This window comes from Heterocephalus glaber, unplaced genomic scaffold (genome assembly GCF_053883595.1).
Source record: "Heterocephalus glaber isolate CG9 unplaced genomic scaffold, H.glaber_assembly_v1.0 deba00001472, whole genome shotgun sequence".
Classification (NCBI taxonomy): Eukaryota; Metazoa; Chordata; class Mammalia; order Rodentia; family Bathyergidae; genus Heterocephalus; species Heterocephalus glaber.
In genome coordinates, this window is record NW_028258315.1 from 79,670,120 (window position 1) to 79,814,298 (window position 144,179).

Here is a 144,179-nt window from a genome sequence, read left to right on the forward strand (position 1 = left end):
AAAAGATTAAACAATATATTCAATATAATATAGTGTTTCATACTACTAGTTGTTCAATTAGTGGTAGTTGTTCTCTTGTTGAATTAATATGATTTTTCTATTATCTAGGTATAAGGAATCATAAGCAGCATACTGAGACAGTGGTAGTAACATAAAGTTACTACTTGTGTGTACTTTGAAACATTTAGATAATTGATACTGACTCATGTTAAAGCAAGTTTCCAACATTGTCTTGAACTGAAGCTAGTTCCTATCATCAACCAAAGGTGCTTATTGAGTCCAGTATTATGCTAGGTGTGGGACCAATGAAGAGGGAACCCCCAATTCAAGAGCATATTATTTAGTTAACAGGAAAAGATACCAAAACAGAGAATACTGTGAATTTTACTTGAAGAGCTAAACTTTAAAAATATGAAAACATTTTAGAGGGCAAAAAAACCTATCTAGTGGTAGTATCTTCAAAGTCTCCCCTTCTGTTACATTCCTCTTCTTAGAAAATTGCCCGTCATTTTCTTTCATGAAACAGATAGTGAAGGATAACAGATAGTGCTGAGGAATACATTCTTCCTCTGTGTTCCATATACCATGCACAGTGCTTGACATACTACATGTTCATTAAGAAAGGTTAAGTAGATAAATGAATGAATAAAAAGTGCAAGTCACAGAACATGGAATAATATTGATTAACTTTCCCTTTCTCTTTATATATACCTTTAATTTCATTATCCATGACTAATGGAGAAAAAGAAAAGAAACCACATCAGTATCACTTTTGTCACAACATAAACCCCAAGAAGATATTGATAAAAGTTTAAGCACCTGACTTTATCAAACCCAAGAAGGAGCACGGTAATAGCTGAAGTAAACATCTTGCTAGACCACTGGTCTAAAATTTATTTGGAATCAACATGGTTTCTTTAAGTACTATTCCTAAAATCAAATTCTGTGCAAGTGAGTGCTACTGAGATTTTAATGTACAAAAGAATCAGCTGGGCATCTTGTTAAAAGTTAGTCTGGTTCTGGAGTTCTAGTACGGGATTGAAGATTCTGCATTTCTCACAGCCTCACAGGTAATATGGATCCTGCTGGCTCACGGAGCACATTTTGAACACCAAGGGCTTGGCCTTATCCAACCTATCTCAGCTTCTGCACTTTACAGAATTCACTGCTGGCTACTTTTGTGTCTTCTTGTCAATTTCTACTAATTTCAAAGCCAGCCCAGGGTAAATTTTAATATCTCTCTCCCTCCCTCTCTCCCTCTCCTCTCTCTCTCTCCCCTTCTAGAAAGTGCTACAGAATAAATGCAATCTTCAGTGATTTCTGCATTTGAAAAGAGCTTTGTGTCCTCCCAAACAATACTATCTGTTCACAGTTTCTCACATCAATAACAAAATTACACATTACAGATCATAAGCCTTAGTAATAAAGAGAGATTGCTTGAAACTCATAGGGAGATTCAGAATTCTTATCGGACTTCACACAGTTAACTTAGCCATAAAGCAGTCAAATATAATCCCGTGATATTTTTATATGGCATTAAGATTGACTGTTATATCAAAAAATGAATGAGGGTTATAAAGAGGTGGTTGTTAAGTAAGGTCTGAGTCTGTGTGCATTTTTAATGCAATATTCTCAGAATTTTTTCTTTAATTCTCTAGGCATAAGTTAAGAAATATTACCTGTTAAATTTTCAATGGATTTTGTAATATGATTTAAAATAAATGTATTTTAAAATGTTAATAGTTGACAAATACACAGTCGCATTTTTAATCAAAATAAATTCTATGCTGAATTTTTTCAGTTTTACTCCAACATTTTACTTTGTATTATCCTTACCATTGCAGATATAGTGTGTCATTATGTTGAACATCTTGTCACTCAACAATGTGTTGATATTTTTAGAAAATAATTTAAAAACATAATATCAAACATTTTCTAGTGCTTGAAATAGCTTGCGAAATGAAACCCTGAAATGAAAAGCTATTTAACCATTATCTAAAAAGAAATAGAAAAATTTCAGGAAAATACATACCAAGATGCTTTAGAGGAGATAATATGGATTTTGGGGGGGTGTTCTAAGAGTTATTTTATCATCTAAGCGTATTATGTTCTTTCCCCCATCAAAAAAAGCTTTAACAAAGAATTTATTGCTGAATTTGACTAGAAAGACAATCAGGTCCAGGCTCAAAAAATGAGCCAAAATTTTGACTTCTTTCAAATCCAAAAGATCTCAGGTCACTAACTGCCCAAGGGAAAGATACAAACTAATATAAAAACACCAGGCCAGGGGATGGGGATTTAGCTCAGTGGTTCCACCGCCTGCCTTGCTGCAAGTGCAAGGTCCCGAGTTCGATCCCTGGTACCCCCCCCAAAAAACCAAAAAACCCCACAAAAAACCAAAAAACAACAACAAAAATTCCCACCAGGCCAAATTTTGACCTGTAGTTTGCAGAAACTGGGAAAAAAAAGAAGCACTGGAATGAGCTGTCTGGTTTTCTGTCCTTCTTGGGCATTACTAAGTCTGTCCTGGAAATGTTTAAAGACTGCTTTACATCAGAAATGAGAGGTATATAATGAGAAATAGGATGATGCCTACTACAACATGGTAAAATGACAGGGTTCATAGAGATTTATTTTATTTGGGCATTGGAAAAAATATGCACGTGGCTTTCTGAGAAGAAGCAGGCAAAAATTGAGCAAGTGAAAGGCTGGTTGATGGTGGAGGGTAAAATGATTCTTGATAAGTTTGCACCAGACAGGCTAGGCTAAGATATATGCATAAATTATCTCTTCCTTCCCCCTTCAAACTATTTTACCATATCAGACAATGTTTAGTGGGCATATGAGTGGCAAACTTTTCAGGCCAACTTTCCTGATGAAGGCCTAGAATTTATACCAACCTGTTTCATTCCTGAGGCTCTTATGTAGAGTACAAGCCTCCAGATCGATGAAGGAAGAGAGTGCATGGAGACTCTTGCACCTGCTTAATGTTTTTACTTACAAGATACAAATTCATTTCTATCTACATTTTAGTTGAAGCAAAATGATGTGGTCATATGTATCTTCAAAGGACAGTGAAATGCATTCCTATTTTGTGTCAGAAAATGATATCCACCACAAGTTACATATAATCACACATCTTCTGATTCTTTCTTTTCCCTTTTCCTTTTCCTTCTACCTGTTACTTTGTTTATTTGGCCTTTTAAATGTCTAAGGCCATTGTTTCAGCCCTATGCATAGATATTTTTCTCTTGACCACTTTCTTACTCTCCCTGTCTTGCACACAGCCGTGAAACAAATTTTTCTATGCCAAAAAGTTTTCCATCCAACCTCTGCCTCAAGTCATCTATTATTTCCCTATTTGCCTCTCTCCTAATGTATCATGACATGGAAGGGAAAAATGATTCTTGGAACGCAGTGGGAAGCAGAAGGCTGAAACCATCACCCATGGTAGCTAAGAAACACTGAGACCACAGCTGAGAATGTCCAGGATCCAGCTTACCCTATCCATGTTCTGAGAGAGTGCAGTGGTAGAATGTGGTGTATGTCCAGACAAGCAATTGTCCTTAAAAATGCCTAACCAAGATATATATGGGGTCTCCTTTCAGTTACACAGATCATGAGCATAAAAATTGAGGAGCATTTGCTATACATAGATTCATTCAGGCAGATATCAGCATGGAGTAGAGTCTCAAATATAAAACTGGAGTCCAGGCGTAGACTCCAGTCAATGGGCAATATTAAGGCCTCAGTATCTGTGTTGAGACCAATGAGGTATGACGAGTTATGAAGGTGGAGAGGCATGCCTAGAGAAGACACTATAACTTAGAGACATATATTCATCTAAAAAGCAGCAGCTTTCACATCTTTTCTGTTTCAGATAAAATGTCCAGAAGCCCAGTGTATAAATTTGATGACAGTAAAGCTTCTCTGGTGGAAGACATCATGGTTTCCATCTTTTCTTTCTGTAGAGTAGCAATGCAATGCAAAATGTACTTTCTCTCCCTAGGGTTCCATGGAGCAATCATATGAAATTCTGGTTTAAAGAAACATGCACATGCAATGTCGCTAAAGCTAGGCTATGTGTTGTCATTGGTGGTGGGGCAGAAAGTTTAGTAAGTACTGACAACTTCAGTTATTGGCCACTGTTACACTGAGACCATGTATAATGAACCAGAAAAGATTGTTTGATCATATATGAATGACACAAATTGAACCTAGATCTAGGAACAGAGAGAACCTATGGAGAGCTGCTTGTGGAAAGTTCTAATCTCTTCTTCTGGTTCCCATGGATCAAGTTTCACCTTACAATCAAAGGCATTTGTACTCTGGATCCCAGACTCTCACACATTTTTAAGCATTTTGTTCCCAGACTTCTTCCTCTCTTGCACACCAATGTCTTCCTCTATGTAGGACCATTCTCTCTCTCTCTCTCTCTCTCTCTCTCTCTCTCTCTCTCTCTCTCTCTCTCTCTCTCTCTCATATGGATCTCATAATATGGTCCCTGGGTCAAAAACATGAGCATCTCCTGAGAAATTGTTAGAAATACAAATTCTCATGTTCTAGACTAGTCTACTGAATGACAGCACTTACTCTTTCAATAAGCCTACCAAACAGTTTTGATGTAAGAAAAGTCTAAAAATCAATGCTGTAGAGTAATCCACCCTAAAATAAAACTTGATCTTCACCCCGCAGGTGCCTACAACCTCTGCCTGCTCGTCTGTTCGCATCCTTGATAAAATTCTTCAGATATGTTTTTAGTTCACTGGGGCACCAAAACAGAATACCTGGGTAGTTTATAAACAGTAGAAATTTACCTCTCATAGTTCTGAATGTTGGGAAGTCTAAATCAAGGCACCAGAAGACTTAGTGTTTAGTGAGAGCTGCCCTCTGCTTCAAAGGTGGTACTTTCATGCTGTACCCTTCCTTTAGGCAGAAAAGGGATAAGACAGCTCCCTTCTGCCTTCTTTTTCACAAGGGTACTAATTTCACACATGAAGGCATAGCCCTCATAATCACTTCCCCAAATGTCCCAGTTATTATTATTATTATTAGTAGTAGTAGTAGTAGTAGTATATTGGAATTAGATTCTAACATATGAATTCTGGAGGTACACCAACATTCAGACCACAGTACATATGATCTCTACACTTGTCCTCTCTTTCATATACCTTTTAGTTTTTACCATTCACTGGGACTGTCCTTTTCAAGGTCACTCAAAAATCTCAATGTGCCAAAACTAATGGACGTCTTTCTCTCCACATCTAACTCAGTTTCTAGTTAGGTGGCTTCAGTCAGTTTCCTCCCTTGTCTAGAGAAATTTGAATTCCATGGCACCACATTATGCCCTTTTTTTCCCTACATTTTTTCCTTGTTAGCTTCTTCTCTGTACCTTGTCTCTAAATATTGATAGTCTATAGACTTTGGAACTTTGCCCTTTCCTTTCCATCTTTCTATTCTTCCTCCCAGGTAATCTCATCCAGTTCTGAGGCTCAAGCCTAAGTATTCATCCATTCTAGATTTCTCTGAAATACAGATTTAAAAATTGAATACCCCTCCTCTTTATTTTAAATTTAACATGTCCAGAGTGAAAATGCTAAATCATACTCACCACAAAACACACTCAGCACTGTAACTCCATTGCAATTTCTCTCATGACTTTATTTAGCACCATTTTCAGTTTCTGTGTCCAAGTAAATACCTAAGCATCCCCTTAGAATTTCTCTTTTGTCTGCCTACTCCCTCCTGTCTCATTCACTGATGAATCTTATTGATTCTGTCACTACAGTAGACTTCAGATCTATTCACTGCTTCCCACATCATTGCCCCAAACCTGTTCTGGAGTAGGGGGATTTCCTCTGAGGACATTGCTTGGCATTTCAGCTTTCAGTCTTGTTCTCTGCCAATCCATTTCCTACATATTACTCTTAATTCTTTGTTTAGAAGGTGAGATTTTATTTCAGGGGCAAACGATATGAACACATCTCTACTGTGCCCTGTGCTGCACCATTATAGACTCCTCTCTTACCTCTCTGTGCTCTGGCCACAACAGTCCTAAGTACCTCAAGTTCATCAGGCTTCCCATGCCTCCAGCCCTTTGCAGTGGCTGCTCCCTTGCCTGAAATGGGCTTGATTTCACTGTTGTAAAACCTGGAGCAAAAAACCTAACTAAAATAATACAGTCTTCTTAACTATAAAATATGGGATTATTATTATTTTAGCAGGCTAGGCAGTTGAATGCAGGACCTTTGCACTGAGCTACATTCCAAGCCCTTCTGTCCATCTATTTATATAATTATTTAATTAACTTTGAGACAGTGTCTCACGAAGTTGCCCAAGCAACTTGTTATTCTGCCTCAGGCTCCCAGAGTTCTGGGATTACAGGTATGCACCACCATGCCTGTCTTCTGTTTTTATATATTGATAAGTGTCTGTTATATGAAAAGGCAGCAAAACAAAATAAAAATACCAGCCAAGAACAGAGCAGAGCTGAGTTGCCCTGCTCGTCAGAGCTAAGGGCAACCTGCATAGGCTGATGTCTAGCCAAGGTAAGTGAGCGAGCCCAGCCAAAACCGGCATGGCTACATAACAAGTCACCTTGGATTCATAAGCAATACCCAATTGTTATATGCTTCTGATGTTTTGTGGTTACTTTTCATGTGACACCATATGGCAAAAAGGAATATCTAAAAAGGAATGCCAGTCTGTGGCAGTGGGTGACTTTGGAGGCTGAGGACAGTAAGTGAATATTATATTCTCAGTATGAAATGCCCTCTAAGAATGGTGACTGGGAAAAATATCACCTATTTAGCTATGATGTTGAATCATGGAACAAGATTCTAACATGGGTTCTAATAGAAACACTACATTAAAAAGAAAGGATAAGTTATTCATCTGTGTTTTCAGTAATACATTCGTGAGGCTGCTTTGTATTCAAGAGGAAAAGTGACTTCCATGTGCTCTCTGGTTTTGTTTTCTGTGGGGCTTGTTCAGTCCAAATGAGTTTCATATTTTGGAAGGTTTGAATTCATAAAAAAGGAAGCAAAAATGTGCAACCACAAACTGCTTCTTTGTCAAACTGATAAGTAAACAAAAAATCCAAATGAATTAGATTAATACTTATACTTAAGTGAGAGAAATTCCACAGAGTTAAATAAAGCATAAAATGGATGCTGTATTTCCACTAAGCCTTTCTTAGCTGAAGCAGCCATTTTAAAAAACAAGAAACAAAATTAATGTAATTCTAGCTTAATTTAGTTTTGTTTTATTAAGTCAACAGAGTTAATTCTATGTCAATAAAAAAGAAACTCAAGCTGTGCAAGTCATTTTACACTCTATGATTTCTGGAGGAAACACAGAAAACATATTTAAATTGCACCACAAGTACTGTGAGTACATGTAATTTTACATAAAAAGTGTCATTTGTGTTTCTTCAAGAATAAACATTTCCAAACAAACCAAACCATTCTGTAATTCAGTGTTGGGACACAGTGGGTTACCAATTGAAGAAATCCACTTCCTGACCAAAATAAACATTGCTTAGACACTGTTTTTCAAATCAATACTAAACTCAGCAAGACTGAGGTTTGTGGTTACCTGTTTTCTCTCTAGAAGGTAAAGGTAAGTGTCCATACTGTTTTATGAATGATTTATTTTCTTGTGGTGTAATAACATAGAAGTTATCATGCATGGCTCAAACTGTTAGTTTTGACCTCCTGTGTGATGTTGTGTGGTCCCAGAGTTGAAGACAGAATTCACTGTGAGTTTCTCCTGTAGGTGAGTAATAACTGTTTAAAGACACTGTGAAAGAGAACTAAATAAAGGAATTATGTGCTCTGTATACAGCACAACCTCACCTCTGCAGTCGACTTCAAAAAGAAGAAAAATCAATTAAAGTTCATATACCAAAGGCTTCAAGAAGATGAAATGAAAGCCTGCCATTTGCTTTACTGATTATTTTAATTGATTGGAATTTATCTTGCAGTGTGTGTAGGAGGAGATGGTGTAGCATGAAAATTGAAGTGTGTTGAATCTATCTGCATTAATCCAGTTTTCCTCTTTCTTGTGAGAAGAGAATAAATTGACCCTGGTCTTTCCAGGAAAGGGACAACCTCATTATCATCTCTGAGATGTAAAGTATGTTTGCTATTAAAATATTGATTCTATCAGAAGGATGAAACTGGAAACTTGGTAGAAAAATGTGTACGTGTGTGTGCTTTTCTTAGTAGAAAGATATAGCATGGATGATAATTCAGAATACACTACCTGGCTAAAGGCAGAGAAAATAAAATATTTCCCTGTTGTGATTCTGTGTGGTGCCTAGTCCTACAGTTATAGCACTTTGTCATCTGATAGAATCTGAATATTTTAAAGTCTCCAAAAGTACATGATTTATTTACTTCAAATGAGGATTAGGTGAAATATTTTTGACATTATTACTTGCATTTTAAGTTTGTTTTTCATTCATTGCATTCATTAGTCACTTATTCAGACAATGCTGTACTTTACATATTTGATACCTGGAGCAGAATATCTTTTAAGACTTCCTCCCGGTATTTCAATGTCATTTTCAGTAATAATGGTGAAATAAATATACATAGAACTAAAGACTGAACTTACCAAACAAAAATATTTTACCATTCACAATTTACATTCTGTTTCAGTTTTAAACTTGAAACATAAATAAAAAGTAGTCAGATGGAATGACAGCATTAAATTAGCCTCAGTTTCATTTCTTTGTCTTTATAATAACTGTGTCACTGTTGTTACTTTCAATCTAACATTTGGAATTAGATTCAGGAATGTTACTAACTACACAGAGGCTGGGGAAACAAACAGTGCCTGAATTGCATTTAGTTGATTTCAAACTACTGTGCTCTTTAGTCTAAAAAAATGGGCACATGTAGTTTAGTCCACACATGTTGGAAGCTGACTATATGGATAAATTTTTATCAAATTAATTTTCATGTAATATGAGATTTATTAAGAGTTAATTAAAAGGTGCTAATTTGAAGAGTACATGTGTATATTATGTGAAACAAAATTACATAGTTACATATACAATCATATACATAAATGTGTTATATCATCTATCTAGACAAATCTCAACAGTAAATGTAGCATTTTTTTAGAACATAGACATAGGAAAAATTTGGAATGGTTGGGGATTTTTCTGACATTGCTTACAATTGCTGGAGTGTGATGATAAAAACAGACCATTTTTAGCTGAGCTGAGTGTGATGGTGGATACTGGTAATCTCAGCACTCTGGAAGGCTAAGGCAGGAGGATTGCAAGTTCAAGCCCAGCTTGGGGAACTTAGTGATTTAGCAAGTCCCTGTCTCAAATGAAAAGAAATTAAAAAGAGCTAGAGATGTAGTTCAGAGCAAGGGCTCTGGGTTCAATCCCCAGTGCTATCAAAAATAGGTAAAAATTGGGCCAGGGATTTAACTCAGTGTTTCTGCCACCTGCCTCAAAAGCACAAGGTCCGAGTTCAATCCCCAGTACAAAAAAAAAAAATTTAAAAATTATAAAGGGAGGGTCTGAGTATTCTGAGTATGTAGTTTAAAGAGCCCTAGGTTCAATCCTTAGGCACATACACCAACACACACAACCATTTCCTCCTTTCATTGTGATAAAATATATATAATATGAAATTTATCATCTTAATCATTTTTAAGTGTATAGTTTGGTGCCATTAACTATATTCAAATTGTCCTGTAACCATCACCACTATCCTTCCACTATTTTCATCACTTCAAAAACTGAAACTGTATTCATTAAACCATTCTCTAATCACCTCTTTTCTCAGGCCCAGGAACCATCAGTCTCTTTTCTGTCGTACAAATTTGACTACTCTACATCTTTAACATAAGTGGAATCATCAGTCTTTAGTGTCTGACTAATGTCATATAGCACGATGTCTTCAAATTTCAACCATGTTATACAAGGATGTATCAGACTTTCATTCTTCCTTCAAGCTTAATAATATTCCATTGCATGTACATACTACATTCTGTGTATCAATTTGTGTGTCAGTGGATATTTAGGTTGTTTTTACCTTCTGGCCATCATGAATCATGTTGCTACGAACATTTGTGTACAAATATCCGTTTAAATTCATAAGGACAAAATTTAGCTATTACCTTTAAATAATTACCTTTAAATCTTGACCTATCCTCATTGCCTTCCCTACCCAGGACCCTACACTTGGTACCATACTGTATTAAAACACTGTAATAGAGAGGAAAGAGGACTGCTGTGGTAGGTAGGAGACTTAAATTTACCACCAAGTTTATGATTGTGTGATTGTGAATGTCACTTATAGCTAACACTCAGTTTCTTTATCTCTAGAATGAAACTGTTTGATGAACTCTTAGGCACTACACATGCCCATTTGAGATCCTAGAGCAAACAGCAAAAACTAACACCAGTGGATCACAACTCTTTTTATAAAGTCCTTTTTGTTTTAAGCATCTCTCTTTATGTTTGCAACAATGCTGTGAGCTAGGCTTTACAGTCATTCCTATCGCACAGGGACAGAGATTCTTGACTGTTTTGTTTATTAATGTTTCCCAAGACTAAAGAACATTGGCTGCCTGGTAGAAGTCATGCAATAAATATTGGTTGAATGAGTGAATGAATTTTTCAGATGATAGACATAGAGTTCAGAGAAGTTGAATCACTTGAATCCTTTACTAAGTAAATACTGCCTATTGTGAAGCCCAATGTTTTAATTATAATTTCTATGCAATTTTCACTCCGTTTTTATTTTATTTTATTAATTAATTTATTTATTGGTACTGGGGATCTAACTCGGGACCTTCGGCTTTCGAGGCAGGCAGTGGAACCACTGAGCTAAATCCCCAGCCCCAGCACTCTGTTTTTATATGTGCCACTGTACTCTAGCTCAGAATAAATATTTTTTCATGGTACACCTTTGTTTTGGACTTTCACAGTCAATATCATTCATTTTTATACTCTTTCTCTTAATTTCAAGTGATTGCTTCTTCTTTATATGAGGAAACAGATTCAGGTAAGCTAATTGGCTTGTTCAAATAGATAAGTTGCAGAGCTGGGATTTAGATTCCAAAATTCCAGCTCCCCGAAGAGGTCCTATACGATGCGGTCAGAATGAGTAGACAGTGGCTTTTGTATAAAAGGCATATTAATGAAGCCTTGAAAGACCTGCAGAGTAATTGAGCAAAGTTATTGCAGCACAGAGGAATCAGCAAGATGCGGTCTATGAATGAACGGGTCTAGCTGTTCAGAAGGGACTTGGAAAAGGGGTCTAGCTGTTCAGAAGGGACTTGGAAAACTTGAGGAAGAATGTGAAAGCTGCTCCAAATGTCCAAAGCTAACACAATACGTATGGAGAGGTGTAGGCCAGATTGGGAGTTTCTGGACTGTTTTGGGCAGGTCTACAGTTGCTGTTTTGTTCATGCATCAGTTACTCAGGTTTACAGCATAATGCATTCAATTCCATGAATTCTCCGAGAAGTAATCAATCCCTGGCAAGCTGATTCATACTAAACAAGTTATAAGAGAATGACTCATAAATCAGAGTTATTTTATAGTAAGAAATCCACTTTACCTGAGGCCTAATGAGGCTTGCTAGGTGACAGAGGAAGAGTGAGGGATGTTGTAGTAGAGAACTGGCAAAAATCACTGCTGAAAGTTTTTTCAGCTCAGGAATAAAACAAGGCATACATTTTCTTCCTACACATGAAATATCATCAAAGAGAATTGAAATCCTTTCAGGTTAATATAAGATATAAATTGCTCTTTTAGACTCCAGAACTATCTAACTAAAGACAGTAATTTCAAAAAATATTATCTATTATTGCTGCTTTAGGAAAATACTCATTTATTCATTCTTATTGCCTACTTTCTTTTTTTTCTTCTCCTCCTCTTTCCTCTTTGTTTCTTTTTGTCTTTGTCTCTCTCTCTCTCTCTCTCTCTCTCTCTCTCTCTCTCTCTCTCTCTCTCTCTCTCACACACTACTAGTAATTGAACCCAGTACCTTTGCACTGAGCTATACCTTCAGGCCTTTCTGTTATTTTGAGACAGTCTTGCTAACTCAATTTCCTACTCTGATATTGGACTTGGGATCCTCCTGTCTCAGGCTTTCAGAATACTGGGATTACAGGCATGCACCATCATGCTTGGCTCCCTACTCTCTTTTTTGATAACAGGGTGAATATTCTCATTTCAATACATTTTCTCATTTTCCATCTTAAGTTTCTACTTACAAAGCCATTCAGATGCCCATGTTTAATTATAAATTTGTTGATTAGTTTATTCATCAGATTTCTGTCACTGTGACAGAATACCTGAAAGAAACAACTTAAAAAGATGCAAGTTTTATGTTGGATCATGGTTTTTGAGGTTTTAGCCCATGGCCAGTTGCTCTGTTGGTCCACAATCCATTGCTTCATTGATTTTAGGCCTGTGGCAAGGCAAAAACATCATTATGGAAAGACATGGCAGTGAAAAGGTGGCAATCAGAAAGCATAGAAAGAGAAAGAGCCAAGTGAGAGGAAGGGGCTGACTACAATATACACCCTTCAAAGGCCTGACCCCAGTGACCTACTCTGGGCTCCACCTCCTATAACCCATTCAGCTCTGAAGCCATCAAAGAATTAACCTGTTGATGAGGTTAGTTCCTTTATAATCCACATGCCTCTCTAAACCCCACCTCTGCTGCATTTGGGATAAAGCCGTCAATACATGAGTCATTGGGGACACTTCATATTTAAATCCTAACAATTAGGGAGCTTGAGGAAAGCACTTCTATGGATTGTCTAAATTTCCTCATCCTTATGAACAAGTCTTAGAGTAAATAATAACAAAAGCCTGTTCTGCTCTAATAGGCTATACTATAGTTAAACCTGATAATGGTACGCATTTATTTTTATATAGTTTTCCTCTAGTGGATCTCTGTTGTTTTTTGACTGGTCAACATCTATTCACTTTGGGACCCACTTGAGACCCAGGCAAGTCTCATTGTTGCTTATGCAGATTTAAAATGAGTCCTCTTATTTTCAATCTAATCACCCACTCTTGCTTTTTCTCTTCCTGGTAGTTCATGAATGAAGACCCTATGAGGCTTGATCATCTACCTCCTACTACCCTTAGATGTTCACATTCCATGCTCTGTTAGGTCAGAGACCTCTCCCAAAGGGCTTCCCGTTTTCCCCAAACTAGTAGACATTAACCTTCTTCTCTTCCTCTCTTGTTTTCCTTGCCTTTGCTAGTTATGTTTTAAAATGTCTTTGCTATCATTTTAATGGGGTTTCAGGAAGTAACATATAAGCACATGTATTTAATTTTCCAAGCTTGACTAGAAATCACCTCTGTAATATTTGATTAAAGGAATAAAATGGAAAAGGTTTGGGGAAATTATTTTGGCAGCCATGTGTGAATAATGGAGTGGAATAGGGCAGAAACTAGAGGCAGGGGATCAAAGAAGGCTGTTTCTATAAGTATAATGTAAGGAAATGAGAATAGGGATTTCCTGATGAGAAGAGCTTGAATCAGAAAGTTATTTCTAGAGAAAGAATAAAGTAGAGTTTAATAACTTTTAAGATGCTGAATAACCATGGTCAAAGGGGAGTGAAATTGAAGTAAACTCCATGATTTAGAGCTGGCTGAGTGCTGTTGATTGAAGTCTGGGCTGCAGACTATGTTGGTGTTAAATAGAAGCCAGGCCAACTATATTGTTGAAAAGTTTACTTCTGAAAGGAAAAGGCACCAGGATAGGAATGAAAGAATGAAATGAGTCAGAATTCAGAGAAGGAATTTTACTTTTATTTTGAGGTAGGCGAGATCTGACCTGGGTATAAAACCAGTGAAGATATAGATATGGGCATGTGAGAGGAAGAGGGTATGGATTGGAGAATTCTTGGCTAGGCAACCAAGGGTACTTCCCAAGGATGTACTTTGCTACAGTGACGGGTGGTTTGTCTACAGGATGCTTTTTAGATTTGTGCTTACAATGGTCTTAATAGAAAAATGGAATCAAATACTTGGAATGATACCACTTCTCCCTGACTGATCACATTTGTGTTTGCTATGGTGATTTATTTATCCAAGTCATCTGTTCTTTGACCCCAACAATTATTACCAATTGTTAAAATTATGAGAACTACTTAGATGCTTACAACTAGTTATCTAGTATTGTCTAACATATTTCTTGCACAGGAATGCTACAAGTTTGTACAGATTCGTGATGCGACCCTTCATGGTTTTCCTTAATTCTTAACAAATCCACATTCAGGATTTGTACAGGATTAGTATTCTGCTAACTCACTGCTGAGCACATTGGTTCCAAGGTTATAAACTCCAAATGTCTTCTGAATTCCTTGCTCCTCTGCTTCTGTAGAGTTGACTGATGGCATTTCCAACTCCCACTGGGCTTTTATGGTTTAGAATCAGTGGGTATATAGCCCTTTATTTTGTGAGATACTTTACTCATATCTGAGGCTCTTTCTTTATCATTGAACTTTAGAGGTAGAATTTTTTTATGGCTATGACTCAAAAGTTTCAGAGGGAGCAAGGTGTTTTTGGCAGTGTCATTTTATTTTAGTATTCTTCGCACTTTGCAGAATCCCACTTTGTCAGCTGCTGCTGTGTGGATCTTCACAAGAGTACTGATTAGGCAGGGTCAGAAAATTGTGATAAAAGAAATTAAAAAATAATTTCGGAGGGAGGATTTGAGGAAACTGGGGGAATACAGATAAGAATTGACTTGTTTTGAAAATTCTTCTAAGAATACAGAAATATTATCAATCCTAGAGAGAATTGGGTCTAAGTATAAAATACCAAGAGTGATTATAAGGCTGACAAGCAAAGCAAGCATAGTTTGTGATAGAGCAGTTGGGGTTGGAATGAAGTCATATTTCTGTCAAGAAACTGATGAGCAATAATATGTCAATGAAGCAGAACAAACTGGGCCTGTGGTTTGAACTGAATAGATTTACAATACAGGTAGGAGGCAAGGAAATAGCTGAGTCAGAGTATAATGGAAATGGGATAAAGTAAGTAGGACATTGATTTATGTATTATTGCTTTTTTCTTGGACTATTAATTTGTATTCAGAGGCAGACAGTTATAGATAGAAAACATTGAAATACAGAGTGTTTACATAGGAAATAAAAAAGATAGGTACAATTGGATTATCTTCTACGCCTGAAGACTATATCTGGTGTGGCTTGAGAGTGAACCACTAGACTTCTGGAACATGTTTTTTTAAGTGTGTATAATTAAAGGAATTTCAAAGTGAGGTTAAATGACTAGACCTTTAGGGATTGCATCATTTTCCAAGTTTTCTGTCAGTGAAAAAGTCTTATTCTTGAATGAATATGGTATCTTGAAAAATGGCACCCAGGAAGCAAAAAATTCTATATAGTAATAACTCTTGTCTCTCCTCTTTATATTAAATCTACAGACCTATAAAACAGCTGTTAGAATTCTAATACCTATGAAGGACCCCAATAACCACTTTGGGTTAATGTGTCACATAAAGTCTGTCGTGGTTTTAGGGGCCTTCATACATTCCAGTCTTTTTGAAACTTGGCAATTGTCATTCAGTTCTGTAAATATTGAAAATAAATGCCCAGGCCCTTGTGCTTCCCTTTGCAGCCATCCACGTATCTCAGCAGCTAAGTTTAGGTCCATAGCCTTTCTATATTGCTTTGAAAATGATAGAAAGTTCAAAATGAAGCTAATCTGTTCTTTTTCTATATTTCTGATCATAAGTAGAATATTTTAAAAGAAATCTTTCAAATAGAAACTTGGAAGAAATTCAGCTTATTGGCTATATTGTTATTAAGGCCTAATAGGTTTTATTTTTTCCCTCTTCTAAGTTTAAGAATATACATTCTCTGAAAAAGGTTTTGAAGCCCCCTGTTGTTCTTCCAAGTTTCATTCTATGAGGTACCCTGTCAGTTAAGCTAGAGGTACCACAGGAAAGAGGTGGATAAATATTATTTTTCCATGATAAATAAATGCCTCTGTTGAATATGTTGAATTGGAAATATATATAGGAAAGCCAGTAGATCCAATTTTGAAGCCAGAGGAATCAAGTGAAAAAAAGCATCAAATGTAATTTAAAAGAAAATTTGTAATGGAGATGGACAGTACTACCATTGGTTTGATGCCGTTCTGTAAGGGGTGCTGCTTGGTTATTTGATTCATCTATAATTTATAATTGTCAGCTAAAATCCAAATTACCTGCCTATCTCTTTTTGTGTTTCCCATAAACACAGCATTTCACAAGGAGTTGAGTTATTAAACTTCTACAAAAAATGGTGGACAATAAGAATTTCCTATGAGATCAACATAAGCACACACAGAGATGTATTTGATCAGTACTAGAGGATTATTTATAATCTCTGAAAATGCTAATGCTATATATACAGAATCTTTAAAATCTGTACCTCTCCTGTTCCAGCCATTGTGAAGGTGTACATTTGCAGAATTTACGATGAATCAGCTTCCCTGTCTTTACATTCTCTGCCACTGTTGCTAATATCTTTATAAAGATAGTCACTATTTATGGGGCTTCTCAGTTTTTCAACCTTCTTTAATCTTGACAATATCTGTACTGCATTTCTCTAACTTAGTGTGGTGAATAGCTTTAGAAAGCTTGAATTTTACCTAAGGAAACCTTGAGTGAAAGAGAAATGAAGGACCTTATATCTCTTGACTGTCCTTACCCATTCTTGTGTTGGTTTAATGTGCTTTCCTCTACATAAATGGAGCTATCTGTCAGTGTCTCTTGAGAAGGAGCTCGTACTCTCAACCAGGAGTTCTTGGGACATTGTTCCAAGTGTGGGTGGTGTCCAGACATGTAAGAAACATTCATTGTTGTCTCTGTCTTTTCTACAGCAAGAATGTCCCAGAGCCTTATGATGTTGCTTTCTGAAAGAAAAACTGGAAAGAGGAAGACAAACAACCATTTCTTATATTTGTAATATAGTTTATGGGTCACATGTCTTGTTTCTTGTGATTCTCCCCACAGCCTATGAAATAAACACAGTTATTGTTGATACTACTTTGCCTGATAATGAAACCCAGAGTCAGATTCTCCCATCTAAATTAGTAATAAATTAAAGCAAGAATTTAAAAACTGCTTTCTCCTATGCTATCCCTAGAAATCATCTTACCGAAGGCTGCTTTCTTAGGAACCATTTTATGGGACTTTAAACAGGACATCTGCCAAAATCACTGAGAAGAAATGTAATCACTTTAAGAGGGGAGAGGAGACTGAGTCCAGAAGCCATTGTCTGTAGTCTTCTATTAGCACTCTTGTAGAGCAGAAATGACAAGGGTTGCAATTACACCTCTGCAGGAGCTGTAACATTTTTCAAGTGCTAATTACCTCTGTATTAGTTCCTGAGGCACTGACTGATTATTCAGCACAGTGGAAGCTGTAGAGTGTAGACAATGAGGCTGCCACATATTTAAGAGTAAAAAGTCCTGTCATAGGATAGTGAAATAGATTGCAGTGTGTACATTGTTTGGGTTAATAACTACTTTTTGCACTAACAAATTAATTTTCTCTTTGTTTATCATCAGCAGCAGAAGAATATCTATGATCATTTCTTAGGTCCCCAAAAGGGATATGGATTAGAAAAGAGTAGGGGTGTGGAAAACAGATATAAACACCTATATTTAATAAATGCCTATTAAATAAATAAGAATGGAATATAACCAATGACAGGAAATGTTAGATGTATGGCACCCATTTGGATGCTTCAGTGTCCAAGAATTTTTTTTATATAAAATGTTGCTGACTTTGTTTTCCATTATGTGCTAAATGCCAGGTGGTGGCCTATTTAATGACATGGTGCTTATTCATCTCAGGAATCTTGAAGCTCAGAGAATTTCAAACTGTTTGCTGCACTGTTTGATTTTCACAATTGTACACTGAATGCTTTTGTCAACCATATAAGTTTAATTTCCAAATAAGAGAAACTGTCACTGAGATCATGATGAATGTATACTCATATTTAGGTATGATGCTGAAATGATACATTGGCCATATGTAGACATAATGAATTATTGTCTTTCATCCTTTGTACTGTATCACAGCATTCACCATCTTGTCTCTCATATGGTATCTTGAGCTATATCATCATTTAAATGAAAAGAATGTTCAAAGGGTAAAAATGAACTCTAACCATATACCTCAGGGACAAGAGCCACACATTGCCAGCATTGTTATCAGCATTAGCAAAGAGACTGCAGCATGTAAATCAAACTGATTTTTGAAATCAGAAATTATTCATTAGAAAATAGGGAATGAATATAACCAACGTTTTTAATCTGGTAGCATAATTTCCAGAAATGGTTTATTTGAACATAACAACACTGGCTTTAACACTGTCTGTTAGTTAGATGAATAGGCAGTAGAATCTTTATTATTGTTATCTAAGTGAAAATAATATTCATTAAATGGCATAAGTGCCTGATGTTTTTCATTAGTGCTCCTTTTCCTTACACTTACATAACACTTAAACCTTTTCAAAATGCTTTCACTTTAGCATTATATATATAGGAATGTTTACCAGGTCCCCAAAGAATAGCAGTAACAACAAAACTTGAAATGAATGAATGAATGGTTTCTAGAAATGAAGACTATTAAATCTAGTTGAAACTATTTAGAAATAAGAACTGCAAATTCCTTGCCCCATGTGACAGAGTGGTTCTGTGGATCACTGTTGTTATAATTTAAAACTAGAACTTTTAGGCACTATTTAAGTAATTCACATGAGTTTTAAGTTTGATGATCATTTCATCATCAAAACCATACAATAAAGGGCCAGAGATTCAGCTCAGTGGTTCTACCACTGGCCTCATAAGCACAAGGTTCAGAGTTGGATCCCTAGTACAAAAAAAAAAAAAAAAGCAATACCATAAAGTAGGTAGCATTGTATTTTTATTTTACAGGGAAAAAATTGAGGCTTAGAGAAGTAAAGTAATTTTCCAGAGTTATGTAGCTAAGAAGCTCGAATTTTTAACTCAAGGAATCTGACATTGACTGTGCATTTTTAAGAATAGCTGAATAGCTTATCAAGAAAATTTGATTTGGAATACAAGAAGAATTCATCCTCTAAAATCCCAGCTCAAATAGTGAAAATATGCTTGCTGTCATCCATGTTTAATCTTTCTTTCCAGTCATCTCTTCTCTAAGCAGCACTGTTGAATGTTAATGAGCCTATATTTTATTTAACCTCAGCCAGTCATTGGGGGGTAATTAATCTGAATTTTATACTTTCAACCTCTCTTTTAATGAGTAAACTTTGAGCAAAGCATGTTTCCATCACTGGGTATTTGCTTCTACTTGTAGAGGCAAATGAACAGTATATATTTGATTCCTGTTTTGCTATCCTTGATACTGGAATCAGGAAGTAATAAAGGGGAATGAGGAAACTGTTAATCAGAACCTAACAATTCATTTTAGGAATGGGTTGTGGGGACACAGAAACACACAGACCCGAATACATCAACAAAAGGCAAGCATACTGTGATTTGCAACCAATAGGCATGTGCTAGTCATTCTATAACACAGTCAATGGTATTCAAATAGAAAACTGTTGGCAAGTCACATTTGCTCCTTCAGGAACAACTAGGGTAAATATTAAGTATAAAGACAGAATCATCTTGCTTTACTCACCTGCTTTTTACTTCCCTTCTTATTTTTTACCATGTTTGAGAATTTGAGTTGCACTTAAATTTGTCTCATAATACATCTGGTTGTAGTTTCCCTATTTCTGCCCATTCCTAGGAGATTCTTAAACTCCTTGAGTGATTGGCGTGAAAGGACTTGAATTTAGTGGATTATGCACTGTTCTAGAATACAGAATCTAAGTAGCTTGGGCTACAGTGTTGTCCAAAGAGTGATAACGGTTATGTAGAGAAATAGAAGAAACAGAGGACGTATAATTTATACACATAATGTGTATACATGTACATTTATTTACTTATTTATTATGTAAAGAACTGGATCACTTGGTTATAGAGGCTGAGAAATCCCATAATCTGCAGTTGAAAACTGAAGAGTCAGGGGATCCATGCTGTGGTTCTACCTTTGGAGGAAAGGCCTAGTAAATAGGCAATTCAGTGAAGTAAGTCTCAGTTTTGGGGTAGGAGAAGATCAACCACCTAGCTCAGGCAGTCAGGCAGACAGAAGAAGATGGCAAGTTCTCCTTTCCTCCACCTTTTTATTCTATTCCATCCCTCACTGGATTGGATGTTGTCTGTGAACACTTGGAGAACAATCTGCTTTATTCTGTTCACTGATTCAAGTGTTAATCTTGTCCAGAAACATCCTCACAGACACACCTAGAAGTAATGTTTAACCAGAAAACTAGGCTCCTCCTTGCCCCTTCAAATTTACAGGTTAAGCTAGTTATCACAAGGGTGTGGCTTTTGGCTTAGGCAAAGGATATGTTAAGCTACTGATTAAGTCATTAGGATAATTTACACACTAGAGGGCTTAGCATCTTCAACCTCATTTATGATACATTGTGTTCTGAAGCAGGTGGACATATATAGTCCTCTAGAGATTAAAGTGTGTGTGTGTGTGTGTGTGTGCGCGCGCGTGCACTTGCATGCATACATGCCTCCAACTTTTCATTTTTAGCTTGTCAGTGGGAGGGCTGGACCAAGTCTGTGAGGGAGGAGAGAGAGGCAGATTCATGCTGGTATATGACTTTTACACTCTTGTGGTAAGCCTTGCATGTTACACAGGAAGGAACGCAACATGATAGAATGAAGATTGACAAAGCTTTGGAGTTAGACAGAGAAGGGTTTCAATCACAGCTCAGCCATTTACTCTTTGACTCTCTTCAGGGTAACTTGTTTTTCCTTTCCAAGTCTCAGTTTATTCATTTGTGAAATGTGAGTGAAACTTGCAATATTAGAATGAGATTATTTATTTAAAAGCTTAAACCAGAGCCTGGTACTTAACAGGTATAAAATTAATGGAGGTAAATAATAGACTTTTAAAATTATACCTAGTCAGCAGCAGTTTACTAAATTGATGGCTTTGTTAGAATTACATGGTTATATTAAAAAATGGAATCAGATTGATTTTAACAAAATTTTAATGATCCACGCCCACTTCCAATAAAGGATTTAGATTCTTTATTTGACTAGGGATTACTTTGGTTCCTTACTGACTCACTTTTTTTTTTGTATTAAATTATTTTATTGGTACATTGTAGGTATACAACACAATTACATTTTTCATTGGGAATTGTACCTTTATATAATGCATCTTGTTCTTATTTTGTCCCCATTCCTAGCCCTCCCTTCATGCCCTCCACCCTTCCCTATTTACAAAGACTTTATTTCCATTTTTTCCATTTCTCAGCATTTTTTCCTTTCCCTTCTTTCCTTTCCCCTGCCCCTCCCACTACCCCTACCCCTTTGGATCTTTTCTTCCTATTTTACATTATTGATTATTCATTCTAATAATTGGTACATTTTAGGTATACAATATAATGACATTCATCATTGGAAATTTGCACCTTTACATACTCTCTCTTGGTTCTTATTTTTCACCCTTACCCAGGCCTCCCTTCAACCCCTCCATTCCTCCCTATTTACAAAGATTTTGTTCCTATTTTTCCATTTTCTCATATTAATCCCACTCCCTTCTATCCTTTCCCCTACCCCTCCCACTTCCTTCCCCTTTGCCCCCTTTCTTCCTATTTCACATTACCTATTATACATTTAGTCCTTATTTACACTTTCAGTTTCTCACACCAGAGAAACTATTTGGTATTTACACATGTGTGTCCTATTTATTTCACTTGAGAGTATTGCCTCAATGTGCATCCACTTAGCTATAAATGTCTCTAATTTCTCATTTTTTATGGCTCAGTAGTACTCCATTTTATAAAAAAAACACATTTTCTTTACCTAGTCTCCAGTTGATGGGCATTTGGGCTGTTTCCAAGTTTTAGCTATTACAAACTATGCTGCTATTATCATAGGTGCACATATATCACTGTGGTATGATTCTTTTAATTCTTTGGGGAAGATCCCCAGCAGTGGAATAGCAGGGTCAAATGGGACTTCCAGTCCTAGTTCTTTGAGGTATCTCCATACTGATTTCCACAGTGGTTGCACCAGTCTACACTCCCACCAGCAGTGGAGCAGGGTTCCTCTTTCCCCACAGCCCTGCCAGCATTTGTTATTGGTTGATTTCATGATAGCAGCCATTCTTTCTGGAGTGAAGTGAAATCTCAGCATTGTTTTCATTTGCACCTCTCAAATGACCAGTGATGTTGAACATTTTTTCATGTATTTATTTGCTATTTCTACTTCTTTCTCTGAGAAATGTCTGTTCATTTCAGATGCCCATTTTTGGATTGGGTCTTCAAATTTGGGAGGTCTGATCTTTTTAAGTTCTTTATAGATTCGAGATAGTAGACCTTTGTCTGAGGAAGAGCAGGTGAAGATTTTTTCCCACATTGTGGGTTGTCTCTTCACACTGCTGGTGGTTTCTCTTGCTGTGCAGAAGATTTTTAATAAGAAGAGATCCCATTTGTTGATTGTTTGTGCTAGTTCACGGGCAACTGAGGTTTTGTTCATAAAATCTTTTCCTACACTGATGTCTTCAAGGGTTTTACCTAACCTCTCTTCCAACTGGTTCAGAGTTTCTATTTTAATATTTAGATCTTTAATCCATTCCAATTCCAGTTTAGTGCATGGTGAGAGATACAGGTCTAGTTTTAATCTTTGGCAAGTTGAAACCCAATTTTTCCAGCACCATTTATTAAGGAAGCTATCTTTCCTCCAGTGAGGGTGTTTGGGTCCTTTGTCAGAGATGAGATGGCTGAGTGTGTCTGGCATTGTTTCTGCATCTTCTAATCTGTTCCACTGGTCCTCAAGTCTGTTTCTTTGCCAGTACCATGCTGTTTTTATCACAGTAGCTTTGTAGTAGAGTTGCAGGTTGGGGATTGTGATACCCCCTGCCATGTCTCTGTTACCTAGAATTGCTTTTGCTATTCTGGGTCTCTTCTTACTCCAAATAAATTTTTGGATTGTTTTTCTCGAGGTCTATGAAGTATGCTCCTGGGATCTCAATTGGAATTGCATTAAATCTATATAGCAGTTTTGGAAGTATGGCCATTTTCATTATATTAATCCTTCCTACCCAGGAGCAGGGGATGTCTGTCCATTTTCTGATACCATCTTCAATCTCTCTTTTCAGAGTGTCATAGTTGTCAGAGAAGAAGTCTTTGATTTCTTTTGTTAGGATGATTCCTAGGTATTTCAGTTTTTTGGATGCTACTGTGAAAGGAATTATTTGCCCTATTTCTCTCTCGGTGAGTCTGTCATTGGTGTAGAGGAAAGCTATTGATTTTTGTGTGTTGACCTTGTAACCAGCTACTTGACTGGATTTGGTTATTAAGTCTAGAAGACTTTTGGTGGAGTACTTGGGATCTTCTATATAGAGTAACATGTCATCTGCAAATAATGACAATTTGACTTCTTCATTTCCTATCTTTATTTCTTCTATTTCTTTCTCTTGTCTAATTGCTGCAGTTAATGTTTCCAGAAGTATACTGAACAAGAGTGGTGATAGTGGACATCCTTGTCTTTTTCCTGATTTTTGTGTGAAGGATTTCAGTCTTTGACAATTTAGTATGATATTGGCTGTTGGTTTTTCATAGATGGCTTCTATCAGTTTGAGGTAGAGACCGTCTATTCCAATTTTTGCAGGTTTTTTATCATAAATGCATGTTGGATTTTGTCAAATGCTTCTTCTGTGTCTATGGAGATAATCATATAGTTTTTGTCCTTGGCTCTATTGATATAGTGTATTACATTAATTGATTTTCATATATTGAACCATCCCTGCATCCCTGGGATGAATCTCACTTAATCAGGGTGCATGGTCTTCTTGATGATCTTCTGCATTCTGTTTGCCAATATCTTATTAAGGATTTTTGCATCTATGTTCATTAATGAGATTGGCCTATTGTTCTCCTTTTCCGCTGGGTCATTCTCTGCTTTGGGGATCAAGGTGATGCTTGCTTCCAGGAATGAATTTGGGAGTATTGCTTCCCTTTCAATTTCATTGAAGAGTTTAAACAGTAGTGGCAGCAGTTCCTCTCTAAATGTCTTGTAGAATTCAGCAGTGAAACCATCAGGGCCCTGAGCTTTTCTTAGTTGATAAGTTTTTCATTACATTTTCAATTTCATTGGTTGATATTGGGTTGTTCAGAATTTTTAGGTCTTCTTTGTTCAACTTTGGTAATTCATATGTATCTAGGAATCTGTCCATTTCCTCTGTGTTGTCCATCTTATTGGCATATAAGTTCTGGAAGTAGGTATTGATGATCCTCTGGATTTCTGCTGGGTCTGTTGTCATTTCACCCTTTTCATTCCTAATTGGATGGATTTGGGCCTTTTCCTTCCTTTTTCTGACAAGGTTGGCTAAAAGGTTTGCCAATTTTGTTGATTCTTTTGAAGAACCAACTCTTGGTTTCATTGATTTTTTTGTATCATTCTCTTAGTCTCCATTGCATTGATTTCTCCTCTGATCTTTATAATTTCCTCCCTTGTATGAGCTTTGGGGTTGTCCTGCTCTTCTTTTTCTAGAAGCTTGAGGTGCAGCATCAGGTTGTTTAATTGAGCTTGTTCGGTTTTCCTAATATGTGTATTCACTGCTATGAATTTCCCTCGTAAGACTGCTTTCATTGTGTCCCATAGATTCTGATATGTTGTAATGTCATTGTCATTTAATTGAAGGAACTGTCTGATTTCTTCTTTAATTTCCTCTGTGACCCATTGGTTATTCAGAAGTGTGCTGTTCAATTTCCATGTGTTTATGAAATTTTTTGAGTTTCTTTTGCTATGGCTCTCCAATTTCATCACACTATGGTCTGATAATATATAGGGGATAGCTTCAGTTCCTTTGCACTTACTTAAACATGTTCTATGTGTGAGTATGTGGTCTATTTTGGAGAATGACCCATGTGCAGCTGAGAAGAATGTGTATTCTGATTTTGTGGGGTGGAAGACTCTGTAAGCATCTGTTAAGCTCATTTGTTGAAGAGTTCGATTGAGTTCTAGTATTTCATTACTTATTTTTTGTCTAGTTGATCTATCTGTTTGTGACAGTGAGGTGTTGAGGTCCCCCACTACAATTGTATTAGTGCATATATGACTTTTCATGTCCATTAGTATTTGTTTTATATAATAGGGTGCACTAGTGTTTGGTGCATAGATATTTCTGATTGTCATCTCTTCCTCTTGGATTCTTCCCTTTACAAGGATGTAGTGTCCTTCTTCATCTCTCTTCATCAGTTTTGGTTTTAAATCTACTTGATCTGCCAAGAGGATAGCTACTCCTGCTTTTTTTTGGGTTCCTGTCACATGCAGTATTGTTTTCCACCCTTTAACTTTCAGTCTATGAGTTTCCTTTTGAATTAAGTGTGTTTCTTGTATGCAGCATATTGTTGGATTTTGCTTCTTGACCCATTCTGCCAATCTATTTCTTTTGATTGGTGAATTGAGACCATTAACGTTGATGGTTATAACTGAAACGTATTGACTTGCCATTGCCATGACTTTTTCTTTTTGTTGGGTTCTCCCCCTTTACATTTAATTTCTTGTCATGCTAGATGGGCTCATTCTGCTTTGCTTCCTGGGGTTGTGATCCTCAATGTCTGTTCCTAAAATATTGTGTAAAATTCTTTGGAGTGCTGGTTTGGTATTCATGAAGTTCCTAAGGTGCTCTTTGTGATGAGAGTATCTTATTTCTCCATCCATTTTGCAAGATAGTTTTGCAGGGTGCATCAATCTGGGTTGGAGGCTGTTTTCTTTTAGAGCTTGGAATATGTCAGTCCAAGCTCTTCTTGCCTTGATGGTTTGTGTTGGGAAATCTGCTGTGATTCTGATGGGCTTTCCTTTGTATGTGATTTGTTTCTTTTCTCTGACTGCTTGGAGAACTTTGTTCTTCTGTTGTGTTTCTGGAATCTTAACAATTATATGCCTATGTGTAGATTTTTTTTTGATCAAGGCTATTTGGAGTCCTATATGCCTCACTTATCTGTATGTCAAGCTCTTTTCCCCTTCTTGGGAAGTTTTCTGCCATTATTTCTGTGAAGAGATTTTTTTATGTCATCTGCACTCTCTCCTGTTTCTTCATTGAGCCCAATCAGTCTTATGTTATTCTTCTTTGCATCATCCGGCAGCTGCTGGATTGATTTCTCATGTTCCCTTATAATTTTGAAGCAATTTTTCTTTTCCTGGTTATTAATTGCAATCTTATCTCCTATATCTTTAATTCTGTCCTCACATTGGCTCATTCTGCTGTGTAGACTTTCAGTGGAGTTTTTCATGTCCTGGAAATCTATCTGCATCTGTTTTATGGATTCCATTTGTTTCTTATGTTGTGATTCCATCATGTTCCTCAGCTCCTCTCTAGATTTATTAATCATGTCTTGCACTGGGGGCACAATTTCTCCTGTTATCTGAGAAATTATTTCTGATTTCATTTTTTCCAGATCCCCTTTTGTTGCCAGTTCAGGGAGTCCAGGTGGTTGAGTATCAGAGTGTTCCATCTCATTTCCCTTTGGGGTTGCTGTAGGTGATCTGGAAGTCTGGTTTTGAGACTTATTTACGTGTTTTCTCATTTTGACTGGGGCGGGGGCCTGTTAGCGCCTGCACGGATTACCTCCTCTGAGCTGGGTGAGGTGGGAGAGGGGCCGGGAGCAGCGGTAGGGATGGTGACCCAAAAGCCCTTCCCTGTGGGCTGGGAGCAGCCAGAGGGATGGTGGCTGGGAAACCCCTTCCTCTGGACCAGGAGCAGTGGGATGGTGGCTCAGAAGCCCCTCCCTCTGGGCCGGGAGTGGTGGGACAGAAGGTTGTCCAAAAGCCCTTTCCTCTGGGCTGGGAGCAGTGGGAGGGATGGTGACTGGGAAGCCCCTTCCTCTGGATCAGGAGCAGTGGGACGATGGTTCAGAAGCCCCTACCTCTGGGCCGGGAACAGTGGGACTCATTACTTTGGTCTGGTGGTCTAGTGTCCTCTGCGTCTTTGTAGTGTGGAATCAGGTGGCTGCCTGTCTCCAACGGGGTGATTCGGTGTCCTCAGCGCGACTCAGGACCTCAGTATGGCATGCACAGACCTGCCTGTCTGCAGTGGGCTGATTCGGTGTGTGTTCTGTGTGACTGGGGACCTCAGTAGGGTGTGGGCAGACCTGCCTGTCTGCAGCGAGGTGATTTGGCATCTTCTGTGCGACCCTTACTGACTCACTTTAACATTGTGAAGATATTCTTAGAGTTAGATGGCCACAGGAATATGGCAGCATCCAAATCCAAGTTTCAAAAGTACTGGCTAGAAGGATTTATTTATACAAATAACACAGTAAAGAATATGCTTAGTGAGAAAGGGAGAATATATCCTGGACAGCATATAAATCAGCGTCAAGAACTAAATATAGAACAGACTACTTATATTTTATCTTTATCAAAGGAGAACTGGCAAAAAATACAGAATAAAATGATTAGAATTGGACAATGAGTGGGTCCCCAGGCCCAGGATTATTTAGAAACATGAAATGCTCTTCTTATCTGGAGCATGTATGAAATTTTAAATGAAAAAATGATAGCATATGAAACACTCAAAAGATCTATGTATGAGTATTTAAAAGGGATCAGACAGGGGTAGTATCTGTGTTGCATGGAATTCACTGCATGTATAATGATTGCACTTAGTGTCAGCCCATTAAGAAACATCTGCCTTTGAAACTGCCACCAGTTTATATTTGTACCTTAGAGGATGTCTTCGGTGCAGATAAATAATATATGTTAAAGATTTTATGGATTAACCTAAAATGTGTCATATTTTTAAACTCTGATGAAAGCACTTATTGTTTGAGAGCATTGGATCCAAATTCAGTTTATCTCAATTGTCTTGATTCTGTCTTTAAATTTTCATCCAGAAAGCTGCAGAAGTCCATGTCCTAGAAATAATTATTTAAAAAATATTCAGCCTTCTCTAAATTCTTTTTCTCAGTGCATTTTAATAGTCTGAGCCAAGTGGCTTTGAGAACTATTTTAATCCAAAGTTAAAATTTTTGTCAAACTTTGTACAATACCTAGAAAAAATATCTCTAAAACAATTATATTGGTAGAGTCCCATATTTACATTAAAATAGTACTTGTCTGGCAAAATATTTTCCTTTGTGCTTTTGTTCCAATGACTATATTAAAAAATTTAAAGATCAATGGATTATTCATTTTTATAATTTTGCTACTATTGGTAGAGATCATATAGATATCAAATGGATTAAAAGCACATGAATATGTGTATTGTGGTATTATATATTATTGCATAATAACTAAAGTTATTTCAAATGTGATGGGGAGAATGTATGCTTTGGAGAATTCCCATTTGGAAATTTTATAAAGAGTCATTAGAGAAAAGATCTATCTGCCTGGGGTCGGGCAGAGAACATAGAATGACTTATGGGAATAAAAATGAAGAGGAGGAGCAGGAAGAAGAGGAGAATGAGGAAGAGGAGGGGGAAGAGGGAGTTTTCTTGGGCTGGCCCAAGGTAGCATTGGTGGTGCTAAGGTGAAGTGGCCAGAAGTGAGAAGAGCTGGTTTTGAGCATGCCGCTGTTGCTTGACAAGTTGAACCATGTGTGTGCCACTTAGTTTCACTAGGCCTCCATTCATTTAGCAAGAAAAAGAGATTTGATGTGATTTCCAGCGTCCTTTCTGGCACTGTAACTTGTGTGCCGCAATTCCTTCGTTGCTAGAAGCTCTCCAATACCAATAGCCACAGTGTCTGCATCATTACCCCTATAGTTTTATCAGCCAAAACATGGGATTATTCTTGCTGATGCACTTAAACTTTTTCAGATCCAGTTTTCATGTTGCCACTAGAATTATTTGCTCCACACTACCACTGCTTTGCACAATTTACGAAGTGTTGTTTGCAAGAACAACTGTGGTATTTAATCTTATTTTCCAGTGAATGTGTTATTCAGATATTGCCATTATAAAAATTACCAAATCATGGACTATTAAAGTGTAGGAGCCCTTAGAGAAAACTTTTGTCTAAAATTTTTCAAAAAAATTTTTTGCTCAACACTTATTTAATGTGATACAATCTCCAAAATAGAAACAGCTAAACAAAAAAATCACTGAGGTGAAAACTAAAGTGTCAATTTAGATATAATCTACTAATTAAATTGATTTTTAATAGAGAGTAGTCAGTCATAATTGTTGGCAACTCTACTTTTAACATGAGACATCCTACAACATTTCAGAACCTAATTTAAGGAAATAGCTGGTGTACCAGTCAGTGCTTATTAGAGAAACAGAGATAATACAAGATATACAAATATATCAGAATTTACAAGATTGGCTTACAGTGGCCACTCACAGAGTCAGATATGGAAGAGTGCAGAGGGTCTGTCCGAAGGATCCAGTTGAAAGCCCGGCGGAGCTCTCTGCAGTGTCCTGTCCAAGTCCATATTAAAAGGCTGAAAGGCCTGTGATGGAAGCCAGGAGATGTTGTCCAGAGTGAAGGCAAAGACTGCAGCTCCTCCAAAGAAACAGAAGCAATCTTTCCTTCTTTGTCTCTCTTTTATATCATTCTGGTGACAATCCTCCCTAGTGTGGATTGCCCACACCCAGAACTATGCTGAGCCAGTTTAGTTGGGCGTTTCTTACTCAAGTTGACACAATCATTACCTATCACAGTTGGTATGCATGTTTCAGATTGGTGTTAACAAAATAAAATGATGAAGTTAATGTTTCTATACCCCCTTTCTGCTTTATAGTCACTGTCATCATCACTGCTTATACTGATCACGTTCTTACTATGTAACAATGTTTTGGATGAGCCCTAAAAGCAGTCTCCAAGATGGAGATTTGTGTGTAGAAAGTTTACTGGGAAATGTTTTTGTGATCAACATTTGGAGAGTGAGTAAAGCAAGGACATGAAGTAGAAGTTAGGTTTCAAGTAGACATAGGAGAGATCTCTGTTTATTGGGCAGTGCTGGATTTGATCTTTCAGAGTTGTCCTGCATTGATCCAAGGGTGGCTGTGATTATCTCTTTGACTAGGCATTGGATATAGGATGCCCCTAGGAAGAGGCAGCTCTCTTGGACTGAGGGAAATGCCCAGAAAGTGGCTCAGCTGAGAGCCAGTAGCCTCTAGCACCAGGGGAGGGAGGCATAAACATTATTCCCTCATAATCAGGCACTAGGCTGCCCTGACACGGCATATCTTGTATATTCATAGCAATTATTACTATTATGATTATCCTGTTATTACCATGAGGAAGAGAAGACTCAGGGAATTATCTTGGTCCAGCCCATGCCACAATATGTGAGTGTGGCCAAGTTCTGAGCGTTCCCTAAGATCTGAGCCCTTCCATCTATCTTCTGAGGAAGTGACCACCCAGATACGTCCAGCTGAAATTATTATGTTATCTTTAAGTAAGTCAGGGCTTTGTAGTTTAGCTCCAAATTCATGTCAATACCAAAGGACTATTATACCAACATCAGATACAGATCATTTTAAACTACTTTTTAAAATTCACATTAAGAGTCTAAAATAATGTGACATGTAATTTAATCTAAGTCTTATTTTGTAAAGTAAATTGTGTCACATCTAACATTCAGCTTATGGTCATAGTTTGCTAAAATATGGCTCTATTCAATCCCATAATCTCTGAATATCAGTGACTGCAGTGATATTTTGGTAAGCAGTACTTGGGTAGATAGGCAGGTGTTGGGGAGGGTTTGATGTCAAATATACGTAATAATCATGTTGTGTTTTAAAAAAAGAATCCTGAAACAATACAATTTATGTAAAATATTTCATAAATAATAACTAGCTTTCAGATGTGATACATCATTACAAAGTAGAAAAACAATTTGAAGAGATCAGTAGCTCAATTCTTCTTTTGATTATTGGTAAAAAATTTTATTAAATGACATTTTAGGTTTCAATTTTTCTACAGAAACTATTTTTTATATAGTCTGTGTTGATGGGTTTTTAACACAATTTTTTGTATCCGACATGTTTATATGACTAAGCAGCAGACACACACACACACACACACACACAACTTGGTAATTATATTAACTTTATGTCCTCTACACATTGGTAATTGAGGATTTTGTCTAGGGTATACTATAGGAAGGACAGTATTTGTTATATATTCTCAATCTTTCCCTCCTAGTCTTGTGCAACATATACATCATGAACTATTATTCTGAATACATATGGCAGACAAATAAATTCAAGTTTTCTTAAATGAAGATGGAATTTATTATTGACCCAGTTAATTTAAATGTCAGCAATAGGACTTTCCTCAGACAAGAACCTCAGAGAACTCTCTGGCTCTCTCTTCATCTCTTGTTTCTACTTTATCTATGTTGGTTAAATTCTCAGATTTGCTCTGCCTTGATAGCAAGATGGCTAAAGCAACTCTAGCCTCTATATTCTCTTGTTCAAGATCAAAAAGGAACATCTGTCTAGTTGAACAGAAGCCTCATTTCTTCTCACTCACTGTTGCCAGATCAAGCCTGAACCCAGTACCAACCCCTGGATCTGGGAGGAGAGTCCACAGCAGCCATGGTCCTTGGATGTCTCCATAGATAGGGTCTAGGGCCATATTTTCTTTAAGCATAATTAGAAATTTTTTTTAGCTACAAGAACAGGAAGAAATGAATGCTAAATGACAGAACACACAAAACACCTATCATTACTAAATCTGTAAAGTTTACTTCTCAGAAGGCAGTTGTCCACAAATTTATAGCCAACATCAGATCATATGTCATTTGCCCTAGGGGGTCTGGTATGAAAATGAAGCTATCAAGAACATAACCTAAAACTAAGAAATAAACAGTAACATGAAACTTTTAATTGTGTATGACTGTTGAGTTTCTATGACTCTTAAGTGTTTTGTTTGGTTTTTTTTTTTTTAGGAGAAGAAATTTCAAGTTCACTGTGAGTTGATAATTTAGCAAATCATCTTTTAATGTTGCTGGAAAGATGTGGAATACAACTATCAGTTTAGAAAGTGTTGACGGGTGGCAGCTTGTCAAGGCTACTCCTGTCAAATGGAAAAGTCATGTTTAAACATGAGTGCATTATTCTCAATGTTTGATTTTGTCATGATTTTAATAGCTTTTGTGATTATTCCTGGGAGGATGGAAAATATATATATGTACCAGATGACTCTTGCCATTAACCTTGCCAAAATATAATTTTATAATAGAACAAGTAACAAAACTGATGCATTTCTTTCCTAGAGAGTTTTCAGAATTCATACACCCAACTCATCTAAAAGTTACAAGGGTGATTATAATTATGAATTATAAAAAATACTTGTAAGCCTCGTTCTAGAGTTCTGCCCAAACCAGCATGTGTCAAATTTCATGTTTATATGTTGAAGACTGCTTTCTAAGAAAGCATCTTCTTACTTATAAGCACATTACTGAATGTGTAACTTTGATGGAGTTAAACATCTTCCCTCATTTCTGGTGTTACTACAGATGGATATGACAGCATTGATTTCCAGGTAATGTTGGTGAGGAGGAGATTATAGGAAAGGATCTGGACCTGAAACTATCTACCTGGGTTTGAGAAACACCAAAGGGACAAATCTAAATGCAGGCAATTGGAAGATATTCCATCGTGCAAATCTGTACAGTGTCAAAAAACCTGTTCTATGCCAGGTAAGCAGTTGGTTTTAGTTTAGTCTAAGAAAATTACAAGTTGGAGAAGAAATTAGAGGCAATGCAGCAACAGTGGGTTTAGAAGCATAAATTCTCTAGAGATCCAAGCAGGAAATCTGAATTTAGAGAATTGTTTTCAGAGATAATTTCCACACTGAAACTCAGGAACAAGATTTAAGACCCTAAGGGCAATTGGGAGCATGTACCCAGCACCTCAGCCCTGTCGGGTTTGAAGTTCTGGGTGAATTAGCTATCCAAGGACTCAGCCAAAGCAGAAGAATAAGACAAATTCAACAACCAAAAGTGGACATCATTGGAAATTTAGTCTGAGAAATAAAGCAGGAGTCACAGATTGGTTTATAAAGCCTGGCCCATGAAGCAGCAATTTCACCATCAGCTGGAAGCTTCTCAGAATTGCAGAATCTTAGTCCTCTCCAAGATCAGCTGAATCAGAATTTACGTTTTAACAAGGTCTTCAGATGTTTCATTTTCTCATTAGTGAGAGAATGTACAGTATCTATGGCCAAAGCTGGAGGGCCAAGGATTTGCCTTGATTCTCGACCTTAAATATCAAATTATAGTTCTTAGAAAGCTCCCTCTCCAAGCTATGCTTTCTGCTCATTTTCCTGTATCTTTTCATTTTACCTTTACATCATGTCTATGAGATGGGTATATAACTCCATATACAAGTCCTAAAACTTAGATACCCAAGACTAGAAACTTACCCAAGATTAAACTATTTAGAAGTAATGGCTCTGGATTTCTAAAATTCTTTTTTATTATGAACTTTTTCAAAGATGCACAAAAGCAGAGAGAATAACATATAGAACCCTGTGTCCTTAACACTCCTCAGCTGTGAAAATTGTCAACACATTGCCACTACTGTTTTTTCTTTTCCCATAACAACACATGTACTTTGCTTTTCTTCTTTGAGAGCCTGCACTTAGCATGGACCTGCTTGACTCCAGAGATTTTTGTATCTACCATACTATCTGCCTGCTTTAGTCATTCTGATAATTGTTAGGATTACCATAGATGCTGGTACAGAGCACAACCCAAAGCTACTGCACATGGAGCAGAGGGCTATGGAGAGAGGCGAAGCTCTTCATAGAGTCTCGGAATTTGATCTGAGGACAGCATCTGAAACAGGAGTTCCTTAGACAGTGCAGCCTATATGAGTGATACGTTTCTTTTTCCTTCTTTTTTTTTTTTTTTTTTGGTATGGGGGATCGAACTCGGGACCTTGTGCTTGTGAGGCAGCAGCGGAACCATGGAGCTAAATCCCTGGCGAGTGATAGATTTCTTGCTTCTGGCTTTAGTTCACCCTTCAGTTGATAAACATCTATGAGCATCTGCAGTATGTTAGGCACTCTACCAAGTAACCTGGCCTATAGTTTCTGTGTATTAAGGTGCTTGCCTGCCTCTTCATCTCACCTGTCACAATCATTCTTCTTACTCATCTTGTCTCATGCCTCATTCACACTGTGGGTCCATTCCTCAAAAGTTCATCTGACTCTTAAGGTCATTACACATAGTGGTATTCTGTCTGGAATATTCTATGCCTCACTATTCAATTCAAACATCTCCACCAAATCCAGCATAAATCTTACTCAGAACAGCAGTCCTTAACTGCTCCTTCTCTCCCTCCCACCACTACACATAAATAGACTAAGTGATGCTTCATGATATGAACTCGCCATGGTTAATAATTATCACAGCCTTGGCAAGGCTATGGGGAAAAAGCCTCTTCTCCACTGTTGGTGGGAGTGTAAATTGGTACAACCAAGATGTAAATCAGTATGGAGATTCCTCAAAATACTAAAACTAGAAGTCCATTTGACCCAGCTGTTCCCCTTCTTAGTATCTTCCTGAAAGAGGTAAAGCATCGTACCACAGTGACATATGCATACCATATTTATAGCAGCACAATTTGTAATAGTTAAATCTTGGAAATAGCCCAAATGCCCCTGAACTGATGAATAGATAAAGAAAATGTGTTTTTTTATATACAATGGAGCACTAGTGTGCCATAAAGAAGAATAAACTTGAGACATTTTTAGGTAAATGGATGTACCTTGAGATCATACTTTTAAGTAAAATAAATTGGACACACACATTTAAGTATTGCATTGTTTCTCTTGTGTGAGATACTGAAAGGGTAAATAAGGACCAAAATGGATGATAGATGTGTGAAGTAGGGGAAAATGTTCAGAGGAGAAGGAAGGGAAGGAAGGGAAATGGAAAAGAGAAAATAGAAGATAAAAATGGAAACAAAGCTTTTGTAAATAAGGATGGGAAGAAGGGTTGAAGGGAGGGGAGGGCAATGGGGGAAAAGTCAAAATACATTATGTATTGTGTACAGGTAAAAATTCCCTGTGAGGAATGTGATCATTATGTATATCAAAAGCGTACAAATAAAATTAATTAAAAAGTAATTGTCACAGCCTGGAGTCTGGGCTTCAAGAGTAGTGTTCACATTTGTCTTTTGTATCACAATCACCATGGCTCTCACAGGGATAGGGCAGACAAAACGTGTATGTGGTTGGGTATTTCCGTTCTCTCTTAATCAATTCACAAAATACGGTTTTGGCATTGCTGGCTCACTTTGTTCTTTCCCTTGGTCACCAAGAAAGGCTCTGCTATTGTGAAACAAGCTCTTTGGGGTTTTTGTGAATATACAATTCTTGGAAAATCGGTGGGCTCCCTAGGGAAATAGAAAAATAGGTTTTACAAGAAAATTTGGAAGAACTATGGAGTGTGAGGAAAAGTACCAACTGCTTCTTAAATGTCTGAATCAATTTTAAATGTTCTTATGCTATATTTTTTTCAATTAATTCACTGACTCTATAGGATAAGTATAATCATCATAGAGTTGATTGATTATATCATTATTGTTGAAATAGTAATGCATCTTTTGTCTCTGCTCTTCTCACGACAAGCCCTTTTGGGTCAGAAATTGATGCACAAGTAAAGGAGACAGGAAACAGAAGGAAGGGATCTATGAACAGAAATAGTACAGAAAGCAGATTCCGTTTAGATATTTGGATTCTGTTTAGACATCACATAATAATTTCATGGGGGTCCCATCTAGCCCTGTGCAGTGACTATCATTTTCAATATAGAATGGGATACCAGCCATATGCTGAGCTCCTGTGTTCGTAGATAATTTATGAAGTGATGGGGTACATTTCCACATAACTTGATAGAATGGATGCTTTATTTCCAACTCAACTCTTAACAGAAGTACCATGGTTCTCAGGTTTAGAAACACCTGACCTTCTTTTGCCATACTTCCGGCATAAATATGCACCTCTCACACTGTGCCAGTTAACAGTGGTTATTACTCTCTCCTCACGACAAAAGAAAACACCACTGTCAACTAAATGGTTAGTGGTGAATCTTATCATTGAGAGCCTCTTAGACTCAGAAAAAGAAGGAACATTTTCTAGCCAAATTTAATATGCCCCTACTATTGATGTAGAATATGAAGAATGCTGAGGTTGGACAGAATACAGAGTAACACCATTATAGTCATTATTGGTCTTGGCACATAAATCACACAACCAATATTTTAATCTTTCCTTGGAACTCAGTAAATCATCAAGTCTTAGCATCCCTGTTAATGAGCTGGGGAATATCTCAAATTGACCAAATGTATTCTCTTGGGCATGTAGTTAATGGGATAGTCTATAGCAAAGGGTTGCAAACTGGTTTCAAATCTGTTTTTAAAGTTCATTTACATTTTTTAAAAATTGTATTATTTGCAATTGCCACATAAAATTGTAAAATTATCTGTATCTATGGGATACCATGTAATGTTTGGTACATGTGTACACTGTGGAATGAATGTTCAAGTCATGGTACTCATTTCTTTGTGGTGAAAACATTCAAAATCCTCTGGAAGCTTTTTGAAATATTTAGTACGTTATATTATTTATTGTTACCTTCTTGTGCAATATATTTCATATAATGTTCATATGAACTGCCTCATAGTTACTATTGCAAAAGGTAGATTAGTCATTTTCAACATATCTTCAGAATGTTCCTCACATAATGTATCATAATATTTTATGTACAGATTATGTCACGTCTGAATTGACTAGCTCCTTCAAGTAAATTAGAATGGATGTGGTAACTGCTGGAAAAACCAGATGAGCCCTTTTGCCTTCCAATTGTACTTGATCTTCAGAATAAGATGTCACTAATTTAAAAAAAATTACCTTCATATAAAGTCTCCTGTTGGAATTAGCGATCACTATAGTTACAAATATCTGAAACTTGTGTAGATGCTATATGTGTTCAGTTGGTGTATTGTGCTTCCAGATCAGGTGCAAACACAGAGAACCAGTTCAGTAGTAGCAACTTATCTTGTACATACAGGCATGTGGGGCTTCCTGAGATGGAGTGACACCTGCACAGATTCTACAAGGCTTCTGATATCTGGTTAGGAATTGAAACTTCTAGAAATTGTAAGTGAGCATCTCTACATCCCATGCAGCCAGCTTTTGTGAGACTTGAGAGGCTTCATACCAGGTAGAGTGAAGTATCTGAGAGATGAGGTTCCTTTCTGAAGGCATCCTTGTGACTTGAATCCATCATACCCAAATTGGCTGTACTCAGTACTCACCTTAAAATCTTTCAGAAACAGATTGGTCCAAACAATTTGATAACAGAAACATCTGGAAATTCTTGTCCCACAATATTCTTAGAAAGAGTACATGCCCTTACTTTCTGATATAATATACTTTGATGTTTTGTCTTAAATTTTAAGCTGAAAAAATGCTGTTCTTTTTTATAGAGTTAATATCAGAGTGTTTTTGCTTGATCTTTTGTGTACAAGATAAAACTTCCCAACAAATCAATTTCAGGGCACTATCTTCCTAGGATATTTCTCCAACATGGATAATTTTTTTTATTTTTTCTAAACCATCTCCAAGTTTCCTCTTTCTTATATTAAGTGGTGGGTTGCTAAACATAATAGTACAATCTTTTCTTTCATGAGAATTATTTTCCTAAGCAAGAGATATAATTGTCCACAGGAGGTGGTCATTGGGTGGAGTTTGGATCTGCATGATGTAGTTTCTAGTGCTAGTTCTCCCATTGGTTTTCTTGGCTTTGGGCAAGTCCTGTAATAACCTCTTTTAGAAGCAGCTGCCTCAGTGGCAAATGGAGTTGTTATTCCCTCTGTGGCCACTTAACAGAAATAGCGTGAGGATACAATTAGGTGGAAGTTGAGAAAGTGTTTTGGAAAACTTAAAGTCCCTACACAAATGTAAGCTATTACTAATGAAAAGAAGTTTTAAAACTCAGATCATTTGCCTAACCTTCATTTCTCCAGAGCTAAGAATGAATTTTTAAAATTTTACTTGCTCTTTATTTCATGAGGTCTTTTTAATCATGACATTAAAGGATTTCATTAGGGCTGTCACTGTTAATTTTATAACAGTATGTTGGAGCAGGTCCGCCTTTAAAATTTTGATTTCTCCCTTTTGACTCAAGACTGTCAGAGGAGTTTATAATCCATTCTTCCACATACACAAGGCAAGACCAAATCATGTCAGGAAGTCACACACTTCATTGTGAGACCTCTACTGGGCCTAACACATATTTACTGTTTAATTAGTGGAAGAAATTACACATGAATATTACATTTGAGGACATATCCTTGTGCACATCCTAAGTGTACTTCACTGTCTAATGGTTGGAGGTTTATGCTAAGCAACTTCTAAGATCTCCTCATAGGTGACAAATTTTGGTAAGTAGCTTGTACCTATAGAAGTCTGATATTGTTTGGCCTGGTGATGCATACCTGTAATTCCAGCTACTTGAGAGACTGAAGCAGAAGTAGCTCATGTTTAAGGACAGCCTGATAAACTTAGAAAGACCTTGTCTCAAGATAAAGAAAAGAATTTTGAAACAGACTGGAGATGTAGTGCAGTGGTAGAGCACGCCTGGATTCAATACCCAGTGTCACAAAAATATATGTTATTATTAAAATATTAAAATCTTTTACATTTATCCAATCCCTTTCTCTAACTTCATCCCTTTAAGAATTATTTAATTTATATGTACTCAAGATACAGAAAGATTCACCCTCCATAGTGTGCCACTCCATAATTTGTCTCTCTTTATTATGCATTTCACTGCCAGCCATGTTTAGCTCATGGAATCTTGCACCAAACATAAGCCCACTGTTTCTGTTTCTTCCCCAAGTGTAACCACAACAAGGAACATTTATCTACTTATCTATAGTTGGGTCTCGTTTGTTCTTGTCCTTCACCAAAGATTTCTTAAAGAACTAAACAAAATAGCTATGGTTGAGACATCTGTCTATGATTGAATGAAACATTGTCTGGGTGGAATGCAAGATAATCTTCATTCTTTGCCATATGTGGAAATAAGTTCTTTATCTCAGTGCCTGTTCTGCTTGAAAACTTTTCCAAGTTGGACACTCTGGAGAAGTGCTTTGATTTCCCATTTCTTGCTGAAGACTTTCTACTTTAATATGCCAGATTCACAGCTCGTCACAAAGATCTTGTTAAGTGTTTTAAAATTAAGTCTTTTAAAATTAATTATTAAGTCGCTCAATCAATCGGGATTCATTACACCATGGTGTGGGCACGATTAACTCCAAAGTCTCAGGGCCAAATACCAAAAACTTGTTTCTCATTCATGCTGTATATCCTTGAATGGTTGGTGATCTCCTCACTGCTGATGGGCAGGAAGGGAAGATGGCAGAGTTTCTGTCTCAGAATGCCTCCAAGATCACCGTTACAGGCTGACAGGAACATGGCAGTCCTGTGGTGGATTTAAAACTTCTCAGAAGTGACGTGTTACCTTCACTTCAGTTTCATTATCAGACAAGTCCCATGGCCATTCCTAACTTCAAAAGGGTTAAGGAATTATAATCTCCCCATGTACAGCATGTAGAACGAAGATGACCCAGGGAATGTACAGAAAGCCCTCCTAGGAGACATGGTAAAAACAAAGAATTCAACAAAGCTAGTATAGGTGGGTCACTAGCTTAAAATTTTTACCACACATAATGATATAGTACCCTTATCAAGAACTCTGAAATTCCAAAAAAATGTTACCAAAATTTCAGTCTCATTTTTGGAAAAGAAATATAATTTGACAATCATATATCCTATAGTGATTTTTCTCAGTATGTTTTTTTCTTGTCACATATTTTACTTAGCCAGGAATTTTTCTTGGCCGGATTATTTTGGTTCAATTACATGATGATGAAGTTACTTGTACACTGTAGTCCATTATGTTATACAACTGGAACTCCACTGTAAAAATGGCAGGCTATTACTAAGTTCCACAACATATCTTTATTTCCTGATAGATTCACCAGCCACAGTGAGCCAGTAATAGCAACCATAACTGTAAGGATCTTGGAATTCCATCTGGAGATGTTTGTAGACTTACCAAGTTACAAAGCAGCATTTGGGCTATGGGGAAACTAGAAAGCCTGGGCCAATTGAACAGGGAAAAGTGGAAGAGATGATTCTATAAGAAGAACTATTTCACGATGAAATTCTACTGTTTAAAATATATTATAAAGAACAAAATCTTATGCAACCCATTACTATTTGAAACCCTTACTAAAACTTACTGTTAGCTCCCTGTAGTGTCTTGGCACTTAACATTCGCTTAGGAAGAAGAACTATGGCTGGGGCTGTTCACCATATTTCTTTCCCTTTTGCTGACAGTCACAAAACAACTTTATGTACACACATGGTTGCAGTGGAACACCTTTTAAAGTCTTGAATTTGAGACTCCTTTAAAGAATCACTGCCATACCAAAGAAGATGAGAGTATTGTTGCTTAAACCTCTCTTCTATGGTGAACAAACAAGCTATATATCAGAACAATAATCTTCACTTCATTTCGTTAGAGTTACAGTCTTTATCCCTCAATTTGAGAAACACTTATTGAGCATCAACTTTGCACCACAGTTTTTTACCAATGAAATTGGTTGGTACAATTTAGATATACATAATGATCACATTCATTATTCTGTACATGATACATCTTGATTTTTCTTTTTTCCCATTCCCCTCCCTTCGACCCCTCTTCCCCTCCTTATTTACAAAATTGTTTCCATTTTATCTTTCCTTCTCAGTTTTTCTTTTCCCTTTCTTGCTTTTCTCCTTCCCCATCCCTAGTGCCTCTTCCTATTTGAATATTTTCTTCCTGTCTCACAATATTTATTATACATTTTGGTCCTTATTTAACACTTTCAGTTTCTCACACTAGAGAAACTATGTAATATTTACATGTGTGTCAAATTTATTTCACTTAAGAGTATGGTCTCAAGGTGCATCCATTTACCTAGAAATGTCTGAAGTTTGTCTTTCTTTATGGCTGAGTAATAGTCCAATGTATAAAAAAACCCACATCTTTATCCATTCATCAGTTAATGGGCATTTGGGCTGTTTTCAAGATTTAGCTATTATAAAATGTGCTGCTGTAAACATGGGTGTGCATATATCACTGTGGTATGATGCTTTGGATTCTTTTGGGAAGATATTAAGAAGGCAAATAGCTGGGTCAGATGGAACCTCCAGTTCTAGTTTTTTGAGGAATCTGTACCCTGATTTCCACAGTGGTTACACCAGTCTACACTCCCACCAACAATGGAGAATGGTGCCATTTTCCCCACAGCCCCACCAGCATTTGTTATTGGTTGACTTCTTGATAAAAAGCTTTCTAGAGTGAGATGAAATCTCAGTGTTGTTTTAATTTGCATCTCTCAAATGACTAAGGATGTTGAACCTTTTTTCATATATTTATTTGCTATTTGTACTTCTTCACCTGAGAAGTGTCTATTCATTTCAGAGCTCCATTTTTGGACTGGGTCTTTAAATTTGAGGGGTCTGATTTTCTTGTGTGTGTGTTCTGTACACTTTCAGTTTCTCACACCAGAGAAACTATTCAGTATTTATACATGTGTGTCCTATTTATTTCACTTAAGAGTATTGCCTCAATGTGCATCCACTTAGCTATAAATGTCTCTAATTTCTCATTTTTTATGGCTCAGTAGTACTCCATTTTATAAAAGAACCACATTTTCTTTATCCAGTCTCCAGTTGATGGGCATTTGGACTGTTTCCAAGTTTTAGCTATCACAAACTGTGCTGCTATGAACATAGGTGCACATATATCACTGTGGTATGATTCTTTTAATTCTTTGGGGAAGATCCCCAGCAGTGGAATAGCAGGGTCAAATGGGACTTCCAGTCCTAGTTCTTTGAGGTATCTCCATACTGATTTCCACAGTGGTTGCACCAGTCTACACTCCCACCAGCAGTGGAGCAGGGTTCCTCTTTCCCCACAGCCCTGCCAGCATTTGTTATTGGTTGATTTCATGATAGCAGCCATTCTTTCTGGAGTGAGGTAGAGTCTCAGCATTGTTGTCATTTGCACCTCTCAAATGACCAGTGATGTTGAACATTTTTTCATGTATTTATTTGCTATTTCTACTTCTTTGAGAAATGTCTGTTCATTTCAGATGCCCATTTTCAGATTGGGTCTTTAAATTTGGGAGGTCTGATCTTTTTAAGTTCTTTATAGATTTGAGATAGTAGAACTTTGTCTGAGGAAGTGCAGGTGAAGATTTTTTTCCCACATTGTGGGTTGTCTCTTCACACTGCTGGTGGTTTCTCTTCCTGTGCAGAAGCTTTTCAATAAGAAGAGATCCCACTTGTTGATTGTTTGTGCTAGTTCATGGGCAACTGAGATTTTGTTCATAAAATCTTTTCGTACACCGATGTTTTCAAGAGTTTTGTCTAACCTCTGTTCCAACTGGTTCAGAGTTTCTATTTTAATATTTAGATCTTTAATCCATTTTGATTTTAGTTTAGTACATGGAGAGAGATTGTAGGTCTAGTTTTAATCTTTGGCAAGTTGAAATCCAAATTTTCCAGCACCATTTATCAAAGAGGCTATCTTTCCTCCAGTGAGGGTGTTTGGCTCCTTTATCAAAGATAACATGGTTGAGTGTGTCTGGTGTTGTTTCTGCATCTTCTAATCTGTTCCACTGGTCCTCAGGTCTGTTTCTTTGCCAGTACCATGCTGTTTTTATCACAGTAGCTTTGTAGTAGAGTTGCAGGTTGGGGATTGTGATACCCCCTGCCATGTCTCTGTTACCTAGAATTGCTTTTGCTATTCTGGGTCTCTTCTTACTCCAAATGAATTTTTGGATTGTTTTCTCAAGGTCCATGAAGTATGCTGCTGGAGTCTCAATTGGAATTGCATTAAATCTATATAGCAGATTTGGAAGTATGGTCATTTTCACTATATTAATCCTTCCTACCCAGGAGCAGGGGATGTCTGTCCATTTTCTGATATCATCTTCAATCTCTCTTTTCAGAGTGCCATAGTTTTCAGAGAAGAGGTCTTTGATTTCTTTCGTTAGGTTGATTCCTAGGTATTTCAGTTTTTTGGATGCTATTGTGAAAGGAATTGTTTGCCCTATTTCTCTCTCAGTGAGTCTGTCATTCGTGTAGAGGAAAGCTATTGATTTTTGTGTGTTGACCTTGTAACCAGCTACTTGACTGGATTTGGTTATTAGGTCTAGAAGACTTTTGGTGGAGTACTTGGGATCTTCTATATAGAGTAACATGTCATCTGCAAATAATGACAATTTGACTTCTTCATTTCCTATCTTTATTTCTTCTATTTCTTTCTCTTGTCTAATTGCTGCAGCTAATGTTTCCAGAAGTATACTGAACAAGAGTGGTGATAGTGGACATCCTTGTCTTTTTCCTGATTTTCGTGTGAAGGATTTCAATTTTTGACCATTTAGTATGATATTGGCTGTTGGTTTTTCATAGATGGCTTTTATCAGATTGAGGTAGAGACCATCTATTTTTTGTAGGGTTTTTATCATAAATGCATGTTGGATATTGTCAAATGCTTTTTCTGCATCTATGGAGATAATCATATGGTTTTTGTCCTTGGCTCTATTGATATAGTGTATTACATTGATTGATTTGTGTATATTGAACCATCCCTGCATCCCTGGAATGAATCCCACTTGATCAGGGTGTATGATCTTCTTGATGATCTTCTGCATTCTGTTTGCCAGTATCTTATTAAGGATTTTTGCATCTATGTTCATTAGTGAGATTGGCCTATTGTTCTCCTTTTCGGCTGGGTCATTCTCCGCTTTGGGGATCAAGGTGATGCTTGCTTCCAGGAATGAATTTGGGAGTATTGCTTCCCTTTCAATTTCATTGAAGAGTTTAAACAGTAGCGGCAGCAGTTCCTGTCTAAATGACTTGTAGAATTCAATGGTGAAGCCATCAGAGCCCTGGGCTTTTCTTAGTTGATAAGTTTTTCATTACATTTTCAATTTCATTGGTTGATATTGGGTTGTTCAGAAATTTTAGGTCTTCTTTGTTCAACTTTGGAAATTCATATGTATCTAGGAATCTGTCCATTTCTTCTGTGTTGTCCATCTTATTGGCATATAGGTTCTGGAAGTAGGTATTGATGATCCTCTGGATTTCTGCTGGGTCTGTTGTCATTTCACCCTTTTCATTCCTAATTGCATGGATTTGGGCCTTTTCTTTCCTTTTTCTGATAAGCTTGGCTAAGGGTTTGTCAATTTTGTTGATTCTTTCAAAGAACCAACTCTTGGCTTCATTGATTTTTTTGTCTCATTCTCTTAGTCTCCATTGCATTGATTTCTCCTCTGATCTTTATAATTTCCTCCCTTGTATGAGCTCTGGGGTTGTCCTGTTCTTTTTCTAAAAGCTTGAGTTGCAGCATTGGGTTGTTTAATTGGGCTCATTCTGTTTTCCTAATATGAATATTCACTGCTATGAATTTCCCTCGTAAGACTGCTTTCATTGTGTCCCATAGATTCTGATATGTTGTAATGTCATTGTCATTTAATTGAAGGAACTGTCTGATTTCTTCTTTAATTTCCTCTGTGACCCATTGGTTATTCAGAAGTGTGTTGTTCAATTTCCATGTGTTTATGAAATTTTTTGAGTTTCTTTTGCTATGGCTCTCCAATTTCATCACACTATGGTCTGATAATATATAGGGGATAGCTTCAGTTCCTTTGCACTTACTTAAACATGTTCTATGTGTGAATATGTGGTCTATTTTGGAGAATGACCCATGTGCAGCTGAGAAGAATGTGTATTCTGATTTTGTGGGGTGGAAGACTCTATAAACATCTGTTAAGTTCATTTGTTGAAGAGTTCGATTGAGTTCTAGTATTTCATTACTTATTTTTTGTCTAGTTGATCTATCTATTTGTGACAGTGGTGTGTTCAGGGCCCCCACTAGAATTGTATTAGTGCATATATGACTTTTCATGTCCATTAGTATTTGTTTTATATACTTGGGTGCACTAGTGTTTGGTGCATAGATATTTCTGATTGTCATCTCTTCCTCTTGGATTCTTCCCTTTACAAGGATGTAGTGTCCTTCTCCATCTCTCTTAATCAGTGTTGGTTTGAAATCTTCTTGATTTGCAAAGAGGATAGCTACTCCTGCTTTTTTTTGGGTTCCTGTCACATGCAGTATTGTTTTTCACCCTTTAACTTTCAGTCTATGAGTTTCCTTTTGAATGAAGTGTGTTTCTTGTATGCAGCATATTGTTGGATCTTGCTTCCTGACCCATTCTGCCAGTCTATTTCTTTTGATTGGTAAATTGAGACCATTAACGTTGATGGTTATAACTGAAATGTATTGACTTGCCATTGCCATGACTTTTTCTTTTTGTTGGGTTCTCCCCCTTTACATTTAATTTCTTGTCATGCCCAATGGGTTCATTCTGCTATGCTTTCTTGGGTTATGATCCTCATTGTCTTTTCCTAAAACTTTTTGGAGTGCTGGTTTGGTATTCATGAAGTTTCTAAGGTGTTCTTTGTCATGAAAGAACATTTCTCCATCCATTTTGAAAGATAGTTTTGCAGGGTACATTACTCTGGTTTGGAGGCTGTTTTCTTTTAGGGCTTGGAATATATCACTCCAAGCTCTTCTTGACTTTATGGTTTACATTGAGAAGTCTCCTGGGATTGTGATGGGCTTTCCTTTGTATGTGATTTGTTTCTTTTCTCTAACTGCTTGTAGAATTTTGTTCTTCTATTGAGTTTCTGGAATCTTAACAATTATATGCCTATGTGTAGATTTTTTTTGATCAAGCCTATTTGGAGTCCTACACCCCTCATTTATCTGTATGTCAAGTTCTTTTCCCCTGCCTTGGAAGTTTTCTGCCAGTACTTCTGTGAACAATTTTTAATGTTATTTGCACTCTGTTTCTTCATTGACTCCAATCAGTGTTATATTATTCTTCTTTGCATCGTCTAGCAGCTGCTGGATTGATTTTTTGTGTTCCCTTACTATTTTAAAGAAATTTTTTTTTTCTGGTCACTAGTTGCAATCTTTTCATCTATATCTGAAATTCTGTCCTCACATTGGCTCATTCTGCTGTGTAGACTTTCAGTGAAGTTTTTTATTTCCTGGAAATCTATTTGCATCTGTTTTATGGATTCTATTTTTTTTCTATGTTGTGATTCCATCATGTTCCTCAGCTCCTCTCTAGATTTATTAATCATGTCTTGCACTATGAGCACAATCTCTGCTGTTATCTGACAAATTATTTCTGATTGTATTTTTTCCAGATCCTCTTTTGTTGCCAGTTCAGGGAGTCCATGTGGTTGAGTATCAGAGGGTTCCATCTCATTTCCCTTGGGTGTTGCTGTAGGTGATCTGGAAGTCTGGTTTTGAGACTTATTTCTGTGTTTTCTCATTTCGACTATGGGTGGGGGGCTGTTGGCGCCTGCACGGATTACCTCCTCTGAGCTGGGAGAGTTGCAACAGGGACCGGGAGCAGTGGTAGCAATGGTGGCCCAAAAGCCCTTTCCTGTGGGCTGGGAGCAGCGGGAGGAATGGTGGCCGGGAAGCCCCTTCCTCTGGTCCAGGAGTGGGGGGACAGATGGTGGCCCAAAAGCCCTTTCCTCTGGGCTGGGAGCAGAGGGAGTGATGGTGGCCTGGAAGCCCCTTCCTCTGGGGCAGGAGTAGTGGGACGGCAGCTCAGAAGCCCCTACCTCTGGGCGGGGAGCAGCGGGACTCAGTACAGTGGTTTAGTGGTCTGGTGTCCTCTGCTTCTTTGTAGTGTGGAACCAGGTGGCTGTACAGAGAAGCGGGGGTGGGGTGTCCAGTGGATTGTTACCGGAGCGCAGGGTGATTCAGCATTTTCCGTGAGACCGGTAATCTCGGTAGGGCGTGTGAAGACCTGCCTGTCTGCAGTGGGCTGATTCGGCATGTGATGACATTCTCACTTTTAAAGCAATATGTGTGCATTGACTCTTTACACGTGGTGGGCACAGTCTTGAGGGGTCTTTTCCATATAATGTAGGCATTTTCTCTGATAATACAATGCTGTGGATTTACTCTTAGAGAGCCACAAAATTTTGTGATTCTTTTCTTTCCTGGATTTTAAAAATTAACAATATTGGTACAGTTTAGATGCACATAATGATCACATTCATCCTTGGGAATATGTACCTATACATAATATATTTTGATTATCCTTTTTTCCCCAATCCCCTCCTCTCCAACTCCTCTTCCCCTCCTTATTTACAAAGGCTTTGTTTCCATTTTTGCCTTCTCTCATGTTTTTTTTTCTTTTCTTTTCCTTCCTTTCCCCTCCTCCCTCCATTGTTCCCTTTCTCATGTGAACATTCTTTTTTTATTGCCCAATATCCATTTTTGACCTTATTTATCGTTTTGATTTCTCACACCAGAGAAACAGTGCAATATCTAAACATGTGCATCTGATTTATTTCACTGAAGAGTATGGTCTCTAAGTACATGCATTTACCTAGAAGAGTCTCAAGTTTCTCCTTCCTTATGGCATATCTTTCCAATTGCATTAAAAAAACCACACATCTTGTTTATCTATCCATCCATTATTGGACATTTTGGCTTTTTTGGAGATTTAGCTATTACAAATTGAGATGGTATAAGCATGTATGTGGAAACATCACTGTGGTATGATGCTTTTAATTATTTTGGAATGATAAGAAGGGGAATAGCTATGTTAAATGGAACCTCCAGTTTTAGTTTTATGAGGGATCTCCATACTGATTTCCACAGTGGTTGCACAAGTCTACACTTCCACCAACAGTAGAGAAGGGTTCCTTTTTCCCCACAACCCCTCCAGCATTTGCTATTGGTTGATTTCTTGCTAGCAGCCATTCTTTCTGAAGTGAGATGGAATCTCAGTGTTGCTTTAATTTGCCTCCCTTGAGTGATTAGTGATGTTGAACATTTTTTCATATATTCATTTGCTGTTTGTATTTCTTCATCTGAGAAGTATCTATTCATTTCAGATACCCATTTCTTGTTTGTCTTTAAATTTAGGGGGTCTGATTTTTTTGAGTTCTTTATATATACTAGATATTAGTCTTTTGTCTGAGGAAGAGCTGGCAAATTTTTTTCTGGCACTGTTGATTGTTTCTTCATTCTGTTGATGATTTCTTTTGCTGTGCAAAAACTTTTTCATAAGATGAAATCCCAGTTGTTAATTCTTTGTAATATTTACTGTGTAGTTGGGGTTTTGGTCATAATATATTTCCCTACACGTATGCCTTCAAGAGTTCTACCTATTCTCTCTTCCAGATTTAGTGTTTTGTTTTAATATTTAAATCTTTTGCTCATTTTGATTTTAGTTTAGTGCATGGTGAGATACATGGGTCTAGTTTTAGTCTTTTCCATGTAGACAGCCAATTTTTCCAGCACCATTTATTAAAGAGACTATCTTTCTTCCCATGAACATTTTTGGCCCCTTTGTCAAAGATAAGGTGGCTGAATGTTTCTGCATCTTCTCATCTATTTCATTGATCCTCAGGACTGTTTTTCTTGCCAGTGCCATGCTATTTTTATCACAATAGTTCTGTAGTATAATTTCAAGTCAGGGATTGTGATGCTCTCTGCCTTGCCTTTGTTGCCCAGAATTGTTTTTGCTATTCTAGATATCTTTTGGTTCCAAATTAATTTTAGGAATGTTTTCTCTAGTTCTGTGAGGTGTGCTATTGTATTAGTATTTTGATTGGGATTGCATTATATCTGTATAACAATTTTGGGAGTATAACATTTTTACTACATTGGTTGTTCCTACCCATGAGCAAGGGATATCTTTCCATTTTCTGAAATCCTCTTCCACCTCCTTTTTCAGAGTACTGTAGTTTTCAACATAGAGATCTTTTACTCCCTTTGTTAGATTGATTCCTAAGTATTTCTTTATTTTGATGCTATTGTGAAAGGTCTGGTTGACCTTATTTATCTCTCAGTAAGTTTGTTACTTGTGTACAGGAATGCTATTGATTTTTGATTGTTGATGTTGTATCCAGGAATGAGGCCCAATTTGGTTATTAAATCTAGAAATAGTTTGGTGGGATTATAGGGTGTTCTAGGTAGAGTATCATGTCATCTGTAAATACTAATAATTTAACTTCTACCCAAACCAGAGAAATATCCAACCAAAAAAGAGAACTATAGGCCAATCTCCCTAATGAACATAGATACAAAAATCCCCAATAAGATATTGGGAAACAGAATGCAGCAAATAATCAGGACGATTATACACCATGACCAAGTAGGATTCATCCTCGGGATTCAGGGATGGTTCAACACGTGTAAATTAATAAATACCATATTAACAGAGCCAAGGAATAAAAAATCACATGATCATCTCAATAGATCCAGAAAAAGCATTTGACAAAGCCCAACAGCCATTCATGATAAAAATCCTACAGAGAAAATTGGAATACATGGTCTTTATCTCAATCTGATAAAAGTCTTCTTGACAAACCTATGATAAGCCAATAGCCAACATCATACTAAATGGTCAAAATCTGAAAGCTTTCATTCCAAAATCAGGAACAAGGCAAGGATGTCCACTATTACCACTCTTATTCAATACAGTTCTGGAAACATTATCTAGATCAATTAGATGAGAGAAATAAATAAATAAATAAAAAGCATAAAGATAGGAAAGGAAGAAGTTATCATTATTTGCAGATGACATGATACTTTACATAGAAGACTGGAAAAACTCCAGAGTTTTAATACCTTAATTTTGTTATCAGTTTCTTAGTTACTTGAAAATTTTCAGTTTCTTGATTAAGAAATCTAAAACCTATATATGGAGCAGAAATATAAAAGTCTTCTTTTATTAATTCAAGATTCCTATTGCTAGATGTCATAGTAGTTTCAAGTGTATTCTTGGGAACTCTCTAAATCTAATTATTAGAGAAAAAAAAGGCAGTGGACAAATGGTTTTAATAAAGTTATTGGTATGTATAAAAAGGCAATATTACTTACCATATTTTTAGTTACTTACATTTCTAAGTATTGTCTTGGATGCCATCTAAAATATTTTCTTTATGCTTCAGAAAATTATAAAAGAATAATGGAAGGTTTTCAGATGTTAAATAACTAGCTCCAAATCCACAGCTAATAAATAGTAGGACCAAGATTGGATCAATTCAAACCAAATTTAGGTGCTTAGCTACTATTATTTTTGTATATTTTCATTGATATATGTTTGCAATACTTGACATTTATATTCGCTTTTGGGAATTCATCCATACATGTAACAAATCTTGATCATTTTCTATCCCCTTTCCTCCCCTCCCTATCCTTCTCCCCCTTCCACGGATCCCTTTCCCTATCTCCAAAACATGTGGCACTTTTTATTTCTTAATTTATTTATATTTTAGTTTTCTCATATAAGTGAAACCATGTGGTATTTAACTTTCTGTGTCTCACTTATTTCACTTAACATTATAGTCTCAAGTCTATACATTTTCCCACAACAACATGAATTCATCCTTCTTTATTACTGAATAAAATCCCACTGCATGTATAAGTCACATTTTCTTTAATCATTCATCTGTTGATGGGCATCTAGGCTGTTTCCTGAAGTTAGCTATTTAGAATTGTTCTGATTTAGCTGCTAGTCTGAACTACTTTGATAAAAATATTGATAGGACAAGCAAAACAAGGTGGATACAAATAAAGTCACAAGGTGCTGAGTTGAAAGGAAAGGTGAGTTTCTACTACCTGTAATAGATGGCTTCTTAGCATCTTCCCATACCCCTTGCTCTCCTTCTTCCCATAACTCTGGCATCCTTTCTCTAGCATACTGAATTATTTATTAATTTATTATTTCTACTGAAAATAATTTGTCTCTGCTACTCTTCATTCCCCCCCCCCCCACTGACTGGAATGTAAGCTCCATATAGACATGAATTATTGTCTGATTAATTCACTGTGAATACTAAATGGCTGGAATAATTCTTTGCACATAGATCTCCAAAAATATTTGTCGGACTTAATACATCAATAACCTTAATTTGGAGAGTATCTTCTCAGCATATCATGATGTCGGGATATTTTAGGTTCACCAATGGGGAGCAAAAGTTTTAAAAAGTATGAGAACTTTGCCTAAGTTAAATAACTCAATGTCTGGGGGTGACCAGGAATGTATTATAAATGTATCATTTGCATTCTGGTAGTGATTGAGATAGCTAGTGACGTTGTGCTTATGGAAGAGACATGCTATTTAGCTTGTTGCTGTTTTGCAGTATTGGGGATTGACTCCAGGGCCTCTGCACTGAACTACATCCTCAGTCTTTTCTAAGTCACTAAGTTGCAAAGTTGCTAAGTTGCCCAGGATGTATTTGAACTTGTGATACTAGCGTCTCAGTTTGCCAGAATATGGGGAGTACAGCTATGTAACACCGTATCTGACTTATATTTTCTTTTATATGACTTAAGTTTTGAATAAAATTTCCCACTTTTAAGGAAAGTAGAAAGTTAACTTGGGAATTTTGCTTTTCTCTTGTTTTCCCAATTTGTTTTTTGAGTCGGAGCCATCTGTGATTTATTGATACATTATTTTCTCTGTCTTTACTTCCTGTTAAGAGCAAAGTCCCTGGCCATTCCTGTTACTGACTGCTTTCAATGAACTTTATTTGCTGAATGAGTTTAGATGGAATGAGTGACTATTCATTCACCTGGGTGTCTGTGCAGATCACTGAGAAATGAGAGATTGGCTCTAGGTTTCCTAGAATCAAACAGGTTGGTTGTGAAAGAAACGGGAGTTGTGGAAGAAACTGTCCATTTGAGTACAGAAACTTCGTAGGTCTACCAGTAACAAAACATGAAATACTTTTTTTCGGTTGGAAAATGAAAATGTTGGAAGCCTTCCAGACTCCATGGTGATGGTGTTGGAGCTCCTGGACTCTGTGAGAAGTCTCTTGTAAGAGTTCATTCACGTCTCTTGAGATCTATTTGATTTAGAGACTAGGGGTGAAGTTTCAGTGGTCACTAATTTTAGCTTATGTTTTGGGACATTGGTACTTTGGTCTATTGAGAAAACAGGAAAAATATCCTGAAGGATAATAGCTGAAATCAGAATAGACAGTTGAAATCCAGAGCACAATAGCCTATAGGCTAGACAAGAAGCAGCAACCTCAGCATAGAGCTAAAATCCAGTACATGTAGGAAACAAGTTTCGGCAGATACTGAAGCAGAAGAATGGGACTAGGGAAAGAGTGGCTCATTGTGGAGCTTTGAAGTAAAGACCAAATGCACTTTTACATGTTTCTTATACAACCTTTTTGTGCATGTTATATGCATATAAGTTGACCTAACAGAATAAATAACAGCTTCATAAGAATGAAAAAAAACCCCCAAATGTCCTGTTCACTGAAATGACAATGAAAACAAATATTTTCTTATTATTTCCTGAGAGAAGCCCTTATGAATATTATAGTTTAACAAAACAAAAATATATTTTCATTCATCTTCATCTTATTTCTTCCACTGTTGAGGGTAAAGATTACACTAATAGGCTTATAAAGTTAGACGTGTAAGAAAAGAGAGGCCAACCCCCTTTTATATCAAAGCTATATATCTTGGGATCAGTAATTTTTAAACCAATCACCAAGAAATCTCCTCATGGGTTTTGGCCAGGATTATTTGAGTAAAAAACACCTTAACAAAATCTAGAGTCTTTGTGAAAAAATAGGCTTTTGCATTTTGTAGAGTTTGAATAGGCCCTATTTATTGCTTTCCAATTGGCATTAGACAATACAATGCAGAAGTAGAATATACTGAGAGCCAATGCCATGCAATGTGGATACCACATGGCAGGACTTCCTCAGAATCTAGGCCAATCTTCAATGCTTCACTGAGATATGCAGTCTTACATTAGCTTCCTCCAGCATTTTGTCTTAGGTCACTGACACAGTGGAAAGAAGCATTGATACGTTAATCAATTCCACATTCTTACATGGCTAGTTGCATAGTATTTGGTTTTACTATGAAGCCCTAAGCTTTGGGAAAGTGTGGCTGTGGCCTAAAGAGTGCCATGTTTCTTTTTGAATGCCAGATCAACTGATCATTAACCTTTTCAGGTACTGAAGGATTTGTTGCCATAGCTTAGTGAAGTTGGTCAAGGATATTGGCAGGAAAGTGAGTTTATAGTAGCCCCTAACACCTAAAGTTAAAGAACAATAGTGGAATATTCCCTCTAACCTTGAATGTAGTCTATTTAGAGGTGCCTTTAACAGTGTTATAGAATATTACTTGAAAAAAATTTCAAAATTTCAAATTTCTTAGCTGGGATATTGTACAAAATTTTAATTATTAATTGTTACCATTTTTTTTCTATTCAGTATTTGAAGTAGTTTGTAAAGAAACCATCCTTATCACTTCACGTTGTCCACAATCTGTCTGCTGTCTGTTTTAGAGGAAATATTTTCTTTTATTTGACAAAGGCTCCTTTGAGTTTCAAGGCGGTACATAGCCATGTTCTTCTTATCTTTTCTTTTTAGAATCATAAATACACATCATGTGTCTCTTGGGCAGTGGGATGGTGTTGGGGGCCATAGTGACAAAGATTTCTACGTCCACAGAATAAATGTGGCAGTTGTTCTTGTTCCTGTTCTAGGAGGGCATCTCCTAACTCTCACATCCTCATGCCTTAAATACACTTCAGATTATTGACAAGTCAGAGATCAGGAAACTGCCGTCTGTCAGCAAAATCCTGTCCACTCTATTTTTGTACTTCCAAGAGCTAACAATAACTTTTACATTTTGATGATATAGGACACTAAATTTGAACACAAATTCCGCAACTTAGCCTCATGGCCCACAAAGCTTAGAATATTTACTGTGTGGATCTGTGCAGAAAAAGTGAGCAGACACTTCATGTAAATGCATGCATAACTCAGTTATAGTAATATATTTAAATAACTGAGGCACATCTAAAGTTTTTGAGCCTCATATACCGGCTTATGAGTTGCACTACATATGAAAATTTTACTTATTATGAGAGGACGCATAGGTTGTTTCTGTACCTTTCCTATCATAAACAGTCCTGCAAGGAGCATGGCATTGCAGATTTCTCACTCAAGATAATGGTTTCAATACCTGTTGATATATAGAAGTTTGATAACACAAGTTGGACTATTGGTAATTCTATATTGAGTTTCTTGAGAAATAACCATATATTGTTTTCCATAATGTCTGTACCAGTTTACAGTCCCACCAATAGCAAACAAGAGTTACTCTTCATCTACATCCTTGCCAACCTTTGAGAAATCATTTAACATTTAGATAATAACAAATGTGAGCTGATGTCTCATTGGCTTTTAAATTGCATTTCCCTGATGACTGAGCGCTTTTTCATATACCTATTGGCCATTTCCATTTATTCCTTGGGGAAAAAATGTCCTTGATTCATTTTTAAAATTGGGTTATTTGCTTTATTGTGTTTTGTTTTCTGCTATTGAGTTGTAGGAGTTCCTTATATCTTGTATATTAGTCCCATATCAGATGTATAGTTTGCAAATATTTTCTCCTATTCCCTAGATTGCCTTTTCATTTTGAAAATGATTGTTTCCCGTACTATGGAGAAACCTTTTAGTTTGATGTAGTAGTTCCACTTATTTATTTTTGCTTTTGTTGCCCATGTTTTCAGAGTCATATTTATTAAATCGTTGACAAAACCTAGGTCAAGGAGCTTGCTTCTCATATTTTCTTCTAAGATTTTTATAGTCTCAGGTCTTACACTTAAGTCTTTTATCCACTTTGAGTTGATTTTTGCATATGGTGTAAGATAAGGATCCAGTTTCATTCTCTTGCATATGGATATGCAGTTTTCCCAATACCATTTTTTGAAAAGACTGTCCTCTCTGCATTGTGTATTCCTGGCATCTTTGTTGAAGTTCAATTGATAGAATAGTTATGGGTTTATCTCTGGACTTTCTATTCTGTTCCATTGGTCTATATGTCTGTTTTTATGCCAGTACTATACTAATTTCATTATGATATACTGATAATATACTTTGAAATTGGGTACTATGATGTATCCTATTTTATTTTCTTTTTCAAGATTTTTTTTTGGGCATTCTGAATTTTTTGTGGTTCTATATGAACTTTAGGATTATTTTTTCTACCACATGAAATCTCTAATATGTGACTTCCAAAGAAATCCACGTCATACAAACAAAGTGCAGAGGGAATTGCCAGGGAAATGTAGGGTATTTGGGTCAAATGACATAAAATTTCATTCATAAAATGAATAAATTGGGAATAGAAGGAGACTGGAGGGAGAGGAGGGGAAAATAAAAAGGATTAAGATGTGATATGTATATGTACCAATATCCCAAGTTTAATATATTCATTGTGTGTAATAAACATATACTATTAATGAAAATTTTAAAAAGTAAATTAAATTTCAACAGCACAAAACTATGAATAAATTATAGAGAGTTAAATTTATGAATGTACATTTACGTTTATGAAGTACATCATGGTAGCTATAGTTATTCATAATGTAGTATATGCTTGTAACTTGCTAAGGGAGTGTACATTTTAAGTGTTTTCACCACTCATACAAAATGTAAATATATGAGCTGATGTATATGTTAATTAACTTGATTGTAGTAATCACATAAAAGTGTATACATATTTGAAAATATAACTTTTTCTACTTTAAATATATGCTATTTTTATTTGTCACTTATACTTCAATAAAGATGGGGAAATATTAAAATAAACTGCAATACAATCCCAATCAAAATCCCAACAACATTCCTCACAGAACTAGAAAAAAACAATTATAAAATTCATATGAAATCCAGAATAGCAACAGTAGTCCTAGACAACAAGAACTAAGCAAGAGGCATTATAATCCCAAATTTCAAGTTATAATGCAAAGCTACAGTGATAAAAACCACTTGATACTGGTACAAAAACAAAACATGTGGATCAATGGAACAGAATAGAGGATGCAGAAACAACCCCAAGCACATTTGGGCATCTGATCTTTGATAAAGGGGACAAAAACATATGCTGAAGGAAAGATAGCCTCTTTAACAAATGGTGTTGGGAAAACTGGCTATCCCCATTCAGAAGATTGAATCTAATCTACTGCAAGATGAAATAGGTAAAACTCTTGAAGTCGTGGGCATAGGCAAAGACCTGAACAGAACCCCAATTGTACAAGAAATAACATCAAGAATCAACAAATGGGATCATATCTAAATAAAAAGCTTCTGCACAACAAATGAAACAACTTACAGAGTGAAGAGACTACCTACAGAATAGGAAAATAAATTTACCAGACACTCCTCAGACAGAGGACTAATATTTAGAATATGTAATGAACTCAAGAAAAAGACCCCCTAAAATAGAAAAGCTCATTAAAAACATGAGCAACTAAAATGAATAGGCACTTCTCAGAAGAAATACAAATGGTTAAGAAATACATGAAAAAATGTTCAATATTTCTGGACACGAGAGAGAAATGCAAATTAAAACAACACTGAAATTCCACCTTACTACAGAAAGAATGGCTCTTAAGAAAAAAAATTGTCCATAAACAGATGAATGTTTAAAAATGTATTTATACACAATGGAATATTTCTCTACCATAAAGATGGGTACATTTGAATCATTTATAGGAAAGTGGATGCACCTTGGGACTGCAATGTTAAGTAAAATAAATCAGACGCATAAGCTTAAATATTGTATGGTTTCCCTTATTTGAGAAATCCAAAGTATAAATAATTTAAGGAGCAAAATAGGTGAGATGATAGGAAACAGGGAGAGAAGTCTTTTTCAACCGGGAAGAGGACTAAAAGATGACAGGAGACGGGAGTTGGACATGTACTAACTCCCCATGATAAATATAATAACTGTGTATTGTAACCATGAACTAATACATGTTTTAAAAAATGAAATAAACACTTTTAAAAATAAAATAAATTGTAGAGCTAAGGAAATAACTAGTTTCATATAGTAAACCCACACTGAAAAATGACCAAATGAATCATATATTAACACTGAAAAAAATAGCTGATTTAGGTCCTTAAGTTCATACTGAGGAATTAATTGCCAGAGTGTTTCTAAGAATTTCATACATATGAATGCCATTTTTAATATTGGATTATATCTGAGAGATTAATCCACTGATAGAAGTAGCAGAATAAAACAACCTAGGACTCAGGTTGATAAGGACTACACTTCCAGTCCACCTGAAAGGCTTTTAGCTACAGGAATGTACTCTACAATTGGGGGCAGCCTCCACAAAAATCTTCTCAAACTTTAAGTGCATCAGAATCCCCTGAAGGTTGCTAAAAATGCCATTTTTTATGGAGTGTATTTGAGCTTGGCCTATGATTTTGCTTTTGTCACAGCCGATCAGAGGTTGGTGGTGTTGGTTTGTGTGTTGTGAAGACAGGCTGAGCTACTCCTCCCAGACCAGTTTCCCCTTCAGCTGTGACGAAGGCTGGCTGCAGAGGTACTGCTTTGCCCTTGAAAGCCAAGACCATAAACATCATGAAACACCTGGACCAAGTTTTGTTTTACTGACAACATTTTATAACTTTGACATTCCATCAATCAAGGGTTGATATGGAAATTATAAAGAACAATTGCTTCCAATTGTGTGCATCTACCTAGAGGCAAAAGTGACAGTCTGGTGGTTGTACCTGTGAAATATAAATGCCATATATTAATTGAGTCATTTAAACAGCAGACAAACGCTAATGAGAGAAAAAAAATAATCCACAGTAATCATAGACAACACATATCTCATAAGATAAGCTAATTATTATTAGAGTCATCTTAAAGTTAATCTCATCTCTGTAGTATTTTATAAATACTACAGGGCACTGACCTTCCAAGATAGCACATTATGCAAAGTCATAAAGCACTGAATTTTAATATTATTCTAGCTTTGAAATCATATGAGGAAAAGAAGTGGTTTGTAAATAAACTATTGTATTGAATTTACATTTTATTACTTTTTTGAAAATAAAGTCAGCCATTTGTCTTCCTTGTAATACTTCTTTTATAGGTTTAGATTTTTATTTCCCTTCTTAGTTCTCTCCTCTCCACTAATTTTGTTCTTTTTTTTCTTGTTAAGCTTTAGAAGATATTTCTTGGTATTTAAGGCAGAAAGACTTGGTTATGTGTCCTATGTTTATGTAATTTTTGGTGACAAAAAAAAAAAAAACTAGGTTGGGGTATTTTTTCTTCTTTTCTAGAAACCCAGTCACATAAAGAAATGATTTGTGAAACAGGGAAGGATATGTCTATAAAACAAACCAAGAAAAAAGAATTTGATGTTATTATTAATGAAGCAGGTGGCATATCTTTTGAAAATCCCATTTTAGCTGGGCAATGATTTGCAATGAAAGCTGACATGCTCATTTTTGCCAGGCTTCACAAACCCAAGGCCTATTGAAAGTCAGAAGGGAAGAAAAAAGAATCGGCTTGAGTTTTTGCTGCTGAATTTTTGATACTTTTAAAAGTCAATGCTTAGCTCTGTTTGTTGCAGCCAGCCTGTTAGTATGGCAGTGATTGATCCAATAGGATGTGTGCAATTATAAGCATCTCCTCACAAACCAATGCATAGTAATTGTTAACTCAAGAGTGGGAAAGTTTGATGCACTCGTCTCTCTATGATAATTATGTAAGACATTTTTTAGAAAGAAATAGTTGCTTGGCGTAAACATGCATAAGAGTTTTGGTTAAGCTGTAAACTCATTAGCTGTCATAAAATGACAGATATGTTTAGTGCACTAATTTTAAGTGTCCTGTAATGTGATCCTTCTACTTTGATTAAATACATGTGAATAATCAGGGCAAAAGAGTAGATAACTGACCTTTAAAAATAGATTTATGCTAGGTCTCTCTATGCTATAATTCTTTTCTTATTTTAACAGCACATTTTAGTACTTATGAATATTTTAGATTTCTACTTAGAAATTTTCCCTCTTTGGTGAAAGACATCATTAAATTGATTTTTTTTGTAATAAGCATGTACATGCACCTGCTGCAAACTCCTGTTTTTGCTGGAAGCAGTTCACAACTTAATCCTAACTCCTCAGTAGGTAGGAACTGAGAGCACTGGATTCCTCAAGGACAAGCAATGAATAGGGATTTGTTTATGATTTGGGCAAAAATATTAAGACACTTATCTAGTAGGGCTAGTAGGGCAGTTACTTCAAATGACATCTAAGGGTGGAGCCGACATTGAAGTAAGTGATATTTTGACCTCCATTTTTACAGCATTATAGACCTATTTTAGGGGGAAAAAGCAAGCATTACTCTAGATGCTTATTATATTCTTTAAAACTATGTTTAAGTAAATTAAGTGCTAGGTAATACCAAACATAGGAATGTTAGTCATTAGTCCAATCATATTGTAGTTGATTCAAATAAATGTGTGCTACTGAAATGGGACAGTAAATATTTTTAAAGGTCTCGGGTAAAAATCATCATAGGCTTGTTCTTATGGGTCAGCAATATTTGTCTCCACCACAGTCCCCTCCATCCATTTTTCACTCTCTGAGGCTCTTGAGAAGGAAGAGCAGAAGAATGGGGGGATAGATCTTTTCCCATGATAAATTTTAATTTGGTCTCAAATGTGAGAAAGATTAGGGTGACTGAAAGTCTTCAGTAGGTAAGAAGTGGAGGATTTTTAACTGTGAGTTGTCAAGGATCTTTGAAACTACAGTCAAGTCCCAAATGGTAAAACACAGAGTTTGGAGTAAAAGGAATATGTGTTCAAGGCAGAGAAGAGCAGTGTTATTTAGACCGTATTGGAGAAGCTCTGCAGGCTGCAGAGTCTGCTTCTGAGAGGTGTCCTAATGGTATCAGCCCATATCTATTTAAATAGGCGGCATCAAAGAGCAGTGATTGATTTTAAAAGAGAAAGGTGTAATAAAGATTTCATGAATTAGAATATTTGAATCAGTCACTAATACTTAGGGTGGGGGAAAGTCTTCATGAATCAAAGTTCACTTGTATTCATGAACCCTTGGCTCTTTCATAGATTTAAAGTAAGGAGATTAGAGAAATGAAGTGGAGAAAGCAACATTTTCACCAATAAACAATGACTCATTTCAATATTTTATCATCATATTATTATAGAACATTATATTTAATGCGGTGTTAAGTACATTTTAATTATGCTTTTGAATATAACTCTGGTGTATAACTTACTATTTAATATTTATACAAGTGCAAAAAACAAAATGCTTCTGAGAACATGATCCTTTTTTGTTTTAGTTTTGCATTTGACACGAAATGGGGTGGTTATGATCAGCTATTCGTACCCTGATGAAATGCCACGTTATTTTCTTCCGGAGAATCTTTTTTCTTCCACTCTTTTGTACACTGTTGCCAGCTGATGAAACTGCTGCTTAAAGGAGTCAATTTTTAAGTCCATTACTTCTGTAGTTTTGTACTTAGAGAGCTCATAAATTAAGTTTTCTTCTAGTTTGCATTCTTCTTGAGGCCAACCTTTATACACCTGAAGGAGAATCATTCAATTCTGTGGATCCATGCAGGGGTTTTTTCCCACTTGCCTGATGCTCAGAATAATAACAACAATTCCATTAGAGAAGCATCACCAGTGTTTAAAATGGTATTAAATTGCAGATACTTCGTCAATTGTGACTAAAGATGACGTCTAACTACAGAACTAACACTGAGGTAAATAGACAGTATTAAGCAGCCCACTCCTGCCATGTTAGAAAAGGACTAGCTATTTGCAAAACAGAGTAGCTTACACAAAATGCCCAGTACTATTTTAAAAGTAGATTCTAAACTAGTTTAAAACATAGACTATGACACACATGCTTCTGAAATATTTCTTCGAACAATTCCTCCAAGATGAAAAATGAAATAATAGTTGTAAATAAGGAAGTGGATAGCTTGTGATCAATAAATTGTTGTATTCTTATTTTAAAATATAATTTTCATTCCCATGTTTAGGTAGTAAAATTTTTCCTTCCATGGAAAGTCTCGATCTCATAGTTGCATTAGGATTCATGGCATATTTCTTTTTTGTCTACCAGCTATTTTGAGAATATTGGATGCTGTTCTAATTGGCTGGTTTTGTATATCTCCTACGCCATATCAAAAATCATTATAGTATTGCTCATTTGCCATTGCTTTGGCATTCCTTCCTTACCTACTGCTCCCTTTCAGATAAATACTGTTGTGTTTGCAACTTTCAGTGCCACATGGGGGTGGTTGTCAAATGAATTGTGGTGAAAATTCAACATTGTAATAATGATTTTTTGGCTGTTCAGTATCTGAAACCTCTTCCTCTGCTTGCAGAAATTGCCGCTGTGCAGTTATGATGGGAAGCAGAACTGTACCTCACATTATCAGAATGAAAAAGCAAAAAGAAGCCAGATGCCTGCTGCTCCTGATCTCTTGTGTCTATAGCCAGGTCAAACAGGTGTGCATGCCTAGAATTTCATTGAAGAACCAGTAGTATAAAAAGTAGAAGCAGACTAGGACATCAATTTTCAGAGTTCTCTCCAGAATCTCCTGAATGTTTTTGGAACTCTGTTAAGGATCTATGACATCAATCCTAATTTCCTAACAACATAACACATTATTTGTCTCTTTCACACTCACTTTATCATAGATGTACAGTGGAGTTTTCTAGAGGCTACACAATATGTGATATTGTGACATTTTTCAGTCATGTAAAGTATCATTCTTCTCATCAAATTTGTTTAGGAAATAGAAATTTTTTTAAAAACTACATTTTTATGCCATGAGTTTATTGTTATTTGAAATTAAATAACACATAATATTTTAAACTCCTGCTCTAATTTCTAATGCATCAAATGTCAGTAGATGTGACTCATATACAAAGAAAAACTCTTTAGATTCCTCAGCAAACTATAAGAATGTAAATGAGTCCTACGACAAATTTTTGAATACCACCAATTAAAGAGTGAGTCGACAACCTTGTTGTATCAGCATCTTCAGGGAATTTGTTAGAAATGCAGGGTCTGGGGCTCCTGCCTAGATATACCGATGCAGAAACCCTGGGGTAAAGACCCAGCAATCTGTCTCTCCTCTCCATCTCCCATAAAGGGGATTGAGCCTAGGGCCTGTACACTGAGGTGCATCCCCAGCACCTTTTTAATTTTTATTTTGAGATGGGGTTCTCCCCAAGTTGCAAAATTTTCCCATTCCAGACTGATACTTAGGATCCTTCTGCCTCAACTTCCCAAAGTACTGGATTACAGGCCTGCAGCACCACACCCAGATACCAGTCTGCTTTAATGGGCTTACACATGATCTGACAGCTGCTCAAATTTGGGAACTCGTGGTTTACAGTGGTACTTCTCAAATCTTAACCTTGTGTCAGATCACCAGAGGACCACTACAGATTCGTGCCCATCACCAGAGGCCTTGATTCAGTTGTCTGAGGTGGGAGTCAAGAATTTATTAGTCTATCAAGATAGGAGGTGAAGGTCCAGTGGAACATGTTTGAATAGCAATGTTCTAAAAGTCCGGTTCTGGCAGGGGTGATTTTGGCCAGTGTCCCCATTGCCCCTTAGCTAACAGTGATATCTTAATCTCTTCTTGTGGCATGACTTTGTCTGTAGTTTTGTTGGCATGCATTTTCTTGCTTCTGATTCATTTTATTTCTTAATGTAGTTTTCTATCCTCAGCAGTTATATGTGCTCGTGGTTTAAAAAGTCAAAGAATCGACAAACAGGGCCAAGGATTTAGCTCAGTGGTTCCGCCGCCTGCCTCACAAGTGCAAGGACCCAAGTTCAATCCCTAATACCAAACAAACAAACAAAAAACCCCAAAGAATCGACAAACATTAAAGAAAGCAAAACCTCTCCAAATCTCTTAGCTATTCCATTTAGTATGTGGCCTTAGATCTCTCCAATAAAATACTTATCTTGTCAATTCTTTATTTAACAGTGCCGGTCATATTGGGTTCTTATTGTAGAGCAGAAGGTTTAGCTCTCTTTCACTTCTTTGTCCCACAGCACAAATGGGCATAACCTATTTCTTTATCTGTTTAATATATCACAGTTGTATCTCAATCAATAATTAATCTTTACATTTTCATAACTATGTAAATGTTATTCAACCAAACCATGCTGTATGCAATGTTATTTTTTCTTTCTTGGCCAACATATTCTCTCTTATATAATTGCCCAATTTTCTGCTTTGCTTAGTTTTTTAGTTACTTACTCCCAGATTATTTCTCCTTTGTGTAAAATTCACCTCAATACTTTCAGACACTTTAGTTATCCTTATAATTTTACTTTCTCAGTGCCATCTGTCCAGGAATATTCTGACCCTTTCCAGTTTAGAATGGTTTCTTTCCATACTAAAACACTATGTCCTTCTTGTAGCCCCACTTTTGTCTTCCCATTGGTTGGCTTTGTTTCTCTTTCATTGACTTCATGTTTCCTAAATGTATCCTTTTTTTGGAATCATCTTTGATTTTGCTGGAGCATCCTCAATTACTTCCCAAGAAGGGATGGAAATTTCTTGAGAATTTTTGATCGTCTAAAAATGTTTTTCAAGTCAGGAAGCTTTCTTGAAGTATTTCTTTTCTGTCTTCACACACACACACACACACACACACACACACATCTTCTTAGAACGGCTATTAATTGATGAGTATATTTCAATTCTGTTTTTTCTGTATTATACTTAATCTCTGAATTTTTTAATCACCTGACCTGTGAGAGTTCCTCAAATATATCATCCAATTCTAGTTGAAGTTTTAACATCTTGTGAATTTTAAATTTACAAGATATCTTTTAATATTTTCATTTCATGCTTTTTTTCCTTGCAAGGTCTTTATTTTACTGAAATTGCTAGTGGTTTTTTTTTCCTGTTTTTGTTTGTTTTACTGTCTGCCTTTTGTGTTAGAGATTTTCTCAGATGCATAGTGAACTTGCCTAAGAGTGGCTAACTGAGGGTCAGCAGAAGTTCTGTAGGTGCATGAAGCATGTCACCCCTCAGCTTCAGAGATTGGAAGGAGTTTCACTGGGAAATACTTGGTATCAGTACTTTTAGATCTACTCTCTTAAGCCTGTCACATACCCAAAGGAACCATTTTTTAATTTCCCTCCCTAAATGTATATTTTGTTACTAGAATTTTGGGATCCTACTCACAATAATCAGTTTGTAAATTTATAGTTTGTATTTTTTTTTGGTATGGGATCAAACTCGGGACCTGGTGCTTGTGAGGCAGGCAGCAGAACCACTGAGCTAAATCCCCAGTATAAATTTTTAGTTAATCTCATGTTTCTCATCCTCAACCATATCTAATATTTCTTCATGCAGAAATGTTATATGTTGTTCTATGTAGAAAATACATAAACTCCTGGGGTTCTAGAGTGGAGGGAGGAATCACCTGGCTAAATGGAGTGAGAGGAGATCTTAGGTTCAAACACTTAATAATACTTTCATTCTTAACCCACTCTTGAGGTAGCTGGTTTTGTCAGTTCCTTAAGTATTTGGAGGTTTGGTAGCTTGACCTGTGTTGTTTCCTGGCTTCTCCTTCAGCTTTATCAAGTCTGCTACATTTGTTACCACTTATCTATCCTCATTGGGATCCCCTAATGCAATTGCTCTCTTTTCTTCTGATCACTTTCTTTGACCTTGTGGGGCTTTGCTTTATTTGTATGTAATACTTCTATTATTTTAGAATACTTCAGGTGAGATTATAGTTAAATATATGTAAATTTTTCCTTCTACAATCTTTAACTGAAAGACTTGATGTTTTCTAAGCTTGATTATCAGAATTGACTCTATGAGACAATCAATTCTCAGCTAGTGAAATTTTTTTCAGCTTAAGTCAACCAGAGCTTGTTTTTGTTATTGGCAAATACGAAACTTGACTGAAACATAAATCCTTGCATTTTTATACTCATCAAATAATATCATTGTTTCATACATGTAATTTTCCTCACTAATCCAGGTATTTTAATTCCTAGACTGCAGTACCTGGAGATGTCACTGTGTGTGTGTGCATGTGTGTGTGTGTGTGTTCATGTGTACTTACTTTTCTGTGCTTATCGAGATTTAAGAGTGAACCTTTTACAATTACAGCTCCAAAGACTATTTTCCTGATTTCTTTTTCTTTTTCTACCACTACATTCTCAATGTACTGTATATGTATGAATAAATGGACAAACTTTTTCATTCTCCACAGTCTTTACCATTCTCTATTGCTTACTTCATATATGAAGGCAATTATCAATTTCCATCAGTATTTGTATATTTTTAGTTTTGCCATAACAATCTTTTCTCAAAAAATGGAGATACACAAGGTAGACTGGGGTTCTTCTATATTTTTCCCTCTCGATCCATTCAATGTACCTATTTAGTCCTGGTAAGTTATGGGGTTGTGTACCCTTGATAGTTTTTGCTTATTTGCAGCTTTCTGCTCACAGACTCCCTGAATATCTGATTTCTTTTCTACCATTCCTAACGGTTGTGTGTCGTAGGGCACATTCTGTCAGCCCAGTCACATCTGGATTTTGTATAAGTGTATCTGCTTCTTCTCTTTAGGCTGAAGCTCAAAGATAGACTGCCTGGATTTCACTTGTGATTTGATCTCTCAAATCATCTCGCCATTTACAGTCTGCATCCTGTGGCTGATCTCGTCAGATCAAAGCCTCTTAAAAGTTGAGTGAAAATAGCCGCACACCTAGAGAACTAAAGCCTCCTAGCATGACTGTTCTGCATTGAAAACTTTATCAAAATTTAACCTTCATAAAAGTAATAGTACAGTAAACTTATTTATGTTCTTATTGTAATGATTTCTGATTTTTAAAAATGTTTGGATATGCTGTCTTCATCTAATAAAAATAGAAAGCTTTAAGTGTAAAAAGAGAGTGATTTCTAATCTGGATAATGTACTTTTTTGTCGAATCACCAGTGCCTGGTTCTGAATTCCACAGTTTGGTGTGGCCAGTTCAGTATATGGAGTTCACATTCAGTTTCATCCCACATTATAACATTCGGCTGAAAATAAGCAGATTTAACTGCAGCTTTTTCTTTCCGACCTAGTGTAAAGTGTTATTTTTGTTCCTTTTGCTTCTGCATCTCTCTTTTCCTTTCTCACGCAAATGAGGTTCTTCTGTGCCATGGCCACGCTTGAAGATGGCCCTTCTCTTCCCTGCTCCCTTTCTCCCCCATAGATTAGAGAGTCAGACACTAAAATTGTAGACCCTGGCTGGCACCGCCTCAGGAGACAGTTACGTTATGTATCCTTGTTCCCTTTCTGCGCATGCCCGATCACGAGATAATGGCGTTCAGCCTAGACTATGCGGGCCACGTGGCACTAGTTACCCAGCCTTCCTACTCTATAAAATAAAGAGCGCACTGGACGCAGGCGGCCATTAGCTCATCAGGCTATGGTCCCACCTGGTCCCAGCTATCAAGAATAATCTTGGTCTCTTCGTGGTCTTTTCTTCATCTCCCACCACTCTCCCTGGTTTCGGACCCTGCACTGTGTAGGTCGAGGCACTTTTGAAACTAGAATGTTTTGTACCTGTTATAGATTAATTTTGGGTTTACATCCAATATAATTTTGAAAATTATTGCTATAGATATCATCTACAATCTGTCAAAATCAATGGTTTACTCAAAATATGGGATTTCAATAATTTCTTACCAAGTAATTACATAAATGATATACACAAATTCCTCTACATCATTGCTTATTTATTCAATTCTTTTTTTGTTGTATATGTTTGCAGTACATAATGACTGCATTCCTTGTGGGGAGTTGATACGTGTACATAAAACATCCCAATTTCTTTTTTCACCCCCTTCCCCTCTCCTTCATTCCTCTTCTTTCCATCACCTTTTCCAAAAGATCTGCCCCCCGCCACCCCGTATACTATTATCTATCTACTACTTTGTTCTTTATATTTTGGGTTTCTAGGTAAGAGAAATCATATAGTAATGTTATGTGTCTGCTTTATTTCTGTTAACATTATGGTCTCAGGGTGTATCTATTTTCCCACAAATGGTTCAAGTTTATGCTTCTTTATGGCACAGTAGTTCTGCATCATGTACAAATACTGCACTTTCTTAAGCCGTTGATAGACACAGGCTACTTCCAAGATTTAGCTATTATGAATTGTGCTGCTGTAAATATGATTATGCATGTATCATTGCAATATGGTATCTTTAACACTTTGGGGAAGAAACTAGAAGAGAAATAGCTGGATTCAGTGGAATTTCTAGTTTTAGTTCTTTGAGGAATCTCCATGCTTATTTCCACAGTAGCTCTACAAATTTACATTCCCTCCAACAATATAAGAGATCTTTTTAGTCCATTTTGATTTTGGTTTTAGTACATGGTAAGAGATATGGGTCTAGATTCACTCTTCTGCCAGTGGGTAGCCAATATTCCCAACACCATTTATTAAAGAGGCTGTCTTTCCTCCAGCATGTTTCTGGCCCCTTTTGCAAAGATCAGATAACTCAATGTGTCTGGAATTGTTTCTGTATCCTCCATGCTGTTTCATTGATACAGATGACTCTTTTGTGCCAATATCATGCTGTTTTTATCACTGTACATTGTATTATAATTTCAAGTCCTGGATTGTTTTTACCCACTGCTTTGTACTTGTTCAGAACTGATGTTGCTCTTCTAGGTCTCTTCTAGTTCCATATGAATTTTATTATTGTTTTTGTAGTTCAGTGAGGAATACTGTTGGTATTTTTTATTGGGATTGAGTTAAATCTGTGTTTCAGTTTCAGAAGCATGGCCATTTTGGCATTTTTCTATCCAAAATATGGGATATCTTTCCATATCCTGTCCTCTTTGATCTCCTTTTTTCAGAGTACTGTAGTTTTTCATTGTAGAAGTCTTGCACCTCATTTATTAGGTTAATTCTTTATTTAATTTTTCTTGATGTTATTGTGAATGGTTTAATTTTCCTAATTTCTTTCTGGTGAGTTCATTATTGATGTACAGGAACATTATTAATTTTTGTGTGTTGATTTTGTATCCTGCTACATTGCTAAATTTGGTTGATAATTCTAGGAGTCATTTGGTGAGCTTTTTGGAGGACTCTTTGTTGAGGATCATGCCAACAGCAAATAATGATATTATTATTATTCCTTCCTTTTCTGTACATAGCCTTTTTATTGCTTTCTCTTGCCTCCTTATTCTGGGTATGTTTTGAGTAGTATATTGAACAGGAGTGGTGATGGTGGACATTCTTGCTTTGTTCTTGATTTTAGAGGGAACATTTTTAGTTTTTCCCTATTTAATAATGAATAGAAGTAAGTTTGCATAAATGACTTTTATCAGATTGAGATAAAGTTCTACTCTATTTTGTCTAAGGATTTTTTTAATGAAGAATGGATACTGGATTTTGTCAAAGGCATTGTCTGCATTTATTGAGATTATCATGTGAATTTTCTCCTTTTGTTTATGTGATGTATTACATTTATGGATTTGCACAGGGTGAACCATCCTTGGATCCCTAGGATGAAGCCTACTTAGTTGTAATGTATGATCTTTTTGATTTGTTGCATTCTGTTTGCCAATATTTCATTAGATTTTTGTGTCAATGTTCATTAAAAAGCTTGGCCTGTGGTAGTCTCTTTGGGTTGGGTCTTTGCCTGGTTGTGATATTAGGGTAATGCTAGCCCTCAGGGTGACTTTGGAAATACTCCTTCCTTTTTAATGTCTTTAAAGAGTTTGAGGATTATTGGCATTATATCTCACCTAAAGTCCTGGTAAAATCCACTGGCACCTAGGCTATTCCTGTAGTATTTTTTTTATTACTGCTTCAATTTTATGGTCTGTTAGTGAATCATTTAGCATCTTTATATCTTCTTGTTTAAGTTTTGGTAATTCATGTGTATCTATGTATCTATCCATTTCTTCTGAATGCTCCAATTTATTGTGGTACAGGTTTTATAAGCAATTACTAATAATCTGGATTTCAGTACTGTCTGTTCTGATTGCACTGATTTGGATATTTTCTTTCCTTTTCTGGTAAGATTAGCTAAGGATTAGTCTATTTTGCTTGTTTCAAAAAAAATCCAGCTCTTTGATTCATTGAATCTTTGTACATTTTAAATGTTAATATCATTAAATTTTGCTCTGATTTTTATAATTTCTTTCTCTATACTTGCTTTGAATTTGGAATTTTCTTGTTTTTCTAGGACTTTGAGGGGTATAATTATGTTACTTATTTTCAACTTGCTCTGTCTTTCTGATGTGGCCATTCACTGGTATAAAATTCCTTCCAGGGCTGCTTTCATTGTATCCCATAGGTTCTGGTATGTTGTACTAACATTATCACTTGATTCTAGGAGTTGTTTAATTTCTTCCTTGCTTTCTTCTGTGACCCATTGATTATTCTAGTGTGTTTTAAAATTCCCATGTGTTTCCATAATTACTCTGGCTTCTTTTGCCATTGGTTTCTAGTTTCATTGCTCTATGATCTGCTAATACGCATGGGATAATTTCAATTCTTTTGCATTTATTTAAGTGTGCCTTATCAGCTAGTATGTGGTCTATTTTAGAGAAAGTGCTTTCTCATTCTCACTACTTCATTGTGAACATACACAAATATATGATGTATATGAGAATAGAATAATTAATACATTTCTTTATATAAAACATTATAGAAATGTGCTTAATGGTAATTTTTGTGTGATTGTGCAATTACTTATCCCTATATTCTTTAATCTGAGTATATTCCCAAGATTCTGAATCTCCTCATTAAAATTTTAGTAGGGGAAAGAAAATAGATGGTAAATAAAAGTGGGATTTTTTTCCTTCTCTATAGAAGCTTTAAGTTGTAAATTATGGAAAATTTGAACCACACAGAGTTTAACAGAAAAGATAATTTATTGATACAACTAAGTGGATACTCAAAACGTAGTGTAAGTTTCTGGGCACAGATTAATGCCCATGTTCAAATAATGCTGTCAGGATCCTCTTGACTTTTCTTTATCTCTGGATGCAATTTCTTTAGTGTTGGCCCTATTCTAAGACAAGATCCCCCCACCCAACACAGCAACTTCAGATCATTTCACCTTCATTGTTCAGTAAAAAAGGAAGGCAAGGGCTGGGAATTTGGCTCAGTGGTTCTGTCGCCTGCCTCGCAAGCCCAAGGTCCCGAGTTTGATCCCTGGTACCAAAAAAAAAAAAAAAAAAAAAAAAAAAAAAAAGAAAAAGAAAAGAAAAGAAAATAAAGGAAGGCAAACTCTGACCCCAAAAGTCTTACCAAAAGCTTCTAGCCCTAGCCACCTTCAGGCTCTGGCAAGGCCATAAGTTTATCATCAAGTCATTCATTGCGACCAGGATGATATCCAGGACTCAGTACTGTCTTCCAAGAAGGAAGTAGGGTCACAGTTACACTCACAGCTACATGGAGTAAGGGTAGAGAGAGGCTGGTTTCCAGAAGTGAGGTAGGGTGCAGTCCTCACTTGGTGGGTAAATGAATGATAAGTGGCAACAACGAATTCTGGAGGTCTAAATTCTTGCCTCATTTCCCTTAATCTATGCTGTATTGCCAGTCTGACTTTCTCCTCATTCAAAGATTTAACTTCATGACAAGATCAGTAGCACTGCTACCAGGACTCTCATTGCTGCTCCCATTATCTCTAGTAGTAACACTTATTATTAAGTAAAGCCAGACAGTGAGTCTTTAAACATAAATTGTCTCTAATCCTCACAATAATACTGTAAAATACATGTTATTACACACAATTTTCAGGTGAGGAAGATAAGACTGGAAAACCTTATCTAACTTACATAAAATTTAAAACAACCTTTTACTACCACTGCTGAGATATAAAACAAAATTGGTCTCACTTCAAAGCTCATGCTCTAGATTAATGATCTGGAGTTGGTAGTAAAATCAAGTGTATACAGGATCTTCTATTCTCTTTGAAATGAAATTCTTTCTTGTGCCTTGGGTTTGAGTCATTTCTTGCTGATTATTTACCCCCATACTCTCTAGACAGATTCTAATTTTGTGGTTGCTATAAATTTATACCCCTATATCCATAGGCTGGACTTCTGTGCCCCTAACTTCATCACAGAAGCCAAAAGTCTGCTACTAATTCTAGCTGACTTTCTTGAAGCTTCCAAAGTTAGATATCTGTGGATTCCTTTCTTGACTACACAGGATTCCCATGACTCTGCTGTGGTTATTCACTGGAAACAGAGTCAAAGTAGAAACTTTATGCAGTGGTTAAGAGCAAAGAATTTCTGCTGGGTCTGTTGTAATTTCACTGTTTGTATTCCTAATTGCATGGATTTGAGCCTTTTCTTTCCTTTTTTTGGTAAGGTTGGGCTAAGGGTTTGTCAATTTTGTTTATTCTTTCAAAGAATCAACTCTTTGCTTCATTGTTTTTTTTGTATCATTCTCATAGTCTCCATTGCATTGATTTCTGCTCTGATCTAATTGCCTCCCTTATATGAGTAGGTTTGTCTTGCTCTTCTTTTTGTAGAAGCTTAAGGTTCAGCATTAGGTTGTTTAATTGAGCTTGCTCTGTGTTCCTGAGTATTCACTGCTGTGAATTTCCCTCATAAAACTGCTTTCATTGTGTCCCATAAATTCTGATATGTTGTATTGGCATTGTCATTTAGTTGTAGAAACTGTCTAATTTCTTTTTTAATTTCCTCTGTGATCCATTATGAAATCTAACTGCTAAGATTCAAAATTCAACGGTATACCACCTGACTTGCAGGATGATGATGCCCAATTCAAAGAGTTTTTATGAGGCTGTAAGGAGCTAGTTTATGCAAAATAATATGTAAAACAGCAGCCTGTCAGGTATAATATGTCCAATAAGTGGAAAATACTGTTATTACTAGATCATTTCTTTAGGGATCTATGTTGGTGCTTTCAGAAATAAAGTAGGCATGTCCATCTAAGGTTGGCTCCTGAAGACTCAGCAAGCAGATGAACTCTGCACACTCATGTCTCATCTCAGTGTTGTGTTTTAAGGCTTCTCAGCTATGTCCTAGAGTGAATCCAATTACCTTAATTTGTTTTATAAAATGAAGTAATTATTTTTTCTTAATGGAAAAATTATTTTCTTCCTTGACTTTTTTTTTAAAGAGCATTTGTTTTCCCTCTCTAAATTACTTAGATTCTTCAAAACCTAAGGAACACATTAGCATTTATTCCGAATGACAAAATAAACACCAATATTCATGTTCCAGGCACTTGACTTCCTGTACCTCATTTGATTCTCTGGGCAACACTAGGAGGTTGATACTGCTATTTACAAGGGATGATCAAAATATACAGTGAATGTTTAACTTAAGAAAGCTTATTAGATAAAAGATACATTGCTGTTAATCTCCCTTTAAAAGCTCCCTCCTGCTTTGAACAGATTTATTCTGTCATTCATGCTACTCTCTACAGCAGTTCTGGAAATTCCCTTTCATGATTGTCTCTAGTTGTCCTGTTGTAGCTGCTTAAGTGTCCTAAATCCACCCAAATCATTTATCTTTCATGGTCATTTTGACTTTGAGGAAGACAGAAATAACACAGTGTTGGATCTAATGAATAAGCTGGATGAGGATGCACCATAATTTTATGAGCCTGCCTTTCTGTTGGATGGGATTGGGCAGCAGCATTCACCCTAGTTTTGAATTTATCTCATAAAGACACAAAAGAGAATTTTCTGAACTACCTTAAAAATAGAAAGAATGATGGGATAGGTGTGTTCAGGGGAAGGATTTTGAGGAGGATTAATGTCATTTTCTTTTACCTTAATATCTTTAAAAATTCATTATATATTTTGAATACTTCTCATATCTCCATTGTAAAGATGGATAAAGTAACTTCCCACTCAGTCATTCATGTCTGGCACTGAATTTCATGTACTCAGGCATTATATTATTCTGCACATAACCATTCTGGAAAAACAGCAAATATATTTAGTCATTTCTAAAATCAGTCATGGGGTGAAAAATATGTTGTTTTCTCCATAAACATGGAATCTTTAATCTGTAGTAAGTTTTCTGGGTCCATGACAACTTGTCATTAGAAATCATCCAATTAAACTTTTTGTTGTTTATTTTGATAACTTTTTATTTTGAAATAATTTCAAATTTATAAGTTCCAAGAATAATTCAAAGAACTTCCATTACCTTTAACCTGATTTCCAATTGTGATTCATATTTTCATTTTACCCCATTTGTGTTATACATACAAAATATTTTTTCTGAACATGTGAAAATAATTTTTGAAAAAGATACTCTTTACCACTAACTACACTTAAGAACATTCTTTGCATAACCTGTTACAATGATTGTAATCAGGAAATTAACATAAGTACATTCAGTTATCTAATTTGCTGACACCATTCAAGTTTTTCCAATTTATTAATATCCTTTATAGAAGAATTGATTCATGAAGTGACTCATGATTACATAATACATTTGGTTTCCTATAATATGGAGCAGCTTTACTTCTCAATTTTTGTCTCTAATGCCTTTAGCATTTTTGAAGAATATAGACAGAAGAGTTATTTGGAGAAGGTCCTTATATTTGGTTTTATATGCCGTTTTACCATAATTCCATTCAGTTTGTGCATCTTGGGGCAGAAATGCCACAGAACTGATAATGTGTCCCTGTGAATAATTTGTATTAGGAGACAGATGACATTAAGTTAAATCATTACTGGGTAGGGAGTAAGAATGAGGGGAAGGCTATTAATTCTGATCAGTTTGTTAAGATGGTCTGTGCCAGGTTTCTCTATTGTAAAATTAGTTTTCCCTTTGTAAGATTAACTATTTTAGAAAAATTATTTGAAGTTTTGTAAAAATCTTGTACTTTCAAAATTTTATTCACTATTTTGAGAATCCCTAGATAGTTCTTGGCTGATTAAAGGTGTTTATAAAATTATGATTTTCTACTTCCATCTTTTCTGCTCATTTATTAGTTGATATTCTAGCCATATAAAAGGGCATTTTCTTATTCATTTATACCACCATGGACTCCTGGATTATTATTTTATTGAATAGGCTATATTCTTTTACAATCATTATTTGACATTTAAATTTCCCCAGATTGGGTCAATAAAAGTTCCATTGAGCTGGCTTCTGGGCCTTTATGACATGCTCCCATCATTCTTTTAGCCCTTTCATATGCTCTGGCAAATCACATACTTAAGGTGTATCTTAACTATTTCTACCTCACCCTTGGAACCATGCATTTTTCTCTGGCTCAGTTTAGTGGAGAATGGTATTTGAAATGAAGATTCAGTTACTAGAGCTAACACATTTCACAAAGCTCTCATGAATAACAATGAAACCATATCATAGAAGTCTGAGTGGCCTATTCATAAGGCCTGATGAGGGGCCAGGGATTTAGCTCAGTGGTTTCGCCGCCTGCTGCACAAGTGCAAGGACCGGAGTTCGATCCCTGGTACCAAACAAACAAACAAACAAACAAACATAAGGCCTGATGATGCTAGGAATAATGGGCAGCTGAGTAGAGAGGTCTTGAATCGGTCTGGATGTTTGAAGGGAATCTAACATGGGAATTTCCCAATGTATAGACTGATGTCCTGTCTTTTATATCTTGTGCTATGTAAACGTTTTCAAAACTTCATCAGCATATACTTAGGAAGTGGTCAAAACAACTTTGAAACTTCAAGTTTCCTGCTTTTGCTTGTGTCTGCTTACACGAGTCCTTCTGCCCCCAAAGAAGGCCCCCACTCTCAGAAATATCTAGCAGATTTAAAGATAGGAAACAAGCCAAATCATGTGTTGATATTCCCTTCAACTAGTGATAGTCACTGCTTGTCATCCACTCAGCATGCTATTCTTCTTCAACTCTAGGCGACTTTTAAAGTTGTCATCTCTTCACAAATTCATTTATGGTAACTACATTTATTGATGATTATTATGATGAAAGTACTAATGATTTGGCCAAAGACATCCTCAAAGTGCCAGCTCCATGCTGGTGAAAATATCCCTTTCCTCAGACTTTAGGGTTCTACTTTCTTTTCTGAATTCCACACAGCAGTATTATTGGCTCATAATGTTTCTCATAAAAGCAGCTCTTTCAGCATAGCCTTAAATTCTTTCTCCAAAGATCTGGAAATTTATCCAAGAGACCAAGGAATGAACAGTCACTGTTTTATTCATTCCATCTGTTCCCAGCTTTACTCTAAGGGTCCTTTGTGTAAAAACACCGAGAAAGAAATCACAGATTCCCAGCACGAGATTTCTCAGCAGTTACATTATTGATATCTAGGGCTGGATAATTATTTGTTTTGGTGGCTATCCTTTGCATGGTGCAATGCTGAGCATATCCCTGGCCTTTACCCTACAGGCAGGTAGCCCCACACCCCCAGTCCTGACAACTAAAAATATTTCCAGAAATTTTCAAGTGTCCCTCAAGAGAGGAGGAGGGAGAACCAATACCTTAAAGCCATCCTTTGGTACATGTATCAGTGAGATACTCAGGAATGTTGGGCCATTTATGTCACTCTGTGGTGGGCAAGAGAGTCAGACCTTTTTTTCTTACTTTGCTTTGTTATTTCCTTTTGAATCTCAGTCTGTCCTCCTACCCCATCTCAGTGCCAGCTTCCATATCCCTGCTTCATCTCACTCACAGGTAAATCACCAACTTGCCTCTCACCTAAATTATTTTCCCCATGGTTGTACATCAGTGTTAAAGATTCAGCATTTGCACCTATCATTGTTCATATGTACTGTAATCATTTTCTGTAGCACCCTGAAGGGAACAGGCAAAGGCTGTCATTCACTGTAACTGTAACTTGTTTGTTTTTTTTCCCATTATTTATTGGCTAGGAATAAAAAACATCAAAAGATGTCAGTATAGAAAGTACATACATTTTGTGACCCTAATTTGGAATTCTGACAGTAATGACCCATTATGTAATCTTGAATAAGTTTCTTCACTTTTCAGTATTTCTTTATCTGTAGGGATAATAAATCCTGAATCATAGGGTTCTTGTGAACATCACTGATTTTTATATTCAATGTCTATCAATTACATATGAATCTAGGTCATATATCTATATCTATCTACCTATAATTATATTTATGTATTTTAATCTTTACCTATATGTTATTTCTATCTCTCTCTATATACCAAATGTTCACTTAATGGTATTTAGAATAACACTAATAATAACAGTAGAGTACTAGCCTTTCATATAACCACAGTATTGTTTTTCTCTTGTTCCTCTTCTTAGAAAACTTCACTGAATTGGCTACTTTAAAAAATAGACGACCTATGAGAGAAAATATTTTCAAACCATACAAGTTATAAGGGATAATATTCAAATATATAATGAACTCAAATAACTCAGTAGCAAGAAAACAAACACATGACTCCAGTATAAAGGAAGTGCAGAACCCAAATAAACACTTCTCAAAAGAGGACTTGCAAATGGTCAACAGGTATATGAAAAAATGCTCAAGATCACTAATAATCAAGGCAACACAAATTAAAGCCATTATTAAATATTACTTTGCACCTATTAAAATAACCTTTATCAAAAAGATAAAGATGAGGAGATTTGGAGAAAGGGGGGCCCTTGCACACTGTTGGTGGGCTGTAAATACAGCTATGATCGAAAACACTACGGACGTGACTTACAAAACTAAAAATAGAGTGGTCAGGTGATTCATCAATCCTACCACGGAGAATGTATACAAAAAAGAAATCAGTGTGTCAAAGAAATATCTGCACTTGATGTGCACTGCAGAAGTATTCACAATAGCCAGGATATGGAATCAACCTAAATGTCTGTCACCGGATTAATGGATTGAGAAATCATAGCACCTATACATAATGGAATATGATTTAACTTTTAAAATGAAAGAAATTCTGTCACTTATGACAGCATGAATGAATATCTCCAACACATTATGTTAATTGGAATGAGCCAGACACAAAAAAAGAAATACTGAATGACCTTACTTACATTGGAAGTTAAAAAGATAAACTCATAAAAACAGACAGTAAAGGGCCAGGGATTTAGCTCAGCAGCATAGCACCTGCCTGGCAAGCATGAGGTCCTGAGTTCGATCCTCAGTACAACCCCCCCCCCAAAAAAAACCAGACAGTAAAATTGATTACCAAAGGTAAAGGTGATGGGGAGATGTTGGTTAAAGGATAGAGAATTTTAGTTAGACAAGATAAATGAGTTCAAGAGATCCATTGTACAACATGATAAAAAAAAAATAGAAATCTGGACTTTATTTGGAATGGCTGTCAAGATATTCTCCCTAAAGTTCTTGAAAGTATTGGGAATTTCTTTTGTTATAATTGTAGAAATATACCATAAAAAGAAGTATGAACATTTGAAGGCTAAAAATGTACTTTCTTTACTATGAAAAATGCTTGAATCAGAGATTTTGGAAACTTCTGAACTTAAAATTAAGTAGATAAAAAGTCATGTTTCACTTGGTAGTGATAAAAGATTTCTTCTAGTGCCATTAAAGTTTCATTTGATTCTCTTTGAGTCTGCATTCCATGGTGAGTTCTCTAGATGGTTTGAAGCTGTTTTTTTCAGGTATTACTTAAGTATAATGTAGGAACTAAGACCCTGGGTTTGGAACTAGTATAATGTATATATTTTAAAATATATTTATTATGTGTATTAAATTATCTATAAATTCAAATAAATAAAGTTAGGGATTCTCTTCATTTCTCATTTGCATACAGGAACACTTCAAATAAGAAAAAGCTACATTTAACTCATATGTTTTTGGGCAATGATTAAACCAATTCTAAGAAGAAATTTTGGGATATCTTTATCTAAACTGCTTTTAATTTTTCCAACTGTAAGATTAATATATTCCTCTGCTCCATAATTCAAACACATTTGATCAATGAGTGAAAGCCCCTGTGTAAAATGTCTGTAAACATCAGCAAGTGCTGAATAAACACTCAGTGTGACAGACATCTCATGTTAGCACTACATATCGTAAATATTACTGGGACTTCATGTCAAATGAGAAGCAAAAACTGTGCCAGAATTAGTCTTTATTATCATCTATGTGCGTAAAATTTATTTAAATAATATACAAAATAAAGAAAATAGCTTTTGTCATTTGTTTCCTTCCTCTCAGCTTAAATAAAACTATTTGCTACTCATTTTATGTTCACAGTCTAATTTTTGTACCTCAAAAAAATCCATTAAGAGTACCATAGTTGATTTTTTAAGACCGACATTATTCACCTGAGATTAGAGTTTAGATCAGGAATGTTTTTGTGATGTCAGACAAATTATTTTCTTTTACATGATGCCCATTTGCTCTGCTACCCTGAGTTCTTAGCATCTGTGAGTAAATATCAATATGTGTCCATGGAACAATTAGACAGTCTTTGTCCTATATCCTGTCTATCTCAGTTCCTAGAACTGATCTCAATTTCTTTAACAAGTCGTCATATAAAAGTAATTTTGTATCAAATGTAAATTACTGATAGTCAAGGAATGAGCAAAAGGGAAATTATTTTTCAAACTTGCTTTATTGAAAGAGAATACAATGATGTATATAGTACATGGTATTAGTTAGGAATTGAGGCCTCTGATATTTTTATATTAATAGAGTATTTTTATAGCAATTTTAAGTTCACAGAAAAATAAGTGGAAATTATAGAGTTCCCATACTCCCCTGTACATCCCTCATTTTTCCCTCTATCAACATCTTGCATTGTGTAGTCTGTCAGAACTGATGAGCTGATATTGATGTTATTATTAACTAAGGCTCCTTGTTTACCTTTAGGTTCACTCTTGTGTGTTCTATGCTAAATGTATAATAATATATATCCATTGTTATGTTATCAATAAATTCACTACTATAAAAGTGCCCTATGCTTTACTTCCTGCCCCCTGAGTTCCATGATTTTTCTGTCTGCAGGGTATTGCCTCTTCCAGAAAGTCATACAGTTGCAATCATATGGTATGTACCCTTTTAAGTTTATCTTCTTTCACTTAACAATGTGTATTTAAAGTTTCTCTATGTCTTTTTGGGACTTGGTTTCATTTCTTTTTATCACTGAATAATATTCCATTATGAATATACTATTATTTTTCATTCCATTCACCTCTTGAAAGACACTTTGATAGCTTTCCAAGTTTTGGTAATTATAGATAAAGCTGGTATAAACATGTGCCTAGACATAGATTTTTTAATCATGTGGGTAAATCTTGAGGAGAGCAGTTGGTCATTCACATGGTGACTATTCAGTTCTGTAAGAAATTTCCAAAGTAGCTGTAGTATTTTCATCCCCACCAACAATGAACGAATGAGTTCCTATTGTTTCACATCTTTGCCAGAATTTGATATTTTTAAGTGCTTAGGATTTTACTCATTATAATAGAGTGCTATGCTTTCTCACTGTTGCACTTGTATTAATTCTCCCTTTTATTTACTTATTTATTTTATGATACAAATTGTTTTCATTAGAGACAGTTGTTTCATTCTGATAGCAATGAAAGAGTCATAGAACAAACACACATGAAGATATTGCTTATCTTTAAAGCAGTGCGAGTGGAGAAAATCTCAAAAACAAATTCCTCCTGAAATCTTGATTTAATAAGTCTAAAAACCTAGGAATGGAGATAATTTGACTTCAAGGAGGGTCACACTAAAATAAGGAATTGTTTTTGAGAATTATTCACATTAGCATCAAAATTAGAATGGCTTGTATGATGTTGAAACCTGATTCATTTTACATTTTTTACAGTCTTGCTGTCACTAACTTTTAATCAGACTGTACAACTGCAATTCAGATTAGATTTGAATGGACAAGTAAGAGAGAATAGCCATCATTAAACTGAGTGAACAACAAACAAACATCCAATAGAGCTGTGGAGAATTTTAATACTCAAGAAATAGAATAATTAGTGGAAGAAAATTTGTACTCTGATACCAAAAGGGAATTGAATTTGGAGTTCAACAAATCATTCCAACTGTAGTTTAAGATTTTGGTTTTATGTGATGGATTCTCTCACACAGGGCCAGGAAATTAGGTTTATCTTGCTCTGTCAATCAGTGATGGGTAGAAAACTGAAGTAAACTTCAGAGTGGAGGTTTAGAAATGGTCATAAAAAGAGCTTTAGTATCACCATCCTAGTAATATTTGCAAGTCCTTTCTTCACATTAGCTTTTTAAAAAGTTTGCTTAGCTTCCTCTGCATAAACCTGCTGAGCGATGTCACTCAGGTGCACCTCAAGAATCAAGCTCCACATATCTGCTGGTGGTCCTGTCTAGTGAGCTCTGGACACATTTGTCTTTCATTCGTTCATGGATCAGTTGACAAAATCAGTCATGAACCAACTTATGAATCATATAGATCTACTAATCAACTATAAGTTCCTACACAATTTATAAAGTTTCATTGAGCCTTCACTGAGTTTCACATATCTCCTTGTATATGTGACAGTACATACTGCTCAGAGTAACAAAAAAAAATTGAATAAAATAATACTTGTAATTTTGTGCTGGATTTCCTCTGCCATTTCCTTAGTAAGGAGTATCTTGATTTCTTTCCTAGAATACTACAGTAGACTTGTGACTCTTTTCTCTGCTTAAATAGATTTTCTTGCTATCAATGTGCAATCCTACACACTTGAAGAGCTTGGAGTTTGGGAAGGAAAACAAGGTTAAGATATACCAAAAGAGAAAAACAGTGTTCACTTTTGGAAGGGGACAAGAGATGCTACAAAGTACCCAGGGCAACACTTTGCACATCTAAGGTCTTATCCCTGCACCAGAAATGCATAATAAGCCCCTTCCCACCCTAGTTCCACTCCTGTACTTAAAATGAGCAGAAGAAACAGAATGGGAGGAAGCCTTTGTAAAAGACCAACAGCAATTTCCTGTAAGGAATTTTTTTTAAACTAAGAGGAGACTATTTAATAGAAATAAAATGGAAACATCATTAACTGGCAAGATGATTATGTTTCACTGCTCCTTAATGAAGGATGGAGATGAAGGTAAAATTAGTTAAGGAAATGTAAAGAAATACATTGTTTTCACTGAAAATAATTTATACAAAAACAACCTTGATACTGTCTCAGAGAAGTGTCTCCTGGAACTATTGTCCTGGTATTTTTCAGGTGATGGTGCTTAGTTGAAAATCTCTTTCTGATTGATGATTGTTTCTTGGAAATAAACTTTTACTCACAGTCAGATAAAAATGTTACTTTTAAATTTGGAAACTGAAAATGTGACAGTAGCTCCCCATAGTACTTGTTCCAAAATTTCAAAAAAACAAAACAAAACAAAAAACCGATCACACTAGGCAACACAAATCTGAATGGCCTTTGTCTTCACCAAATAAGAATGGAAAGATGCTTTCAAAATATTTAAGAAAATAAAAAATGCCCTATGATTCATAATTAACCAAAAAGACAGTCGAGTACAGATGCAACAAACAGTTTGGATCTCTCAAAATATTTTCAAAGAAACCACCAGATTAGAAACTTCACCCACTCAAAGGAGTAATGAAAGCAGAAGCACTTACCTCATAGACATTGAATGCATTTAGCCACAGGGTGAAGATTACTATCACTTTGGGAATTACAGTAGGGGGAAAGAACAGTCCAGATCTGGTCCCAGCTTCAGCTCTAGTTCTTGCCTCTCACTGTCACACTCAAGGTGCTTTCCACACCTAAATTCTTGAAACTGACTGTAATAATTCTTACCAGGAACCTTCTCACAAACGCTTCACTCCACCTAGAGCAAGGTTAGCCCAGACCCATCATTTATGCAACCCTGCTGAGAAACTCATTCTTCTCCCCAATACCTTCGGATGCTGAGAACTTGGCTCCACTGGCATTCTCTTCAAGAGAACTTCTCTGTCACCTTCCTCTTTTATACTCTGTCTCTCACCACTTTTATCAAACTGTATTACAGATTTCCTGTTTTCGACCATTCTCCCCAATTACTGACTCTCCAACAAGATGTTCAGAATCTTTCAGTGCTTAATATGTAGTAGACATGCAATAAATGAATCAATTTGTTTACTAAACATGTCACAAAACAATGTCATCTCAAGTGATGATTTTATACCATTGAAAAGACTAATTTTAACATATTTTCAAAGCAAACGATTGTTGATTTATTATGAAACAGAAAACTTCCTTAATTTGACCAGACATCATGCTGTCAGCAATTCAACAGTAATGATATTATTTCCTCCCTAGTGACTGAGATTAACAATACTAATTTGCTAAGTTAGTGCTTATGTGGATATTGTCAACAAATAATTGAATGACTGACTAATTTTGTTAAATAAAAAGCAATTCTAACATCGCAAAGATCAAAATGAAGAGTTCAATTTGGTCAAATCAGCTGCATTTCCAATATATATGGTATATGGAATAAACATGACCTATCAGAGATAAAGGTATCAAAATAAAAAATAAACTCAAATTATAGAATATCACTATCTAAATGACTCTTTTAAGAAGCAATAACCCTTTCTGTAATAGCTATTACAAAAGTTTTCACACAAAGAAACATCTAGTGCTACTATATTTTGATTTTCCAAAATTCTTCTCAATGAATTCTTTCAGAAACATGCAGTCATACAGTTAAATGTATTTTAGCACCTTATGAAGGCTAGAAACATGATACAATTACAAGGAGACAAAGTGTCCTTCAAAACCACTTAATTTTCATCTTACTTCTTTTAAAATTAGAGATAAATTTGGGAGATAACCTTTTTCTACCTCTTCTCAAGTTTTCTTTTACTATATAAAAAATACTAGCTTAAATGGCATCTGTTAAAAGCAAATAGGGAATGATTTGCTTCAGATTGGAGAAATGATTTTCCAGACCAATGCTTTTATACACACCAAATGCACACAAATGTTAGATAAGATCTTGTTATTTTGCGTGGGGCATTGCTTCATCTAGAAAACAAAATGAAACCATTGTGTGTATTAATCATTTAATATTTTAATAGTTAATATATCTTTAAGTTGGTTTCAATTTGAGAAAAGTATACTAAATACAGGTTTAAGAAATGTTTCTAAACATAGGAAATAAATGACCTTCTGAAAAATTAGATATCCTGGAACTTTTTGCTTGTGTTTTTAACTGAGAAACACAGGTGCCATCCATACTGTGACTTATTTTAATTAGGGTCCAAAAGGAGACAAAGCCAGAAGTACAACTGTCCCTTGGAAGGTGCTTGGTTTTTTCAGACATCTTTGTTATCAGTACACTATTTATTTATTTTGTCAAAGAAAATAACTTGAATCATTTAAAATTTACTGTAATTTGTTTTATGGTCCAGAATATGTGATAAATGCTTCACAAATACTTGAAAAGAATATCTGCTATTGTTGGGAAGAGTTTATTTATTTGGTCAACCAATTGAGTTTAACCAATTTGGTCAAGGTATTTCATAATATTATTAAACTCTACCATATCTTTACTTATTTTCGTTCCACTTGGTCTATTGATTATTGAAGAAAGGTATTGAAATCTGTGACTATAATTTTAGAGCTGCCTGTTTTTTCTTGCCGTTGAACGAGTTTGTTTCTAACAAATCTGAAACTTTATTAGGTGCCTAAGGCTAGAAATATTATGACATTTTAATGAATTGATCTTCAGATAACCCTAATAGTATCCTTTGCTTCAAAATCTACCTTGATGGTAATGTAGCTACTTCAGATTTCTTTTGACTGCCATTAGGATAATGTCACCATTTTTTCCTTTTAGTGCTATAAAGTGTTGCGCCATTGTTTTCTATTCGGACTATTTCTGATGGACACTCTGTTGTCATCCCTGTCTCTCTTTCTTTGCATATACATTGTTTTACTTGGGCTGCTTTAAAAAAATTGTTTTGTGCATATTAAAGGTATACAACGTGATGTTATGGGATGCATATAGATAGTAAAAAGGTGATGACAGCGAGTCAAATCAATGCACCCGTCATTTCACATAGTTCTCCCCTTTCTGTGGCAAGAGTGGACAAAATTTACTCATTTAGCGTTACTCTCGTACACGTAGTACAGTTTTATTACCTACAGTCCTCACAATGTACATTGGATCACAAGACTTGCTCATTCTTCATCTCTACTTATTTGTACTTCCTGACCTATACTTGTCTATTTTCTGCACCACCCCTATTCCTAGTAACCAGTTTTGTTGCCTATTTCTGTATATTTGACTTTTTTAAAAGATTCCACATAGGGCTGGGATTTAGCTCAGTGGTTCCAGCACCTGCCTCACAAGCGCAAGGTCCTGAGTTTGATCCCTGGTAACCAAAATAACAAAACAAAACAAAACAAAAATATTCCACATATAAGTGAGTTCTTGCCATATTTTTCTTTCTGCATCTAGTTTATTTCATTTAGCATAGTAAATTCCATGATTCCATGTTGTGCAAAATGGTAAGATCATGTTCTCTTTTAGGATGTAATAATAATCCATGGTTTATAGGTACCATAGATTTTTTTATCTTCACGAAAGTTTAGGTTGTTTCTATATCTTGACTGCTGTGCATAGTGCCACAGTGCAGATAGAATAAGATACCTTTACAAGGCATTGATGTCATTTCTATTAAGTATGTGCCATTAAGAAAAATTGGTGCATCATATGGTAGCTCTATTTTAAATTTCTTTGGAAACCTTCCTAGTATTTTCCATAATGAATATGCTAATCTACATTTTTATCCACACCATACAAGAGTTAATTGTTAATATTTCTGCACATCTTTAATGGTATTTGTTATCTTTTGACTTTTTTTGGTAATAGTTATCCTCACAGGCATGACACAATATAACGTATCATTTCTCTGATAATTTATACTATTGAGCACTTTTTCATAGACTTCTTAGTCATTTTAATGTCTTTATTTTGGAGAAATATCTGTTCATATATTTTGCCAATTTTTAAAAGTCAAGTTATTTGTATTACTACTATTGAGTTGTATGAGTCTTTTATAGATTTTAGAAATTAACCCCTTATATGTATGTGGTTTGTAAACATTTTTTCCAATTCATAAGTTATTGTTTCTTTTTGTTGATTGTTTTCTTTGCTAGACAGAAACTTTTTAGTTTGATAAAAATTCATTTATTTTTGCTCTTTTTGTGATATAAAAAATAATTGTCTGGGCTCAGGCTGATTTTAAGTTTTTCTATTTCAGATTAATCTTAAGTAATTTTATTGTGATACGACTTTTCAAGCTATTTGTGCTTGGGATTTGTCAAGCTCCTTAGATTGTCAAGTTTATAATTTTTACTAATTTTGGAAAAATTTCAGCTATTACTACCTCAAATATTTTCCTCCCTTTTCTCTCTTCTTTGGGTATTACTAATTATACATATATGAGCATGCTGCAATTTATCCCACAGCTTCCTGAAGTTGTATTCATTTTGTGCAGTTCCTCTTCTCTCTGTTTTAATAAAGATTATTTTATTTCTATAGTTCCAAGCTTAATTTTTTCTGCAACAATTTGCTGTTAATTTCATCCAGTATATTTTCACTTCATATATTATAGTATCTCTAGAAGTTCAAGTCATTTTAAAAAATGTCTTCTGTGTATGTATTTAATGCTTTGAACATATGAAATACAATTACAGTGTTTAGATCATGTCTGTTAATTCTAACAATGTGAGTCATTTTTATTTGTTTATTTTATTGTAATTGGGCCATGTTACCCTACTTCTTTGCCTACCTGTCAATCTTTGGTTGGACTGTAGCTATTTGAAATTTTACTTTATTGCATGTTGAAGACTTTTGTATTCCTATAAATATTCTTCCATGTTTTTTGAAGGTAATTTAAATTACTTGAAAACTATTTTATCCATTCAAGTCTTACTTTTATGATCTTTTAGGTGAGTCTTAAGCAAGTCAGTGTCTAGTGCTAGTTATTTTCCAATGTTGAGGCAAGAATTTCATGAGTACACTACTATGCATGATTTTTCTTTAATCTAACTTGTTGGAAAGGTATTATTATTTAATCTAGCTTGTTTGTCCTGTGTGAGTTCTGGGTACTGTTGCATTTAATCCTTTCATGTGATACTTTTGTAGGCCTTGAGTAATTTCCTCACACATATGTGTTGATTAGTTCTGTGCTAAATAGTCAAGAACCTCCATGGTTCTCTGGATTTTTTTTTAAGTACAACTCTCTCCTTTCCTGGCTTTAGTTGCCTTAGTTTTCTCCACCTCCTTAACTTAGCACTTTCTGTCTGGGTTCCTCATCCCTGACCCATGGCCTTGGAACTCTCTCAAATTAGGACCCTGATGCAGTTTTTCTTGTTGGTTTTCCATTTCTTGGGAATTGTTTTTTCTTACCTCAGATCCAGTGTCTTCAGAATATTGGTTGTTCTATGGGAACTTAAATCTTGTTCCTATTAATCTATATCTTGGTGGGAAGCAGAGATCATGTTTGGTTTTTATATTTCAGTATTTTTAAAGGGGGAAGGATAGTCAACAAATAGACTTTATAAGACTGATCAGGTGATGTTAGGGCATCTTACATTAATGTGAGCTTAAGACTATGACGGGTTGGCCTATTAACCTTAAAAATCTTTACTGTACTTCTGTTATCATAATTAGATTGGCTATATCCAAACACAAACCCCAAACCCTGAAATTGGCTAAGGCATGGTTCATTAAGGTCATCAAAGAAATGAAAGTAGATAGGTGTTTTCTTAGTCTGTGGCTTTGGGTAGGTAGTCCAAACTCTTGTTCCTCCTAGGTAAATCATTAGGTACATTGCATTTTAGTAGTTTCTTAGAATACATCATGAAGTGTTGTGTATTAATCAAATGTGTGTAAGGATGGCTGGCTTCTCCTCTCAGTTTTATTCATTTCTTCTTTTGAATAGTTTTCTTTCCTTAAATGTTTAGTCTCTGGGAAAAGATTTAGTATGATGATCTTTCCTCTTTGGATACCTAAGTTGGTCCTATTCTAAGGATATAGAAATTTTCAATCACTAATAAAATGATAAACAAGAATTTATTAAACCTTCAGAACAAAGTCAGTGCCCTGATCTACTCTCTTGCACATTTTGCTCTTATTTGTCATTAAACAAAATATCAAATAGCACTATAGACATTTTAAAAAAATATTTTGCCTCTGTTCCTTTGCAAAAATTACTCAGCTATGATATTTTACTAATTATTCTCATTTCAACAGTATATTTATCTTTCTAATTCCATTGAATGGATGTACACATATACAGATTCCTAGGGAGCAGGACTACTTCCTGTATTTTCTATCACTTGTTTTCTTTAAATTGACCCATTAAACCTATTTAAGAGGCCTTTCTTCTTACAAAATATGAAAGCCTTCCAATTATATGTTATAACTTAGTATTTAATTCTGGTTTTCACTGATATTTTAAGTTTCATTATTTCTTATTTGTAATTTTGAGTGCAGAATATTTCATTCTGTATTATATAAGCTATTTGGGTTTGTATCTTATATTTGCAAAGAAAGTTGTTTGCATGGGTTCATATTTCACTTTCTCTTCTATGTGCCAATATAATATTCATTAAATTTATACTTCATTCATTATGTCATATATTAGGTTTATTCTTAAGATATATTTCATATTTTCATTGCTTTTCAGTGGCTGTATCATTTACCTATCAGTTTCCTGCTGAAGTAATTGTGATAGAGTTAAGTATATGGACAATTTCTTCTATAAATGTTATTAAGTTTAAAGATATCTTCTCTTTGAAGTTTTTAATGTACATTGCACATCCTATATCAGTACCGGATATCTAAAGCATAAGCTCTTAATTGTCTTTCCTTTAGAAGTTTTGATTTTTTTCCTACATGATCTAGTTACCAGGAAGATTACCAGACTTTTTAATGAGAAGTAAAATTGAGATATCCTCATGGGAGAAATTTAAAACAGTTTCAGCTATTAAAAGCTTATATCAATGAAAGTATAAGTATACAACCTGAGAAATGGATCAATTAGAAATCTATTGTATCCTTGGGACAAGGAGTATTTCAATTAAAAATTGTGAACATGGTTATTAATATTATTAAAAGGAGACAACAAAAGCTATGATACATTTTCATTTGCTATTGTAATACCCAAGGGTCAACTGCAGCTAGCATATAAAGTTAAAATGTTCAGTTCCTCGTCCCACATGAATTCTCTAAAAGTGGCTTTGATCACAAAAGAACTTAATTCTTTCATAGTTTTCTTGATTTGTTTAAAGCTTTGGCCTCCTTCCTGCATGACATGACAGAGAAGAATAGAAGAACAAAACAGTCTCTTGTAAATATTATAATTATAATATTTTATCTGTATATCTATCATAAATACATATACTTTTAAATCACTTGTCAGCTTACAATGAGACATTATTGATACTTGACATCAAAAAATTGTGATAACTATTTTCAAAGAAGAATGATAATATAACTACTTTTTAAAAAAAATCACATCTAGATTACCACACCCCATCCTTTCTCCCCTGAACTACCCAACACCATTCTACCTGGGCTCCTGCTTTATCATCTGCCCTCCTAGTCTGTTGTTATTGAAGCAGCCAGAGAGATCTTTTCAGTGGTGTGTCTGATAGCATCTCACTCTGCTCAAACAGGCAATAGTTCCTGTGTCATCCCTACCAAAAGCAAACCTTACTTGGGATGACCTAAAGACATTACATGGTCTAGAGTCCTGTTGTCCTTTTTTCTAAAACTTCCCACACATTCAGCACGAGCCACATTGGCCTCCTTGCTGTGCTTTTATCCACCAGGCATTCTCCATCTTCAGACCTTCGCACTGGCTTTTCCTTCTTCGTGGCAAACACTTTCCCCAAATACCCTCAGAGTGACCTCACCTTCTGGATCTGACTCTGCTCAAAATGTCCACTAAAAAGAGGTCTGCTTTTGCCACCTTATTGAAAATTGCCTACCCTTCCCCCTCCAGCACTTTAATATCTCTTGCATTGCCTCTTTTTCCTATAATAGGTACTTGGTTCATATTTGTAGAGTGAAGTAAATGCAGTAATGTGTTTATCTCATTATGGATCAAAACTAATGCTTAGATAATTAGTCAGGACCAAAGTTTTTTTACGATAATGGGACAAATTTTTTTTTATAAGTTTAATTTCTGGATAAAGAGAGAAATTCATTTGTTTCATTTCATTGATACATTTGTAACCAAATAAATTTATAAATAATGAAGGTTTTGTTGAGTATCTTACATTATATCATGCAAACAAAGTACACAGTGTAAGTAAATTTATTGAGTGCTCTGGGGTGGGTATAGAAACACTGATAAAAATGTATTTTTACGCTTTTTTGTATATCCTTTTATTGGTACATTTTAGGTGTACGATATGACATTCATCACTGGAGATATGCACCTTTACATACTCTCTTGGTTCTTATTTTTTTCCCCCTTGCCCTGCCCTCCCTTCAACTCCTCCATCCCTCCCTATTTACAAAGACTTTGTTTCCATTTTTCCATTTTCTCGTATTAATTCCATTCCTTCTTTCCTTTCCCCTACCCCAGCCGCTTCCGCCTCCCCTTTGCCTGTTTTCTTCCTATTTCACATTATCTATTACACCTTTTAGTCCTTATTTGCACTTTCAGTTTCTCACACTAGAGAAACTATTTGGTATTTAAACATGTGTGTCCTGTTTATTTCACTTAAGAGTATCGCCTCAATGTGCATCCATTTAGCTATAAATGTCTCTAATTTCTCATTTTTGATGGCTGAGTAGTACACTATTTTATTAAAAAACCCCACATTTTCTTAATCCAGTCTCCAGTTGAGGGGCATTTGGGCTGTTTCCAAGTTTTAGCTATTACAAATTGTGCTGCTATGAACATGGGTGCACATATATCACTGTGGTATGATTCTTTTAATTCTTTGGGGAAGATACCCAGCAGGGGAATAGCTGGGTCAAACGGGACCTCTAGTCCTAGTTCTTTCAGGTTTCTCCATACTGATTTCCACAGTCTACACTCCCACCAGCAGTGAAGTACTGTTCCTTTCTCTCCACACCCCCACCAGCATTTGTTGTTGGCTGATTTCATGATAGCAGCCATTCTTTCTGGAGTGAGGTGGAATCTCAGCGTTGTTTTCATTTGCATCTCTCGAATGACCAGTGATGTTGAACATTTTTTCTTGTATTTATTGGCTATTTCTACTTCTTTGTGTGAGAAATGTCTGTTCATTTCAGATACCCATTTTTGGATTGGGTCTTTAAATTTGGGAGGTCTGATCTTTTTAAGTTCTTTATAGATTCGAGATAGTAGACCTTTGTCTGAGGGACCGCTGGTGAAAATTTTTTCCCACATTGTGGGTTGTCTCTTCACACTGCTGGTGGTTTCTCTTTCTGTGCAGAAGCTTTTTAGTAAGAAGAGATCCCACTTGTTGATTGTTTGTGCTAATTCATGGGCAACTGAAGTTTTGTTCATAAAGTCTTTTCCTACTCCAATGTCTTCAAAAGTTCTACCTAACCTCTGTTTCAGCCGGTTCAGTGTTTCTGTTTTTATATTTAGATCTTCAATCCACTTCGATTTTAGTTTAGTGCATGGTGAGAGATATAGGTCTAGTTTTAGTATTTGGCAAGTTGAAACCCAATTTTTCTAGCACCATTTATTAAAGAGACTATCTTTCCTCCAGCAAGGGTATTTGGCTCCTTTGTCAAAGATGAGGTGGCTGAGTGTGTCTGGAGTTGTTTCTGCATCTTCTAATCTGTTTCAGTGGTCCTCAGGTCTGTTTCTTTGCTAGTACCATGCTGTTTTTTTTTTTTTTTAATCACAGTAGCTTTGTAGTAGAATTTCAAGTTGAGGGCTGTAATACTCCCTGCCATGTCTCTGTTACCCAGAATTGCTTTTGCTATTCTGGGTCTCTTCTTGTTCCAAATGAATTTTTTGGATTGTTTTCTCAAGGTCTATGAAGTCTGCTGCTGGGATTTCAACTGGGATTGCATTGAATCCATATAGCAATTTTGGAAGTATAGCCATTTTCACTATGTTGATCCTTCCTACCCAGGAGATCAGGATGTCTTTCCATTTTCTGATATCCCCTTCAATATCTTTTTTCAAAGTGCTATAGTTTTCAGAGACGAGATTTTTGATTTCTTTTGTTAGGTTAATTCCTAGATATTTCAGTTTTTTGATGCTATTGTGAAAGGAATTGTTTTCTCTATTTCTCTCTCAGTAAGTCTGTTGTTCGTGTAGAGGAAAGCTACTGATTTTTGTGTATTGACCTTGTATCCAGCTACTTTACTGAATTTGGTTATTAAGTCTAGAAGACTTTTGGTGGAATTCTTGGTGTTTTCTATGTAGAGTATCATGTCAACTGCAAATAATGACAATTTGACTTCTTCATTTCCTATGTTTATTCCTTTTATTTCTTTCTCTTGTCTAATTCCTGTGGCTAATGTTTCCAAAACTATATTGAACAGGAGTGGTGATAGTGGACATCCTTGTCTTGTTCCTAATTTTAGTGTGAAGAATTTCAGTTTTTGACCATTTAGTATGATATTGGCTCTTGGTTTTTCATAGATGGCTTTTATCAGATTGATGTAGAGACCGCCTATTCCGATTTTTTATAGGGTTTTTATCATAAATGCATGTTGAATTTTGTCAAATAATTCTTCTGCATCTATTGAGATGATCATATGGTTTTTGTCTCTGGCTCTATTGTTATAGTGTATTACATTGATTAATTTGCATATATTGAACCATCCCTGCATCCCTGGGATGAATCCCACTTGGTCAGGGTATGTGATCTTCTTGATGATCTTCTGCATTCTGTTTGCCAATATCTTATTAAGGATTTTTGTATCTATGTTTATTAGTGAGATTGGCCTATGATTTTCTTTTTTGGTTCAGTCTTTCTCTGGTTTGGGGATCAAGGTGGTGTTTGCTTCCAGGAATGATTTCAGGAGTATTGCTTCCCTTTCAATTTCATTGAAGAGTTTAAACAGTAGTGGCAGTAGTTCCTCCCTAAATGTCTTGTAGAATTCAGTGGTGAAACCATCAGGACCCGGGCTTTTCTTTGTTGGTAAGTTTAATTTAATTTTTAAATTTAATTTAATTAAATTTAATAATTTAATTACATTTTCAATTTCATTGATTGATATTGGGTTGTTTAGAATTTTTAGGTCTTCTTCATTCAACTTTGGTAATTCATACATGTCTAGGAATCTGTCCATTTCTTCTGTGTTTTCCATCTTATTGGCGTAGGTTCTGGAAGTAGGTATTGATGATTCTCTGGGTTTCTGCTAGGTCTGTTGTAATTTCACACTTTTGATTCCTAATTGCATGGTGGATTTGGGCCTTTTCTTTCCTTTTTCTGATAAGGTTGGCTAAGGGTTGTCAATTTCGTCTATTCTTTTGAAGAACCAACTCTTGGTTTCATTGATTTTTTTGTATTGTTTTCTTAGTCACCATTGCATTGATTTCTTCCCCGATCTTTATAATTTCCTCCCTTGTATGAGCTTTGGGTTTGTCCTGCTCTTCTTTTTCTAGAAGCTTGAGGTTCAGCATCAGGTTGTTTAATTGGGCTCACTCTGTTTTCCTAATATGATTATTCACTGCTATGAATTTCCCTCGTAAGACTGCTTTCATTGTGTTCCCTAGATTCCGATATATTGTATTATCATTTTCATTTATTTGAAGGAATTGTCTGATTTCTTGTTTAATTTCCTCTGTGACCCATTGGTTATTCAGAAGTGTGTTGTTCAATTTCCATGTGTTTATGAAGTTTTTGCAGTTTCTTTTGCTGTTGATCTCCAATTTCATCGCACTATTGTCTGATAATATCCAGGGGATAACTTCAATTCCTTTGCACTTACCTAAATATGTTCTATGAGTGAGTATGTGGTCTATTTTTGAGAATGACCCATGTGCAGCTGAAAAGAATGTGTATTCTGATTTTGTGGGTTGAAACAGTCTGTAAAAATCTGTTAAGTTCATATGTTCAAGAGTTTGATTGAGTTCTAGTATTTCATTGCTTGTTTTTTGTCTAGTTCATCTATCTATTTGTGACAATGGGGTATTGAGGTCCCCCACTACTATTGTATTATAGTGCTTATATGGTTTTTCATGTCCATTAGTATTCATTTTATATAGTTGTGTGCACTAGTGTTTGGTGCATAGATATTTATGATTGTCATCTCTTCCTCTTGGATTGTTTCCTTTACAATGATATAGTGTCCTTGTGTCCTTCTTTGTCTCTCTTAGTCAATGTGGATTTGAAATCCACTTGGTCTGCAAAGAGGATAGCTACTCCTGCTTTTTTTGGTTTCCCGTTGCATGGAGTATTGTTTTCATCCCTTTAACTTTCAGTCTATGAGTTTCTTTTTGAATTGTGTGTTTCTTGTATGCAGCATATTGTTGGATCTTGCTTCTTGACCCATTCTGCCAGTCTATTTCTTTTGATTGGTGAGTTGAGACCATTAACATTGATGGTTATAACTGATAGGTATTGACTTATCATTGTCATGACTTTTTCTTTTTGTTTGATCCTCCCCCTTTACATTTAATTTCTTGTCATGCCCAGTGGATTCATTCTGCTGGGCTTCCTGGGGATATGATCTCCATTATCTTTTCCTAGGATTTTGTCTAAAATTTTTTGGAGTGCTGGTTTGGTATTCACGAAGTTCCTAAGGTGCTCTTTGTCTTGAAAGTATCTTATTTCACCATCAATTTTGAAAGATAGTTTTGCAGGGTACATCAATCTGGGTTGGAGGTTGTTTTCCTTTAGGGCTTGAAACACATCACTCCAAGCTCTTCTTGCCTTGAGGGTTTTCACTGAGAAGTCTTCTGTGATTCTGATGGGCTTTCCTTCATATGTGATTTGTTTCTTTTCTCTAACTGCTTGTAGAATTTTGTTCTTCTGTTGGGTTTCTGGAATCTTAACAATTACATGCCTATGTGTGGATTTTTTTTTTTTTTTGATCAAGGCTGGTTGGAGTACTATATGCCTCACTTATCTGTATGTCAAATTCTTTTCCCCTCCTTGGGAAGTTTTCTGCCATCACTTCTGTCAACAGTATTTTTATGTCATCTGCACACTCTCCTGTTTCTTCATGGACTCCAATCAATCTTATGTTATTTTTCTTCGTATCATCTAGCAGCTGCTGGATTGATTTCTCATTGTCTCTTAAAATTTTGAAGAATTTTTTCTTTTCCTGATCACTAATTGCAATCTTATCTTCTATATCCAAAATTCTCTCTTCACATTGGCTCATTCTGCTGCATAGACTTTCAATGGAGTTTTTAATCTCCTGGAAATCTGTTTGCATCTGTTTTATGGATTTAGTTTGTTTCCTATGTTGGCACTCCATCATGTTCCTCAGCTCTTCTATTTTTTTATCTGTATCTTCTCTAGATTTATTAATCATGTCTTGCAGTATGGGCACAATCTTTGCTGTTACCTGAGAAATTATTTCTGATTTCATTTTTTCCAGATCTTCTTTCATTGCTAGCTCAGGGAGTCCAGGTGGTTGAGTATCAGAGTGTTCCATCTCGTTTCCCTTTGGGGTTGCTGTGGGTGATCTGGAAGTCTGGTTCTGTGTCTTGTTTACCTGCCTTCTCATTTTGACATTGCAGGGTGGTGGTGTGGTGTGCTGTGTGTGTTCCTAGAGCTGGAGCAGCTCACCTCCTCTGTGCTGGGAGCCAAGCTACGCCCACCTGGAAGCCTCCTCCTGCCTGGGAGCTGCTGTGCGCAGATCTGGAAGCCTCCTCTATGCTGGGAGATGCGGGATGCCCACATATTTTTACACTTTGACAATGGCTTAAATTATGTCTTCCCTTGGGTCAGGGTGTGAACTTCTGAATAAGATGTCTTTCCAAGTCATCATAAACTATAGAGATGTTTAATATTACAATGCCTTTGTAACTACTGCTTCTGGGTAGAAATGTTGGATGCAGTAGTTCTAAAAGAAAGAGAAGTGGATTATACAGGGTGTAACACTAACCTATCTCCTTTAGCTTACACATCTATGTTTTAATTGGATTCAGTGTCAATATTAGGAATGCTTCTAAAACTTTTGAGTGCTATATAATTGCATTTATTTTTATTGATCAAAATAAATTATTTCAAAAATGTTTTTAAAGGGTAATGAAGCAAGTGACCATACTTCAATAAACTAATTTTAGGATTTAAAGAATTTCCCTTGTATAAAATATTTTTTAAAAACATTAAGTTCATTAAATGACAGTAACAAGGACATTTCTTACTTGTAAAATCATTGATTGGTATTGAAGATAAGTTAATTCTTAAACTTTGTATTAGTGTGATTATTAATGCATATGTTCATTTCTCAGTGTCCATATTTGGGAAGGAATGACAGACATCTTGTTTCAGGAATGGCTTTTTTTTCCCATTCACAAATGTAGTTGTGACTGCACTCTGCAGTCATACACAATAAGTTACATATACAAGAAATTTTTGAAAACATATAGATGCAATAGTATTGATTCACTGTGGAACATGACTGTATATAAGCAAATATAACTTTATTCTACAATATTTATTTCTGATACTGGAGCATCTGGACATCATTATCAATGCATTTAGAGCATCTTAAACTTGTATGTTAAGGGTCACCTTATCAATAACACTTCAGTGCCTCATATTTCTTATTCCCATTTGTTTGACTAGTAGGAATTCTAGGTTTTCTGTTTTGTTTTCCACTCTTTCCTTTGTTTAGCCAACCCTGAATTAGGTCATTCTTAGAATTCCTATGTGTTAACATTAAGTGTCCTTGAGGGAGTAGTTCTTTGTCCAAAGTAAGTTCACCTCTAGATAAATACTGTTCCTTAGAGCTTTTTATGATGTTGGGAAAGTTCCATATCTACACTGTCCAATACAATAGTCAGCCGCACTTGGCTATTGAGCTCTTGGTATGTAGCTAGTGTCAGTCTTCTTTCAATCTCCTAATCATCATGCTGACTGTGAACCACTGCTTACTCCTAAATCACCAGTACTGCATAGACACTACTATTCATTCCCCTTGAGTCTGGTGACTTTGGAGAATGTGGAATCTAATCTTCTTCCTATATGACTTAATATTTATTGCTGTATCATGTTTTCCCAAAAGTGTTTCATAACTGGTTCATCTGAAGGACTCAGTCTCCCAATAACAAAGATGATTATGTGGAAATTTTTAGAGGCACACATCACATAATGCCAATCCACTACTACATCCATAAAACCAATCATGATTGGTTTTTATTACAAAATGGATAGAAAAGATTCATAAGATGTTACCTGGAACATGCTTCCTTCCACACTAATTCCTGAGTGCTGAATCATAGCCTCTTATTTAAATGTACTATCCAAATTAGAATTGCTCTGGGTGGGATGCTGGTTTTGACACTATATAGTTCTAAAAATATTCATTCCTTAAGTCCCCTTTTCTATGTGTTGGTGGCAAGAGTAACTGATATTTGTAGGAATAGAATATACACATGTGGTTTTTGTGAGGACACTAAATGTAATGGTCCTATGTGCCTTAACTCAGCTGCCATGTCAGTTTTCGGGAGAGAATCTTTCAATGAAGCTTATTTGTTTGTTTTTGCTTAAAATAAAAGAGACAAAAACAAAACTTTACAGTTAAAGAACCTTTCCTTTTCTTGTGTGATGTTCATGAGTGAGTAGTGTCATATCACAATTTGTAGTAGTGTCATATCTACATTTGGTAGAAAGAGCAACTTCAAGGACTGACTTAATACACCTTCATACTATGCTTGGAATCACTTTCTACAGAAACCAACTGACTCGACTGACTTTTTTTTTTTCTCACAGGAATGTTTCCCTTAAGGACTTCTTTGTTCCTTTCGGTTGCTGCCTTTGGCAATAGTACCTTCCAATCAATCTGATGGTGTTTTTCTGAATCTAAATTGTGAACAGAGTTCAAGGTCTTTCCCGTAAGACCTTTGGGCCCCACATAAGTCTCTGTGCTTTGACAGAGGACTGAATAACCCTGAATTGTTTACATAGCCTTGTCTGCCTAATGTGTCAATAGACCTCTTAATGTGGTTGCACTTAACTCTGCATGGTGTGATGGGAGGCCCCTTCTGAATCTGATTTTACTGAGGCAAGATTGTCTACCTTACAAAATTTTAAAGTTTAATTTTAAAAATGCAAGTTACCCTATCTCAGTGGCCCCAAAACATTAACACAAATTACAGAGAATCACAAAAGTCATAACACAACTCATAAATATTCTATTAAGAAGGAATATGATAGACTTAGGTTGTTTGATTATACACCCAATACACTCTTCAAGAGGCAATGGAGTAAATGGAAAATCAGAGACACTTATAAGACATTTCCACATAGTGTAGCTTTCTTAATTTTGAGACAGGCAGCGTAACCACTGAGCTAAATCCCCGGCCCTAGTTTTCTTCATTTTGATGGAAGGAATCCTATTAAATTACACAGAATGAGGAGACTGGGGTTTGGAGAGTTCAAGCTACTTGTTCAGTTAACTTACATTAAAGATACATTTTACTAAGGAAAATTGTTCAAAAACTCCCAAAAGAAAGACTGCAACTCTGTGATTTTAGTTTCTTGCTAATTTTTTATCCTGAACATAAACCTCCATACTGGGTTTCTTTTCATATTGTTGTTTAATGCATACTTCATTCAGTGCTATGACCACTTCAGAAAAATTCTGGTAATTTGTCTGAAAGCCTCTTTTGAATAGCAAAGACTTTCTTTTAATTGAGAATTTAATATAAAAGTAACAAAAAAGAGGACCCTATTTAATGATGTCACTACGCAAATTATTAGTCAAAAGAGCTCCTGGACAGTCCCTACCTCAGTAGCCTCAGAATATAATTGTCACATTTGTTCTGCCACTTATTTTTCATTTTATTTGGAGATATTTTCTGTCAGGACTTAAAGAGGCAAATTCCAATTGAGTTCTAATGAATTGTCTTCGCCTGTTTCCCTCTACAGTCATTGTTAATATAAATAGAAACCGAGCCTTTGATAAGGGCTTTGCTTCACCATTTTTGTCTGTTTGCTTTTCACTCTTACAATACTGTGTGACAGTGTCTCTTTCTTCATTTTGCTCCATTGCAAACATGATGCTGATGGTACGCTGTGTAGATGTGTTTTCTCAAGCCCTCAGATATACGTAATGGAGGGAGGAAAAGAGGTAATGAAGTGTGTCCTTAAACCTAGCAGAAGGGCTCCCCCTCCTCCCACTGCCTCCACCACCCTGCTCAGCTGGGCATCATTAAATGCATATATACCTGGGGAAAGTTGTTAGTGCAGAAGAAGATATATGAGCAGTAAAGACAGGTGGTTTCTTTCACCATAAAAAGTTTTAAAACAATGACATTCCATTAGCCTAAGACTAAAGTATGTGTGGGTTTGTAGATTCATGTAGAATACATAAAATCACAAAACATATTGATGAGAGAAAGGCAAGGTGGTATAATGGAAACCACATTAGAACAGGTGCCAGCTTTGTCTCTGATTAGTTATATGACCTTGGGAAAATCACTTTTATTTCTCCAGGTAACTATTTTTACACTGTGAGATAAAGTCAATAATGCTATATCTGGCTGGCTTATAGGACTTGTGCATAGACCAAGTGTGGAAGCACTTTAAAAGCTATAAAATACTGCAGAAAACATTATTAAGGTAATTTCAGCCACTCTTGAGATATCTCATCTGAAGAACAAAGAGATATTAAGTGTGCAACATCCTTTATTTTAAAATAATCTTTTAATTTGGAGGAACATAAATTTAATAAGATAGATTCTTCCAGGGAATCAATTACATCTCGAGAATTAATTGGGCATTTTGGAAGCTACATAAATTTAAATAGTAATTTTCTAGATGAAGTTCCGGTATCCTACTCAACTTGATGCAGTTTATGAATGAGTCAACTTACAATCAAGCCATAATTTCTGGATGAGAAAATCTGGTACAATAATTCAAACTTGTACAGTCAATTAGTCAGCAAAATGAATGCAGTGCTCTTTAGTGTGAGAATTGTATTATGCAGTAAAGGAGCACAAAAGGATAGCATTTGCACCTAATAAAAATCACATTCTGGCAAGGAAAAGGCTTAAGTCATTTAAAAAGAAATAGATAAGGAGAAGTCTACTAATTTAATGTTTCAGATACAGGAAAATAAATTAAAAATCAAGGTAGACCAAGACTTAGCAAAGAAAGCTTTGAAGCAAAATTTTTAAAAAATGTATTATTTGATTTTTACTCTTCCTGCAAACAAAATTTACTTGTGTGTGAGACCTTCCTATAATTGATCTGATTTTTTATTTATGCATTTTCTAAATATAAAATTATCAGAAAATCTAAGTAAGACTTTATTAACTATTAACTCTTTTGTGAAATTTGTTGATGCTAACTTTTCCTTTCTTCCCTTAAAAGTACACGTGTACTGGGTAAATTGTAAGTTGTATAAAATTCTTTGACAAGGGAGCCTGTGGGTAAATACCTATCAAAGGAATGAGAAAGAAAAATATATTTTGTAAATAAAGTTACTTCCTGAAAGTAAGTTTTCCACTTTTGACTCTACCATCCTTTTATTGGTCTAAATATACATACTGCCCAGGGAGGTTTTTCTGGACAGCAGTGTTTCCTAGTAACTGGGATGGACAGTGGGGAAATCTGGCTTACTGGGCCTGGGAGTGTCTGCTGTCCACAAGATTAAACAAAGAAGAGGACAGTACCCACAGTGGTGGGTCCAGTGGTTCATAATGGTTGATTCTATTAATATCCTATGTGCAGTGTTACCTGAAATCAACTACACACCCTCACGCTCCCTCATGTTCCTTCACCATGTAGAACAACACACAGAAGCATTAACAAGATTGACTGAGTTTTACCATATTCTGAATGTGTGTCCTAAATGATGTTTTGAATTTGAAAATAACCATGGGAACTGAGACAATAAGCATTGCTTTAAGGCATTGAGTTTTTGGATAATTTTTTATGTAGCAAAATATAAGTAATGATAGTAAGAAGAATAGATATCAGAATACTTTTTTGCTTTTAATGCTGATAAAATTTAGGATGAATTCTTGATTATTACTTTAGGTGACTTTCATAAGTCATGTCAAATATATACAGGTGTGCTACACTTTTGATACTCTTAAATATCCAAATCAGGCACAATTTGAAGAAAATAACCTTTCTTAGCGATTTCTGGGTGTGTTTTATGGAGTATGGCTAAGTCAACATAATGAATTCCCTAGAAAAAAATCTCAATTTTTCTATCATTTTGAAACAGATAACCTGTATTGTTTTTATAAATAGCCCACAGTTTTCAGGGACTATGTCATTTACTTCTGCCCATTATGTCTTTTGTTTCCTCCAATCATACTACTAGGCAATATTATCATGTTTACTGAGACATAGAAGATGAGTTACAGAGACTTATGGTTCTCATCAAACTCAAACAGTAAATAAGTGTCAGAACAGTAAGGATCTGAACTCAGAAATGACTAGTTCTAAAGCTCATGAAACTATTTGTGCCACTCTGAGTCCTTGTGTTTTGTAGCCTTCAAAGGATGGAGAAAATTTCTGAGTCTTGTTCATGTGAACTTCTAGGTTAGGCAAATCCTATTTGAGGGAGCCTTTCTTGAGTAGGGTTCAATATAGTCCTGAGCTTTCCTCCTTAAAGCATCAGATTTGCTATTAAAGTAAATTAATCCAATGGTTGGATCCAGATGGAATCCTATGGATTCCTTGTCAAACCTAAGTCCTCAGTTCTGCTGAGAGTAATTTAGGAAATTTCTTGACAATTTCCTTCAGTCATGCTGTTTTGATGATAAATTCTTCATTCTCTGAGGTTTTTTTCTCCTGGTGAAAAAGATACCTGTTCTCTGCCTTGCTGTAATGAGGAAAATCTTCATTATAAAAAAGATCTATTTTATATTCACAGAGCCACATCCAGCTATAGCATCATCTAGTTGGTGGATATGTTCAGAATAAATAGTGTGTCCAACCACTTTGGTAAAGATCTTTTTTGAGAAAATACAGAAGTTGTAGTAAATGTAAGAAGGACAAATATTATGTTACACATACAGTCTTACATATTCTGAGTATTTTATGCTTTCAAAATTTAAAAAAATTCCTGAATGTCACGAGGTGTGATTGAAATACACTGGGAAGGCTTAATTTAAAAATACTGCTACAGTAAGACACATTGCCATTAATTACCCTCAAAATAGTCCCCCTCACTTAGAGCACATTCCATTGTTCTTACCACCTTCTGAAGCAGTTCTGGAAGTCCTCGTTCATGAGTCTTCCTGAGGTACACTAAAAAATATGGTGAATGCTATTGCCAATTGCCATCCAATGGAAAGGCTGGCTCAGAGAGGAAGGGGTGAGGAAGGAGATGAAAAAAGAATTAAGATATGTCTTGTACACATAACAACTCTCCATGATGAATGTAATGTACTACACACATGTACCAATAAAAATAAATAATAACTAAAAAATATTTTGATGTGTCTTTATTCACCTCATTCACTGAACCTGACAATGTGTACTTTCTGGCTCTTCCTCAAAGTCAAAGTAACTATGAAAGGTAAACATTTTGAATTAATTTGGGACATTAAGAAGCCATGACAACACAACTAAAGACACATACAAAAGAGTACTTCCAGAACAATTTCAGAAAGTGGAAAGAATGATAAGATAAGTTTACTTGATTCAAGGGAGAATATTTTGAGAGGGATTAATGTCAATGTATCTTTTACTGTAATAATTTTTAAAAACTTTAAACCTCTACATTTTTCATTCACACCTTGTACAATATGACATAAAAGCACTGCTTTGTAAGAATTTGTAATGAAATTTAAGGTCCTAGTATTAGAAATTATCTTTTCTTGTACAGAATGAACATTTTGCCTTTAGGAAAGCATGGGGCTGGTGTACTGGATAGACAATCTACAAGATATATGTTCAATATTCTGGTCTTTACTTTATTCAAGTTTACGATGCATTATAAATTAACTGTTAGCTTATTTATTGCATGAGTGTATTATACGATACTTTAAAAATGTGTCTGGGATAAAAAGATATAGCTTTACTGCCTAGTGTTTTTATGACATTATAAATGCATGTTTATTTCTGTTGAGATGCAGCACTGAGGACCTGTGCTATGAATTCCACAGGAGCCAGCAGTTTATCATCGATGGATCTCCCAAATTTCAGGTTTTATACAGATGATATGGATGAGGATTAGCAAGTTGAGATGAGAATTTAGGGTATAAGTTCTTCATATTAATCATAAGGAAATCTTTATATCCAAGCATGTCTGGAAAACTAGAATAAATTCAGCCAGAAAACTTGAATCACCTTCTCCCCTATTCTATGATATTTTGTGAAGCTAAAAAGCTCTGTCTTACAAATGAGTTTTCCATTTTAAATTTTGCTTGTAGTTGATCATATTAGACTACCTATTATTAGTGACTTCATATTGGTATTTCATGGTTTAAGAACACTGAAAGAGAATAGGATCCTATGTACAATTTGAGTGAAGAGTTTAAAAAAACTAAGTAAGTGGAAATATTTTTATTTTGAAATAAAGTTTAAAAAAAATTTAGTTTTTTAAGAGTTAAATCAGAATTATCAATGTGAATTTATCACCTTTAAAAGTATTTTCTATGTTGCTAAGTTAGACTATAAGAAATGTCACTCTTTTTAAATAACCATTAATCATGTGGAAAAATTTTATTTGCACTTGGATTTTTGTGTGTTGTATTGACCTTTACCTAAAAGGAATCAGAGTTTCTGAGAGAAAGGATTTCAGGATGAGCCATGATGTTCCTATTATTTGCCGAGAGAAACAACACTAAAAAAATAAATAAAATAAAAGGAGGGCATTGTTGAAATCACAAAGAAAGGAGTCAGGTTTAAGAGAATCTCACAGATAAATCTTATAATTTGAGCATTGCACCATAAAGAAAACAATGATTCCTCAAAGCTATGAGTCCCCAGTATGCTCATACTAGACAAATACTAGAAATACTAAGGTATTTTAAAGGGAAGACATTCATATATTTTAATGAACTTTCATTTAAAAAATTTATACTAAATAATTTGAAGGAGATGCATATTAATGTAAGTTTTGCCAAATGTGAAATTAGAATCTGCTTGTAAAATTCTACAGCTTTCTCTGGCACTTCATTATTAGAAAAAATACAAAGCATTTTGTATTTACAAAATATATTTAGAAAAATATAAAGCACTATTGTAAGTTCTGATACCAGTTACCAAACACCAGTGTCTTTCCACATCATTTGGTCGTACAGTATTGGCCTCCTGGCAAGGCTAGCTGGCTCATCATCGTAAGATGGCTTCCAGCAGTAATTTGGTAGATGGAAACCTCTTTGCAGTTGCTTCCCTTCAATCTTCTTGGAATACCTTTATCCCTGTGTTTTCCTTTGGGCCAACAAACACTTGGTGTCACCCTGTGCTCTGATCGGCTTACACTCATTAAGAAACACCCCTGGATCTAAGATGGAGAAGATTATTTTAATTGTCTGCTAAATTGAATTCCAGAGCAAAATAAAATGCTAGGAGCAAGGAAGGGGGTATAGATGACTGATAACTAACTATGGTCACTCAAAGCTGTAAAGTGTTGCAAACCATCTTTGAGGGCAAGCAAAAGCCTTGAGCAGATGAATTAAGTAAAATTATATTGTGATAAAAGTTAAAGAATAAAATGAAAATAGTCACCAAAAAAACACAGTAATAATTAACTATATAATATGAAAACCTGAGGTCATTATAGGATACATAATACATGATTTGGAAGAAAGGGCATGGGCTTGGAAAAAGACAACGTTCATGAGAATGACTGTGAACACTAGACGTGATATACCGGTTTTACTCAAATTGTTCAGAAAGGTACCCAGGTTTCTGTGTTCCAGTGTGGCCCTCTGATAGGTAGTCCAAATTTGTAACTGTATCCTAGTGCCGAAGTTTGTATTGATCATACCTAACTGAATTTGAGGCAGTTAATTCTGCTCTGACAGTAAGGGTAGAAAGTGAAAGTAAAGATAGAACTAATAAATAAGTAAGTAAACTCCTTTGGTTCAATTATAATTATATTAATAATTTTAAAAAACACTTTATAATTTGCATGAAAATTATATTTCTATTTAGATTTTTAAACCCTGGGAAACCATGATTTAATTTGTGTTTTAATTTTGTTTTGAATTGTGACTAATAGTTATTTACTAGAATTTAATCAACTAGATTTGATAATGGTTACAAATGTTTAGGAAACATAAAATTGTCAGATTTACAAACTAATGAAAGAAAATTCACAAATGAGTATTTTAATTTAATTTTATACCCTGATCACTATATTTAGAGTTACAATATCAAGATTTGCATATTTATAATTTTAATTGAAATGAAATAGTGATTATAAAGATTACTTCCTCCTTATACAATTTAGACCTAAAACTAGCTTTGGCATAGTATAAGTGAGGGTGTGGTGTGGGGAAGGAGAAAAATGAGTGCCTTTCTCAGCTAGTGTATATCATCCTCTCCTTGTAGTGCAGACTGGATTCATGCCCTGAGGTGATGAGGAATCTGACTACGACTTCCTTGACCATGTAAATTATGGAAATTAAAGGGCAAGATAGGATCCCTGAGTAAGATAAATATCAGAAGCATTACTTACTCCCCTCTTTATTATATATGCACTAATAAAGTAAAAAAGAAGAAACCAGGAGGAAGTTGGACTATTTTACAGAAGTGGGGCTTATAAAATCTTTAATGTCTTTCCTTCAGCCTTGGTTGGGGTTTGGTATGATTTCATAGTGTTACTAGATAACCTCTGGTGGAGCACTGTAAGTTCATGTAAGCCACCTGTTCTCTGCATGGTCTTGATTGCTGAGAACAGGGAGCTACAATGGAGAGTCCTGACACCTTTGTTGAAGTCTTATCTCTTTTCTTTTCCTTTTTTTTTTTTTTTTTTTGGCACTGGGGATAGAACTCGGGTCCTTGTGCTTGCAAGGCAGGCAACAGAACCACTGAGCTAAATCCCCGGGCCCTATCTCTTTTCTATAATTGTCTGTACTCACAATAGGCTGCAGTTTCCTTTGTGGTATATAAAACTCACTTATAGCAGATGTTGTTATTGAAGTCATTATCTAGAAATCCACATGTCTCCCAAACATCTTGTTTTTCAGTGAGGGAAGAAGTAGTAAAGGCATAATACTGTTATGGTGCACAGACATTTGATGGTTCTACTATGAAAATGGATATTCCTCTAAGCCTATAAAACAACTCATATAACCTGAGAATGAGCCAAAGGCTTTGAATTAGTAATTTAATGTGGTTCTATGATAGAGTTTGAGAAAGTTTTATGGTGCTTCTCTTATCTAATTAGAACAGTGTCTCAAACTTTAATGTGCATACGTATCACCAGAAGAGTCCTGTTAAAGTGGAGATGGTGAATCAGTAGGTCTGGTGGCTCCGGTTTTCTAACAAGTGCTAGGAGATGCACATATAGTGCTCAAAGTATGTGTGTGGTAAATCAGAACTTGGCTGAGGCCAGGGAAGATGCAGGTAATTCCTGAATTATAATTGTTCAATTAAGGATTTTTCTGCTTTATGATGATGTGAAAGTAACACACATTCAGTAGAAACCATACCTGGTTGGTGCCAGTGAGCTGAAGCTCACCATCAGCCGTGTAATCATGAGAGTGAATAACTGCTCATACAGTGTTTGATGTTTTCAATATTGTGTTTGAGGTTTTCACAGCTGATCATGTCTACAACTATATGCTAATGTAAGTCTTTTGAGCACATTTGAGGTAGCCTCAGCTAAACTATGATTAGTAGGTTAGGCATATTAAATGTATTTTCCTCTCATGACGGGTTTATTGGGACATAACTTCATCATAAGTTGAGGAGTATCTGTACCTAATTAGAGATTATCTGGAGGAAGAGTTACTATAGAAAAATACACCAGGTATTGACATCAATGGGCAAAATAGGATAAAAGATGACTCAGGACCTGCAGTCTGACCCCTTTATGGTGGGCAGGATGGGCTAGACAGGGCATTCAAGTTTGATCACTATTGGACTCTAGGCCAAAGGAAAAAAGAGAAATTTGGTTAACATACCTTATTTTAGACACCTAGCTATGCCTTAGGCACATACAGACAATTCAGAATTATGACATAGAACTTAGAAATATGGACATGGGACTTAAATGGAACACAAATGGACAAAGCAGTTTGGAGATAAAAGTTTGGGCCTCATGATCAGATAGGTGATAACTGTAGGTGTAATAAGTACTGTGACACAGACAAGCACAAGGCTGGGTTATGGATTCCCAGGGAGACGGTCCCTAAACTTGAAGAGTGTGAAGGAGTCAGATAGGTGAAGAGGTGGGAATAGAAGTACTCAAGACAGTGCATCTGTTTAAATGTGTTTGGCCAGCAAGAGCACTATGATTTCAAGGCATTTTAAGTCATTTCTTTTGGTGGCGATACAGATGAAAAAATGGACAAATGATCTAGAGATGCAGGCAACTTCAGGCCATGGGAGATTTCCAGTATCATATTCAACTTTCAACTTTAAATTTTTAGATTGTACTTGCATTGTTATGAATATCAGAAACATGTACGTACTCTAAACTAGAGATGCCTATTCTAAGGGGCTGGAGATTACCAAGGACTATGATTCTTACAGAAGAATTATAAATCAAGATTTTTATGGGAAATCTTCTATTATAAAAGCAAGGCAACTGATTCAAATTAAAACTACACACATGGATTTTTTATGAAAAATTTTTCTACACCTTGTCCAATGTATCTTCTAGAAGAATACAACACCCATCATTTTGCAGTCTCAGGAACCATAGAGGAATTGCCAGTGTTCTGGTTTCTAGAGAGCTTTATACTAACCATCCTAAACATTCTTTATGAATGGAGTTTATGTATCTTTCTAGGATCCCTCCATCTTCTTTTATAAGACCAATTTTGATTACTCTCTGACTTTAGATGTCTTCAGTAGTGTCTTTTATTTAAGATTCCTGGTACTCAAAAAACACAGAAATATTAGATATTATCATTTATAAGACATATCCTTTTAAAGTGGTTTAATATAAATTACATTTACAAAGTTTAAAATAAATAACCATTTAAAATGTATTATTTAGATGTATTTTGTATTTCAGGAGAGCAAACATGATAATAGATCTGGGTTGCAGATGCCCAAATCATATTTTTCTAATGAAAATATGTACTTTAAAATAACAGTAGCTGGCTATGTGTCTCAGTAGCTGCATTGAGGGGATAGAGGAAGCAAATTTTATATTCACCCACTTGATACAACAAACAGCAGGGGATGCATTTGTGTCAAAGTGTAAACAGGTGAATTTTACCCACGTTATGTACTGTGTCACATTTTTGTGTATTTATACTTTTTTTTTTTTTTGGTACCAGGGATTGAACTCAGGACCTTGCACTTGCCAGGCAAACACAGTACCACCGAGTTTTTCTTTGCATTTTTCTTGTAGAATTATCCCAATTCAGTATAATGTCACATGAAAATCTGCTTTTATAACTTTTAAAGGAGGTTGAAAATGAGTCATCAGGTGACTTGGCTACTGATGATGACTTGGATCATGTAAGCCAAAACAATTAGCAAGATATGACAGATACGGAAGTACAGAATGAAGGCCTTGATTCAGAAGAGGAAGAAAACAGTAATGTAAATAAAAATTTGAGTGTTAAAAATGCTACAAAATGGTCATGTATACCTGAATGATCCAACATTAGAACTAGGTCAGAAAATGTTATTAGGTTCTTGACAAGGGTGAAACCTATTGGACAGAATGTCAACAGTTCAATTCAGTGTTGGAAATTGTAATGGATGATATGCTACAAGATGTTTTGAAATACACTAATAATAAAATATAAGTAAAACAGTCTATATGCATTAATAGTAATACTCAAAAATATGTTTATCATGACATCACACTATATGAACTAAAACCCTTCATAGCAGGACTTTATCATTCTAATTGTCAGAATCTAAAGGATTTATGGAGAAGTGAAAGATGTGACACTGAAATTTTTAGAACAACAATGACACTCAAGAGATTTAGTTTCCTTCAAAATTGCCTATATTTTGCCAACAAAAAAGACCCATTGAGAAAGGAAAAAAAATCTGACAATTTGGCTGCCATTTGCTCATTTTTTGAAAGCTTTATTTTGAACTCTGAAGCAATTTATACAACATCTGAATACATGACAATTGAGAAACAACTTGCATCATTTCATGGTTGTTGAAGCTTTTGGCAATATATGCCAAGTAAATCTTCCAAATGTGGTATAAAAATATATGCTTTGGTAGATGTGAAGACATTTTACATCTTGAATTTAGAGATTATCCTGGAACTCAGCCATCAGGTCTTTCTTCATGCAATAATAAGCCATATGACTTGTTGCACCTATTTCAAAAAGTAACCCAAATGTTACATTCAGATATTGGTTCACTAGTTACCTATTAATGTTACATTTGCTAAAAGAATACCATTTGACCAGCACAGGAACTATTTGCAAGAACAAAGCCAAGATTCCTAAAAAAAAAAAGAAATGATGCAAGTTCACAATAGAGAAGTGTATAGTACAATCTTTGGATTGCAGAAAGACATAATATTGGCCTCCTACATGGTGAAGAAAAGCAAAGTAGTATTAATACTGTCAACATTACACCATGAGGATAAGATCGATAGTGAAGCTGGCTGTGGTGGTGTACACCTGTAATCTCAGCACTGGGCAGGGTGAGGCAGGAGGATCCTGTGAGTTCAAAGTCAGCCTGTGTTACATAGTGAGTTCAAGGCTACCCTGGACTACATATCAAGACCCTATCTCAAAAACAAACAAAGAAACAAACAAACAAAAGATTGATAGTGAATCCTCAACACAAATGAAGACAGAAATGGTCATAATTTACAACAAAACGAAAGGCAGAATAGCCACTCTTGCTGAGTTATGCAGCAACTATGAGGTTACTTGAAACAGAAAGCATTGGCCAATGGTTGTATTTTACTCAATCCTAAACATGTCAGGTATAGTTTCATAGTTTACAAAGAAAATAATGTCATAGACAGCTAAGTTAAGTAGAAATATTATAAGCAGTCAGACAGGGCTAGAACCTTGAGGGAGTCTGCAGAAGAGAGAACACATCAAAACTGTGTCTAGAGGCACATCTGAGGAAGATTAAAGTCAGATTTACATATTTCCCTAAGGGATAAACAAAACTTTGAGATTGTTGGTACCACCTTTTTGAAATTTCCCATATAAATAAACCATTATATCATTAGAGGTGAGCCATCCTCTCCCACCCCCTAAGACTAAGACTACTAAGACTAAGACTAAAAACAAGACTAAGACTATAAATTATCGACCAAGGTTAATGATGCCATCCATATGCCCTTGCTGCCATTGGGTATATATTGGCCAAGTGAGTATACTTGTAATCTTATAGACTGATTATAGTTTTGACCCATGTTGTACCCACCTCATGATTTTGCTCTATGGAACTTTCTCAGAGAAGTGGGCTATTTGGTAACCCATTCAGAACCCCTCTTGTCTCTCAGGAACTATTCCTGTTCACCATTCCTATTCTTCATTCCTACTCCCCAATAAACTTTCCTACTTTTAACTTCTGTTTTTCCTTAGAATTTATTCTTCAATTTCAGGTAAGATGAACTTAGCATATCTGACATATAGCAGGTAGGGAGTTACATTTTTTTCCCCTATATCAATAACAAGCACAAAATGTCATGGAGAAATTTTCTCAGAGGATTGAGACTGGAATTGATAAATGATCAATTGCAACAGAGGAAGAACAGTATGTATCTCCCCAAAGAATAGGATAAAAGAAATCTGGAGCATACCGGTGAGCAGACAGATGAAACAGCACAAGAAAACAGAAAGGCCAGCAAGATGGCAAGTATGTCCTACCAAACAAGACAAGAAAACAAAATACCTGTGCTATCAGTCTAAGCAGTACTTGTGTAGGGAACATGCTATTCTCATATGTGAAAACTACCTTAGGTGTGATAGTTGAAGTAAAGATTGTTTTTCTGGTAGAGTTTTATTTGTAATTTCATTGTAATTCACATAAGAATTTATTTCTGCTGTTATTCTTTAGATTTAGTAAGCAAACAACAATTGATGTAGAAAATGTTGATCAGTATATATTTGATATTTTATTTTACTGACATTTCATTTTCCTGCTAAGTGCACATTGTATAATGTAATAGGAAGCTCTTGACAAAAGAGGAAGACAAGAGAGGTGACAAGTACGACTGCCAAACAGGAAAGGAAAGCTACACACACATGCTGTCGGTGTAAGGAGACTTGTGTATGGAACATGCTCTTGTCATGTGCGAAGACTGCCTTAGGTATGACAATTGAAGTAAAGATGATTTCAGTAGTAGAGTTTTGTTTGTATTTTCATTGTAATTTACATAGGAATTTATTTCTGCTATTATTCTTTAGACCTCATAATCAGGTAAACAGTTGATGTTTAAAATGTTAATGTTTCTTCTAAATACTCATTACATTTAAAAAATTTAGTATTTTATTGATATTTTATTTTCCTGTTAAGTATGCATTGTTTAATATAATATAACTCATAAAATTAAAGTCAATAACTCATAAATAGAAATAATTCTAAAAAGTAAATGTGGGTGTTATATACCCGCATGATTTGCCTTTCAAAAATTGCTGCAAAGTCCCAAGGATTATGATCCATTGTTTAAAAATTTTTTTTTTAATCCAGTTAAACAAGGTTTTCCCATAAAAATGTTAATTATCTTGACTGTATCATTGTACTCTTTAATGATGATTTAGTATTAATTTTCCACTGATACATTAGGGAAATAGTAGTATCATTATTTTTATAATTACTCCCTGAATTGTTGTTTTGCTTTAAGCTATTTCCTTTTTCAAAGAGTATATGAATGTTTATAGTCAATTCTCAGGAAAACTCATGCAGGAGGAATTGTGGGCTCTGATCTTATCAATCCATATTATTTAAATTACTTCTGGGACCAAGAAAAGTTCTTACTGACTCCATCTAGTAATATTTTACTTTGTGTTGTTTGTGAATCATCATACAGAATTGAACCTGTAGGCACACTGATGAGAGATTTATCTTCTATTGTAAGTTTTATCCCAAAAATCTGCCTTCTTTTCAAGTGAAAAACAAGGCAGGTGAATGATATTAGCATTAAAATCAAAACAAAAAACTTGTGCTAAAAATTACATAGATAATATTAAGACATTTTTTAAGAGATAAGTCTTTTATTCTGACTCAGTTTTTTTATAAAAAGAATACCAGCATAGACAAAGTAAATTCTAAATCATTTCCCAGAGTACATTTATATGATCATGGACAGAGTTAATTTTAGAAAGAAGATTTTCTGACTACAAAACTTATGTTAGGCAATAACAGAATTCTGGAGAGAAGCTGAGCTGGTCCCAGCACCTGGAAGGAAGCTCCCCCACCACCATCCCATGTTCCTAGGGCAGAGAAGCTGAGCCAGTCTCAGCACCCAGAAGGAAGCTCCCCTGCCACCATCCCAAGCTCTTAGGGCAGAGGAGCTGAGCCGCGTGGACACCAGAAGTCCCCCCCCCCCACTGTGGAAATGAGAAGACATGTAAACAAGCCTCAAAAACAGACTTCTGGATCACCTACAGCAACCCCAAAGGGAAACAAGATGGAACAATCTGATACTCAACCACCTGGACTCTCTAAACTGGCAGCAAAAGAGGATCTGGGAAAAATGAAAATCAGAAATAATTACTCAGATAACAGCAAAGATTGTGCTCATGATGCAAGACATGATTAATAAAGCTAGAGAGGGCACAGATAAAAAAATAGAGGAGCTGAGGAACATGATGGAATCCCAACATAGGAAATAAATGGAATCCATAAAACAGATGCAAACAGATTTCCAGGAGATTAAAAACTCCATCAAAAGTCTGCACAGCAGAATGAACCAATGTGAGGATAGAATTTCAGATATAGAAGAAAAGATTGCAATTAGTGACCAGGAAAAGAAAAAATGTTTTAAAATTGTAAAGGGATATGAGAAATCAATCCAGCAGCTACTAGACGATGCAAAGAAGAATAACATAAGACTGATTGGAGTCAATGAAGAAACAGGAGAGAGTGCAGATGACATAAAAAAAATGTTCACAGAAGTGATGGCAGAAAACTTCCCAAGGAGGGGAAAAGAACTTGACATACAGATAAGTGAGGCATATAGGACTCCAAATAGCCTTGATCAAAAAAAAAATCTACACATAGGCATATAATAGTTAGGATTCCAGAAATCCAACAGAAGAACAAAATTCTACAAGCAGTGAGAGAAAAGAAACAAATCACATACAAAGGAAAGCCCATCAAAATCACAGCAGACTTCTTGATGCAAATGCTCATGGCAAGAAGAGCTTGGAATGACGTATTTGAAGCCCTAAAGGAAAACAGCCTCCAACCCAGAGTGATGTACCCTGCAAAACTATCTTTCAAAATTGATGGAGAAATAAGATATTTTCATGACAAAGAGCACCTTAGGAACTTCATGAATACCAAACCAGCACTCCAAACCTTTTGGACAATATCCTAGGAAAAGACAATGAGGATCACAACCCCAGGAAGCCCAGCAGAATGAATCCATTGAGCGTGACAAATTAAACGCAAAGGGGGAGAATCCAACAAAAAGAAAAGTCATGACAAGGCTTTTAAAACTTTTAACTTCCTCTCCCTAATGAGTGTATAATTCAATCTTGTTATTGTACTGATTAGTATTTTTCTGATTCTAGAGTTGCACACCTTTCCTTGTGCTATACTGGCTATTTATCATCTTCTTATGTCTACTTTTTAGTTGGGTTGTCTATTAATGAGCTCTAAGTATTGTTTATATATTCTGGTCATAGGTTATATGCATTGTAAATATGGTCTGTTTAAGGACTACTTTTCATTTGAATGATGTCATTTAAAGTTCTAAATTTTGATGGAACTTCATTTATCAATTTTTTTCTTTTATACATCATGTCTTTTTTATCCTAGGTAGTTCTTGCTTACCCTGAATTCATAAACATTTTCCCTTATAATTTCTTCTTAAAGTTTTATACTTTTAGGCTTGCATATTTAGGTTCATAGATCCCTTCAAGTTATTTTTATGTATGGAAATAAAGGGCTGAGGTTAATTTTTTATATATGGATACCAGGTGTTCTAGTGCCTTTTGCTGAAAACACTGTCTTTTCCTCAGCTCTTGAATCAGTTTATATTCTATAAAATGCTAATGTTAAATAATCTTTCAAAACTCAGTGGACCATATATGTGTGGTTCTATTTCTAGAGTCTCTGTTTTATTCCAGTGATCTATATGTCTTTCCTTACACCAACACTGCCTTGATTACTGTAGCTTTAGAAGAAGTATTAAAATTAGGTACTAAACGTCTTCCAATACTGTTTTGTTTTTTTGTTTTTGTTTTCTTTTAACTTTTCTAGGTCCTTTGTACTCCTACATAACTTTTAAATTCCAATATCCAATTCTTCATTTATATCAAGTATACACAGACCTGAATTTTTATGTATAGCTTGTGTTTTCTAATCCTGCTAAATTCAAATACAAGTTCTAGGGGCTCTTAGAGATTTCTTAGTATTTTCTCTGTAGATGATCATTTCATCTACATATAAAGATTTTGCTTCTACCTTGCCAATCCTATCCTAATTGTGTCATTTTATTGCCAGACTCTTTTGGTGGGGCCTAGGTTTCAAAGTTTAATGGACAGATAAAGAGTAAGCATATCTGCCCTTGTTCCCCACCTTAAGGAGAAAGCATTGTATCTTCTCCATTCATACAAGGCATTCTCACTGCAAGTATGGAGTACATGTCTTTAATCTGTTGAGAAGGTTCTGTTCTACTTCTACTCTCCTGATAGCTTTTACCATGAACAGCTGTAGAATTTAGGTCAATACTTTTTCTCCAACTAGTGACAGGACTATATGGCTTTTTCCTTTCCTCTGTTACAATGATGACTTTTGGGGGTGGATCTTCCAATGCCAAACCAACTCTGCCATCCCTATAACAAAACCACTTTCTACATCGTGCCAGATCTGACTTCTAATAGTTTGTTTTGTTAAACAAATTTCTATCTATGTTCATACTTTTTTCTTCTATTATCTTTATCCAGTTTTAGGATTAGCACAATATTGAGTTCCTAAAATGAGGGGAGAAGTGTTCCTTCTTTTTTCTGCTTTAATTGTTTGATGTAATTGATCAGTTAAAATGTATATGAGCGTGTTGTTGTCATATTGGTAGGTTTTCAAGCTAGGAATATACTTTCTTTAATAGGTGCTATTCAAATTTTATATTTCCTCCAGAGTTAGTTTCATTAATTTGTCTTCCAAGGTACTTCTTAGAAGTTGTCAAATTTATTTCAAAAAAGATTTTTGTAATATACTTTCTATATCCTTTTAAATTCTGTAAAATCTGTGGTAATGTCTCCTAGATCTTGATATTGTAATTTAAAAAATGTATAATTGATATTGTGTAACAGGAAGAAAAGGTCTAAAGAAGCAGGGGAAGTGGGAGGGTTGGGGGAAGGAAAAAAGGGAAAAGAAAAAATATGAGAAAAGGAAAAAAATGGAAACAAAGTCTTTGCAAATAGGGAAGGACAGAGGGGGTGAAGGGAGGGCAGGGGAAGGGGAAAAAAATAAGAACCAAGATACTCATGTAAAGGTACAAGATCCTAATGATGAATGTAACTGTATTGTATACCTAAAATGTACTAATAAACTTAATGGGAAAAAAAATAATGAGAGGAAATAAGATTCCCAAACTTGAAAACCCCCCCCACAATTCTGGAACAATCATTTTCTCCAAATATTATATCATCATTTTGACTTCTCTATGAATGTGCCATATGATGATTGGGTCTTCATATTAAAAATACAATTTTAGGTAGGTAATTTTGGGTATTTCAGTTCAACAGTGTTTTTGAAATGTGTAGATTATTGTTGCAGATTTTTGAATAAGTGCTTGTTTTCTAGTTGTCTCCTATTAGAATATAACATGTACCACTTAATATATGAGGAAGAAATAAGAAAATACATGGGAAGAAATTTGTAATCTTTTGAGAAAGCATCCAGCTATTATGACCTTAAATCTGCCCTGGGTTTGTGTGCACCAGGAGACATGCAGACATATACTTCAAGACCCTAAAAGTAAGACCTGTGAAGCACATCAATTTTACATTCATAAATACAAGCTTAATTGCTAAAGAGATAAGATATGTGACAAAGAGTTTTCATTTATAAAGTGTCTTTCTTTTCTCATAAATATTTACATGCTTCAGAATGAGGAAAATACATTTTCTTCTCACTAATGTATTTTTCTATGTGTCCTGGACTATTGGTAATGTTTTTTCTATGTTGATATTTGAATGTTTTCCCATCTGTCTAATAAATGCACAAGGGCATTTAGGTGGATACACTGGTTTTGCAAATATACTTATTCTCTTATAAAATGCCACCTAGAGTTTCGATTGTCAAAATCACCAAAAAGTTCATTTCCTAAACAGGAATTTACAGGAGAATGTGTGTGTATGTATGTTGAAGTTTTATTCTATGTTGATTACTGATTGGTTGTTGAATCAATGACCTATGAACTGTTCCAATCTGAAATATATTTGAAAATAAGAAAATAACTTTTTACAAATAAGATCATATTCAGGCAGGCAGAACCTGATTGGAGATAAAGGTCAGTAGCCATCTGTTCCTCAGTCTTATTTAGAAGAGCAGAAGGTGTGGTATGTCATGCCCAAGCTGTTTTCAAATGCACAATAACAAAAAATGTGAAATCATTTGGAAGATGAATTTTTTGAAATTTCTCCTTGAAGCAAATTTCTTCCTAAAATTAAATAATATGTTTAGTTTTTGCTTAAAATTTTCTCTGTAGAATTTGAAGTTATGCAGCTCCCTAACCAAGACAAATACGTTGTATACTGAGCTTTGTGCAACAAATTATAGCAAAAACAAATGTTAAAGATTGAGGAATAAGCTCTGAAAACAAGCAGATTTGCCAGTGATAGGCCAATGTTTCACACAGAAGGCAGTTTTTCACATGGAAACTTTGTCTACCTTTTCATTAAATGGCTTAATCAGTTCTTATTGTTATTAATACTATTGCATACTAACTCTGAGTGTACATGCATTTTCTGGAATTCTTGTGAGAACCTTTCTGAGCTTTGATAGCAGCAGACAAGGCAAACTTATTGGAAGTTCTAGGTGGGTGAAGACCCTAAGGCAATAAAACATGTAAACATGACAATTTCTTTTAGCTGCATCAACTCTTTTTGGTATTCCCACAGCTGATCTCAATTTTCTCTTTTTATAACAACTCAGTTAGGGGTTTTACCAGAGCAGACAAGCATGAAATTAATTTTCCATAGAAGTTTACTGATGCTAGGAAACTTGCTGGTCAGTAATATTGGTATAAATCTTGATGCTGGCTTGGCTTTTTCATTCTCTTTTTTTTTTTAATTGCAATGAATTTTATCAGCATCAAGTCTACAAAATATATACTATCCAAAGGCTTTAATGGAAGAAATGTGTTTTATCATATGGAATCTCTTAATTTTAGCAAGACTTGTAATAGCATAACACTCTGGTTTTTATTGTTAATATCAAGACAAGTATATTATTTATCTTGGCACTTGCTGTACCTGACATACAGAATGTTAGAAGGGAGGAGATACCTAAGGCTCCACCAAGCGGCTAAAAGGGCTGAGATACCTCTTACACTTCAGCAATGGCAACATATTTTAGAATTATCAAAACCTGTATATGTAAACTAACTTGGCTCATTTCTATCCCCCACATCACTAAACCCTAAAAACACATTTTAAAACTGTTAGATATAATTGTTTCTTTAAAGTCTTTGGAAATTATATATCACCTATTTTAAAGAAGTAAGTTCTTGAAAAACAGGTGCAGTCATTCCTAATTTTATGAGTCTAAGAATTTCCAGTTCTTAGCTCCTTTTATTCTCAGAGGAACTTGTAATGTATTGCACATTCTGGGGAGTTGTGCTCAGAGATGTTTGCTATTCAGCTAACCTGGTCTGGATAAAGGCTTCTAGAGACTGGTCATCTGAAGTGCTCCTGCTCTGAGCTGCCCTTATATAGTCATGGATCATTTGCTGGTCTTGAAAGGCTCAGTTTGATCCTCCACTTTGCATCTGGGATATGAGCTCCTGCTGAGTTTTTCTCTCCCTACTAACTTTTCCAGGGGAAAATCCTTCTCTTATTTCCTGAGACTAGTGTATGTTTTATAAAAGGTTAGCATCTTCTGGATAGTGAAGGTTTTGCAGATTGAGTAAAGCTCCTGCTTATGCACTCCTCTAGAGAGGTAAATGGGGCTGTCTGTCTGTCTATCTATCTATCTATCTATCTATCTATCTATCTATCTATCTAGATTTGTCTATTTAAATTTTGGGGAGGTAAGAGACTGGATGTGTACGAATAGAAAGGTAAACCCTCTGAAAGGGTGTGGCAAGTGAAGGTTGAGGTGAGAGGAGAAGGTTTCCAAATGTCCAATCTCCTGGCCCTACCCTACCCAAGGTTTGGAACAAATTTGTACCTTTTAACAAATATTTATAGAACACTTATTAGGTACAAAGCAGAGTACTGGGTTGAGAGGATATTAAACAAAACAAGAACAACAATAACCAAGGGTTTGGTCTCCTCGGGAAGCTCATAGATATATAAAAAGGTATAGAGACTTTTAAACAAAAAAAAGAAACAACGTGAAGTTATAATAATATCTAGCCGTGTATTGAACATTTTAAATGCTCATGAAATGCTGACAACTATCCTATGTGATAAGTGCTATTTTATTCAGACTGTGCAGGATGAAGTACAGGGAGATTAAGTAACTTGAGCAAGGATGTCCAGCTCTTAGCAGTAGACCTGAAATTTGATGTAGGGAAAATCTGTCTCAATTCTCTATGTGCTTAACTCTTAGCCATCATTTTCTCTCCTCCCTGTACAAGTCTGATGGGCAGCCATGTGTATCCTTAAAGAAGAGCTACTAATTCTTTTCTTTTTGTGGCATAGAGATGGATGCCCAGTGGAGTGAACTGAATTCTGAAGAGTGAATAGAGTTCTCCCAAGAAGACAAGAAAAAGAAAAGGGTGTTGGTAGTATTGGTTTGTCATCTACCAGGAGAGAAGCCAAAGAATGATACAAAAAGAAAGAAAATAAAGTCTGGTTTTCCTGTATTTCAAACTTTAAGGGCAAGACAAACCAGGAGATAGAGAGGGAAACAAGGGCCAGTTGTGAAGGTCTTGCAACTGGTATTAAAGATTACACAGTGGATTAAGGAGAGTACATTGGTCCTGTAAGTTGAGAGTTACATCAGGATATAAGTTGAGAAAACAGAAAATACTTAAGTGTTTACACCAGGAGGAACTTGATGGGGATTTTCCCACAGTAATGATGAAGGAGATGAGAGCCAAATATGGGATAGTGGGACAACGTAGGTATTAATCACACCAGGAAGCCATGAGTCCTTCAGGTTGGAAGCACAAAGAAGGCAGTAGGTGGAAGGCTTTACTGGTGCAAGCTGGACCATTTGAGCCTGGCCTGTAGGAAAAAAAATGCAGCTGTCACCAGAGATGCTGCTGAGTCATTAGACTAGGGATGTGAGAGGAGCAACCCTCCCTGGTCTGACCTATGTTTCCCAAAGGAAAAATACTAACACAAGCCTGGAAAATACTTTCTGAGAATGAACTCTTGTCCCTCCCATAGAACCAAGCAGGGAGAAGAGGACTGAACCAGAAAGGGCAAAAGACCTAGCACTCTGAGGAGGTAGGGTTCCACTGGAAATTATAATATATTGCAGGTAGTTGGTTACATTAGATATGGATTAGATTACAGAAGATAGATTTAGGAATAGAGATTAATGGAGCCACAAAGAAGAGTTAAAACATTGTTGAATTTGCCATGGTTTAATAAGAATTCGAATTAAATTAGAGACTAACGGAAAAGATGGGTCACACTCATCATGACTGTATTGTGGGGAAGGATTTCATAACAAGACAAAAATCCCCACTAATTGCAATAAAAAGATGACAAATGTGGTTGTATTAAATTTAACATTTTACTTATCAAAGACAATGTTTAAACAAGATGAAATGCAAGTTTTGGTCTGGGAGGAGATAACTGCTACATCTATAACTAATGAAGGAGTAGTTTCATGAATAATAACATTGCTACAAATCAATACAAGAAAGAAAAACATCCAAATAGGGCTGGGGATTTAGCTCAGTGGTTTTGGTGCCTGCCTTGCAAGTGCAAGATCCCGAGTTCGATCCCCAGTACCAAAAAAAAAAAAAATCCAAATAGAAAAATAGAAGTCATGCATTTTACAGACAAGAAAACTTCAATGGCTAATGAATATATAAAAAGATGCTCAATATCAGTAACAAGTATATGCAAATTAAAACCATCCTGAGATACAATTTACACTAACCAAACTGTAAAAAATTACAGTCATCCTCAAGAGTGTGAAGATACTGAGAAATGAAATTTTTTACTCACCCAGTATATACATGAACATTTAGGAAAGCATTGCGGTACTATTTTGTAAAGTTGAAGCTATTCGTTTCTTTTCAGCCCAGCCAGAAACTATATTGCTAGGAACACTAATGAAAGATATTCCTGTATATATCACCAAAAAGATATTTGTAAAATAATGACTGTTGTTTGTAACAGTAAAAGTAAAAGCAATGAAATATTTAAAAATCAGATACTATTTAAAAGCCAATTCTTAGGAGACTAAAAAATAGACTGTCATATTCAAACAATGCAATTCTATAAGGAAAGTGAGCAGTTCTGCAAAGACTGTTAAATGTTGAAAATATGAGCTTTAATAAATATGCTATCATAGAAGTACATATACAGTATATTACCATTTATAGAAAAAGATATAAAACTCAATTGGCCTTTATGAATAACAAGTTTCCTTAACTGCTGAATGAAGAAGTTGGACCGGAAGTTTCCATCCAGCTTTAAAGGTCTAAAGTTGATAATGTCATTGTAGAGATGGATCCATCATCTGCAGATCTTTCCATTTTTATGCACATAAATAATTGTTCCAGTGCCTGAGGTCTCCAGTCACACCCTGCCTTTTTTGCATAATTGATAACAGAGAGTTTTTGTCCTATATGAAACACCTTGTTTCTGATTGCTGTACTTCAAAGTAATGGGTCTGCTGTAATTTCTCAGCTGTCAACCTGAATGTTGAATGAGGACATTTAATGTCCTTGAAGTGCTTCATCTACCCCTTTGTCATTGTATACATAAAACAGAACTCATTATACTTGGTAAAGAGTCTAGGGTATTTGATTTTAGTTGACATTTAAGCATTAAATGTTAAATCACATTATCAGCTAGCAATTTTATTTTTAAGTGCATTTTATTGAAGTCTTAAAGAAATAACTTACAAATAAAGTTCACTTTCGATGCCAAAAGGCAGAATGATACAACTGTATTGCTATGAATTCACATTGATATTTATTTTGAAATAACACTCTCCATAATTTTAATATCCCCACTTTACGGACATGATTTGATATCTATAATTCTTTCTATTATAAGTGATTGGGATAAGCTATCTTTTGCTACAGTATGTTTTTCCTTTCAGGATCTTTATTTTCAGAAGCATTCTCTTTAATAGTGACATATACAGTCTTGATGGGGATGTCAGCATCTTCAGTGTTAGAGAAGAGGCATCGTTCCACCAAATACTATTGAAATTATGAAATAAGTTGTGTGCAGATAGTGGCAGCAACTGCACAACAGAGTAAATGAATGTGATGTTACTGAATTGAACACTTACACGTGATGAAAGTGATAAATACTGTTTTCTCTGTATTGTGACGGTAACAACAGCAATAAAGTGATTATGATTGGGATGCTATAGCTATTGCTTCCTACTGTGAAGCATTCATTCTACAGATTTACATTTTCTGACTCCCAGTCTTTTGTTCTTTTAAAAATTTTTATTAGTAAATGTTTGCAGCACATAATGATTACATTCTTTATGAGGAGTTGGTACATGTACATAATACCTCTTAATTCTTTTTAGTGAGTACTATGTTATAGATCTCAGTGTTTTTAAAGATAGAAGAGAAATATAGGAGACTAGACATGGTGTCCAGAGTTCAAATCGCAGCTCTTCTATGCTACTTCCTTATAATATTAAGAGAAGGCATTTATCTTTCTATACCTTTTGTATTAACACAGCTGTAAGAGGGGGCTAGTAATGTCAACCTTATGGAGGTGTTATACTAGGTAAAGTGGATGGGGCCTTGGGTGGTTGGTGTGATTTATTATTTTTCCTATTGTCTTTCATTTATTCTGCACTTTATTTATTTATATATTGAATTTCTCATATAAGAGGAACCATACCATATTTAAGCTTGTGTGTCTGATTTATTTCCCTTAAAATTATGGTTCAGTGTGCATCCATTTTCCTAAAAATAACACAAGTTTATCCTCCTTTGTGGCACAATAGTACTCCACAGTGTATAAATACCACATTTTCTTTATCCATTCATTTGTTGATGAATATATAGGTTGCTTCCAAGATTTTGCTACTATTAATTGTGCACTATAAACATGGGTGTGCATGTGTCACTGTAATATGACATCATTAACTTTTTTGGGAAGATACCTAGAAGGGGAATAGATGGATCAAAAGGAATTTCTAATTTTAGTTTTTTGAAGAATCTCCACTCTGATTTCCATAGTAGTTTTACCAGTTTATACTCCCATCAACATTGAAGAAGGGTTACGTTTTTTCTGCAGCCTTTCTAGCATTTATTATTTCATTTCTTCATGGTGGCCATTCTTTCTTGGGTAAGATGAAATCTCAGTGTTTTAATCTCAGCGTTGCATTTCTCTAATGGCCTATGAAGTTGAACATATTTTCATGTATTTATTGGCCATTTGTACGTCTTCACCTGAGAAGTATCTATTCATTTCACTTGCCCAATTTTGATTGGTTCTTTGATTTGGGAGGTCTAATTTTCTTTAGTTCTTTATATGTTCTAGATATTAGTCTTTTGTCTTAGGGGTAGCTGGCAAAAATATTTCCCATTCTTTGGGTTGTCTCTTCACTCTATTGGTGGTTTTCTTTGCTTTGCAGAAACTTTTTAATTTGATATGACTAATTTGGTTGGTATTGGGTTTATTTTGTTGTTGTTGTTGGCATTGTTTTTGTGCAACTAGGGTTTTGTTCATAAAGTCTTTGCCTACACCTATGTCTTGGAGTTTTACCTATTTTCTCTTCCAGTAGATTAAGTGCTTCTGTTTTAATATTTAGATCTTTGATCCATTTTAATTTTAGTTTAGTGCATAGTGAGAGATATGGGTCTAGGTGCAATCTTTGGCATATAGATAGCCTGTTTTCCCAGCATCATTTGTTAAAGAGGTTATCTTGGGCCAGGGATTTAGCTCAGTGGTTCAGCTGCCTGCCTCATAAGCAGAAGGACCCGAGTTTGATCCCCGGTACAAAAAAAAAAAAAAAAAAGAGGTTATCTTTTCTCCAGCTAAAGTATTTGACCCCTTTGTTAAAGATAAAATAGCTGAATGTGCCTGGAGTTGTTTCTGCATCTTCCATTGTGTTCTATTGATATAAAAGTCTGGTTTTTGCCAGTATTATGCTGCTTTTATCATTGTAGCTTTGTAGCATAATTTGAAGTTCAGAATTTTGATACCTCCTACCTTGTCCTTGTTCCCCGGGATTACTTTTGCTATTCTAGGTCTCTTCTGGCTCCATATGACTTTTAAGATACTTTTCTCTACTTAGGTGCAGAACGCTATTGGTATTTTAATCAAAATTGTGTTAAATGTGAATAACAGTTTTGGAAGTATGGCTGTTTTGACTGTATTGCTTCTGCCTATCCATGAATAGGAGATATCTTTCTACTTTCTCATATCTTCTTCAATATCCTTTTTCAAAATACTGTATTGTAGTTTTCAGGGTAGAGATCTGTTAGTTCCTTGGTTAGGTTGAGTTGTTAGTATTATATTTTTCTTGGTGCTATTTTGAGAGGTAGACTCCTTAATTTTTCTCTTGATGAGTTTATTATTGGTGTAAAGTAATGTTATTGATTTTCAAGTGTTGACTTTGACGCCTGCTATGTTACTGAATTTAGTTATTCTAGGAGTCTTTTGGTAGAGTTTTGGAGATATTCTATGGAGAGGATCACTTATTTGCAAATAGTAATTTAATTTCTTCCTTTGCTATTCATATTTCTTTTATTTCTTTCTCTTACCTGATTGTTCAAGTTATTGCTTCAAGAACTATTTTAAACAGGAGTGGTGACAATGGACATCCTTGTTTTGTTCCTGATTTTAGAAGGAAAGCTTCAGCTCCTGTCCATTTAACACGATGGTGGCCATTGGTTCATACAGATGGCTTTTATCAAATTGAGATGAAGATCTTCAATACTTATTTTGCTTTATCTAAATGTATGTTGAATTTTGTCAAATGCTTTTTCTGCATCTGCTGAGATGATTATGTGATTTGTGTCCTTGTTTCTGTTTTTGTGGTATATTACATTTATTGATTTGTGTATGTTGAACCACCCCTGAATCCCTAGGATAAAGCCTACTGGTCATGATATATGATCTTTTTGATGATTTACCATGGTTTGTTTGCCAATAACTTATTGAGGTTTTTTGCATCTATGTTCATTAAAGTGATTGACCTAGAGTACTTTACCTGATTGGATCTTTGTCTAATTTTAGTATCAGGTTAATGGTAGCTTCCAAGAGTGACTTTGGGTGTACAGTAGACCCTTGACTTATGAACTAATTAATTCCTGAAGATTAGTTTTAACTCAAGTTGGTCAGTTGAAGGCTCAGACTCCTCTATACAGCCTTCAGTCTCTCTCCTGTATGCCGGCAGACTTCAGTGTCCTTAGAGAGACATTGAGCCAGGATTTCTCAATTAAACCCATAGAAAAGGACATTGAAATTTCCTTCCAGAACTATTTAAGGGTTAACTGTATCTGAGACCATCTGGAAGCACAAGTGGCAAGCATTAGGGTCATAACTCAAGATATTAGTCGTAAGTTAAAATTAAAATTCTGGTTGTAAGCCAAGTTGTTTGTATTTCAGGCTAGTTGTGACTGGAGGGTCCACTCTACTCACTTCTCTTTTTTTAAAACTAATTTTATTGGTATATTTTAGGTATACAATTCATTTACATTTATCATTGGGTGTTTGTACCTGTACATAATATACCTTGGTTCTTATTTTTTCCTCCCCATTACCTGTGTACCCTTCACCCCCTCAGCCCTTCCCTATTTACATAAATATCACTTCCATTTTTTTTCTTTTCGCATAGTTTTTCTTTTCCCTCTTTTCCTTTCCCCTCCCCCTCCCTTCACTCCTTCATCTTTGGACCTTTTTTCCTATTTCAAATTATCATTTATTCATTTTAATCATTTTAACCCTTGTATACACTATCAGTTTCTCACACTAGTGAAACTATTCTATATTTACACATGTGTGTCCTATTTATTTCACTTAAGAGTCTGGCCTCGATATGCATCCATTTAGCTATAAACGACTCTAGTTTCTCATTCTTTATGGCTGAGTAGTACTCCATTTTATTAAAAAACCACATTTTCTTTATCCAGTTTCCAGTTGATGGGCACTTGGGCTACTTCCAAGCTTTAGCTATTACAAACTGTGCCGCTATGAACATGGGTGCACATATATCACTGTGGTATGATTCTTTTAATTCTTTTGGGAAGATACCCAGCAGAGGAATAGCTGGGTCAAATGGGACCTCTAGTCCTAGTTCTTTGAGGTATCTTCATACTGACTTCCACAGTGGTTGCACCAGTCTGCACTCCCACCAAAAATGGAGAAGGGTTCCGTTCTCCCCACAACCCCACCAGCATTTGTCATTTGTTGATTTCTTGATAGCAGCCATTCTTTCTGATGTGAGGTGGAATCTCAAGGTTGTTTTCATCTGCATCTCTTGAATGACGAGTGATGTTGAACATTTTTTCATATATTTGTTTACTACTTTTACTTCTTTGTCTGAGAAATGTCTATTCATTTCAGATGCCCATTTTTGAATTCGGTCTTTGAATTTGAGGGGTCTGATTTTTTTAAAATTATTTATATTTTCTAGATAGTAGTCTTTTTTCTGAGGTACAGCTGCTAAAAATTTTTCCCCATATTGTAGGTTGTCTGTTAGCTCTGTTGGTGTTTTCTTTTGCAGTGCAGAAGCTTTTTAATAAGACGAGGTCCCAGTTGCTGATTCTTTGTGTTAGCTCCCGTGCTGCTGAGGTTTTGTTCATAAAGTCTTATCCTATGCCAATGTCTTCAAGAGTTCTACCTAACTTATCTTCCAGCAAGTTTAGTGTTTCTGTCTTAATATTTAGATCTTTAATCCACTTCGATCTTAGTTTAGTGCATGGTGATAGGTATGGGTCTAGTTTTAATCTTTGGCAAGTTGAGATCCAGTTTTTCCAACACCATTTATTAAATAGGCTATCTTTCCTCCAATGATGGTGGTTGGCTCCTTTGTCAAAGACGAGGTGGCTGAGCATGTCTGGAATTGTTTCTACATCTTCTAATTTATTCCACTGATTCTCAGGTCTGTTACTTTGCCAGTACCATGCTGATTTTATCACAGTAGATTTGTAGTATAGATTCAAATTGGGGATTGTGATACCCCAAGCCATGTCTCTGTTGCTTACAATTGCTTTTGCTATTCTAGGTCTCTTCTGGTTCCAAATAAATTTTTGGATTGTTTTCTCTAGTTCTGTGAAGTATATTGTTGGAATTTCAATTGGAATTCCATTGAATCTACACAGTAGTTTTGGAAGTATGGTCATTTTCACTATATTGGTTCTTCCTACCCAGGAGCAAGGGATGTCTTTCCATTTTCTTGTATCCTCTTCGATCTCTTTTTTCAGAGTGCTGTAGTTTTCAGTGTAGAGGTCTTTTGCTTCCTTTGTTAGATTGATTCCCAGATATTTCATTTTTTTGGATGCTATTATAAAAGGAATTGTTTCCCTAATTTCTCTCTCAGTGAGTCTGTTATTTGTGTACAAGAAAGTTATTGTTTTTGAGTGTTGACCTTGTATCGAGCTACTCTATTGAATCTGTCAATTAAGTCTCGAAGTCTTTTGGCAGAGTTTTATGGGTCTTCTATGTAAAGTATCATATCATCAGCAAATAATGACAGTTTAACTTCTTCTTTTCCTATCTTTATTCCTTTTATTTCTTTCTCTTTTCTAATTGCTGTGGCTAATGTTTCCAGAACTATATTGAACAGGAGTGGTGATAGTGGTCATCCTTGTCTTGTTCCTGATTTTAGAGTGAAAGTTTTCAGTTTTTGACCACTTAGTATGATGTTGGCTGTTGATTTTTCATAGATAGCCTTAATCAGGTTAAGATAAAGACCTTCTATTCCAATTTTCTGTAGGGTTTTTATCATGAATCGGTGCTGGATTTTGTCAAATGCTTTTTCTGCATCTATTGAGATGATCCTATGGTTTTTGTCCTTGACTCTGTTAATATGGTGTATTACATTTATTGATTTACGAATGTTGAACCATCCTTGCATCCCTGGGATAAATCTGACTTGGTCAGGGTGTGTGATCTTCTTGATGACCCTCTGTATTCTGTTTGCCAGTATCTTGTTGAGGATTTTTGCATCTATGTTCATTAGGGAGATTGGCCTGTAGTTCTCTTTTTGGGTTGGGTCTTTCCCTGGTTTTGAAATCAAAGTAACACTTGCTTCCAGGAATGAATTTGGAAGTATTGCTTCCCTTTCAATTTTCTTGATGAGCTTAAAGAGTAATGGCATTAGTTCTTCTTTAAATGTCTTGTAAAATTCAGCAGTGAAGCCATCCAGACCTGGGCTTTTCTTTGTTGGTATTTTTTTTTTGTATTAAATTCTTTTATTGGTACATTGTAGGTATAGAACACAATTACATTTCTCATTGGGAATTGTACCTTTACATAATGCATCTTGGTTCTTATTTTTTCCCCATTCCTAGCCCTCCCTTCACCCCTCCACCCTTCCCTATTTACAAAGACTAGACTTTATTTCCTTTTTTTCCATTTCTCATCATTTTTCCTTTCCCTTCTTTCCTTTCCCCTGCCCCTCCCACTACCCCTACCCCTTTGCTCCACTGCTGGTGAGAGTGTAGACTGGTGCAACCACTGTGGAAATCAGTATGGAGATACCTCAAAGAACTAGGCCTGGAAGTCCCATTTGACCCCGCTATTCCACTGGTGGGAATCTTCCCCAAAGAATTAAAAGAATCATACCACAGTGATATATGTGTGCCCATGTTCATAGCAGTGCAGTTTGTAATAGCTAAAACTTGGCAACAGCCCAAATGCCCATCAACTGGAGACTGGATAAATAAAATGTGTTTTTTTTATAAAATGGAGTACTACTCAGCCATAAAAAATGAGAAATTAGACACATTTATAGTTAAGTGTATGCACATTGAGGCCATACTCTTAAGTGAAATAAATAGGACACACATGTGTAAATACCAAAGAGTTTCTCTGGTGTGAGAAACTGAAAGTGTAAATAAGGACTAAATGTTGGTAAATTTTTTATTACATTTTCAATTTCACTCATTGTAATTGAGGTGTTTCGAATTTCTATATCTTCTTCATTTAACTTTGGCAATTCGTATGTATCTAGGAATCTGCCCATTTCTTCTGTGTTTTCCATTTTATTGGAGTGAAGGTTCTCGAAGGACGTATTGATGACCCTCTGGATTTCTGTTGGATCTGTTGTGGCTTTACCTTATCCATTCTTAATTGCATGTATTTGTGCCTTTTCTTTCCTTTTTTTGGTAAGGTTGGCTAAAGGTTTATCGATTTTATTTATTCTTTCAAAAAACCAACTCTTTGATTCATTGATTTTTTGTATTGTTCTTTTAGTCTGCATTGCATTGATTTCTGCCCTGATCTTTATAATTTCCTCTCTTGTATGAGCATTGGATTCATTATGCTCTTCTTTTTCTAGGAGCTTGAGGTTCTGCATTAGGTTATTTATCTGAGTTTTCTCTGTTTTCCTAATACGGGCATTCACTGCTGTGAATTTCACATGTAGAACTTCTTTCATTGCATCCCATAGATTCCTGTATGTTGTACTGGCCTTTTCATTTACTTGTAGGACTCTTTAATTTCTTCTTTAATTACTTCTGTGACCCATTGGTTGTTCAAGAGTGTGTTATTGAGTTTCCATGTGTTTGTTGGGGTTTTGTGGTTTTTTATGTTGTTGATCTCCAATTTTACTGCACTATGGTCTGATAATATACAGGGGGTAACTTCAATTCTTTTACATTTACTTAGATATGTCCTATGAGCTAGCATGCAGTCTATTGTGGGGAATGATCCGTGTGCAGCTGAAAAGAATGTGTATTCCGATTTTGTGGGGTGGAACACTCTGTAAACATCTATTAAGTCCATTTGTTTAATAGCTCGGTTCAGTTCTAGAATTCCCATGTTAACTTTTTGTCTAGATGATCTGGCTATTTGTGATAGTGGGGTATTGAGGTCCCCAACTATAATTGTGTTAGTGTTTATTTGGTTTTTCATGTCTATTAATATTTGTTTTGTATACTTGGGAGCATTTGTATTTGGTGCATATATATTTAGGATTGTCATCTCTTCCTCTTAGATTGTTCTCTTCACAAGGATATAGTGACCATCTTTATCTCCCTTAATTAGTTTTGGTTTGAAGTCTACTTTGTCTGCAAATAACATTGCTACCCCTGCTTTCTTGTGGGTTCCTATGGTGTGGAGAACTGTTTTCCATCCTTTTACTTTTAGTCTCTGAGTTTCTTTTTGAGTTAGGTGTGTTTCTTGTATACAGCATATTGTTGCATTTTGCTTTTTAATCCATTCTGCCAATCTATCTCTTTGGATTGGTGAATTGAGGCCATTAACATTGACGGTTATAATTGATAGATATTGATTTATTCTTGTCATGATGTTTTACTTTTGTTGGCTCTTTTATTTCTTATTTTTTCCCCCTTTCCCTTTAGTGTCTTACCTTGCCTGGTAGCTTCCCTCTGTTGGGCCTCATGGAGTTGTGGCCTTCATTGGTTTTTTCTAGGCTTTGTTTAGAATTGCTTGTAGTGCTGGCTTGGTGTTCATGAAATTTCTCAGGTGTTCTTTGTCGTGGAAGTATCTAATTTCCCCATCGATTTTGAAAGATTATTTTGCAGTATACAACAGTCTAGGTTGGAAGTTATTTTCTTTTAGGGCTTGAAATACTTCACTCCAGGCTCTCCTTGATTTGAGGGCTTGTGTTGAGAAGTCTGCCGTGATTCTGATGGGCTTTCCTTTGTAGGTGATTTGTTTCTTCTCTCTAATTGATTGTAGGATTTTGTTTTTCTGTTGGGTTTCTGGGATCTTGACTATTATATGTTTAGATGTCGATTTTTTTTTATCATGGCTGGTTGGAGTTCTATATGCCTCACTTATCTGTATGTCCAATTCTCTACCTCTGTCTGGGAAGTTTTCCACTATTACTTCTGTGAACAGTTTTTTTATGTCGATTGTGCTTTCTCCTGATTTTTCATGGACTCCTATCAGTCTTATGTTATTCTTCTTTGCATCATCTAGCAGTTTTTGGATTGATTTCTCATGGTCCCTTACTATTTTTAAGAAATCTCTATTTTCATGGTTTCTAACCCTGATCCTGTCTTCTATATCTGATATTCTATCTTCAGATTCCCTTAATCTGCTGTGGATACTTTCAATGGAGTTTTTTATCTCCTGAATATCTGTTTGAATCTGTTTTATGGATTCCATTTGTTTCTTATGTTGGGAGATCATGGTTTCCATTTCTTTCTAATGCTGGGTATTCATGGCTTCCACCATGTTTCTGAGCTCATCTATTTTTTTATCTGTTTCTGTTCTAGATCCTCTAATCATGTCTTTCACTCTGCTCACCATCTCTGTAGATATCTGGGAGATTATTCCTGGTTTGAATTTTTCTAGAGCCTCATTCATCTGTTTTGTTACTTCCTGTGCTATCAGTTCAGGGTACCCAGGTGGTTGGTTATGGGACTTTTCCATCTCATTTCCCCCAGGATTTACCCTTAGTGTGGTGGAAGTCTGTGTTTGTGCCTTGCTTAAATGTGTTCTCATTTTTGTTTTTGGTACTGTCCTTGGTTTAACTCCTGGGTTGATAGTTTGAAATTGCTTATTGTAGGTATCTTTGTTGCTTGTAATTAGAACCCTTATGGAATGATTGCTTCTCAGAGGTGTCTTCCAGATATAGCTGGTCTTTAAGATTTGAGTCTCTAATGACTCTAAGGCTATCTCATTTTCCTTATACTAAGAAGGTTCATTGGCTAGATCAATAACAACACTTTAGTCCAAGTGATACAATCAGCACCACCACTGCATCAAGTACATCTTCGAAAATGACATTTTGTGGTAGTTATTAATCTATCACCTTTAGCTGTGTGAATTAAATCAAGATCAAGGACCAACCCAACATATAGTGAATAAACTCTTCAATATAACAACTTTACCCTTTGGTATGGGGAGTTAGAAGGGGTTGGGGAGAGAGGGACAAATGGGAAGAAGGATAGGGGAAGGTTAGCATTGTGGCCAGAGGACACAGGTGAGAAGGAAAAAGAGAATAATAGGAAAATAAAGAAGAACTCTGAATGAGGACCAAAACAGGGACAAAAAGGGCAGATGAACAATGTGGGAGAGCAAGGGATTGAGTGTAAGAGAGAGAGAAAGGAAAGAGAAAAGAAAGAAGAAAAGAAAAGAAATAAAGGAGAGAAAAACAAATATTTGCAAAGAGTAGGAAAAAAAATTAAAGATAAGAGGAGCTAAAGAAAAGAAAAGAGAAAAAAACCAACCTAATAATACTAATTTTGGGAATAAAGAAAAAACAATGAAGATGTAGGGCCTCTTTTAGGGTATGGCTCTGCTGTCACAATAGACAACGTGGGTAGCAGTGTGCAGATACAAGTGAATGAGTCTCAGCGGGCTAGTTGCAGACCAATGAGATTCAGGCAGATTTCTGGCTGCAAGTCCCAAGTTGAGCTCCCTGTCCTCCTGTAGGTTTGAACTCTGCAGAGTTGTATTGCAGGTTCCAGCTGCCCTTTCCCTGAAGATAGTCCCAGTCCTGATGGGAGGTGAAGATGACTCCACCTTACCCACTACAGTGGTCTGGTGGTCCGGTGTCCTCTGCATCTTTGTAGTGTGCAACCAGGTGGCTGTATAGAGGAGAGGCCAGAGGAGCGGGGGTCGGGGGTGTCCAGTGGATTGCTGCTGGGGCGCAGACTGATTCAGCGTGTTCCGCAAGACTCTCAACTTTGCTAAAGTATCTGCAGACCTGCCTGTCTGCAGCGGGCTAATACCGGCATTTTCCATGCGACCTCCCTTCTCTTTTGATTTCATTAAAGAATTTGAGGAGTACTGGCTTTAGTTATTGTCTAAAATTTTTGTAGAATACGGCAGTGAATCTTTTGGGATCTGGGCTTTTCTTAGTAGTTTTTTTTTAATTACTTCTTCAATTTCTTTAACTAATATTGGATTTTTCTAACTTTTTATATCATCTTGGTTCAACTTTGGTAGTTCATATGTATCCCTAAGAATTTATCCATTTCTTTTGAATTTTCCATTTTATTAGTGTACATGTTCTCAAAGTTGTTACCAATGATCTGGATTTCAGCAGAATCTGTTGTGTTTTTGCCTTTTTCATTTCAAATTGCATGGATTTGGGATTTTTCTTTCCTTTTGGGGGCAAGATTGGCTACGGGTTTGTCTATTTTTTCTATTCTTTCAAAGAACCAATTCTTCAATTCATTGATTCTTTTTATATTTCATAAATTTCTCCTCTGATCTTCATAATATCCTTCCTTGTACTTGCTTTAGTTTTGTATTGTTCTTGTTTTTCTAGGACTTTGAGGTGCATCCTTAGGTTATTTATTTGAGCTCACTCTGATTTTCTAACAAGGGAATTTGCTATTATAAACTTCTTTCTTAGGACTGCTTTTATTGAGTCCCATACTTTCTGGTATGTTGTACTGACATTATTATTTGATTGTAGGAATTGTCTAATTTCTTCCCTACTTTATTCTGTGACCAAAAGTATATTGTCTAATTTCCATGTATTTGCATAGTTTCTGTGGTTTCTTTTGCTATTGATTTCTTATTTCAATTCACTATGATCTGATAATATGCATGGGATCATTTATTTCTTTGCTATTTACTTCAGCATGCTATTATGTGGCTTATTTTGGAGAAATTCCCAGGTCCTGTGGAGAAGAATGTGTATTCTCTTGTAGCTTCTATTGCCCATACTTTCAATGTTTAATGTCCTGAATTTGTAATTGAAACCTTTTCATGGACTCTAATTCTTTGCTAAACTGGTCATTCCTGTATTGTATCATTTTGTTTACTCAACAAGCTTTTCATTAGTGTCTTCTGAAAGCTCCTGGATCATTTTAGTTATTACTCCCATTATCTGTTTAGTTATATCCTCTGTGATCATGCTGAGTACATCTTTGATTTGTTTTCTAACAGTCTTGGTTATCCTTTTGAGTAATTTGGGTGTAGGGCTTGTGCTATTCTCCCTTGATGCCCCCAGGATTGGCTTTGGGGAAGCTGAGAGTTTTGAGAGGCATTTTGTTGTTTTGCCTTTTCTTGTTTCCATTGTTTTGTGGTGAGGTTTGTGGATCCTTAGAGTGTAAATACTTTTTGCTAATATAGGGAGCTCTTTAGTCACTTTTCAGTGATGTACTATGAGCATGGCTAACTATGGTCCTTTGCCTCTTCCCCAAGGTCCAACCACTTTGATTAATTCGGGAGGGTAGCATGAAGTGTTATTTACCCAAGACCAAGTTTTCTGGCAATGTACCCTTGTATTCTTAATGTCACAAATGTAATCTGGGTGTTGGCTTGCAGAGAAGACCCATTAGTAGCAATTATGAGACTCTGGTAATATGAAGCAAATCAGCAATAATAGTATTGTCCAAGACCAATTGGATATTTACATACCAGAAGAGCCAAATATGTTCACCCTAGAGAAGAAATCCACAAGGCTAGTGTAAATATTAAGACAACCCGGGTATTGATTTTTAGCTAATATGTTCTGAATGGGACAGCTATGTCTCCACTAATGGTAGAAAAGAATTCAAAAGTGATTTTATAGAGTTAACTATCTAAAGATTAATAAAGCTTTATGGTTATACTATTAAAGATATAGGACAATGGCAATGGGGAAAGCAAGAAGAAAAATTTGAAACCTTATACTATATTATATGAAAAGGAACAGAAAAGTTGATAAGGATTCCATTGGGAAGTAGAAGGATGTTTATAGAATTAGGTAAAGGTAACAAAAATTTAATGAGAAATAGAAGAAAAAAGGGAGAAAAAAGTTATATGGAGAATAAAATGAGAGGAAAAAATTTAAAGAAGAAAAAATAAAAAGCAGAAGAGAAAAAAAGAAAAGAAGAAAAAGTGGGAAAAAGAAGCAAGGAAAAAAGACAAAGAATTGCCTAAACCTCAATAAAATAGTAAAGAAGAAAGAGAAAAGGAAAGAAGAAAAAAAGAAAACATACACAAGAAAAAACAATTTCTTTGTGATTTTTCAATGCATGGTTTTCTTCTGGGATCTACAATTTTGGGTTATGATCTAAGTCAAGATGTGTCACTGCTCTGTTGGTAGGTATTCAGACCCCTGACCTTTGTTGGATGCAGGCTCCAGCAGGCAGCAGGAGTAGGGCTCCAATGCTAAGACTCTCAAATCCAGAGCAACTCAGGTTGGACCTGGCCTCTGGCTGTACAGATGGGATCCAGGTCCTTTAGCTCAAATTCCTCAATGAATCTTTTGCTAGTCTGCTCCCTGACTACATCTGTCCTTCTGAGGCGGCTCTGAGTCCTGGGTCAAACTATCAATTCTTTCCCAAAATGGTACCCAATATTCACTGTCTCCATGGATGTGGTGGCTCCTTGAACTGGAGACACTCACCAACTGCTGCGTATGGAAGTATTCTAATGAGAGCAGAAGGTCTCATGATCCCTGCAGGTCATAGGAACTGCCTGTCCATTCCACTGCCTTTCTCCCTGAGGCCCTCTGGCGTCTCTAGCATTCACTTTGTTTCTGTAGGTTTGGTCTCCCTTTCCCTTGAGTTCTGAGATGCAAGCTGGGAGCCAAGGAGAAAGTTCAAGCTGTCCCTTCCCCTTTACACTTTGTGTTGTGTCTCTTCAATTTCTCTGTAGCCTTTAATTTTCCTGTCAGATTCTCTCTCCTTTTCTCTTTTTCTTCCCCAAGTTGTTATTTTCTGGTGTCTGGATTCTGAATGTTGGGTAGGCTGAGTTGTTGTTGCTCACCACTCTGCCATTTTTTTTCTTCCAAAATGAGTAATATTGAAAGCAAAGCAAGAAAAAGTATCCAAAATGGAAAACAGAGAAGAGACACCTTCCTCATGATGTGCAGCAGTCTCTGCCAGGTCTCTGCCTCCAGGGGACAAGCCAGAAAGCACAGGTCAGCCATGGTGTGAGAGGGTAAGGGCGGGGCCCAGGCTGCCCTTCATTCTCACCTGTGGGACCAAAGTTGTGGCTGGAAGGGTCTGTCCAGGAAGCAATGCAATGGACCAATCTCCTACTTCCCCTCCTTCAGCATTCCATGAATAAAATACTAAGCCAGTCCTTTATTTTTAACAATTTTATTCTTTGTTGTGTTCATTTTATTCTTAGATTTATATTTAGAAATTAGTGAATCTATACTCACTTCTTAGTTTCTGCACATGAAGTTCCGTTACTGTTTGTGGACACAGATTTGGAAGACTGGGCCCAGCTTTCAGAGTGAAGTCCTCTTTCAGGTATACATACTCATATTGGTATCCATTTTGCCTATGTGATTCCAATATGGCAATTTTTAGTGTGGAAATACTCTCTATTTCTGATACCCAATTATGCTTATTGTATGAAAATAAGTAGTTTTGTTAAATTTTCTTTGTAATCAAATGTGTATAGGGCAGAGTATAGGCACATAAAAATGGTTAGAAGATTTGTAGAAATAAAATTATATATTTTTGCAAAAAACTACCATGATTAAGATCTATGAATCCATTCATATGTTTAACAGAGTCAGCATTGCCCTTGTGCCATCCATTAGGGGCATTTAGAAACTGGGGACAGAGCCAGACAGAATTGACCACACTGTTCTCAGGTTTAGCCTAAGATTTGGAAATAAAGATTCATTATTTTTTGAAAGCATTCATGCGGCCAGAAGTTTTAACTCCAGACAAACGACATAGAGAAAGTGAATGAAAATTTTTCCAAAAGTGAAATATTGAGAAATCAAATTAACCCACCAGGTTGTGGGTCGCTAACTGTTGAACTGGGTTCCAGAAGAGTGATAATCTAAGTAGAAGCTGTGCAAATAAAACATGAGCATATTAGAATTGCTTGCAAAGGTACTAGAGGAGTTGCCTTTATTACTAGAAGAGGGTGAGGCATTCAACTGCGCTTATATATACATGAGGAATTTGCGTTCTTTCCTTCCTTCCTTCCTTCCTTCCTTCCTTCCTTCCTTCCTTCCTTCCATACTTTTTGCTGGATTAGGGATTGAACCCAGGGGCTTTACACTGTGCTACATCCCTAGCCCTTTTAAAAATATTTTTGTTTTAAGGAATAGTCTTGCTAAATTGCTAAATTTTCCAGGCTGGGCTCAAACTTCTGATCCTTTTGCGTCAGCCTCCCAGAGTGTTTAGATTACAGGTGTGAGAACCACATCCGGTTGCATTTTGTTTTCAAAATTGTGGGATTGTTGTAAGTCCAGGAGATGATTGCAAAAGTAAAGAGTATGACTTCTGAAGTCATAGTACTTGAGTTCAAATCTTAGCTCCATGACTTTGAGCAAAGTATATTACTTCGCTTTATCTCAATTTCTTCCAATGGGAATAATCGTAGTGCTTATTTCAGAGATGTTGTAGTAGGAAATGGTATAATGTATGTGAAGTACATATTTCAGGGTCATGAATAAAGTAAACATACACAAGCGTTACTTATGATTATCCATAACACACTTTACTTTTAGTCAGTTAAATCATACAGTTAAATCATCCACTGTAGGAATTATCTCCAATATATATTTATCTCTGTATGTTTTAGAATGATAGGTGCTCACTATTCCATAGCATGCTATTTTCTTTTGAATAGGTTTAATCATTAGAAAATTCTTTTTGGTTGTTGTTGAGCCAACATCTGTGACCTCTAAGTTCCACCTATTGTTTCTGCCTCACGAAACTTCATATCCTATCAGAGCTTTCTTCCTCATTGCAGCATTTCAAATGCAGTATTTAAAGTCAGTATCCCATTTTGCTTATATTTTCTCATTTCCAAGATAAATCTTCTAAATTTTTGGGATTATGTTATAATCCTTCATTTATTTGAGAAGACTGTGGGCTGAGTAACCAAATAGCCATGCTCAACTCCATTTTTCCCATATCTGCCTCCAAAATAAAATGTGAAAAGTTTATATTCAGCCATGTGGTAGCTAAGGGTAGCCTTAAGAGGTAATCCTGGCCAATGATGTGTATGGAGAATTTAGACTGGAGCCCTGGGGAAGCAATTATGTTTCTGGTAAAAGTCATAATCCCAAGTGGCTTTATCCAGCTCCTTTCTTCTTTTCTTCATTGAGAACATGAACCGTGGAGCTGCTGTAGTCATGTCCTGCAACCCTACGATGATTAGTTTGAGGGCATGACATCAAGGTAGGGCCACAGAAGTGGAATCATAAAAGGCCTAGAATTTACTGACTATGTTCAGCAGCTGACTAATGTTCTCAACCAACTATCTATGTGTGTGTGTGTGTGTGTGTGTGTGTGTGTTAACTGTATTTCTAAAACCATTGATTCTCAGACTTTAGCACGTATGGAAATCATGTCTAAGGCTTTTACAAATATAGTGAGCCCCCACTGTGGAGTTTTTCTGATTCTATCTGGAAAGGGGTTTGGGAATTTGCATGTCTAATATCCCAGGTCATGCTAATGTGGTGGTGGTGGTGGACCTGTGGGAAAACACTTTGAGAACTCCTGTTTGAAGCCAGTTTAACCTGATTTTCTTTTCTCTGCAGATCATGACTTTCCTTAATTAACAAAAACATTAACTTTTATTTGATTTTGAATTGCTTTCTGAAAGTGATTCATCAATATTCAAAAAAGGATATTTAGAACTGTTTTGTACACCAGAGAGCTTTCTTATCATACCATTTTCACTTCCATATCAGCATACTTATCTGAGTCACACTTTAGTAAGTCAATTATCAATACATAGGGTATTTAATGAAATTTTATTTCTTGCAGGACATTGTGAGGATTCTAGGAAAACTGGGATATTGCCACTCTTTCCAAAGAGTTTATAATCCATATAGAAGTTGGTACACAAAGATACAAGAGTGGCCATTTCCAAAAGGTTTTCAAATATGTTAGTATACCCAACTTTCAAGATAATGTGAAGTAGATAGGGAAACTATTGCCACAATCATTTTACAGATAAGTTAAAGTCCACATGGTTATATAATGAATCTCAAGAAAGCCAAATAAATACAAATAATAAAAATCAGATTTAACAAGTAACAAAATAAGATCTAAGAATTTTAACTCCTAATTCAATACACAACACATCAAATAAGTTCTTTTGCTACTTCCATTTTTTTCCTTTTTAGGTCAATACAAAATAAAATTAATTTTACTGTTTCATTAATACTTTATGGTCACATATTTCCTCTCAATCAGCTTGAAAGACAACTGACTGCTTAAAATTTGTTACTAAAAATCTGTTTTTAAATGTAATCTTTCAACTGATGAGAGATGCTCCAGTCTGTCAGGTGCTCTTTGTGTAAATTTGCACAAAGATGGCCCGTTTAGGTGACAAGTGGAGGCTGAAGTCCCAGACATATGCCCTGACACTGGACCACACCCACCTTGAAGAAGGGAACATTCCTCATTAGCTCCAGGGCAGAGGATATACCCTGTTCATGCTCCACAGTGCTTTGATGAAAACACCATGACTTCCTACTGGAGCTGGATACCAATTTGGAAGGATGATGGAACAGAGAGATATTTTTACAGGGACAACAATGTCAAAGGTAATAGAAATCTCAGTTGGCTGCATATTTACTAAAAAAGACATCCCTTGAAACTAGGAGAGATTGAATTGACTTTAACTTTTAAGACCTCTGTCTTTTTCTCTTCTGCCTGCCTTTCCTCACCACCCATGAGCAAGAATGAACACTCAACAAGGAGCTGCTGGAATTTAGGAGGTAGTTCAGCTATTGTAGTTGTTGTTTCTTTATTCTTATACATATTAATTGCAGATATACCACTATATATATATATATATAATTTTCTATCCATTTTAGAGGGTAAAAATTAATCCTAAGAATATGTATTTATATACAGTCCAGTACAACATGTACAAAATATAGAAAATGTTACAATTCTTGCCTTGGAATTGCTTATAGCCTAAAATAGAGAAAACTAATGCTGACATAAATGTTTCTGAATATAAGCAGGCAATTCTTAGTTTATTACACAGTTAGTGAATATTGTTCATTTGTACAATTAAATTTTATGCAATCTTCTCCTTAATTATCTTTTGGTATTTTAGATATTTTAAAATTCATGAGATAGAGCAATAAATACAATAAAAACTTCCTAATTTAATAAAATTTAGTATGCTATAAATAAATATGGATTGAGAACCATGAAGAAAAAAGATTTAAATAGAACAATTGCCCTTTTTTAGCATATTATTTTAGAAAAAAATCAAAATGTAAACTTAATTTCTGTTCAGGGGTGGAATTTTAATTACTTCAAGCTATTGCTTATGTGGTGTAATTTACATAGTAAAATGTATTTTTTTCTCTTTCTGATGATTGAAATTCAATCATTAGTGATACATTCTTTAGGTATAAGCATTGTGGTCTTTCTGTAGGCCTTTTAAAATGCAAATGAACATGGAAGAGTACAACCAAATTAAATTCTTTGTAACTTAGCATGTTACAAATAGATGGTTTCCTTTTCCAGCACAGCAATATAAATGTTTTTAGGTGTTTGGAGTGAAATACACAAAGAAGGATACTAAAGATTGGGAAGGGGCAATTTTTAAAAAGTGTCAAGTGGAGAAACATGTACTGAAAATCCAGTATCCCTTCTTCAGTAGTCTGGCTGTAGCTACTTCTGTTTAACTATACTATACATGTGTTGGTGGTAATTGCTGTAGTAACCACATAATCTCATGAGTTTAACAATAAAGCAGTTTATTCAGAAAGGGATGTTTTTCATGTGGTGGTTTTGTTACATCCTGGGACTTTGACATTCTCCACTGTTCCTCTGCTTCCAATCTGCAACAACCTGGGTGGGGTGGGGGGGATAGGACAGGTCAGGGGCAGAATGAGAAGTATTTGCTAAAAACTTCGGGAAACTTTGGTGTCAGTATTTGAGCCCAGTGTTTTTAGTTCTCAAATTTCAGTCAACATCTCATTGTCCAGAACTAATCACAAGATGCTAGGCATCTTTTCTAGATGCTGGGCAACTGGGAAAAAATAGTAGCTTTTTCATGTCCTGAGGAGGGAAAGTAATGATTTAGTGAACATATAGTACTTTTCTGCCACTGGTAGCTTTCAAAATTATTAATAGAAATAATCTTCTTAATACTAGAAGTAGAACAGGAATTGCCTTGGCACTAAACCTCTTTGCCAGGTAGGGGCAAGCCATGTAAGAGTCCTATCCAACACTTTCTCTTATCATCTTCTATTCTTGACCCGTATCCATAGTAAAGCAACAATCACTGAATGAATCCCTGTTGTACCAAATATATACAATCACCACTGTTATTAACACCTACCAACTTCCCGCTGCGTGTGAGACCCCGTGGTGCCTACTTTTAAAATACAGTTAATAAGTGTATAAGAAGATCTCTTATCTGACATAATCAGACTCAGTCAGTCAGCAGAAGTCAGATAAAGCAAGGTGTATATAACTGAAACCTATTTATTTTTAACTTAGTACACATGAGCATACATTCATTCACTAATGTTTAAATGTAGGGTAAAGTTCTTCCTTTCAACTTGGGTGTTTGTCATCATTTATCTTGCATAACTTGTGATGCACAATCTGCCTGGAGCACATTGTGTGATTTTCTGCCCAACAGCTACTTTCCTCTCTGGTGCTGCTGAGCGCCTTTATCCTCTTGGTGTCTTTGGCATCCCAGGTGAACTGGGTAATTCTCTACCTTCCCAGTGGATGGTGTTAGGCATATAGCCTGCTCCTGGCTAATGAGATGCAAAAGAAACCTGTGGAACTTCTTTGAAATAATTATTTGCTCTTAAAAAATGATGCATGGGGGCCAGGGATTTAGCTCAGTGGTGCCGCCATCTGCCTCACAAGCGGAAGGACCTGAGTTTGATCCCCAGTACAAAAACAAACAAACAAAAATGATGCATGGGTGAGAGTTTGGGTGCACATGTCTCTTTTCTGCCTTTGGAGATTGATTTATATAGATGGGCTTTCTTATGCTATTGCAGTGATTTTGATTCTAGGAAGGATGTTGACCAATAAATCACAAATGGTTTGGCAGAAAGGTGGAAATGACATAGGATGACTTGATTAAGCTGTTGTATTTCACAATCCAGAGCTTTTCTACTCCAGGACTTCTAAGAGGAATGATACTTGCTAAGAGGAATGATAGTTCTATTATTCCTTGTAGCCCATTTAAATAAAATTTCTGTTACTTCCAGCCCCCCAAAAACTTAATTAAAAACACCACAAGCCCTAGTTCGGGTTTCTTTAATTTTCAATAAAACCCTAAGGATATTTATTGAGACATCCCATGTGAACAATCCTTCCAGATTGTTATGATCTTTCCAATCTCTTCAGCTGTCTCACTGGCACCTAATTGAAGAGAAGAGTTTTTTTGTTTGTTTGCTTTAAAGCAATTCATATTTTGAAAAATTGAAAAGCATCAAATTTAATTTTTATAGCAACATGTCTTTTTCACACTTATATTTCATAGTTTATATAATTTTAACTAAAATGCATGACTACAGTAAATAAAACAAAACTGGCTGAATCATGGAAAACATACTGTGATGGAGGATAAATAACTCCCAACAGGCCAGATATCAGATGTGCTGAGTTTGTGTCCCCTGAATTTTGAAGCATGAATTACTAGGGACAAGGAGGTTAAGTGTCAGAAAGGTTTACTAGGAGAAAGCTCCTGAGTTACAAAAGGGGTCCTAAAAGAGGTTACCACAGAGGCTCTTTCTCTAAGAATGTTTTATAGAGCAAAATCATGAGGTAGGTACTAGTAGGGTCAAACTACAATCAACCGGTAGGATTACAAGTATAGTCACTTAGCTAATATTGATCCAATAGGAAAGAGGCATGTAGCAAGGGTATATGGCTAAGATCATCAAATTTAACTTATCGATAGCTTCTAACATAGAAAGAACAAAGGCATTTCGGAGGATGGGTTGGGTCCAAAAGTTCTGGTCACATACAAGGACATCTCATGCTTATCTGGACTTACTGGACTCACGGTGCTAATTACAGTATAATCTGAAGTTGCTTTTTATCCCTTAGAGAGGTGTCTGCCTGGCCACTGCATCTCCATCTTGAAGCCTGGCCTTCTTCAGATGCACTACCAGCCACAATTTTGATTTGTTCTCATCTTTTGCACTGACTCCCTTGAGGACTTATCCCTATCTGACTGCCTATTAATTCCTATCTAACTTATCTGTCTATAATAATACAACTTAACTTGTAAGAACAGTAATTGCAGGCACACTGAAAATGGCCTTTGGCCAGTTGAGAGTCTCCATGGGTGGGAGGATGGGGGGGCATCTGATTCTGATAGAATGGGAGACTAAGGCTATCAATGATCAACTTTTCTATCCCATTGTTGAATGCCGGTCAGTTAAGACCTAAGCATTGAATTATGCAATATGAAATTTCCAGTTCCCTTTCTCAAAATGGTCCAATAGTGGCAATTACATACATATGGATCAACCTAAAGAAACTCACAACTTATCCTTGGTTCTCTAGGAATTTAAAATCTAATAGGAAGCTAACATAAAAAGCATAAAAACATCATGAATACAGGTGAACATATATGTTATTGTTTCACTGATGTTCTCTCTGGTTTTTTTTTTTTTTTTTTTTACTCTTTCTATGTTATTCACTTTCAGGAGCCAACATCTGTGGTTCATTTTCAAACAACTGCTCTTGGGCAGCTAGAGCTATTTTGCCCAGCTATACAGAAAGCTGAAAGTGCCTGAAAGTGGGCATCCTTCTAGGATGCCTTAATTGATGATGATTGGTGAGTGGGAAGAGAAAAGCCCTCATTCCTCCCCTGGGATTCCCCTAGGTGATAGGCTGAAGCCGCCATATGGGGATGTCACCACACACTTGCTTGGCTTTCTTCTCTCTCCTTTCCTCCTTATCCCACTCTCCTACTGATTCTCCCAGAGAATTCTCTCAATAAGTCAGTTACACACAAATCCTCAGCTCAAAGGTGCCTCTGGAAAACCTGTTATAACACAAGGCATGACAAATATAGACTGAGTGGTATAGACAATGCGTTAAGAGAATTTTAGAAGTAAAAATTGTCACTACCAACTGGGATTGTTAAGAAATGTGGTAGAAACTGGGTTTTGTGCATATTTATCTAGTCAGCCAATGATTATGGAATGACTACAATGTGCCAATTGATGGTGATGGCAAATGGAAGGGCTTGCTAGGATTTAATTGATTATTGGGCCACTAACAGAAATAGCCAGGGTTTGTTAGCAATACAAATTCTCGGACCTCAACCCACAATTGCTTGATGAGAAACTCTGGGACTGAGATCCAACAACTGGTACTTTTACCCTCTCACCCCAATCTCTCTGTCTTGTCAGTTCACTCTCTTCCTTTCATCTTCCTACCCATTGATCAAAAAGGATCCAAAAGAATCCTCAAAGAGAATAAATATGTTTTATTATGGCCATTACATTGATTTTTCTTACTTAGCATGAACTCAAAACCATTTTCTGTTAACTATAAGACTGCAATCCACCCTCAATATCCAAGTTCTAATTATTTTGAAACCGTTTTCATTACAGTATTAAGAATATTTTCATTGGCCCCTCCAGAGTTTTACTAAGAAAAGGAAAGGGTTTTTTAAGTTTTTTGTTTGTTTTGTTATAGAAAAGCATACTAATCAGTTTTCTCTTTTTTACACCTGTGAAGTTCTTTCCAAGGATTTTTCCTCTTGTCTTCATTCTGGTAGAACAGACACACTGGTCCTGTGCTGTCCCACATCCAAAACAAATGGAAGAAATTTTGCATTAAAGATTTATTCTGAAAAACTATTTAACAACGTCTGAGGCAGAGATAAATATGGCATAATTCCACACACAGTCACTTGGTCCGAGATGGTCTGAAAAGATGTTAACACACAGTCACCACACTCTTAAGAGTGTCCTTCTCTTCAGAAGGACATTTGCCCCTGGAGATAAATATATTATTCAAACACTACAACAGTGATGCTCATACTTGAATATGTAACAGAATCACCTGGAGTGTTTCTTAAAGACTGCTCGGACCCACACACAGTTTCTGCTTTGGAGGGTTGGGTCCAGAGCCTGCCCCATGATCTATTTAGTAAGTTGTCAGGTGAGGCTGATGCTTCTGGACCTGTGACTACACTTTGAGGAGCACTGCCTTATGGGAAGAACATCCTCTAGAAGAAAGATTAGAGTTAGGCAGGAACAAGAAACAGATCTTGTTTTTGCTTCTGATTTCTTTCCATTTTAATTCTGCATAGGTTTTCTTAAAACCTTATTTTATCTACTTCTAATTTTCCCAGAATTCTCAGTTTTCATTTCCTTCTAAATAAAGCCATAATGATTAACCAGAAATTGAAAATCTTCAGCAGTATTCTTAACCTTTCATCTCTATCCCTGATAATTAGTTCATTTGTTAGTCCTAAAAAAAAAAAATCAAAGCCTCCATGCTCT

The 144,179-nt window shown here is 35.7% G+C and overlaps 1 long non-coding RNA gene across 2 annotated transcripts; it reads left to right on the top strand.

The window, feature by feature from the left end:
• Positions 1–7,569: 7,569 nt before the first annotated feature.
• LOC147826428 (uncharacterized) lies at positions 7,570–97,683 on the top strand. Of its 2 annotated transcripts, none has more exons than XR_015439541.1 (3): positions 7,570–7,620; positions 61,416–61,539; positions 94,634–97,683. It is a non-coding gene; the product is annotated as an uncharacterized LOC147826428 (long non-coding RNA). The 2 variants fall into 2 exon arrangements; XR_015439540.1 differs by lacking the exon at positions 94,634–97,683 and adding an exon at positions 78,985–79,027.
• The last annotated feature ends 46,496 nt before the right edge of the window (positions 97,684–144,179 follow it).